General features: G+C 48.8%; 1 protein-coding gene across 3 annotated transcripts; it reads right to left on the reverse strand.

The window, feature by feature from the left end:
* Nucleotides 1-25,244: 25,244 nt before the first annotated feature.
* On the reverse strand, nt 25,245-117,325 carry Actn1 (actinin alpha 1). 3 transcript variants are annotated; one of them, XM_051196220.1, is made up of 22 exons: nt 116,986-117,325; nt 65,185-65,299; nt 61,135-61,254; nt 55,994-56,080; nt 53,900-53,987; nt 53,379-53,457; nt 50,773-50,854; nt 49,342-49,427; nt 42,425-42,517; nt 40,924-41,154; nt 39,064-39,211; nt 36,448-36,598; nt 35,302-35,410; nt 34,783-34,923; nt 33,224-33,406; nt 32,844-32,978; nt 31,443-31,622; nt 30,207-30,353; nt 29,166-29,246; nt 28,671-28,736; nt 27,408-27,566; nt 25,245-25,992 (listed from the first exon to the last, which is right to left on the reverse strand). In XM_051196220.1, exons 1-22 carry the CDS (start codon nt 117,088-117,090, stop codon nt 25,834-25,836), a joined length of 2,745 nt encoding a protein of 914 aa, XP_051052177.1. In that variant the 5' UTR covers nt 117,091-117,325; the 3' UTR covers nt 25,245-25,833. The 3 variants fall into 3 exon arrangements, with proteins under 3 accessions (XP_051052177.1, XP_051052179.1, XP_051052178.1); XM_051196222.1 differs by lacking the exon at nt 29,166-29,246; XM_051196221.1 differs by lacking the exon at nt 28,671-28,736 and having other exon boundaries at nt 116,986-117,324.
* Between the last annotated feature and the right edge of the window lie 4,571 nt (nt 117,326-121,896).

Below are 121,896 nucleotides of genomic sequence, written 5' to 3' on the forward strand. Positions count from 1 at the left end.
AGATACTAAAATGGGTAAACTTCTTGGGGAAGAATTGCAGTACCTGTAAGATGATTAGTGAAACCAACCAGAGGAATGAAGTAAAGAAATCTATTGTATCCATGTTTACATGATTACACATATACATCACATATGCACTCACACAATGGTAAGTAATAGATAAAAGCTATACAATTAAAGCGCCAACTCCCTTATGAAAGTAAATAGACCAGGAAGGGGGAGAGGCTCCCACCCATAGCTTAGGAGCTATTAACTATTGATGGCTGTGGGGGCTGTGGGGAGAGTCAGTTCTCCTAAGGATGTGGTCCTAGTAGGTTATCCATGCTCCCTGGATGGCTCCTCACCGCTTAATCTATGGGCAGCACAAATTGGACTTGGTAGGGTTTTAAGTTGGGAGAGTAGGGAGAGTTAGGGGGGCTCTTGGAGCAGTTAGGGGGAGGGATGGAGGGTGATATCAAAACACAATGTATGCATGTACTAAATTCTCAAAGAATCAATAAAAAATAGCACTAGACTTCTCAACAGAAACTCTCCACCAAGAAAGCACGAAATAGTGTATTTCAAGTCCTAAAAGTAAATAACCACCAACTAAGATCGCTGTCCCTAGTAAAGTTATGTATAAAACTGACAGAGAAATAAAACCATTTCAAGACAAGCACAAACAGAAGTGAGTCATGGCCATGAAGCCGACATTGCAGAAGATACATCAAGTAATCCTAAACACAGAAGGAATAAACAGTCTCAGTTATGAAACACAAGAAGAAACAAATTCCGAGCCAGGCATTGGTGGCGCACGCCTTTAATCCCAGCATTTGGGAGGCAGAGGCAGGCAGATCTCTGTGAGTTCAAAGCCAGCCTGGTCTGTAGAGTAAGTGCCAGGACAGGCTCAAAAAACCAAAACCAAAAACAAACAAAATAAATAAATTCCATAAGAAGAACAGATGAACACAGAGCTATGTAAGAACCCATTATGGTCAACACAGCAAACCAGCAAAGCCCTAATATGAATAGGAGAGAAGAAAAATGAATCAACAATCCAACCAACCAGAACACAGTCAACAAAATTCAAACAATGAGCAAACCCTTGTCTATAATAATCTTAAATATAAAGGCCAGATGGTGGCACGTGCCTTTAATCCCAGCACTTGGGAGGCAGAGGCAGACAGATCTCTGAGTTCAAGGTCAGCTTGGTCTAAAGAGTGAGTTCCAGGACAGCCAGGGCTATTTATACAGAAAAACCCTGTCTCAAAAAAATAAAATAAAAAATAAAATAAAAATCCTAAATATCAATGACTATAACTCTCCAGTTAAGAGATGCAGACTATCTTAGAGATTTAAAACCAATACACAGCTCTCTGCTATCTCTAAGAAATACACCTCCCTGGCAGATGAAGCAGAGTGAAAGGACAGAAGTCAATTTACCATGTAAATGGAAGGCAAAAATGATGGCACAGCCATTCTGTTACCTGACATAGTGCCAGCAAACCAAATTAGTCCAAGGAGATAAAGAAGGTCACTACCTAGCAACAAGGAGAACGATCAACATCAGGGCTCCAAGTTTCACAACAACAAACACTAGTAGACATAAAAGTGCCGATGGATATTAAAACAATAGCAGTGGCTGACCTTAATTCTTCATTCCCGCCAATAGATTCCAGCCTAAAAATCAATAAAGAAAATTCAGAGAGTAAATCTGTGCCATACATCAAATGGGCTTAACAGACGTTTAGAGAATATCACATCCAACAGCATTACACCTTGGTAACAGGACATAGACAAATCAAGTTGGAACTAAGTTCTTCTGAATAGCCCTCATCACAGTGCCAAGTGGTACTTTGAAGAACACTGGCAGAAAATTGTCATCAAGAGTCTTACTTAGCTGTGGACATGCTATGTGCAACAATACCCTCACAGGTAAGATGTATCTACTGATGCAATAGTGGCAAGTCTATTATAGGGTAACCAACTACTTTCTGATTGGATTTCATGCCCACTTTACAGAAGGGAATTCACATCTGGTACTATAATCTAGTCAAAAGCCCTTGGCTGGGGAGATGCCGTGCATGGATAGACTGTGCTTCCACAAGAAGACATGGGTTATTAAATGAAAATTTCAGTGCTAGCTGTGGGATCCTCCCTACAAGTTATAGGTCAGTATATTATTGACTTGTTGGTTGTTGTGATAAAATACCACGATGAAAGGCAACTTAAGAAAGAATTTATTTTGACTTCCAGTTCTGGGGTCTTGCCATCCATAATGTCAGGGAAGGCATAGCAGCAGCAGCAAAAAGCTGAGAGGTCATATCTCACCATACACAGGAAGCAGAGTAAACTGAAAACAGGGTGAGGCTCTCAAAGAGCCAGCCCCGGTGACACACTTTCTTCACAAGGCCCCTCTCCTAAAAGTTCTACAACCCTTCAAATAGCATTACCAATAGGGAACCAAGTGTTTAAGCACACTGGGGACATTCCACATTGAAGCCACCTGTCAGGTAGGCCCCAGGGGACCTGAAAACAACACAGGCTATTGTGATTGTTCTCAGATGCTCACCAGAACTAGGCTGTAAGACCACATTGCTGAAGCAACAATACCTTTGGCTGCAGGACACAGAGACCTTAAGCTGAAACTGACCTGAAAACTTTCTGCTGGCTAGTTTTTATAGTGCCAGACGGTGCTATGCAGGCCACCAGGGAAGAAAAGCCATCACAATTACCAGCAATAAACTCTGAATGCTACCATACCCCAAACTGACAGGCTAGATGTGCCCACTGGTACAATAATGGCATGACAGCTATAGGGGTAGCCAACTGCTTTTGAATTGGATTTGAGTCCTGCTCTACAGGTGGAAATTCTGTGCCTGGTATTGCAAATCTGGTCGAAAGGTCATAGCTTAGAATGCCATAGGTCTGAGGGAGGAACCTATTATTATTGCCCTGCTAAATGAACATATCAAATTGCTGTGTGTGTGCGTGCGTGCGTGCGTGCGTGTGTGTGTGTGTGTGTGTGTGTGTGTGTGTGTGTGTGTGCTGCCCTCAATCTTGGCCAGAGAACTAGCAGTGGTAAGCAGTTGGTCAAAGTGCTAAGACTAAGTGACTGTTGAGTATTCAGCCCTAAACAGGACATCTGTATCACACTACACACACACACACACACACACACACACACACACACGGAACTTGAGACACATCTTGGAAAAGGCAGAGGAAATCATGTGAGAGCCAGAGCATGGGGAACTTGCTATGAAACCCTGTCTTCTGGACATGTCATGGCCACAGCTCTCTTGAACTCACTGCAGCTGTGGTCACCTACACAAGGCTCACACAAGGCCACACAAGGCCAAGCCAGCAAGATTGTCAGCATTCCAGCCATCAACACAAACTATAATCCATAGGGGGAGAACCCTACAAGCATTCATGAAAGGGAGAAGGGCATATGTTGAAGATTCCTTGGGAGTAGTACTAGCAGAGAGTGGGGTGGATATGATCAAGATATATTATTTACGTGTATGGAATTGCCACAGAGCAAATAAAAATATCTCATTAAAATAATTAAGAAGGAGGGGAGGAAGAAGAGAGACGGAACTTACATCAGAAGATGGTAGCACAACTCTAGACTTCTAAATAAAGCTTTCTTCTAATAATAATCACATCATCAGCCAGGCAGGGGGTGGGGGTGCACACCTTTAGTCCCCACACTCGGGAGGCAGAGGCAGGGGGATCTCTGAGTTCGAGGCCAGCCTGGTCTACAGAGTGAACTCCAGGACAGCCAGGGCTACACAGAGAAACCCTGTCTTGAACCACCACCACTACCAACAACAAAATAATAATAAGTACATCATCAATGGGAGCCGGTTAGTCCATCCTCACGGGGAGGCTATCTCCATAGCAGCCGGTAATGGGAGGACTTGGGGTGTCAATCAGCTGTCATCTGAACTGTGCACTGCTTTCTAGGCTCCTTGCTTCTGCCGCTCTGATTCCACAGGTTCCCTCCAGCACAGGGATTCTTCCTCTCTTGTCATGTGTCCCCACTGTTATGTATTACTGGAAATGAGGCAGGGAAGTAGAACCCCTCTTGATGGCTAATGGGTCAACAATACAACTGTCTATATTTTGCCCGTATTGTCTCTTTTACCCCTTATACCAGCCCTGTATGGAAGGAGTCATCAATCTTTGCAATGGGACTAGTCCCAAAGTTAGCTGTCACTCACTTCTAACCCTATGCCTACCTAAGCCAAACTAGGTCAAGCCTAAGTTAAGGCTCAGCAAACTTAAAACTATAACTATTATATAAATGTATCTTAGGAATGGAGGGATGGCTCAGCGATTAAGAGCACCTGCTGCTCTTCCAGAGGATCCAGGTTCAGTTCCCAGCACCCACATGGCAGCTCATTGCTGCCTATGACTCCAGCTTCAAGGGATCCGACACCTTCACAGACATATATGCAGGCAAAAACACAAATGCACATGAAATAAAAACAAATAACTTTTAAAACTGTACCTCGTATAAAATATAAGAGATGTCATCAAGCAAATGGTTTTTTTTTTTTTTTTGTAGTTTGTGTGTTTGTTTGTTTGCTTGCTTGCTTGCTTGCTTGAGAAAGGGTCTCACTGTGTAGTCCTAGCTTGCTTGGAACTCACTATGTAGACTAGGCTGACCTTGAACCCAGAGATTTGCCTGCCTCTGTCTGCAGAGTGCTGGAATTAAAGGCTGTATCACCATACCCAGCAAATGTATTTTTTTTATATTTAAAACAATAACTATCATCCTTTAAGCATAACAGAGTTGTGTTAGACATCAATAAGAACTAAAACTGGAAAATTCACAAACCCATGAAAATTTAAAAATTAACTTCTTAGCTAGGCGGTGGTGGTACATGCCTTTAATTCAGCATGGGGGTGGGGGAAGAAGGAGGCAGAGGTAGAGATCTCTGAATTTGAGGTCAGCCTGGTCTACAGAGTAATTTCCAGGACAGCCAGGATACACAGAAAAACCCTGTATTAAAATAAATAAATAACAAAAACAAAAAAACCAAAACAAACAAACAAAAACCCAAAGACAAAACCAAAACAAACAAAAAAACTTCTTAAATAACCAATGGATTCAAGAAGAGTCAGGAGAAAAATTTAAAAATACTAGAGCTGGAAGAAGAGAGACTATAACACAGCAAAAATTATAAGATAACAAGGAAATTACTGCTACAAATATAGCCATCATCACTAAAAAATAAAAATAAAAAATAAATCCCATCCCTAAAGATACACTGGAATCAGCAAATAGTAAATAAAAGAAAAGGCAAATTTATTACATGTAGGGAGGCAGTCACGTGATATAATTACTACACCCCAACATGGTTCTGAAGCTTCTTACATCCCCCATTTCTATAGGAAAGACAAGAATGGGCAATCTTATAAATGACTTTAGGGGAATTCAAAGGCCTGGGACAAAGTCTGTTTGGCTAACAAAATAGAGGGTCATTTATAAATGATTGTCTTTCCAATGGGACCAAATAGAAGACAAATGTGTGTGACAACAGTCTGTGGAGGTATTGAGTCGGTCCTTTTGCAATCAGTATAGTTAATGGAGAATCAGAGAAAGGACTTTGGGTAATTGTTTTCTCCCTGGGCCCTCTAGAATCCAATCAAAGAAACAATAGGGAAAAGGCTCTCAGGGCACCCACTGCATTCAGCGTCTCTTCATTTGAAAGGAACAAGCACACTGGGGTGCCACACTGTGAGGTGACCATCCCTGAACTTCCCTCACTACATTAAAAACAACAGTCTCAGCTCAAGAACCCAGCTTTGTAACCTAAGGGACTAAAAGGAAAATACTAAATACAGCCCAAAGCAGAAGGACAGAAATACTGAAGATGGGTGCGGAGGGAAATGAGTGGAGAAAAGAAAGAAGGAAAGGGAGAGGGGGGTAGGAGAGGGAGGAGAAAAAGAGGAGGAAGAGGACGGGAGAGACAGAGGTAGGAAGGGAGGGGAGGGAGGGGACGAGAGAGTGAGCCAAGGAGAAAGGGAGGGGCTAGAGAGCTTGATCCGCTGCTGAGAGTACTTGTGATGCTTGCCTAGGACCCAGGTTCACAACCGTCTGTAACTCCTGTTCCAGGGAATCCAATGCCCTCTCCAGCCTCCACGGACACCAGACACCTGGGTGGTACTTTTAAATACATGCAGACAAAATGTCCAGACTTAAAAAAAAAAAAAAAAAAATGCTGAGCTATAGATGGCTGCCTGTCACAAGCTTCCATCTACAGGGTTCTGAAGCTGGCGATCAGAACAGCAGCTGCCCCCTGGGGGAGAGATTGCTTGTGGGGAAGAAGGAACTTCCCTGGAGTTGCTGCTGATGCCTTATACCTTGACTGAAATCCAAATTACATGGGCAGACCCCTGTTAAAACTCAAGAGGGCTGGTGGGGCTGAGGAATGGCTCAGTGGGGAAGAACACTGGCTAAGACAGGAGGAAGCCCTGAGTCTGAATCCCCAGCACCCATGAGAAGGCTGGTTGTTGGCTTCTGCAGTGCTGGAGAAGCAGAGACGGGGGTTGCAGGGTTTGCTAGTCAGTCATCCTAGTTGAAAAAATGCAAAGCAGTGAGTCCCAGGTTCAGTGACACTCTGTCTCAAGGAAATAAAGCCAAGAGCGGTGGAAGCAGACACCCAGTGCCACTCTCTGGCTGCCACAAGGCATGTGCACACTCATGCATAACACACACATACATACAATCAGTACATATATTAATCGTGTGTAAGTTTTACTTCCACCCAAAGGGTGCACACTCACACCACAAGGACATTTGCTCAACCGTGTTCACAGCAGCGTTATCCGTAATAGCCAGAACCTGGAGACAACCTAGATGCCCCTCAAGTGAAGAATGGATAAGGGAAATGTGGTACATTTACACAATGGAGTACTACTCAGTGGTTAAAAAAAAAAAAAAAAAAAAAAAAAAAAACTATCATCCTGAAATTTGCAGGCAAATGGACAGAGCTAGAAAAAAAAATCATTCTGAGTGAGGTAACCCAGACCCAGAAAGACAAATATAATATGTACTCACTCATAAGTGGATATTAGACATAAAGCAAAGGACAACCAGACTACAGCCACAATCCCAGAGAACCTAGGTAACAAAGAGGACCCTAAGAGACATAGATGGATCTGCCTAGGAAGGGGGAAAAGACAAAACCTCCTGAGAAAATTGGGAGTGTGGGGGTTAGAGGATTGGTGGAGAAGGAGGGGTTAGGGGGATGGGGGAAAAGGTATAGCTCAATAAAAATAAATAAATAAATAAATAAATGGAAAAAGTTTTAATTCGAAGGGCAATTCTTAACACTGACAAGTTGTCCGCCCAAGGAGGTCTTCAGGAGAGAGTACTGATGGGTCAGACGCCCCTACAGTGTTTTCTTGCTGCATCTCACTGTGCCATCCAGGTTCATGACCTTGAGTTCTGGCTGAAAACTGTGCTTCTCAAACTCTCCTATGCAAGCAGGTCAGCTGGACAGCCTTGCAAGACCCAGGCTCTGTGTCTTGTAATAAGGTTCCAGGTGTGGCTGCTGCTGGCCTGGGGACCACACTTGGTGTATGTAACAAGGACTGCGAATCTTACCTTCCCACCTATTCACCCTCATCCCTACTGTTTATCCCTCTCCAGCTTACACTCTTCCCTTTCAGCTCTACCCAGGTCTATCGTAGCCCACGCTGTCTCCGGTGCCTCAGCCTTCATTGCCATACCAGAACTTTAGACAGTCAGGCCTCCTTCAGAACTGTTCATACCTCGGCGCCTGAGTGACTCCCAGCCTCATGTGTCACTGGAGCATGACCACAGACTTTCCCTCACACTGGCCTCAAACTTGGGTTCCCCTTAGTGACCCTAAAAGCTGACACTTTCCCCAACTCTGCACATCGCAAACCAGGCCTTCCTGTCTGGCTCGCCCCTCTCCCAGATCCTTTCTGTCAGTCTATATCTCCCATTCCCGGGATCCCAAACTAGAGGAGACCCCATCAAAGGCTCCAATCCCCACCTCAAAGCCTGCTCTGCTCACTGCCCCAGCTCTGCTCACTGCCCTTCCCTTCCACCAGGCTCTGAGAAGGCAAACATGGGGGAGGGTGACATCTTGTCAAAGCCCTGTCTCCCCTCACAGCAGGTGGGCGGGGTAGGGGTTCCCTTGCCTGGCTCCAAGCAGCCTTGTACCCATCCTGACTGTAGCAACCTCTATCCTAAACTCAGGGTTCGGCGGGTAGAGACTTGACCTCTTCAGCCCTGAGGCATGTCTCAGTTCAAGCCCTAAGCCATTCTCTGAAGTTCCCAGACCTTCCCTGGCAGCCCCAAACCCCTTCCTCCCACAAGCTCCATGGTGGTTTCTCTCCACCCTCCTTAAGATGGCTCTTGGGAGGATATTTTATTTTCCCAGACGAGCTCAGCAAGGCAACTTCTCCTCCTAAGAGGTTAACCTAATTGCTTTTCCCAGAAGAAAATCCTCAGAGGTTTCCCTTGTGGTAGAATAGGTGGTTTGAAAATTATATGTTCAGGGCACCATGCTGGTTACTATATTCAGTTCATTTTCCCAGATGGTGGTACTGGAGAGCACAAGCGCCACCTGCTGGTCCACGGCAGGATTCCAGGAGAGGACGGGTGCCATTGAGAGTCAGGAGCATAGCACGCTCAACATGCACAGTCCTCTGTTGGCTGAGAAGCGAGGCCACAGGTCAAGGGTTCAGCCTGCCGCTCATTTTTAATGTTTCTCACTTTCAAAGCCCCGTGACAACTGTGACAGTCAATGTGTTGGCTTTCTCAAACATAAAATGTTTGATTTCCAGGAGTGGAGAGTAAGAGAGACAAAGCTTACCAACAATAGGGAAGAACGATGTACAGTATCTGTCTGTATGCACATGTCCAGGATCACGTAATACCCCAGAGGACCTCATCATGGCCTCCTTGAACGACAGGAATCTGACACCAGTACAGAAGCATGGCTTCTCTCTGCCCTTCCTGTACAGTCGTCTTCCTTTTTCCCCTAATGATTCCAGAGTCCCTCCTCCCCAAAGCAAGCCATAAGTTCTAGAAACTTCACTGTCTCACCTCCCCCTGAAAGACACCAGCCCCAGGAAGCAGGAATGTTGGGCAGACAGGCTGAGAAGTGTCTGGACAGAAAGGTATTGCTGGCCTGTTGTCTGTCACCATCAGATCGTGACCTTTCACTCAGGCACAATTCTGCATTACTGCCCATCCTTCACTGAACCGAGGCATAAAGATAAATCTCTTCCCCTGTCTCACTTCTTTATGTCTTGTAAAACTTTGATCAAATCAACATGTTATGCCTTTCTCTTGTTAGCCTGTCTCTTGTCACAGAATATTGGTCATGACCCTTACTTTGAGTGAGAAGAGATAGCCCCTCTCTTTGTCTGTTTCTCCCTCCCTCCCTCCCTCCCCTCATACACACACACACACACACACACACACACACACACACACACACACACTCACTCACCACAGAGAGACAGACACACAGAGGTGTGTTCCAGAGGAAATGCAGTTCAAGCCTGGTCTGAGGACCCCCCTGATCACTTGGTCTAGTCAGCCTGCTTCCTTATCCATAACAGAACCCTGCTCCCCTCCCAGGCCCTGCCGGACAGAGCTCACTCCACAGCCCCACACAGGGCTTACAGTAGGGTGAGGGTCAGCTAAGCTCGGCCCTAAGAGCAGAGGGCCTGTGGGTGATGCTGTTGGTCTCTACTGTAGCTCAGTTCCGCCCCGCAGAGGATTCAGAGGGATAAAATGACTACCCTGGCCTGGGAAGGCTTGATTAGTCACACATGCTCAAGCACACATGCTCTAGCACACATGAGGGGAGCTGGCCCAGCAGCACCAGATACTCGAGCAAGTTCTCTGCCAAGCGCAAAGAACACAGTAAAGAAAGAGGAGAGCACAGGCCCTGGCCAGAACAGAAGGACGAGGCAGGCTGCCTCAGGCCTGGCACAGTTAGTCCTAGCTGCTAGAGGGCCTAAGCAGGAAGGTTCCTTGATCTTAGTAAGTAAGACCTTCTTGTTCCAAAACTAAAACAAAGGCTAGGAATGTAGCAGAGTTGGTAGAATGCTTGCTTATCGTGTATGATGCTCTGGGTTCAATCCCCAGTTCCATACAAACTAGGCATGTTGGCACATGCTTAGAATTCCAGCACTCGGGAGGTGGATACAGGAGGATCAGATGTTCAAAGTCATCCTTGGCTAGTCAGTGTGTTTAAGACCAGTATGAACTACATGAGACTCTGTCTCAAAAAATAAAATAAGACGTCCAGCAAACCCCACATTCTTTTTACCTTATGAGAACAGAGGGAAGGTGCCACCTGTGAGTCTACAAGTTGGCCTCTCTTTGGGTTCCAACTGCTGTGATTAAACAGCATGACCAAAAGCTACCTGGGGAGGGAAGGGTTACACCAGCTCTCAGCTCTCAGGTCACACTGTCACCAAGGGGAGGCAGGGCAGGAACTCAAAGCAGGAACCTGGAGGCAGAAACAGAAGCAGAAACCATGGAGGAGCGCTGCTTACAGGCTTGCTTCCCAGGCTTACTCAGCCTGCTTTCTATACCATCCAGGGCATCATGTCCAGAAGTGGCATCACTCCCAATGGGCCTGCCACACTAATCAAGACATTACCCCATGGACTTGCCTACAGACCCATCTTAAGGAAGTGATTTTCTTACTTAAGATTTCCTCTTCCCAAATAGGTCCAGGTTTATGTCAAGTTGAAGGGAACAAGTAACAAAGGGCCTTCACCAGACATTGAACTAGGTTTGACCTTGGACACAAGACTCTGGAATTGTGAGCAATCCATTTTTGTTGTTTGTAAGTCATCCAGGTGAGCAGCAGGAATTACCATCTTATCACCCAACCGCACACTCAGAAGTTTCCAGGAAGCCCAGGTTCTTGGCTATGGCCCACCTGACTTGAGAGCTGCTCAGTAACTTGGCCTCAGGGACCTGGTTCCACCTCCCATCCTCCCCAGATCTCCATGTGGTTTTCTGTTGTCTTTCCAGACCCATGGGGTCCTAACTGGCCAGCCTGCTCCTCTATCCACGCCCAGGCCCTTTGTAAAGAGGCCTGACCAAGTTCTTCCCCAAGGTGGCAGTTTGGGGAAAGACAGTAATTACAAGCTCTCTGTCAGATTGGAATTGGCTAGCAACATACCCAAGCCAGAGCTCCCATTTTCAAAAGTGCAATGACATAGTAAGGCACTTGGGAAGATCTGTCTAGGTGCCAGGCCAGGCCACAACAGACCAAACCAGAGTCACTGTCCACAAGGAAGCAGAGGAGGGTTCTTTTTCTTCTACTGGGCCCAGCAGCCTGACCCCCAAACACTTGATTATTCTCCACCCAGCACCGTCCTCTCCCCAGACACGGGCTCATGTTTTGGCATGTCCCACGTATTCAGTGCCCCAAGTCAGGTGAACCATCTGGTATCTTGGCTGGGAGACTTCCTCCCAGCATTACTAGCTCAGCATAGCCTATTCAGGGTCTTCTCTGGGTCCCTGTGTCTCTGGAGACAAGGATATTAATGAGGGTAACCTTCCTGCTTCTGGGGTTTGTTCAGTTCCCACCAGCATGGAATGCTCAGCATGTCAAGTCTGTATTCTGGTGACCACGGGGCCAACAGCAGCATGGATGGCAAGCAGAACAGAGCCCTGAGCCACAGGATACCCATTACACCTTAGGTGGCATCAACTCTAGCTCTTCTGGCAAGCTCTGTGCCGTGACTCAGTTTGCTCTACCTACAAAGAAAAACTGTTCACTAAGGAGTCTTTTACCACAGTCTTCCTCAAATAGGGTGGAATGTCGTGGAGATCTGGGGTGTGCAAGTGTTCGTCACAGAGTGCCCTCCCAGACTGGAGGCTCAGTCCCTAGCTAGTAAATTCCCCAAGGGTATGCTGTTCCTTTGCTCACTGGGTCCTGGGGACCCTTTAAAGAAATGCACTTAGAAACACTACCCTAGAGCCTAGGTACATGCCTTTAATTCTAGTACTCAGGAGGCAGAGGCAGGTGCATCTCTGTGAGTTCAAGAGTAAGTTCCAGGACAGACAAGAATAGCTAAGGCTACACAGAGAAACCCTGTCTTGAAAAACCAAAAAGAGAAGGAAAAGGAAAACAAAAAACAAAAACAAAAAACAAAACCCACTACCCTAGAATGGCACCTTGGCATTTGAAAAAACAGCGAAGCCTAAGAAGGTCATGTCTGACTTTCCATGCCCTACCCTCAGAGACACCAGGAAGCCCAGCAAGCAGGCCTTGCTAAGCCCCACCCCCAGTGTGTGGCCAGTCAATCATCATTCACTTTCCATCATTCAGTCACGGTTCTGCGACTGTCCATAGAATCACACAGCTTTCCCTGTCTCTCTGGCTCTTCATCTTTTCAGGGCTCCTGGGTCACCTGAAGCTTAACTTGAGTTATTACACTTTTCTCTTGCATACCTGTCTTTGATACAGGAGTGTAAAGTCAGGACCCTGGTGATGGCTGACTACAAGATCAAGGCCATTTTAAAAGCAATGCTATGACTCTACTTGCTTACTCACCCATTCTGGGTGTTCAATGAAATTTTCAGAGGCTACATGTTGTATACATTGCAGTAGACCAAATGCAAGAAGAAATTCAAAAATGTTTCTGGAGATTCTCTTGTCCTACCAGGTCCCTGCCCTTCTCAGACTCAAATAAGCACACGAACGCTATATTAGTTATAAACTGCTGGCCGATGGCTAGGGCTTCTTATTGGCTAGCTCTGTCTTCATTATTAATCCATTTCTATCAATCTATGCATTTCCACATGATCTTATCTTAATGGAGAATGCATGGCATGTCCTTTCTTCCCAGTCCCTACATGGTGACCCTTCCGGGCCACTGTTTATGTTCTAGTAAGGTAAATAGTAAAAAAGTTTGCTAAATTTAAAGAGCAAAGAGTGTAACTCAATGGTAGAACAGCTGGCTAGCCTGTATGACTGGTATTGTAAATATTTTGTTTTTGTTTTTGTTTGTTTGTTTGTTTGTTTGTTTGTTTGTTTTTTGGTTTCTCAGTATTGTTTTGGAGCCTGTCCTGGAACTAGCTCTGTAGACCAGGCTGACCTCAAACTCACAGAGATCTGCCTGCCTCTGTCTCCCAAGTGCTGGAACATTTGTAAAATATGAAAATGCCCATTAGAAGAAAAATAACACCAGGAGGTGGCAGCAAGCGCCTTTAATCCCAACACTCAGGAGGCAGAGACTGGTGGATCTCAGGGAGTTTGAGGCCAGCCTGCTCTACAGAGTAAGTTCAGCTTGCTCTACAGAGTAAGTTCTACGGCAGCCAGGGCTACGCAGTGAACCCCTGCCTGGAAAAACAAAAACAAACAAAATCAGGGCTGGAGATGTAGCTCTGTGTTCAAGTCCTTGTCTAGCATGCACAAGACTCTGAATTCGACCCCTCACAAAGAAAAAAGCAATTAAGGATGGGAAAAGTCCTTATGATTCTTTATTAGAGAAGTTTGAAACAGGTACCATAAAAGTCGGGGTGAGTATTGGGCTGGAGAGACGGCTCAGCAGTTAAGAGCACTTGCTGCTCTTGCAGAGGACCTGGGTTTAATGCCCAGCATCCAACTGTGGCTTATAACTGTCTATAACACTAGCTCCAGGCATCCAGCACCCTCTTCTAGTGTCTATAGCTGCTGCACACACATGTTGCATGCAGACAAAATACACATACACATAAAATAAAAAGAAAAACATATTTTAAAGAATTATGATAGGAAAGATGGTTTATTTAGTGGGTAAAGGTCCTTGCCTTGCAATCCTGGTGACCTGAACTTGACCCTGAGGACCCATGTCAGGAAGAAACTGGGTCCACAGAGTTGTCCTCTGACCTCCATGCACATGCTGGGGAAAGAAAATGGCCCCAAGGGCTGGAGAGGTGGCTCAGAGATTAAGAGTAGTGGCTGCTCTTCCAGAGGTCCTGAGGTCAATTCCCAGCAACCACAGCTCACAACCAATCGTAATGAGATCTGGTGCCCTCTTCTGGCCTATGGGGATACGTGCAGACAGAACAATGTAGACATAATAAAATAAATCTTAAAAAAAAAAAAAAAAAGAGAGAGAGAGAGAGAGGGCTGGAGGGATAGCTGTTCAACCTAAGCTCACAACCATAAAAAAAAAGAAAAAAGAAAAAGAAAGAAAGAAAGAAAAAAAGATTTTGGCAATCTTTTAAGAAAGAAAAAAGAAAAAAAGGAAGGAAGGAAATGTCCCCAAAGGAAGTGGCACGATTAGGGGGTGTGGCTTTGTTGTAGGAAGTGTGTGACTTGTGACTGTGGGGTGGGCTTGGAGGTCTTCTGAGCTCAAGCTACGCAGTGTGGCATCCCTTTCTTTTCCTGTTGCCTGAAGATCAGGATGTAGGACTCTCAGCTCCTTCTCCAGCACCATGTCTGCCGGCACACCACTTGCCATGAAGAACATGGACTATAGCTCTGAACTGTAAGCCAGCCCATTTAAGTGTTTTTCTTTATAAGAGTTGTTGTGGCCATGGTGTTTCTTGACAGCAACAGAAACCCTGACTAAAACGCGTACACACACACACACAATTTTCTTGGAAGGCTAAAAATCGAATGACCGCACCCTCCCCTCCCCCACCGAAGGAACATTGAATGTGTAGGGTGTGCGTCTTACATTGACATGTGAACACAATATTGATATAAAATTATTTACTTCTACAATACACCAGCAGGTGGCGCCTGAGCATGCTGAGCATGCCGAAGATGCAAAGGACCTCAGAAGCAAGAGGTCTCTCAAACTTATCCCATCCCCACAATTTCTCCCCCCAGTCATAGAAAACTGGAAGTCCTCTCCCCCAAAAGCAAGTCATAAGAGCCAGAAAGGCCAAACCTCTGCCCAACTCTCCTGACAATGGGCTATCAGATCCTTATTCCAAAGGGGGCAAGAAGAACCCAAAAACAGGCCTTTCTAGTTCTCCTCCCATTTATTACCGATGCATTCTGGACCTTGAAAATCCCCCAAGGAGATCTCAGATAGAAGGCTTGATTGCTATCCTGCCATGCTATTGGAAGACGATGGACCCTTTTGAATGTTGGGACTTGAGGGAGGGAGTTAGGTCATTAGGGCTGTGCCCTGGAAGCGGACATCGGAACCCTGTCCCCTTCTACTAGCATTCCCAGCACTGGGGTGAGCCTCCTCCCTATGCTGCTGCAGGCCCAAAAGCAACAGGGCAAATGACCGACCCCTCACCAAGACCTCTGACCCCACACAAGGCTTTCCTCATAGTAAGTTGGCATCTCAGGTGGTTTGTCACTAATGGACAGCTGAGGGACAGTCACCCTTCTTGTCCAACCATTGTTTCCCACAATTTCCCTGAGCTTTCAAATCCCTCCTCCGGAAGGCCCCCATGTCACTTAAGTTTCATCAGGTCACTTGAGACAGTGTTTCTCTGCGTAGCCCTGGCTATCCTGGAACTCGATCCATAGACCAGGCTGGCCTCGACCTCACAGGTGAAAGGCCTTAGTCCTGATCCTCAAAGCTTGGGTCTGTTTTCCTCTCGTCCCTAAAGACCCAGAAAGAGGCCTCAAAGCCCTGAGCTCGGGAAACCTGTGGCCTGTGACCACATCTCTGGGACTTCCTACCCTTGTCTTTGCGCCTGGCTCAGCTGAAAGTTCCCCAAATGCAAAATGGCAGGAGCATGAAGTAGCTGGCTTCTCTTTTACCAACCTTCCCTTCCCCGATAAGTCAGCACGCAGCTGCTCTGACTTCCAAGGCCCTGAGAGAACCCGGGTATACTTTCATGGGCTCTTCTGTCTGTGGGGAAGGTGTCCTAATTGACAGCTCTCTGTGGGCTCCCTGAAAAGCAGCCCCACAGCCACCAGGAGTTAGCTCCCAGCCAGCTCGCCAGTGCTTTTTACCTGCTCCCTGGACTTTCCCTGGGAACCAGCTGCTCTGTTCCCCAGAATTGATGCTCCGTCCACCCACCAGTCCCTCCTACTGGATTCTATTCATGGCAGATGGCATGCTGCTCTCTGACTGTGACCTTGGTTAGACAGCACAAAGTCGTCGCCCCCCCCCCAATATTGGCAAGGTGCTTAATTCCCATGAGGAGACAGGTGGAAGCAGGCACAGGGCCCCAAATAAGAAGAAAAGGGTGGGGGACTTTTGTATGGAGGTACTTGGTCCTGGTATTCATGCCCGGACACTGGAGACATCTAAATCAAAGGGATCAAGGAACTGAGGAAACACCTAGCAAAAACGTCTTCATGTCGACTTCGGTTCAATCAGAATGTGTGTCTCCTTGAAGCTGGATGTGTGGGTTCTTGCTTACAACCAGCACTTGGGAGGTGGAAACATAAGGATTTGTGAGTTGGAGGCCAGTCTAGGCTACAGAGTAAGACCCCCATCGGCACCAGGCTTTCTTCTGGGCCACCAACCAGCTCCCAAATCATCACACGGAGACTTAATAGTTATGAATGCTCGGCCTTACCTTAACTCTTCTTTTAATCTGTTTCTCTATCTACATTTTGCCTCAAGGCTTTTTATCTTTCATTTTTTTTCTGTCTATCTTACTTTCCTGCTGTCTCTGACTGCTGGCTGCCAGCTGCCTGGCTTCTGTGTCTGGGTGTCTCCCTTTTTTCTCCCTCATTCTCTCTTTTTCTCTCTCTTTTCTAGCCTAGATTTCTCCTATTTATTCTCTCTCTGCCAGCCCTGCCTCTCCTGCCTCGGTATTGGATGTTCAGCTTCTTAATTAGACCAATCAGGTGCCTCCGGCAGGCAAGGTGAAACATGCAACACATCTGCACATCATTAAACAAATGCAGCATAAACAGGTGGAACACATCCTTACATCATTAAACAAATACAGCATAAACAGGTGGAACACATCCTTACATCATTAAACAAATGCAGCACAAACAGGTGGAACACATCCTTACATCATTAAACAAATGCAGCACAAACAGGTGGAACACATCCTTACGTCATTAAACAAATGCAGCACAAACAGATGTATCACACCTTCACACAGTTAAGGTAATATTCCACAGCACTCACAACACCCATCATTTTTGTTTGTTTTTTGACACAGGGTTTCCATGTGTAGCCCTAGCTCTTCTGGAACTCTGTAGACCAGGTTGGTCTCAAACTCAGAGATTTAACTGTCTCTGCCTCTTCTGGGATTAAGGGTGTGAGCCTTTGTTTTAAAATAGGTATTATAAGACAGGCACAGTGACACATGACTGTGCAAAAATAAGTGTAAAAACTTGAAAAAAACCAACAAGATGTTGGGAGGGGGGATGCTGTTGATACACTCAGGAGGCAGAGGCAGGTGGATCTCTGTGAGTTCAAGGCCAGCCTGGTCTACATAGAGAGTTCCAGGACAGCCGGGGTCATATAGAGAAATCCAGTCTCAAAAACACCAAAAATAAAATAGGAATAACACTATTAAGTGTAAAGATAAATTGAGTATAAAATGATTAAGTCTTAGACCAACATAAAGTACTTACCAAATGCTAGTCATTCTTTTCCTGCTAGTGTGCCTAGTTGCTTCTGCTGTCACACTGTGGGATGGCTGTGACTAGTTGCTCACGGTCCTGTGACTAACCCATCAAAGAGTTACAGTTGTCAAAGGCGGCTTCCCCGTAGCATGAAATGCTGCAATTTTATATTTTGCCACCAGAGGTCAGCATCTGCCTATCTCTTATTTAATTTGCCTGTTCATTCTTTTGTATTTTTAGACAGGGTTTCACAGTGTAGCCCTGGCTGACCTCGAATAGGTAGCTCAGGCTGGCCATGAACTTAAAAGAGAGCCACCTCTCTCTGTCTTCCAAGCACTGGAATTAAAGACGTGTGCCGCCATGCCCAGTTCTCTTTCTCGTTTCAAAAGACACTTCTAAAACAGCATTTCTTCTCTAGTTATGTGGAAGGTGAAGGGAATCTGGCTGGAACTTACCGTACATGACTTTCTTGCTTTGTCTCAACATTTCACTTATGTGCAACCTCCCCCAAGAAATCTTTTGTGGACTAACTGTAACTTAAATTAGAGCCCATATAATTTTATACACAGCTTACTAAACTACAGTCTATACTTTGCTTTAAAAACCAGTTTTCCCACTGCCTTGAATTATGAAGTAACAATTTTGTTCCTAAGTCTAGTGACTCCCACAAGTGCCTGGTGACCGTTTTCTGGTCCTTGCAGTGGCACACAGCACACCAAGACTCCCCGCCACCCCACCCCAGTCACATACTCTTCCAATTCCACCCTTCCAGCTGTGATTCCCATGGAGAAACATGGAGACGGTAGCTCTTTCTAGACCGTCAGTGTTCCCACCTCAATGTGGCTACAGGAATGAATGGCTTCCCAGCCTGTGGGACCAACTGTTCTTGTACTTGGAAGGACCGGGTTCCCATCTCCTGAGCTAGATAGGGGTTCCCAATGATAGCCGCTCTCTAAGTAGGACCCCGAGTGAGTCAGTGTACTCATTTGGGCTGTCCACATGGCACCCATCACATCACATCTATGTAGCAGACATGAAAAGAGATAGAGGGATGGACAAATAGCCGGCAAGAGTGAGCTATGAGCTTGCCCATCACAGCAGACAGCTGGACTGGACTATGAATGGTGAGGAACCAATCAATCTCATATGTAGGAACACTGAGGAACTCATACTCCACCCCTGAAGAACCCTGCTGGTCCTCAGACTGAGTGGTCCTTCTGTGGTCCGAGAAGCCCCTATAAAGGCAGGGTGTGTGTATGGCAGCTGGAATGTTTTGGGGACAAACAAGATGGGAAAGGAACAGGCTAGGCGGCAACTGGAGGCTGCCTCACTAACTAACTGTCCACCCAGTTCCAGCTCCCCCTTTCCTCCAGCAACAACTTCTGACCCGGGGCAGGAGTCCCTTCACCCCCCCCCCCATCCTCATGGGTGTCTGTGCTACTTATTGGCCAGCATCCACATCTGAAGAAGCCTAGTACTTGGATTAGTGTCAAGAAGACAGACAGTCTCGGTTGTTTGCTGTTGTTGAAGATGTGTTATGTTTGTTTATGCTCCGGAACATTTGTTTAATGATGCAAAGATGTGTTGCTTTCTTTGTTTTGTTTTGTTTTTGTTTCTGTTATTCAAGACAGGGTTTCTCTTTGTATCATCTCTGCTTGGAACTCACTCTGTAGACCATGCTGGCCTCAAAGTCACAGCGATCCACCTGTCTCTGCCTCCTGAGTGCTGGGATGAAAGGTGTGTGCCACCACCCAGATGTGCTGCATTCTTTTATATTGCATTTGTTTTAACTCTGTGAAGCTGTGTTACTTTGCCTGTCTAAAACACCTGATTGGTTTAATAAAGAACTTAATGGCCTATAGGTAGACGAGAAAAGGCTAGGCAGGGCTGGCAGGCGGAGAGAATAAGTAGAAGTCTGGGAAGAGAAGCTTGAGAAATGAGAAAAGGAGGAGAGGAGGGCTTCAGGGCCCAGCCACCCAGCTACACAGCCGGCCACAGAGTGAGAAGTAAGGAAAGGTGTATCGAAAGGAAAAAGCCCAGAGGCAAAAGATAGATGGGATAATTTAAGAAAAGCTGGCTAGAAACAAGCCAAGCTAAGGTCAGGCATTCATAAGTAAGAATAAGCCTCTGTGTGTTTATTTGGGAGCTGGGTGGTGGGCCCCCAAAGAGCCAAAAGAGTAAGAGAAAAACCCCAATTACAGTTTGCAGAGTCCTGACACGTCGTACTGAATCCATATGGCTGAGGTTGGGCTATACACTCTACTTCAGAATAAGCACAGGGCCAGGTCTACAAGCAAAGCCTTTGCTCTGTTTGGGGGTGCCATATTATATACCTATATTGGATGACTCTCTTCCACAAATGTGTCTGTTAGCCATGGAACGTTGGGGAAGCTGGCAGGCCACCATCTTGCCACTTTAATGTGAAGGCATTTGAAAACGGGGTCACACCAGACAGATGCTAGATCCTGCTCTGCGAATTGACTCCCTCCTGAGCATTATGGGAAACCAGCAATACCCCTGGACACACCAGTTATCTGAGCCGGTAAATGATCCTGCAGCCTTGGCTGCATTTTATGTCTAAGTAACAGTTCTTGAGTGTCACTCACAACTGACATTGGGTTGGGCCATTAATGAGTTATTTCATAACCTCAAGACTCTTGCTAGCACTCTTCTATTTTCTCACCGGCTTTGACTTCGAACTTTGCCATTGTGTACCATGCACTGGGCTTTTCAGAGGCTTGGGCACTAGCTCTGTCACAGCCTATCTGTGGCCTTGGAACACTGCAGGCTTTCACTGGATAACAGAAAGGCCCAGGCTATGTCCTCAGGTCTTCCCACACAGGACATCTTTTCCCTTCATGTTCACATTTGACCAAGGCCTCATGAAGTCTCTAACCCTGAGGTTCTCTAAGGGTCAAATAACCCTTCCACAGGGGTCATCTAAGACCATCAGAGAACACAGATATTTAAATACATTATGATTCATAACAGTAAAATTGTAGTTATGAAGTAGCAACAAAAATAAGTTTATGGTTGGGGGTCACCACAACATGGGTAACTGTATTAAAGGGTTGCAGCATTGGGAAGGTTGAGAACCATTATTCTACCCTTCCTTCTGTATTCCTTCTGCATTCTTCCTGTGGCCATGGCTGCCCCCCACCTCCTTTACCAAGTGAAAACTTGCCTTCAGTGGAACCTGACAGGTGTTTACCTAGATCTCCTAGAATATTCTGGATGGGCAAGGAAGGACCTCCATTCTAAGTCCCAAATGAGGTTCCCAATTAACCACAAACCCTATTGTTTTGTGTCATTGGATAGGCCTTTGGGGTATGACAATGAAATCCAAGTAAGCTAGCTTGAGTTAGGGAGGGGCTTGTGCAGACATGTCAGGATGCTTCTAAGTCACAGGCCGGGACCACTTAGGCTGCTTCAACACACTGTGGACTTGTAAAGTCAGGAACCTGTTGGACAATTTTCCACATGATCCTTACACATCTCAAGAACTTTGTAGGGCTGGGCTTCTCTATGTCATTGTTTTACCAAGTTCCAGGGCTTAACATTTATCCCCATGAAATATGCAATTTTATCACATTTCTGCCATCATAAGGCCCAAGAGCCTTTTAAACTCTAATTCTCTCATTCGCTGTTCTGGATTTATCTGGATTGTGGGTTTCATGAGTTCAAATGACCAGGGAGTGTACTGACCAAGACTGGGCCACCCAGAGAAGCTGTGACCAGCTGAGCTTTGTCACAGTCACTGAGGTCCCTAGAGGGATGAGTCATTGACTGCTCTACCCCACTGTTCCTTCCCTCTGGGATTTGAGATTCAGATTGTCTGAATTTTTGCGAGAGCTGAGACATCTTCCTACTCTTCCTTCCATAGAAGTTGGTATCCAGGGGCTGGAGAGACAGCTCAGTAGTTAAGAACACTGACTACTCTTCCACAGGACTGGGGTTCAATCCCCAGAACCCACATGGCAGCTCCCAACTGTGGATCCAATGCCCTCATATAGACATACACAGAGACAAAACACCAATAAAATAAAAATAAACAAATAAAGGCTGGCACCCAACCCTTTCTTCTCAGGTAAAAACTAGTGACGCCACAGCCTTTTCAGAGAGCTAAGCTTAGCCTGGGGTTTCCCTACCCCCACCTGTTTCCTGAGCTGGGGTTCTGGTGGTGTCACTTGTCATTTGTCTAGAACTCAGGATCCTCCCATGTCAGCCTCTGAGTACCTGGGGCAACCAGGATGTCCTGCCTTACTGGCTTTCTACCTAAGTCCTACATATATTCCGCTTGTAAGTCTTCCAGAGCCTGGGGGGGGGGCGGGGGATGGGTTAGGAACTGGGCTTTTGAAACGATCTCTTGCTATGTAGCCCAGGCTGGCCTCAAACTGGCAATCCTGCTTCTGCCTCCTGAGTAGTGGAATTACCAGTGTGTGCTACCACAGCTATCACAAGGCATCTCTTAAAATTCCTGTCAGAAGTCAGCTCCTGCCTATTAGTTGGGAATCTCTCATGTTGTAAAAGTAGAACTCAAGGGACTTCTAATTAAGACAGCATTAGAAATGAAAGTTGCCAGAAAGGGCTGAGACTCTCCCTCCTGGTGCTATGCTTTAGACCATCAATGTCCCCCAAAGGCCACCTATTGATATCCTGTGGGCACTGTGAGGAATGACAGGACCCTTAGGAAGTGGACCCGTGTAGAAGTCTGTGTTCCCTGGCTGCACTGAGCACAGACCTCCTTTAGTATTTGTTCTGCACGGCGGTGTGCTGCTGCTTAGCTACTACTGGCCCAGAGGCAACAGGGGCAGGTGAGCATGGACTGAAAACGTCTGTCTTCTTCTGAAGTAATTACTCTGTGTATTTCACCCCAACAATAGAAAGCTGGCTAACACACATCATATTTACTAGCCAAGTGACTGCATTCTTTGGGTGCTGAGTTTGTGTGTAAAGATTAGAGACGACCTAGCAACAGAGACAGCACTGGAATCAGGCTGGGTGCTCAGACAATCATTAGAGTTTGCTAACGTGGGGAGTCAGTCAGAGGTGCCGTTTTTCAGACTGGCCTCATGAGGCTGTCAACATTCTCCAGAGATGCAGGGTCTAAGATGGATAAAGATGTGCCGTTAAAGTGTGCCCTCCATACAGGCAGGAGATGCTATGAGAGCCTCCCATGGACAGAGAACCAGCTGCCAGGTGGGCCCTGGTAGGGAGTTCCATCCACCAGGCATTAGAGTAGGCTGGAATAGTGACCAAAAATGGGCAAGGATAAAATACAAAAAGATGCCCACGGCACAGGCAAGTGATGCAGTCAGATGAAAGGCCGGGGCTGGGCCACCTGGCACCAGAGCAGACAGTGTCTATTAAGAGCTGGGAGTTCACCTTGAGTAACCTTGAGTGCAGTAGCATTGAAGAGGGTTATCATGTGCCAGTTTACAAAGACCAAAGTCATGTGATGGAAAACAAACTCAAAGTCAGAAACAAGTGTTCAACAGGTACAGCAAACTGGGTTGAGGTGTGTAAAAAAGTAGAAGGGCTAGCATGTATCAGCTCTGTGGTTTTAGTGTAAGTGTGTAACTAAGTGACTTTAATTTTGGAAGTGTAAGGGAATCAGTAAAACAGCATCCCACTGCTCACGGGAATCTATTTATTGCATTTTTAACAATTGCGGTTGTCTTGTGTGGAGCAAGATGTCACTGCTTAACTCGAATATGACAGAGTCTGGAGTTCAATTATCTCAGGGAGGGAGAACCATTAAAAATTTTAAGTATGGCCTAAAATATTCAAAGAAGTTTAATGAAGTTTGCCAGTGGTATTGGTTTGGGAAGGATGACTAAATCTGTTAAAATGAACAAATGATTAAAACAGCTCAACATATAACCTTAAAAGTCTGTTTTAAGGGCTGGAGAAATTAACTCCGAGGCCCTAGGTACAGGCTCAGCATTGAAAGAAAACTGAGGTTAGATCCCCAACAGACTAAAAATTAATTTATGGTATAAGTTCTTGGGCACACTTTTGTTCAAATGACGTACATGACTTTTTGATAATCTGAGTTTGATTCCTGGAGCCCACATGGTGGAAGGAAAGACCCAACCCCATCATCCTGTGACCTCCTCACACTGTGGTACAATCATGACCCCTATATATACCCCAGTAAAAAATACTCAAAAAAAAATTTTGAGCACTGCTCAGGACACAGATTAACCACACCTTTGGAAACTGGAACATCAAAATTCATGTATCCTGGGTCTGGAAAACTTTCAGTTGGAAGGACTTCTTCCCCTGCCCATCTATATTCATCTTTAGCTAATTTGCATATAAGTAGCTAAGAACAAGTATGTCTGCCCTCCAGTCCACTTCTATGGCCTTCTCTACATTGATATATCCACGGAGTATCTACGGGGCTTGCTGCCATCCAGCGGCAAACCTAGGCAGAGTGCGCCAGACCCAGTCCCTACAATAGACTTCTCTAGCTCAGCCCAGAAGTTTTGACTTGGCTTTAGTCCCCTTAACAGAGGGGACTCACCACGTGAAAGGACATCCTATTCAAAACAAACAAAACTTACGTTTATTTAGTCAGCACATGCAGGTACAGGTACCCGCATCCTCGTCTCAAGAGAACACCTTTTCAGAGCTGGTTCTCTCCACCATGTGGGTCCAGGGGTCAGACTCAGGTTCAGGCTTGACATCAGGGGCCTTAACCCACTGAGCCAGCTCACTGCCCCCACTGGCTTACTTTTAAATGAGTCAATGGACTCCTTAAAACGAAAATTAGATCAACCACAGATGCCATGCATACATACTAGTCTTCTCCATTATCTACTTACACATTTATAACAGCACCACTTAATAGATGAGGGAATAATGGCAGAACGCTGGTTCACCATCTTAGGAGGCACGGCTATAGATTTTAAAACCTACTCCAGGCCCAACTCCCAAACATATCCACGTAGCTTTACTTGCTAAATTATTTTAACCATGATCGCTTTCACTGCCCTGTACGCCTCAGGGGAGAGATGGGTAAGAAGAAAGGGGATAGGGCTCTACCAACAGACTCCCCAGCTGGAGTTTACCACCATATATCCTTAGATACCGGTGTGTGTGTGTGTGTGTGTGTGTGTGTGTGCACGCACGCGCGTGTGCAATCACGCACCTCCACTGAGTCTACATTTTCAATGAGCTCCCTGTGATGTTTACATTTTTGGGGTCCTAGGGATTGAATTAGGGCCTATCATATACTCACCACATACCCTGCCACCAAGCTCAGCCCAGCCCTCTGTGTGACATTTAGAGTAGGAAAGGGGTTACAACCCTGACCCAATTCAAGCTGTCTTCTGTGTACGGAAGTCACAGATGTCACAGAGAACACCGAACATTGGAGGTCACTATCAGGGGACCCCTTATGCATTCATGGCCTTTTAACTTCCAGTACACTGAGGAGACCATCTTTCCCTTTTCAAAGTAAGTAAGAGTGAACATACCATGCTCAAATCTAGAGGTGGGTGGGTACAGGTGAGCCACGCCATTCCTGACACAGCCCACCCTCACTTTTGGAAGTCAGCAAAACGAGCAAACCAAGTGGTTGTCATGGGAGTCTGTTTTAATGCGGTCTGAGCCAAGCAACATCATAATCTCCAGGGCTACCCTATCTTTAATAGGCAACGATAAAAAAAATTTAAAGTCTGCATTCATAAAACAAGCCAGCCACACTTTTGAGGAGATTCAAAAATGAGAAGCCATGAATTATCTTCTTTGAAAAGCAGCCATTTCAAAAGATTTTCTTTAATATCATAAAATATTCTCATGGACAAGTGAGCTAGCAAACACACATGCACCAATGTGCCTTTGACAAGAGTACCCACCTACTCCCACCCCCCATGGGGACATGAGATTAGAGAAATGAATACAGCAGACGGTACAGGTAGAAGGAAAAAAAAAATCAGTAAAAAGAATGGAATATAACTTTGTGCTTGGTTATTTTCCTATGTCACAACAAAAACATTTCGGTGCAAATAGTTGATTTTTCCTCTTTTTCCATTTAAGACTGGTGGAGAAAAAAATACTTTTTTCTATAATAAAATATGTAGTTTTTTTGTTTTTGTTTTTTTTAATGTAACTTTTTTTTTTTCCTTTTTTGCAGAAAATAATTTTGTAAACTGTCACTTCGCGGGCAAGGAGGCTTGGTGCCGCCCACCCGGGTCACAGCTAGTCCCCGGTGGCCAGCTGAAACCAAACCCGGACAGCCGGACTGGGAGGAGGAGGAGCAGGGCAGGGCGCACGCGCACGCGCAGAGGGCCAAGGTTGGGGGGGTGGAGAATGTGGCAGGGGCAGGTTAGAGGTCACTCTCGCCGTATAGCGCGGTGGAGAAGGACATGTAGTCTAGAGCACCAGGCACAGAGTCGGGGCCTGCGTAGGGGGCCATTCGAGCGATGCAGTATTCGGCCTGGTCGGGTGGCAGCTCGCGGCGCAGCTCATCCGCCGTGATGTAATTCTGCAGAAAAAGCATGGTCAGGGTCGCAAAGCTTGGCAGTGGCAGGAAAGCAACGCGCGGCACTGTCGCAATTAGTAGGTCGTAATCTTGCCAATGTTAGGTACCTGATTTTTCTCTCCTAGTACTTGATCCGTACAGCACATGCATGCATACATATAACAGACATGTATGTATGTACATATATTTAAGTGCATATATAATTTTTAAAAAACTTTGTTTTTCCACTTTAGTTTCCACTTCAACTGCCTTCCAAACTAACTGCACCCAGAGTCTTCTCATTCACCCTACTGCTTTATAGTAACCATGTGCTGGCTTGGTATCAAAGGTTCTCTGGCAGAATACATAAATTCCTGCCAGCCCTCCACATCCACTCTTTAAAGACCTCTGCAGTGTCTATCTTAAGTGTTCGGCACAGTAAAATGAATGGCCAGTTTAGGGATCACAGCTACAAGCAGCTTCTTCCTTCCTTCCTCCCTTCCTTTTTTTTTTTCCCCTTGGATTTTTCCAGACATGGTTTCTTTGTGTAGCTTTGGAGCCTGTCCTGCTGGCCTCGAACTCACAGAAATCCATCTGCCTCTGCCTCCCGAGTGCTAGGATTAAAGGCGTGTGCCACCAACGCCTGGCTATAAGCAGCTTTCTTAACTGGTCTGCAAAAGTGTGGGTCTTGTCACACACATCAGCCAGCTCCCAGACTGGGCCTCTGAATTTCCTTTCCGTCCCTACTAGGTAAATCATCTTGGAAGTTGCTGCTTATAGGAAGGGTCTCGGACAGCAGTCCTTAACCTGACAGTTAAGACCTCTTTGGGGTGGAATGATCCTTTCACAGAGGTTGCATATTAGATATGCTGCATATCAAATATTCACATTACCACACAAAACAGTAGCAAGATTACAGTTATGAAGTAGCAATGAAAATAATTTTATGGTTGGGGGTCACCACAACATGGGGAACTGTATTAAAGGGTCACAGCATTTGGAAAGTTGAGAACCATTGGTCACAGCTCCAAGTATTACAACTGTAAGTCCCTTGGGACCCAGTGTGAGGAAGAGTAGGGTTGCCCTCTGTTTACTCCAAAAGTCAGGTGAAAGGTCACCCTTTCTAGACTGTTTTCTTCCTCTACAAAAGCGATCATTTGACTAGATAGCAAGGTGGTATGACTCCACCACCACACACACCAACTACACACACCAAAGCATTTGCCTCCTCCATTCAACACAAGTGGTTTTTGCCAACTTGCAGAGTTCCTTGCAATGGTTTTTCTTAAGCTAATACATTAGCTGAGCCCAAGGTATTACAGAATGGGCAGAGATGCAATGCAATAAAGTCCAATGGGACCCTGGGAGGAAAGACGGACATCCTCACACCCCAGCTGTGTGCCAGAGTCCAAACAGTGCCTGAGACACAAGAGACCCACCTTATCGCCAGCCAGGATTTTGAAGGAAGCCATGACCTGATCTGCTGTATCTGTGTCAGCTGTCTCTCGAGACATGAAGTCGATGAAGGCCTGGAACGTCACTACCCCCAAGCGGTTGGGGTCTACAATGCTCATGATGCGGGCAAATTCTGCCTCTCCCTGGAGGAAAGAGCCAACCCAAACCTGTCACCTAATGGCTTACTGGAGTAAGCCCTCTATTCTGGCTTGGGTTGCCCCAAGGGTATGATAGTAACTCAATAGTTTGAGACTTAGGACTTCCCACCCCCTACAGATCCCTGAATTCCCTTTACAGAAAATAATGGTGGTATTAACTATATTGACAATAACATCAGTAAGGCTATACAGCATGCATTAATGTCAGCTATCATTCTTAATTCATTTTATCATCACCACAACTAGATAAAATCATAGTATTTCCATCGTATGGAAATCTGAAGCCTAGACAGGCTAAGTGACTTGCCCAAGGTCACATAACTAGTAAGTAGGAAGTTAGGGTTAGAACTCTTGCTATGTCCCTATCTCTATTTCCTAAGTGCCAATCATGTGCACAGTACTCATGACCACTGTATTTAACCCTTACAATTACTAAGGGAGTTTCCCTCTCGTCATCTGAGACCACAAGCTGTTGATGGCCAAGTGGGGCTTACTGAGTACACATCTGGCCCAGCACTTAACCGTGTGTGTGTGTGTGAGCATCACATGGGTTCTGAATTTGGCTCAATAGACAGGAATCACCTGTCTATCCAGCTAAGTGTCCTGTCCTGCTCAGAAAGCTGGATAAAGTGGGGACACGCCAAGGTTAGGGAGAGGGCCGGGCTAACAACTGAGCGATGGCTGGCATGGGTAGAACTGTTATTGGGCAGAAATCTATACCTCCATGTCTCACGTAAGACAAAGTAGAATTGTTGTTCCTATAGGCTTTGGGGTTGGCCGTCCACAGTTGGTGTCCACCATGGGCATGAAAGCCCTTTCTCTATTCTAAGTACCATAAAACAAGCTGGCGTAGAGACCACGGCGAGGAGGTCAAGCCTTTCAGCCACACCCTGGACCCATGGGTCCTCTGGTTTTCAGGTGCCATCTTCTCCAAGGATGGGGACAAGGGGCTCCCTGGGGGGGGGTGTGGCAGTGCTAACTAAGGGCATCAGGTCCACCATTACTAAGACTTAGCTTTTCCAGTTAGGTGGCTACCTCCCAGCCAGGGCCACAGAAAGCCCGGCAGGTGGAGGATGGGGTTTACGTTACCATGTTGTAACCCATGGAGATAAGGCAGGCGCGGAAATCATCTGTGTCCATCATGCCCGTCTTCTTCTGTAGGGCAGTGGCACCAAGACACAGGAGGGACAGACAGGTGGGAGGAAGGGCCAGCCAGGGGCCAGGAAGACAGCAGAAAGGGTGGAGTTTATGAAGAAGGTTAGGAAGAGCCGAAGAATGGAGGAGGAACATGTCGAAGGAGGTCAGAGCAAAGAGATACAGAAGTCCAGTCCACAGGTGAGATGTGACGGGGGAGAGGAGGCAGACACCCAGGCAGGTTTCCAGGAAAGAAAACCGAGGGCAGACGTCAGAAGTCAGAGGAACCCGACAGGGGGCAGGCAGGGATAGCAGGAGAGGATGAGCCCCATGGCCCACAGGAAGGGGGACAGGGAGATTCAGACAGAGAGAGAAGAAAAAAAAGGAGAAATGCGTTATTTCTCGCCCCAGAGGCCACCCTTGAGCGTGCTCCATGCAGGAGGCAAGTACCTGGGGGTCGTTGCCAATATCATAACCCAAGCTGATGAGGCAGGCTTTGAACTCTTCAGGGCCCAGCGTGCCGGAGTGATCCTGGGGCCGTGGTGCGCCAGGCAGCGAGCCATGCGGTGTCAGGGAAGAGGAGGCCGTGAGAGGGTAGGGTGGGGGGTTGGGCCATGCCCCAGGGAGGAAGGTGGTATGTGTGGGGAGATACAGGGACGAAGGCATGCGGATGGAGAGGGTGGAGGGTAAGGGGTGGGGGAGAGGGGAAATAAAAGTGCACACGGTTAGACACACGGACAAGGTTCCAGAGGGGGCCCTGTCCCTGGCACACACAGTCCTGCTTGGGAAAGCAGGGCCAGAGGGGAATATGATGAGCCACAGGGTGAGAAGCTCCCAGAAGTGCCCCAGGTTACCTGATGTCTCCCAGAGCCCCCCTCCCTCCTCGCCAGGTGCCTGGAGGGCAGTGAAGCAGGCAGGGTGGTGGATAGCACCTGACCTCGTGCCCCGCCTCCCTTGTGGCTGTCCCCAAGCTCAGGGCACTGGGAATGGGCAGCCCACTGACACAGCCTGTCCTGAACTGACACAAGAAGCCGGGACAGTGGGCTCTAATGTCCCCAACAGTGGGTCCCGAAGGCAGCCTCTCTTTGCTCCTTGTCCCAAGGCAGAAGTAAGGGACAGTCCCCACAGCCGTAGGCACAGGGCTTTACGTGTGGCTCTGGCAGCCTCATCCCCAAGGGTTGATTCCCCACAGGAGAGGAACAGTCAAGGATGAAGGGGTCCTCCCTCTCTCTCTCTCTCTCTCTCTCAGAGCAGCATTTCCTCTAGGAATGCCATGAAAGCTCACAGGGCAAGGCAGGCTTCCCAAGGCCAGATCAGAAAGCCTAGCTCTCTATGGCGGACACTGAGTCAGGGCAGGCTGTTATCAGCTCCTCCCTCTCTCTCCCCTCCTCGCCTACCCAAGGACCAGGCTCATGCCCTGGGCAGTGCCCTCCAGGGCTCTGGGTCGGGGGTTGGGGGCCACTCTAGGTGAGCAAGGAGTAGGGCTCTCACCCGGTCAAAGTGGTTGAAGGAGGCCCGGAACTCGTTCATCTGCTCCTGGCTGATGCCTTTGGCATCCCGGGTCAAGATCTGGTTCTCCACTTCATTGATGGTCCTGGCAATGGTGGTGAGCAGCTGCTCCCAGCCCACACGGATGTGCTAGGAGCAAGTGTGATGAGCTAGTCAGGCCCTGGCTCCAGGCTGTCCAACTATTCCTCCTCCCAACTCAAAAATGGTCCAGAGTCGGAGCTGGAGAGATGGCTCAGTGGCTAAGAACGTTTGTTTTTCCAGAGGACCCAGGTTTGATCACCAGCTCCCATATGGCGGCTCACAACCGTGTATAATTCTAGTTCCAGGGAACAGATCCTCTTCTGGCTTCCTTGGGGACTAGGCACACATGTGGTGCACAGACATATACTCAGGAAAAATATCCATATCCATAAGATGACATACATGTACTATTTTAAAGGGTAAAGCCACCTTGACCATCTATCTGGAGTCAAAGTATTACCAGCAGGAAAGACCCAGCACACTCACGGAGACAGAGGGCCCGAAAGGGGCAGGAAGCCGAACAAGATCCGGATTTGCCGATGGAACTTGGTTAGTGAAAGAAGGTAGATTTTGTGGTGGGAAAAACTAAAGAACTAAAATGGAGTGATCCCTCTCCGAGCAGGTCCTACCCCACAATTACACATACAGACACATACATCCACAAACAAACCTTCGATCAAAACCAATACAGCTGGCACCACATAATGGCCTTCCATTATGTGGAGACAAGCCAAATACACCATGGCGGTCTCGGTGATCATACAGTGACATTGCAGCCAGTGTAGGCACACTCTATGGTGTCTGAGCAATGAGGAGACAAGGCAAACCTCAGGTCATAACCTACCATGAAGGGATGGATAGCTACATCATTATGAAGCAGGTACCTAAGCCAGTGAGGTCTTGAGCCCACTAGCGTCAACATCACTGGGAGTGCTTGTTTAGAACTGAGTGAGATTCATTAAGTGCCATCCTAGAACAAATTCACTGAATTCTGGAACTAGGAACCAGATATGTATACTTGCAACAAGTTCTCTGGGGCCTTCAGAAGGAGATGCGGATTGAAAGTGCAGAGTTTTGGGGGTAGTAAGAGTAAGCATCCCTCCTCCTACGACCGGTTCCTTGGGAGATGTTACCCCAAGTGGAGGACAGCAAGCGCCCGCAGCTTCTTCTCAGAGAAGCAGGACCCGGCCTATTTACCTCCATGGTGTAGTTGGTGTGCTTATTGTCAAAGATAAGCGCCTCCTGGATAAGCTGGTGGTCACACTCCAGCATGTCAATCTTTGGCTTATAGTTGACAATGCTCTTTTCATACTGACGAAGGTGGTTGAGCTGGTCCTCCAGGGTGCCGTGCATCTCAATGGAGATCCTTCCAATCTCCTGCCCATCAAGAAAGAGTAATGTCAGACCACCCCACTCTGTATTCAGAGGGCAGGGGCCAGTCTCCCACGGTCACCTCTGCTGGCATCCCAGCCCTAGAGAGGTTAGAACTGGGACACTGAACATGAGAAGATCCTTAGCATGGCTGTCCTTTGGTAAGGAAGTTGCATCCTATAGTTCTATATTAAACTCTGGCACTGGGTGAAATACCTTCCACCAATCACGTACCTCTAAGCCTGAGAAAGGGGTTGGAATACAGGGTCAATGGCTGACCTGAGCACTCATTCTTTTGCTTGCCATTGCAATGCCTTCCAGAGCCTTGTTCTCAGCCATCTCCCATCTAGCTCACCATGAGTCAGGAACCCTCATATTTTTTCCTTTTCCTTTTCTTTTTTCCCCCGGTGGCTTTGGAGGCTGTCCTGGAACTAGCTCTTATACACCAGGCTGGTCTTGAACTCACTGAGATCTGCCTGCCTCAGCTTCTCGAGTGCTGGGATTAAAGGCGTGCGCCACCACTGCTGGGTGTCCCCTCATATTTCCAAGTTCATCTGGTATGCCTCCCCCACAGCTATTTCTGTTCCTGCTCTTTTGCCTCCTAGGCAAAGCCTCCTGTCCAAGCCCTAACTACCGCCCAACCCCATGAGCCAGGGCTAACACACATACATTTCTGCCAGCCACTGATTCATAAGTGGTTCTTGGTGAAAGCGGGTTTTGTTCATTCGGTTCAGTCCTGTTAAAATTTATTGAGTATTTACAAGTAGAGTCTTGGGGGTATGTGAACATAAGGTGTGTGTGTGTATGTATATGTACACGTGTACACACTCACATGAACTTGACATGGATTTTACACCCTAGATGCTCAGTGATCACTCTATTACACACACATTCCACAAAATAAATATTCTATACTATTATAAGAGGCTTGGCTCTCTTTCTAAAAAGGATCAGGCCCACTGCCCGGGGAGCTGTAATAGAGACAAGGCAACCCAGAGGGACTGAGCTGACCCAGGCATTCTTGTCATGGGTAGTTCCTAAGCAGTGGCCCACTTTGCTCCAGTCAGACATGGGGATCAAACCAGCAGCATTCCCCGCAATTGACCGATCATGGGCTCAGACTTCAGTCCTCCACTGTCCCTCCTAGTAACCAAGTGACTTCGCTGGCTGGAATGGTGCTAGGAAAAGGTAAGACATTCCCAGCTTGCTTCCCACGACAAGACTCACCTCCATCTTGGTCTGGATCCAGGGCCCGATGACATTGGCTTGGGCCCCAAACTGCTTGCGTAGCCTCTCATTATGCTGCTGGCGGGCATGCTCTTCAGTTAGTGCCTGGTCCCTCCGGGGCACCAGCTGCCGTACCTGGGGTGGGCATAACCACGGGACTCTGTGGTAAGCTAGCCACATGCCCCATACTCCCAGATGAGGAAATGGGGGTTCCATGAGGGGAAGGGGCAAGTCAGAATGCAGTAAGCGTGAACATGTCAACTTGCACCAGAAATTCATTCATTAATAAATGAAAACCAATGGGATACAGATAAAAATCCTGCCCTTGACTCAAAAACTGTACAATGGCATGGCCTATGCCCGTTAGCCCTTCAACTTACATGGTCCCATTTGCCATTGATCTCCTGAGGCGTGATGGTTGTGTAGGGGTTGGTGCCAGCCATGTTGACATGATAGGTCTGGACAATCTTGGACACTTCATTGTGGATGCCCAGGATGGCCAGGCGCTCCTTGTCGGCATCTGGGAGGGTGGCCTTGAACTGCTCATGAGCTGTGGTCAGTCCCTGGAGAGACAACAGCAGGGTTAGTACTCGGAGGAGTCAGTGCTCCTCCTCGGACAAGATAAGCAAAGAGAGCCCGAGAGGTCCCAAATAAAGGACTGAAGGGCCCTGAAGGTCAAGTCTTACACCTACTGAAGGCCTGGAGACACCAAACTCTGATGGCAGAGAATCAGCGAGGCAGGGTGGCTAGAGGAAGGCAAAGATAGCAAAGCAACAGCTCTATCCTGGGGGCTGGGACAGTTAGCCACAGTTCTGAGGCGATCTGGGGGCGGGGCAAGCCTGTTCCCAAGGTAACACCTTCCGACACCAGCTCCTTCAGGTTCCTGAAAAACCTTTTTTTCTCCCTTTGCCTTGGGAGTGCTATGATTAAAGACATGCACACTCATTTTATGCAAAGGTGGGAACTGAATTCAGGGCTCCAATTATGCTAGACAAGCACTCCACCAACTGAGCTACATCCTTGGCCCCTGCAAACATTTTGATCTAATGAGCCAAGATGGGAGCCAATGGCGCTCCAAGATTAATGTTAAAGTCAAGATTTGGGATATGGTATATAATAAAGTCTACATTTTTATGTGTACAAAAGGTACAAAGAACATTTGTCTGCCAGGTGGTGGTAGGGCATGCCTTTAATCCCAGCACTCGGGAGGCAGTCTGAGGCCAGCCTGGTCTACAGAGCGAGTTTCAGGACAGCCAAGGCTACACAGAGAAGCCCTGCCTCAAAAAAACAAATAAACAAAAAAGAAAACCCGTTTGTCTGTACACACAGACTCTGATCATACTACTTATCTATGAAAAAGGCAACAGGGGGCTGGAAGGGACATGGGAGGTAAACCTTGTCAGAGCATCCCTTTATCTTTATAATGTTATACTATGACCCTGTGTGACCTTGTCAAAATAATGCAAGTGTTAGGCTGGGAGTGGTGGCGCACCCCTTTAATCCCAGCACTTGGGAGGAAGAGGCAGGTGGAGCTCTGTGAGTTCAAGGCCAGCCTGGTCTACAGAGAGAGTTCCAGACTAGCCAAGAGTACATAATGAGACCCTGTCTTTTCAAGAGGGTAGGAGGCTAGAGAGATGGCTCAGCAGTTAAGAGCACTGGCCGCTCTTGCCGAGGACTGGCATTCAGTTCCTAGCATACATATGACTGCCAACAACCATCTGTAACTCCAAGTTCCAGGAGAATCTGGGCCCTGTCTCCAAGTGGTGCACATACATACATGCAGACAAAACACCTATATGTTGTTTACAACATAAAAATAAAACAATCCTAAAATATATAAAATCACAACCTTATATGCTAACTCATTTAATCTATGGAATCCTTGGGATACTGGTCCTTAGTTTATTCTAAAGAGGACCAGCCTCTCTGGGATGCCCACCTGGATCTCCTCAATGGTATGTACAATGAAGGTGTCTTGAAGGTCCTCCATGGCTCCCTCCATCCAGTTGTTGAAGGGTGCAGCCCGCTTGGCGTACTCCAAGTATAGCTGGTCAATGGTCTCCAGAAGCTTCTCTGTTCTCTGGGAGTACCAAGTGAGGCAGGATGGTTAGCAGTGTGATACTCAAAGGTCAACCCCGAGGCATGTTGATCTAGAAGCACTGGAAGAACCAGGTCTTGAGTGCTCTGGGTCTTGGCTGTCAACTGACAGATTGATATATTGGGATCACTTGCCCTGGTCCCAAGAGGGTCTGGTTTACAGACTAGGAAAGGCTCAAGAGTTGGACTAACAAGTTCATGGGAACAGAAAGAGATCTCCACCAAGGCAAAGTTCACGTATTCTCAGTCAAAGTGAGTCTTTCCATTAGGCCAGAGGTGGGGATGGTCCAGGGAATCATGGAAACTTAAAGAGCAGAGAACAGAGGAGGAGGAAGAGGCACATGGTACTGCAGGTCCTCACCTCTAATGCTTCCCTCCGCTTCTGAGTGAGAGCCCCAAGGTTGTCCCACTGGTCACAGATCTTTTGGCAACGAGCGTTGACACTGGGTGAGTCGTAATAGTCCAGCTCACTGCAGAGTGGGAAGAGACAGGGGTCAAGCCATGAGTGACACAGGTTGAGAGGGGCAGGTAGGGAACCTGTCATTCCTGTTCCCAGGGATGTTAGGAGCACTGATGGGGAAGTAGGGGTGGCCTCCTCTGCACACTTCCAGCATCCCCCATTCCTGCCTCTTTGGCTTTCAGGAAACCGGAAGCTAGAGACTGAAGGGGGCCACTCCTCTCCAACGGCCCGTGCCAAAACAAAGTCGGTGTTGATTCTAATGACCAATGACAGGAAGCTGCTGAAGCCCAAGAAAAAGCTCAGAGTCAAGGAGTCTGGTATAGTGGCTTGTGCCTGTAATCTCAGCATTCTTCTGGGAGGCTGAGACAGGAGGATTGCCATAAGTTTGAAGCTAACCTGAGGCTGAAACAAGAGGACTGCCACAAGTTTGAGGCTAACCTGAGCTACACATCGAATCTGAGGCCAGTCTGGGCTACAATTTCAATCCTGTCTCAATAGAAAACAAAAAAACAACAACAAAAAAATCTGAGCTAGCAAGATAGTCCAGTGAGTGAAGGTACTTGCTGTGCAAGCCGGATGACAGAGTTCAATTCCTGGAGCTCACAGTAAAAGCAGAGGAAGATCCAACTCCTTCTAGTTGTCCCCTGATCACCACAGATGCACCATGCATATGGCCATGTGTGCACCCATGCACACGCACACACACACACTCACACATACACTCCCTCTCTCACTCCTACACAATTTACTTGTATGCGAATCTAAAATAATAATAATAATTTTAAGAAGGTAAAGTCATATAAAATAGGGCTTAAGCACCCCCTGGTTCTATCCTGGTAATAGGTGATGACCAAACACCTGAACAAGAATGGAATGATCCAGGCTCTCTCCCATCAGGAAGAGTCCTTGCCTTCGGTATTGCCTCCTTGACCACATGGGCACAACTCTTTCCTCCCCTTACTTCCCACCCTCATCTACAACAGCCGACAAAGCAGATCTCAGCCTCACACTGGGTTACCAAAAGGAAAGAAATTGAAGCAGGCCTACTTGAGCTCCTGTGCGATGGCGGCGATCTGCTCCACGCGGTCCTGGTGGGCAGCCAGGTCACTCTCAAAGGCCTCGTGTTTCTTGAGCAGGGCCTTGATCTCAGACAAGGTGGCTGTCTCATAATCCTTCTGCCGCAGCATGGCTTCCTTGCCTGAGGTTGTGGGGAGACAGAGACAGGACACAGCTGAGCAAGAGCCAGGCAAGCATGTTCGATCTGGTCATCTAACTCAAGCACTGCTTGTTGGGTTATTTCCCATGGGGATGCTTACTGCACACCAATCTACATTGTAAAAGAGTGGATGTCCATCCAATTGTGGGGAGAGGCTGGGAAGACCACTGCCCTCCAGGGAGCGTTTTCCAAGGCATTTAAAATAGTTGTATATGAAGGTTATACAGGAATGTGTAGAAATGCGTGAGGCCAGACATTCTAACAGCAGGAGACACAGCAATATATGCTCTATGAAATAACGGGGGTTAGGAGGGTACCTCGTTGGTACCTGGCTTTAGACTCTCTCTAGTTACCACGGCTAAATCCTGAAAGTGCTGCAGGGATCCCTTCCCAGATATTCTCAGTGAGCCTCTGCTGCTCACATCCACTGGTGACCAGAGCCTTCTCAGCCCATCAGCAATGTCCTCACCCTAGGGGTAAGGGCAGTGTTTGTATTTTTGGCCCCACTCTGTGAGGAAGAAGGCAGGGATGAGAAACAACCTCCCCCAAAGCTTCCAAGTTGCCTGAGGAAAAACCCTCTCAGGACGGGCAAACTGAGCCTTGCTTACATGGATGTTCTCTGTGCCTATGCCATCACAGGATGACACACCTTCTTGGTCCCCAAAGCTAAGCTGTGAGGCCAAGAGCTATGTCCAATAGTAAAGCATTCTTTCTCTCCTCTGGTATTGGGTTGGTTTTTGTTTGTTTGTTTTCCCTTTAAAATCATAACACGGTAAATTAAATTAAATTTACAAATAAATGCATTTACCTCTTCCTATATATGTTTCCTGTTTTAAAAATATCTAGGGGCTGGAGAGATGGCTCAGAGGTTAAGAGCCCCGGCTGCTCTTCCAGAGGCCCTGAGTTCAATTCCCAGCACCACAGGGTAGCTAAAAACCGTCTATAAAAATATTTAACAGCACACACTCTCAGAATTCCTACTTTGGCTTCGTGGTCTTCCTGGGTGTAGTGGTCCTTCGAGATCTGCAGGGAACTCACTTCAGGACCCTCTAAGAACACCTAAATCCCAAGATGCTCAAATCCCTTATACAAGATGGCTGTGTGTGTGGGCGCGCGCACGCACCCACATGCGCGCGCACACACACACACAAGCTCGCGCGTGCTTATCCATATAATCTCCCATATACTTGAAACCACTCAGGTTGTTTATAGTATAAATGCTATGTAGCTAGCTGTTCATCCATAGTCCTCAGGGAATTATGACAAGAAAACAGTCTATATGAGCTCAGCACAGACATAATTCCTTTTTGTTCTTAATATTTTGCTTCAAGGTTGGTTGAATCCAGAGAGACACAGAATCCATGGATAAAGGTAATTTCTTGGCCAGACTTCTCCAACAGAGCGTCTCATTGCTCTGTGGGACCCAAGATTCAACCCCACCCCAGCTTGCACTGTGGCAGATTTCCCACAGATAACCCTGTGCACATTATGTCCTCCTGCATGTTTTGTTAATTCCTTAGTCTCAAGAAAAGGAATTCCAGTTGGGTGTGGCGACATACGTCTTTAATCCCAGCACTAGGGAGGCAGAGGGCTGGTGGATCTCTGAATTCCAGGCCAGCCAGGTCTGCACTGTGAGTTCTAAGTCAAAACAAAACAAAACAAAACAAAAAAAAAAAAAAAAAAAAAAAAAAAAAAAAAAATACAAGTGGGTGGTCAGAGCCAACTCTGCCAATCCCCTTCACTCTGCATCTGCACGTGCACTTAGATGAAATCCTAAACCCACCCACTTAGCTGGGTGTTTTCCTGCCAAGCTAGGCCATTCCCAGATGGCTATAGAACGTGGTCCTCCCTGTTCGCTTCCAACCCAAGGTCAGAGGAACACGAACCAGGACTGAGTAAGTTGATCTTAGGGGCGATGGCCACTGGTTCTGCCTCAGGGGCTCCAGTAAAGTGCAAGCAAATGGGCAGGAGCCGTCTTCTGAGGAAAAGGCCATCCACGTGGGACTGCTTCTCTTCAGTTAAGCTTGCACTCAATAAGCAGACACCAGACACTAGTCTCGGAAACTACACAGAAGCACATCACATTTCAGAAATCTGGAAACAGACAGATAGATTGACACCACCTCTAAGGGACAGTGCCAGGACTGAGAGCCACACAGAAGGACTTGGAAATATGGAACAAGGAAAAAGTAGCACTATCACCAAACTGCTGTCAGTAATTCTTCTCAACATGCCTGTGCCCTCGCCATGTGACCCTCACAAACCCAGGAACTACTGCTTCTAATTGCAGACATGGAAACTGAAGCAACTCAGAGGGCAATGAACTTGTCTGATGCCAGAGAAATATTAAACAAAGATGACACAAACAAAAGCAAAAGAAAGGACTTGTGGCTGGTGGCTGGGTGGGAATTGGAAAGCGGAAACCGGGGAGGCGGGAGCTGGCTCACCATCTGTCCAGGCCTCATGGATGGAGGCCTTTTGCCGGAACTTCTCTGCCAGGTGGTCCAACCTCTCTAGCCTCCGGATCTCATTCAGCAGCCACTCCTCATAGCCCTTCTCTGCCTGCTCCAGGCAACCCCAGGCATTGTTAATATCCTGCAGAGATGGGAGACACAGGCTCAGAGAACCTGGAGAGGTTGTAGCCTTCCAGACAGAGATGCTTCTGATCTTAGTCCCCACACACACCACAGTCAGACACCACCACCCCACTCTTCCAGCTCCTATCCGTACCACCCTGCCTCTCGGATAGGGAGTGGAGTCTGAGTCCACATCCAACTATGGAACCCTCCCGTTCACTGATGAGCTTCCAAACGTAACCCGGCCAGTCTAAGAGGTCCAAGAACAAGCCAGGAGACCAAAGCAACTAAGAATGAAGCAAGCTGACACTACAGCCTCCCAAGTACACACAGTCCTATTGGGCCGAGATTCTCAGATGTTAGCCTTTGGGCTCTGCATAGTAGCTTGGATGAGGGAATCAGCCATGATCACAAGAAGAAAGAAATACACATGCCCTTTGTACAAGGCATTGTACAGTCACTGCAAGGCACCCAGCTGTAGCAGCTAGAATAGAACCAGTCAGAGGGCCATCCTGGGCATCTGCCCCACATCAGGGTATTTATTCCCTTTAGTTCTCAAGAGTATCTGTTAGCTAATAGTGACTCTAACAATCCAAGAGCATCCGACTGAGCCCTGAACTTTGAAGAACTATTGCCCCAAACTCCCTTCAAGATCACCTTGTTCCTGCCTCTTCCCACCTGCTCTGTCCATTCTGGTCTTGTCCAATATGCCTGTTTTTCATTTGTTTGTTTGTTTCGTTACTCTTTGTTTGAAAGTATAAAAGGTTCTGCCTTGATGAATTTGTCCTAAATTGTCCTGGCCCATAAAGTCCTGGAGACAGGATAAAGGGGCATGAAGGCTAAAAACACAAAAAGGGACATAATGGGAGATCACCCACGACACAGAAAATCGATTGCGATGTTAGGGCTTTGCCTTCATTTTCTAGATAGGGCCCAGCTCTATCACTTGACTGTGATCCTCCTGCCTCCGTCTCCCAATAGGCTTGATCCACAGCTAACTTGTTATAGGTGTTTCTGTTTGAAAGAGTCTTATTTTATAAAACACACTCTAAGAGTCACTTAAAATGATATTTATACAGAAAGGTTAAAAATGGACTTGGCAGCATGGGCCTATAACCCTAGCTACTTAGAATGTCAAGGCAGAATCTCAAGTTCAAGGTCTTTATGGTTGAGTCCCATATGAGGACACCCAGGATGAGTTATCTCACAGGAAAAAAAAAAAAAAAAAAAAAAAAAAAACAAAAACCCAATGGGATTGGGGATGTGGTCCCGTATCAGATCACCTGACTAACATGCATGAGGCCCTGGATTTACAAAAAAACAAATTAAAGCAAAATTGGTAATAGGTAGTAAGATTATAAATAACTTCTACTTTTTACTTATTTGTATATTAGAAATAGACTACAAAAATTAATTTAAGGTAACAAACTTCAGTCTCTGTTTTGCAGTTGTTACTTTATGTTGAAAGTACTTAAAGGTTTATTAAAGTAAAAATTAATATTACCGCTTGGTTCAGTATGACCAGACAGTCTGTTTAAAACATTATTGTTTAAGGGGAAATTTGGAATGCTCAGGGATTGAGATAAGCAAGCCTGACCCAGAACAGTCAGAGGAGAAGGTGGCTATCCCTCTGAGCTTGGCTCAAGCCTAGGTAAATGAAGGAAACCCACCTCCAAACAGCTGGGGGATGGAGGTGGCCAGGCAGGCCCCAGACTTGCCCCTGGCACTCACCGAGACCATCCTGCCCTCGGAAGGCATGAAGGCGGGCCGGTTGCTGAGCCGCAGCTTGGTCTGCAGTGTGTTGAAGTTGATCTCCAGCTGGCACTTCTCCTGCACCTTAGGCGGCTTGTGCAGGCGCCGGTAGTCTCGGAAGTCCTCCAGCTTCTGCTGCATGGCATGCATGGTGTTCTCAGGCACCCGATTCTCCAGCCATGGGATGGTGCGGCGGATCCACTCCAACAGCTACGGTGAAAGGACAGAGGCAAGGCATGGAGTAAGGATGCTGGAGGAAGGTGTGCGTAAAGGCCAGCTTGTCCTTTTTCCATAGGCCCTTCCCTCACAGGAAGAGGGCAGGCAAAAAGTTTCTCCTGATGGCATACTCCCTTCCCAGCTACCCACCAGGGCCTCACCATGCCACGAAACAAGGCTTCCAGGTGCTCCCTCCAAGTTGACCAGGATACGGTCAACTCAGAGCCCACAGCCCTCATCTTCTCTAGCCCAGTAGGGATGAACCAAAGAACCACACAGACTGGTCTAAAAGCAAGGAGACCTGAGCTCGAGTCTAGTTGGGCCTCAGTTTCTTAATCTATACGAGCAGGGGCGTGATAAAACAGATCTCTGGCCTCAAAAGGAAGAGGCTAGAATCTGGGACAGCCTGAATTTCTACCCTGGAGCCATGGTGAGGATTATGATGAACATGTAGGATTGCAAAGAGACGGATGACGGGAAGCATACGGAACACCTGCACATTGCCAGGCATGACCCACAGTGTGACTCACAGACATAATCATAGAAGTACTACATGGTCAAGTGCTACCATCACCCCCACATTATGGAGGAGGCACCCCAGGCTCTGCTCTGCCAGGTCACGCAGCTTGCTGTGGTGACTGGCTAGAATGGTGAAGCAGGGATTAAAGCCTGGGCATCTGGCTCTCACTGAACTGGAAGGCAGAGCCACCAAAAGGCCAGGGGGACACTTCAAAAGGCTGAATTTCTTTTAGGGAAGAAACAGGCAGCACCTTAACTCAAATGACAGCAGGGCAGCTGGTTAACTTCTTGTCATCCTGTCCCCTGACAAATGGCTTGACTGTTAAGCCAGCCTGAGCCAGTACTGCGTCTTCCCAGGCACATGTCTTCTGGGAACCTGATACAGTCCTGTACTATCTAGTTCAGGCAAAACTTACAGAGCGGCAGTACACCAGGCTGCAAATGCCTCTGAGATCCCAGGGCTCAACTCCCACTCAGTAAGTGAAAGAAAAACCAAGAGCCAGTGAGGTAGAGGCATTTTCCCAGGCTCATAGTAACCCAGACACCAACTCCTGTCTTTACTTATGCTCTTCCAGGGGCCCAGAACCAAGCTGCCCCATGTTAACTGTGCTTGGATCACACACTGCACCGGCCTGGGGATGTCTACAGAATGACTCTGCAGGTGCAGATCCTGGGAGCTTTCTTCCCTTAGGGTGTAACACAGGGCCTTACTGGGGCCAGTCTAGAAGAACACAGGTATACCCACATCACTGGCCAGCTTCTCGTAGTCTTCCATAAGCTGTTCATTCTCTTGATTGACAGCCAAAACCTTGCAGATGCGATTGGCTGCTGTTTCCGCCTGGCAACAAAACAGAAAAGTCATGACCAACCTGCCCCGGCAATGGGGGCCCCGGAAACACCGGTGTCAACAAGCCCCTTCCACCCTGCTACTCCATGTGGCTGGAAAGGAGCCCCTGAGGCTGAGTCACACTCCCCTGCCTTCTGCATCCCCTTCTTTGCCAGCCCTGGACAAGGGTTGAATCCCATCATACATGCTGGGAAGAAATTAACCAAGTAACTGAGGTGTTCAAAATCTCAAGCCAGGTGAAGAAAGGAAGGAATTCATGCCCATCCTGGAATTCCAGGGATCACAAGACTTGGGATGTCAAGCTGGTTTTGACAGGATTTTGAAGAGACTTCAAGTCTGAAAGAGTGAGAAGGTGCTGGTTGACAGGGAGGCCTCTGAGGTTTCCTCAAGAATCTCTGAAGGCTCCTAGTTCAAAGCCTTCAGAAGAGCTAGAGACATGGCAGTGCATGGAGAAGCTCAGGAAATCCAGCACAGGTGCTGATGGCTTAGCCGAGACCACACTATGTACCAAGCACTGGGCCAGGGTAGACCAGATAGTCCTCAGAGGGATAGAATGGTAACCAGCCACAAGACCTAGCACCCTAGCATCCTATAGAGACCCAGCCTCTGAGGGCTGGTAAGGGTACTGTGTATCCAACATCAGCAGGGACCCTGTGTTCCCCAACCCACTTCATTTTGGTGATTTTGTTGTTTAGATCTTACTATGTACCCCTGGCTGTCCTGAAACTCACACTTGGCTTTGAACTCATAGAGATCTGGCCACCTCTACCTCCTAAGTGCTGGGTGTGAAAGTGTTCACCATCACACCTGTCCCACTGGAATGACTGTGAAGTTGAATCGTGTCCTTGTACATATGCCAACCCTATACAGAGACATGGAATGTGACATTCTTCGGGGAGCACAGGGTAGGAAGGAGACTATTTAAGGTAGAAAAGATACATATGAACCCTGGAACCCTGGGGACTTACAGATGACAAAGGACACCTGATTTAAGAAAGAATAAGGCAAAGCCTAAATCTGGTTGCTGAACAAAACGAGTTTCTGTTACCACAAAAGGAGACTGAGTGTAAATAATTCTTGAGAATGGGAAGGAATGACTATGATATATCTGTTTTTTCCAAGAAGAGTTTTTCCAGGGGGAAATGCCAACCAAATCACATGCCTTGTGGGTGAGTGTGCTGGGACACATAGGGGATGGGGCAGAGCAAAAATGTCCTAAAGGTTTCTTAAGTGAACAGTCAAGTGGGTACTGGACAGCTAGGACACCAAGAAGAGAGCATGGGAATGGCCACAGGGAACCTGGTTAGGGACTCTGGGTCCCAGTTCTCAGTCATCATCCCTGTTCTGGATGGAGATGACACAGCCTCTTCTCATACAGCTGTCCTGCTTGACTGTCAACTTCTTGAGAACCATGGAGTAACTGTGGCCGATTCCCTGAGGCACTGAAGAATGAGTGGCTTCCCAGGAGCCTATCCCTAAGAGGCAGGACCCAGAAGGAATGCAGCCTTATGAGCACCAAATCAGTATGCTCCATGAAGCTGGCTGGGGTGATGATCACCTGCCTGGTGCTACCAAAACTTCCACTGACGTTAAGGCAGAGGACCACAGACAACCGGGAGGCGGGGCAGCTGCAGACATCGCCACTAACGAGTCGTGGATATTCCTCACTGTAGATAAACAGCAGCTGCAAGTTGTTCAGGAACTTAACAAATCTCCTGCCTCAGACCCCAGAATACTGGGTTTACAGGTGTGTATCACCATGCTAGTTTGCCGCTATCATTTCTGATGTAAATGAATCTCAACTTCAGCTTGCTGTCCTCCAGAGGCACTCTGACACCCTGGGCTCAACAGTCATTAGCTTCTAATTGTTTGCCAGGTTGGTAGCCTGGGTGGGATAGGAGTGCACACACACTTTTACAGCTCAGCAGCCAAAGAAGAGTCCGAGTCCTTTGGATGAAACCTGGGGAAGACTTCCACACGGGACTCCTGAGGGCTTTTTGCAAGGATCTATCTAACACCTGACCTTTTCAGGCTAGCCTCAGCAGGAGAGAGCCCCGGAACTACACCAACATGCCCAAAGAGTCTGCCTTTGGAGAAAACAGACCCACAGAATACAAGAGTACTTATGGGTCACCCTGAGAGACAAAAGCCTCCTGACCTTTGAGAAGCAGGTTCTTGGAAAACAGAGGTTAACTCCTCAGAACACTGGCACACACACCCCCACAAGGCTGCAACCCTGAATAAGCCTGCCAGGGGCACAGGGGACACATGCTCTCTAATGGCCCCCTTATGAAGATGGACCAGTCACTACCAACCTCAGCCAGAGGTGAGACAAGCCAGCTTGGCTGGCCTTGCAGACCCCACCCACAGAGTGAAGAGAATCGGAACTCAGACTGTTAGAGAGCATCTGGCTTCTCAGCTTCCCCTCCCCAGAGCTACGAGAAGCCCACCAACAGGGCGGGAGTGGGGGAAGCGACAGCAGCACAGCGTATAAGCACCGCTCGCAAGGCTGCTGGAGTCCAGAAGCACCGTGGAGGGACCTGAAGAAGAGAGGGGAAAAAATGCCCTGGGAGAAAGACAGAGATGGAAGCCACCTAGGAGAAAACCCAGCCTGGGTTCCAGCTTTGGGTTTTCTACAATGGGAGGGGCTGCCCTGAAACCCACGCAAGAAGCCGGCTGTCCACGCCTTTCTGAAAGACAGACTGTAAGAGATGACGCGAGCAAGCACGGGCACCAATGGGCTGAGAATACACTGCAGAGAAAGAGGCCAGACGTGTATTCTCACCTTCTTTGTGGCCATGTACCACTTAACATGCAACAATGATTCTACACAGGGTTTCTCCATGTAGCCCTAGCTGTCCTGCAGCTTCTTGTGTAGACCAGGTTACCTTTAAACTCAAGAGATCCACCTACCTCTCTGCCTCCTAAATGTTGGGATTAAAGGCATGCATCACCACACCAGGCCACATAACATTTTTAGATATTTATTTAAAATGAGCTGCTATTCTTAGAGATTTAGCTATCTCACCCAACTTCCAATCCAATAATCAGAGCACAAAGTCACCAGAGACTGGCTCATCTACAGAGAAGCTGTCATCAATTAGGGTGACAGCAAATACCCACACTAGGCAAAGTGACATACCAGGGCTCCACCACCCACAACCCACTGTTTATATGACTGCTACAAAAGATCTCATCATTTATGTTTTTAGAAAAACTCCCTGATCTAGCAAGAATTGTCTTCCATCCTCCTCGTGACTGCCCACTAGCCCACCCCCTCCCCCAAGCCAGGCTTGCTAAGCCCAGCAGATCATGGCTTCTAGCTCCAGAATGCAGCTTCCCTAAGACACTCCCCGTTCCATAGAGATCTGGCAATGCTGACTTCCTTTCCTCTCACACCTCAAAGCGTCTGCCATATCCACGATGTCCGTGTCACCACTGTTAATAGCAATTCCTTAGTGACAGCTTCTTTGCCCTTCCCTAGTGGTACCTGAGCCTCACCAGCCCCGAACCCACCCTAAACCTCCGAGCTCCGAGCTACTGCTCAAAGAAGGCAGCCTGCAGCCCCATGGCTGTCTCCTCTGGACAGAGCTGCAGCAGAGCAAGCCCCATGGCTGCTGCCTCCCTCCTTGTCTGCCATCGAGCCTTTCCAGACAGGTATAGCTTCTGTGGATGGGAGTCCATTTTCTCCCTTAGAGGTTTACGCCAGTGGATCGATGATTGATGGACAGGTGGATGGATGCAGACAGCTCCACCTGTCCCTAAACATCCAGATTCAGTTTGTCCCTTCAGGGGCCAACTCCTAGAAATAGCTCCCAAGAGTCCTCCCAAGTGCCAGCGGCATAAACAAAAGCCTTGATGCCCTCTCCATCTGTTCTAAACCTGGGTAGGGGAAGGAAAGCAAGGCATCAGGATCTAAACCAGCCTGCCAAACAGAAATTGGTCTTCACCCAATGAGGACAGTCCCTCAACAGCTCTGTCCATCACATGCTTGCATGTAAATGTACACAGGCACTCGAACATGTCTATGAACTGGGACCTTTCCACTTCTACTATCTATGACTGGCCAGAGAAAGGTGTGGAGAGCAGGGTGGGCCATGGATATGGCTCAGCTCTGGAAGATGTTTATCATGGGTACCAGCCACAGAAGCAATCAAGACAAGAGTATGAGATGCCCAGAGACTCATCTCCTCACTGTCCCCCGCCCCCCAAACCAGAGGTAGACATTCTTCTGGGGCTGGTCACTCTGGGCAGATGCTGTGGAAGTGGCTGGGGACAGCTCTGGATCAAGCAGGACACCCCACACCCCACCACACTGTCTATGCTCCTATGCTGGGATATGGACAAAAGCATGAAATGGTTGCAACAGGGATGAGAAAAAGGGAAGAGGGCTCAGGGGAGGGAGGATTTTAGAGGGAGAGCCACACAAATCCCACACTCTCCCCACCACACACAGGGTTACATACACCACATCACATCTCTTCCATGCCATGCATGTGCGCGCACGCACGCGCGCGCGCGCGCACACACACACACACACACACACACACACACCCTGAGCATTATCATCAGCCAGGCCACAGAGATGAATCAAAGGCAGGCAAGGCCGGTGTCAGCAGGCATGAAGCCCAGGGCAGAATACCTAAAGGCAAAGGGCACGGAAGAGAGGAACAGGGCAGTTAGACAGAAGGCAGAGAGTCAGCCTGGCCAGTGCACTCTGTGTGGTTAATAGACTGGGCACAAATGCCCAACCAAGGCAAGCGGAGAAGCCGCCCATACCCTGGCTAAGAGGTAGGGGACAGGATTCAGGAGAGGTTGGCAGGAGAGCAGCAGAGGTGGGGAGAGGGACAGATGAAGAGGAGCCAGGAGGCCAGCAGGAGGGACTGGGAAGTTAGAGGCTGGCCACCATTGAGAAAGGCAGGTCTGGGGCACCCATCAGGAGGGTACCAGGGATGCTGCCAGCCCATCTGGTTGTCTTTGGGCAACTTTTTTTAAAGGTGCCTTTTCCTGAAGGTATTTCTATGAAAAAAAAGAAAAGTCTCATTGATTTGTTATAAGACATTTTTACTGCTGGACATGAAGCTTGGCAGTAAAATGCTTACCCAACAAGCACAAGGCCCTGGGTTCAATCCCCCAGCACCACCACAAAAACAAAAGAGAGCGAGAAGAGAGAAGAAAAAAGACATCTTTGCTGCTGTCTGCAGGGTAGTTTTAGTAACTAATGTTCAAATCTCCATAGTCTATGGCACACAAGTGGCATTCTTAGGTAATTTACAACTACCCATGAAAGGCCTTGCTGGCAAATGGCATGCAGGACTCTAGCATGGACATCAGAGAGAAGGCAGAAGACTTCTCCCAGCCCTGGTTCCTGCCTGGATTCGAGAAGATGGCTTGCTCAGGCAGACAGGGAGAGTCAGAGGTGAAGGGGATTCTGGACATCTAAGGGAATGGCTTAGGGTCCAGGCTCTGATAGCTCGGCTGCCTTCCCCTCCGTGGGGAAGGACACCCAGAGGCTGGGCTTCTCTGGCAACTGCAAGTGTGCTTGCCAGGGTTCTGAGAGTATCCTGTCCCCCATGGAGATGGGTGCATTAACTAACCCTCTCTCACTCAGGGGCTGCTGCTGGGGTCCAGCGAGGAGGACAAGATGGGCCAAAGGGCAGCAGGGAGAGTGGGCGAGGCCAAGGGCGAGCTCACCTTCTGCGCACCGAGAAGGCGTGGCAGTGACATGAAACATTAGGTCACATGGCCTTCCCTCCGGCCTTAGCGTGCCTACACATCTGCACAGAGAAGGAGAAGAGGTTGAGAGGAGAAAGTAGAACAGCACAGAGCAAACCCGAACAGCAGCAGTGGATAGAGAGCACAGGACAGAAGGGACGGATGGGCAGGAGGAGAGGAGAGGACAGGGCCAAAGGGACATGAGCAGAGAGGGAAATGAGCAAGGGAGGGAGGGGGCAGGGACACAGCTTCTACCATGCACTTCCAATAGGTCACTCAGAGGCCATGAGGACACATGACAGGCCTAAGGTCCGAAGCCAGGACGGTCTATGTGGTCACAGCCATGTGTTGCTTCTGGCAGGGACATCTGTTGTCCCAGCTAAGCCTGGTAGTGAGCGACAACTCGCCAGCCTCCCAGTGCCTGCAGTATGAACTGGGCCCTGGTGCGTTACAGAACATTCAGCCTGGCTGAACGCTCTGCCTCCCAGGGCAATCTGGATCAGGATACCAGAAGGGGCTCACTGCCACTAACGTCCTTGCCTCTCTTCCCACAGGTCATGCTTATGTCTAACAACACAGCGTGCAGTGCCCACTGGGGGGTCCCAGGCAGGACAGCGCTCAAGGGCTGAAGACAGACTTGTTAAACCCTGCCTGAGAGTACGAGGGGAGGGGGGTGTCATGGCACCTCTGCAAAACGGGTAAGGTAGGTGAAGAGAGGAAGTGCACCGCAGCCTCACAGAGACCCTGACACTGAGTCCGTAGCTCCCACAGCGATGGGGAGCTAACTGTCTCCTGGAGCCGGGACCCCTGATCTGCCACACCCAGCCCTTCTGCCTGGGCCGCACAGCTGCTGCTTCCAGAGGATTAGTGCTCGCTAAAGGTTCCTGGTCCCAAGACACGGTGAGAGAGAGCAGAGCAGGGTGAGAAAAGAGGCAAACAAGACCTCTTCATAAATACAGCTAACTATCCATGAGTCCCGAGCCAAGCCTTCCAGGCACCTGCACTGGGACACTGAGGGACAGGAGGAGGGAAGGGCAGGAGGGCGTGGCTGGGATCTGGCATGAGGTGTGCTGGGCATGAGGCGCAGGGGTCCCAGGTACCTTCTGGGCTCCAGAGAAGGCATGGTAGAAGCTAGACACATAAGTCATAATGGCTTTCTCATCCGGCCGGGCAGTTCCGACGATGTCTGTAAGGAGAGAGGGTGCCGCAGTTAAAGCGACCTACTGAACACACGGGGCATCTCAGAAGGAGATGCAGAAGCCTCAGACTCTGAGGTAACCTTACCAAAAGGCCCATCCTCAACTAGCCAGCCTCCAGAGTCAACTTCCACTAACAGGAACATGGGACACAGAGGAAAGGGTAAGGTGATATCCCGGGAGGCAAGCAAAGTAGCTCTCCTCCAACCACAAGGTCAACGGCATCCATTAAAAGGGTTGAAGAAAGGAGGAAAGGGCTGAAGACGGAAATGACATACAGAACTCATTAACCAAACACATGCATGGATTCAGCCAACCCACTCTCAATGGCAATTTTAAACTAGGGGACTCTGGTTATGAGCATAACAGGAGATATCTGGAATTGCTGTCATGCTTGCTAAATGTGAAAGTGTGTGTGTGTGTGTGTGTGTGTGTGTGTGTGTGTGTGTGTGTGTGTGTGTGTGTGTTTGAGGGTGTCTTGGTTATGTAGCCCAGGTTAGTCTCAAATTCATGCTCCTCCTGTCTCAGCCTCCCCAGTGCTGAGATTACAGGCATGTGTTACACATCTTGTCTGTGGAAAGTATTTTGATTACGTACAAGAATACCCATCTTTTTATTTTTCATTCTCTGGGTTTTCAAGGTAAGGTTTCTTTATGTAGCCCTGGCTGTCCCGAACTTGCTTTGTAGACCAGGCTATCCTCGAGCTCAGAGATCTGCTTGCCTCTGCCTCCTGAGTTTTGGGACTGGAAGTGTGTGCCACCACCGCCTGGCTCATACCCGTATCTTTAAGGCACATACTTGGAAGATGGTAGCGGTGACTGAGATTTGATTAGATACAGTCTAACACAGACAGCGAAAGGACAAAGAAGAAAACATAAGGTGTGACAGACTATCAATAACCCTTCTGGAATGGTGGGCATACACCATCTCTTACTTCTGTGCATGTTTGGAATGTTCCTGATCACATTTTCAAATGTAAAATGCCACTGGTGGGGCTGCCAGGAGCACAGGGCTGGGGCAACCTTGGGCACTCTCCCCACCCAACTCCAGCACACATCCTAGACTCTGTTCATCTCCTCAACATGGAGCTGAGACACTGTAAAACGGCGCATGGCCATCAGGGTTGAGGAGAGCCCAAGGGACACGGTCCCTGCTCCTTTCAGGGACAAGAGCAGAGGAGGAAGGGCTGCCCTCCTTCTCCAAGAGGATTGCTCTATGCCGCCCGCATGCTACCAGCTACAATGCCTCTCCTCTGAACCACACAGAAACCCTGGCAAGTGAGACCCCCCCCCCCCATCTCAGCTGCTGGGGCGGGGCAGCGGGGAAAGACCTCACCTTCGGCATCCAGCATCTTAGGGATATCCAAGAACTTCTCTGCCACGTCGAAGGCCGTGTTCAGGTTTGTGAGTGGATCGTCCTAAAGGAGGAAAGGACCACATGATCACACATCATAGCCTATCTCAGCTGGGAGAGGATAGGGGCGGGAGGGTGACTACTTTCCACCAGCTCTTCCCAGGTTCCGGGTAAGAAAGCCTGGCCTCAAGACCAGGCGCCACTAACTAGGTTTAAAACAGTTTTTTCCACCTCAAGCTTCAGTATATCGGGGAGATAGTGTGAAAACCTCGGGCCTCGTGCTAGAGTTAAGGTAGGAAACGACGATGGCAGCAGGAAACCATCAGTCCTGGCAAAACCCATGGGTAACGAATGCAGACAAACTTTCCCTCATCCAAACTCAGTAACTGGGCTGAGTACTCTTAATGCTGAAAATTCAGTTACAAGTGGAAGCTGAACCCCTCTGTTTTCCCATGTGTTGAGTTCTTCTAAGTAGCCATGACTTTTTTGGATAATGGCATCTCTGCTATCCTCGAGCTACATGGGGAGAGCGGTGTGCAAGGCTTGGGGCATCTGAGACCCCTGCACCCTGGAGTGTACTTCAGACACGGAGTTAATGTAAAATGGTGCAGCTGAGTGAGTGCCTCCTCAGACAAGCACGCAGGCCTCGTGAATGGTGCAACTGCCATGGAGGAGGGCATGGAGGGTACTCAAAAAATCAAACTCCTGCACCCGCGGCTCGGGGATCCCTGTGAAAGAGGAGCCAAAAAGATGATAAGAGCCAGAGTTTGCTGTGACATAGTCTCCTGTAAATGCCAGAAGCTGTTCCCAAGAAGTTGCACCAACACGGCTGCCTACATGTGACCTGAACAAAGATGACATCGATAGACAAGCTAAGGTGGAAGGGACAAAGCCTGCACCAAGACCAAGAGCCACAGGCAACTAAGGGACACTGAGAGCCGGGAAAACAGTCTTCCCCAGCAAAGAGCACACCAAATGGCCACCCTGAAGACATACACCTACAGGTAACGTTACAAGGACCGAGCAGTCTATACTTAAGTATTTAGGAACTTTCTCTCTCTCTCTACCACCACCACCACCACCAATAATAAAAAAAAAAAAAAAAAAAAAAAAAAAGAGGCCACAATTTGAAAGAGCAATGAGTAGGGGGGTTGTTCATGAAAGGGTCTGCAGGGAGGAAGAGGGAAAATTATAATATTATATTATATATAATCATATTATATAATCATATTATAATCTCAAAAAAATTAAACACGGAATTCCCATTCAATCCAGTGGTCTACAGGATTCTGAGAGATACCCAATGTACTGCAAGCATGGTCTCAGAGATTTGTATGTGGGTGGCCACGGCAAGTCAGAACCAGAAGTCAGGAGCTCACCAATGGGCAAGTGAACCACGGACTTTCGGCTGAGCTGAGGTAGCAGGCTGGGACTCTCTTGTCCCTCAGAGATTAGCTTGAGAACAGCGGCTCCAGGTCAAGACACAGGGTCAGCTCTCCGGCCCCTCTGTTAGTGAATGGGCCCTTGCAGGTAAGCAGAGGGTGGGAATCTGCTCTTTTCCTCCACGAACATCGTGGCTTTTGTTTTGTTTTGGCTCATCTATCTATCTATCTATCTATCTATCTATCTATCTATCTTTCTATCCATCCATCCATCCCTTTATCCCCTAAAAAAAAGTTACCAGGGCAAGAACATCAGGGCTTTCTTGGTTCCTGGTTAACAAGACACTCTGGGACACAGGTGTGAGTGTGGAGGGTGGGAGGCTACACTGAACACTGCCCTGGGGTACCCTGGGGGAAGGGGAGAAACAGGTTTGTATTCCTAAAAGATCCCTAGCCAAGAGGCCTATATACACCAGCAGGTTCCCTTTCCATTCCATTCCAGGTCAGTGTGCGGCTGGCTTCATGGCAGGGAAGAACGGTTCAGGACAGGCCTCGACCAGCATCCTTTGAACAGAATGGACACAACACCAGGAGCTTACAAAAGCTCACCTCTTCACCTCAACATACATATCTCACTCAAGAACATGACCAAGTAAACTGATGCATGTAAATGAAGGAGACACAATGGCACACAACTTCAGTCCCAGGCTGAGGCACGAGGGTTGCTTGAGTCCAGGAGTTAGAGACCAGCCTGAGCAATAGAGTGAAACCCAGTACCACCTCAAAAGCATAAAGAAAATACAGAAAACCAAACCCACAGTGCCTGACTGCAGGTCAGGGATGCGGGAAAAAAGTGTCTCTTAGGTTACGTGATATTTAACATCCAATAAGTACTGTCACCTTCTGAAATCAGACATAATGTAAAGGAGAAATGTCACTCAGCATACCATCACTCAAACACTGTGGCCTCAGATCTGTTAGTTTTCTTGGTGGACTGTGTGTGATCTGTGATATGCACACTGGGTAATGAACAGACAAGACATGTTTCTGCTTGCTTCCAGATGGGGCTCAGTCTGGCTGCCCAGAAGGCTGACATCTTTCAGGCTGGGCACTGGGCTCTTAGCAGGGGTCCTGTCCTGTCCTCCCTCAGTTTGTCTCAGGCAAGAGAAGATGGCAAGAGATTAGGGGAGCACACGGCACACGTACCTTCCGAAGTTTCCCGTAGTCAATCAACTCAGGCCGGTGTCGGTGGATCAAGGCACAGAAACCAAGGCCATCCTTCCAGCTGTCCAGAGAGAGAGAGAGAGAGAGACAGAGAGAGAGAGCAGGTCAAGTGGATCACTTCTGACATTCATTATGCAACCCTCTGGAGCAGGATTCAGAAGATAGAATTTAGAATTCCCAGGTATTGGGGTCAGGCTTTTTTGAGTGGTTGTAAGTTGAGATGAATGTACCACATCCATCCTCCCCTCACTAAGGCCCAGAGCCTTAGCCCATTGGTCTGGAACCCCGGGCTGAGCTTCCTTACATGACCTTTGAGGGGGTCTTGCCAGTATCATAAACATGAGCAAAGGTGTTCCAGGCAGCAGTCAGGCCGAAGACGTTAGGGGGATGGGTAGCAGATTCAAAGAGACAGCATCCTAGCACCCTTCCCCAGAAGCACCCCCACCCAACTCTGTGGGGAGGTCCTGAGGAAGCTCTGTGGGAGCCCCTGGCGCGGAACTCACCTGATGTGGAAGTTCTGGATGTTGACATTTTTATATGGGGCTGTCTTCCTCTGACACCACAGGAGCAACCCTTCTTTAGCTGATGTCTCTGAAGGGGGAGGGGGAAAAAAGGAGTCAGTGGGCTGACCCAGGGAGGGAGAATACTCCATCCTGCAGGGGCCTCAAGACCCCAATTCTGCTGCTATAAGGAAGAAAGAAGTCCAGGCCATCATGTCTACTGTTTGGCAAAGTTGAAAACATTGTTTAAGAAACAGAAAGGCAGGGCTGGAGAGGTGGCTCAGTGGTTAAGAGCACTGGCTGCTCTTTCAGAGGTCCTGAGTTCGATTCCCAGCACCCACATGGTGAGTCACAACCATCTATAATGAGATCTGGTGACATCTTATGGCCTGCAGGTGTATAATGCCGAACACTCACACATAAAACATAACTAAATAAGAGCGAGAGAAGAAGGAGGGAAGGAGGGAGGGAGGGAGGGAAGGAGGGAAGGAAGAAGGGAAGGGAGAGAGAAGCACAAGATACTCAACCATAGGCTAATAGACCAGACGGCAGCAGCTTGCCAGGGTAACTTCCCAACTCCCTTTTATTTAAGAAATGATAGAGATACCCAGTAAGTCAGCGGCTGGCTGCTGCCGCAAGGATTGCTGGAAGAGCCTATGAAATTTACATGATCAGAAGCCCCTTGCCAGGGGAACATGGAGGAACAGGAAGGCAGGCTTCCTGTCCAGGTTCATCCCAAATCAGGCCCCTTCCTATTGACTGCACTGACTTGGCTCTGGTGGCCTGTTACCCTCTGTAGAGCAGGTGGTTTAGAGTAAGCCAGGTATCTGAGGGCACGGAATGTCCAACTCTGCTGTTGCAGACTGCACTGCCCCTATGTGTTCAGATCTGGGAACTGCAGGTGCTGGGACTTCGTAAAGAACGTACGTGACCTCGCATATTTTTAACTCATAGAATGGACTTTGAAATAATGCTAAAGCATCTCTACGACGATTATAATTTTTCAAGCACAATCAATTGGCACAGGGAGCCAGGGGCAGTGGTGCATTCCTTTAATCCTAGCACTCTAAAGGCTGAGGCAGGTTAATCTGGGGAGGGGGTGGGGTTGTTCAAAGCCAGCCCAATCTACATATCAGGTTCCAGGCCAGCCAGAGGTACTTAGTGAAATCCTGTCTCAAAAATAGATAAGTAAATAGATAATCTATATGTAACTTGTCCTGGGGCTGGAGAGATGGCTCAGCAGTTGACAGTACTTAGTGCTCTTCCAGAGGACCCTGGTTTGGTTCCTCAAGCTCATGTTAGAATAGCTCACAATCACCTGTAACACCAGCCAATGTCTCTGGCATCTGAGGGCACCAGCACTCACCTGTATGCAATCACATACGGACACACATGCAAATACGCAATTAAAAATAAAATAAATCTTCATGGGACTGGAGAGATGGCTCAGTGGTTAAAAATACTTGCTGCTCTCCCAGAGGACTCAAGTTCAGTTCCCGGCACCCACATTGGGAAGCTCACACTACTGTAATCCCAGTCTCAGGAGATCAACGCTCTTTTCTGGACTCGGGACACAAGGCACACACATAGTACACATATATACACAGAGATAAAAACACCCATAAAGGAAAATACCTAAGAGTATTTTATCTCAATCTCATCTTTTAAAAAGGTGGGTTTTGTATGAATATATCATGTATATAGCAAACCACAAACGAGGAAATGATAAGAGCACCATATCAGGGACAAAACTCAAAAATGGCTAGAGTAAGCCAGTACAAAGAGATTACTGTCACACACCAGGGCAACGGGCGCAGACCTGGGAAGGGCCACCAGGGGGTGCTATGAGAACATAGGCCCCTCATTTTCCTATAGTCCTTTCCCACTAAGGGCCCCGTGAGGCTTTAAGACACTCACCTACAGCTGCCCTGGCCTTCTGGAAGTGAGGAATTCTGCAGGGCCAACATATTTTGGGGGGAGTTATTTGAAATCATGATCATTTGCCCCAGGTGAGGGAGCCTAGAGAGGAAGACTAGGCAGAGCAGTCAAGGGGAGGGGTGGAAGTTCAAGAAGGAACAGAACACAGCAGAAACTCACCTTCCACAGAGATGTCCTGGATGGCAAAGCGAAGGATGATGGTCCAGATCATGCCCAGGGTCATCTTCACATTCCCATCCACAATCTCTATAGAAACAGTGTCAGGACATGTTAGGTGGGTCACAGACGGACAGACACGCATTCTCGGCATTCCCTCCTACGCCACTCAGAAACCAAACATCACATTATTTATTGTTTGTGCTGAAGACTGAACCCACACACCTCGAACAGAGTTTACCATGTCTAGGCCACTCCCAGCTCCACATAAGAAGTTTGTGAGTTAGTGGGGTGGACCAGCGCAGATACCAGGAGAGAAGCCGTTCTGAGCATGATTCTCTTGGAAGGGTGGGTTCATCAGACAAGGATGCTCTACCTGAACCAGAGTCACCCAGTCTGACAGACAGGAGGGGACAGATTCTAAGCTCTCACAGAGGTCCTAAGTGGGGGATGAATGACTTGGGGGGGGGGGGCTCTGTGGCCAATCACAGCTCTTAAAATAGCCACACAGGCAGAGAGCCAGGGTGAACAACAGAAAGTCACACACGTCCGTTTTAAGAGCTGCCATCTTAATCAACCCTCTGATTGGTCAACCTCAAAATGCCCGAAGTATTAAAATAGATTTTTGTTTTGAAAGCCCATTCAAGATGACAGCTCGGACAATCTGCTATATTTAGCCCTCATATTTTTCAGACCTTATATGCTACAATCTATTACAGTTTCCTTGCTTTTTTCTTTCTTCATATATACATATATGTCCTAGAAACAGAGAAATAAAAATATAAATCAGGCCTAGAGAGACGGTTCAGGAGTTAGAGCAGTGGATGCTCTTCTAGAGGACCCAGGTTCGATTCCCAGCACCCACACGTGGCAGCTCACAACCATCTGTAATTTCAGTTCCAGTGGATCCGACACCCTCTTCTGGCCTCCACAGGTACCAGGCAAGCATGTGATGCAGATATACAAAAAAATAAAAGTAAGCAAAAGTCCATTTCTCTTCAGCTCTGGTGCTGATTGGTTGGTTATTAATTAATTACTGAGAAGGACAGAAGAAAGCGACTTCCTTGGAGTAGATAAAATACACATGTAAACAAGTACATAGACGTAAATCAGCCTAAGCACAGAGCTCTCTCGGCCTTCTGTGGGCTGGAAGGTGAGGCTCAGCTGGCCCATGGCAAGGCGCTCTTGGGGAAGAACAGGGTACCCAAGGCAGCTACTCCCCTCTGCAATGCTACTGCACCTGATCTGCATTGGTGTGCTGGGCAAAGAACACTAGTGCTCGCTTGGGACACAAGACACAAGGTAACTCTTTCCGATGAGAGTCACAGATAGCAGTGGGCCCCGGGTCCCTGAAAAGAGTCAAGGAGAACCTTGGCAGCAGGCAGCTGTTCCCCTGATCAGCATGTTCAGCCAGAACTTTGCAAAAAAACGCTGCAGGGGAGGCTTTAAAACCAGTACGGGAAAGCTGGGGGCGGGGGGGGGGGGGGTCATGTACTCAGGCTGATGGATGAATCCTCCTGCCTCCACCTCCCAAACGCTGGGATTACAGGTGTGTGTGGTTAGCAAGCCCCGCCTCACAATGGCTTACTTTTTAAAAGATGTGTCTTCATCTATAACCTCCATCCCTAATGCTGAAAAGATTTAAGTTGATGGACACAGACTCAGTCCTCACAGGTAAACAGGTGAGAGACGGGAACAAATAAATACAAAACAGGAAATCCGGTTATCTTCTTCCCAGATGTTAAATTAGTAAACTTTACAAGCAAATTTAAACACACACATTATTATTACACTGCAACTAGAAGCATGAACTAGCTTGAAAAAGGAAGAAAAAAAAAAAAAAAAAAACAAAAAACCAAAAAAAAAAAAAAAAAAACACCTGGCTGAAGAAGAAGCTGGCTGCAGGGACCAAGAATCTCAAAGCTGTTCAATTCTGGCAATGAAATTCTATCTGTCCCCAGCCAAAGAGCGGCAGTGCAGAGTAAGGTTTCTGTCTAAATACCCTGTTGTTCAGTTATTTATCATGGAAGCTATGTTCAAAGGACAAAGAGTGACTTAAGTCCCCAGGGTCCCATGACCCTTCTGCTCAAAGTCAGGGCTTTCCACCCCACCCAGAGTTCAGGGGCCAGCAAGGCCCTTGCGGGCTGATTGCACCTCCTGGGCCCTTCTTCCATCCCCTCTGACCTCTTCATTATCCCCCCCCCCCAATATCCACCTGGCTTGTCCCTCCTCCCCTCCCCCAGATCATCTCACTGTAGCCTTCCTTGACCACCCACTAGATTCTTCACTGCTCTCTACATGACATCTACAGGCTCTTCCCGTTGTCTTCTGAATGGACTAGGACGGGGACTTTCCGGGTCATGCATCACTGCTTAGAGCCCTGAGTACGGCCTCTGCGAGTGAGTGAGTGAGTGAGTGAGTGAGTGAGTGAGTGAGTGAGACAGACAGACAGACAGACAGACAGACAGACAGACAGACAGACAGGGACAGACAGACAGGGACAGACAGACAGACAGACAGGGAGGGAAGGAGGGAGGGAGGGAGGGAGGTAGGGAGGGAGGGAGGGAGGGAGGGAGGGAGGGAGGGAGGGAGGGAGGGAGGGAGGGAGCACAGTGCTCTAGCCCAGGCTAGCAGAGGCACACAGGCCTGTCATTGGCCCTGGAGGACCTAACAGTGCTTAGCCACTCCCAAGGCAGGCCCAGGTAACAGCTCAAGGGTGCTTGAGCAGATATTAATAGACACATCCACATTGCATTCCTGAGGCTTTAATGACTCAGGGGAAGAAAATCCTTACAATGAAATTTTATGGGCAGCACTTTGACTCTGAGGGGAAATTTTTTTAAGCTTATAAAAGTGATGACACTGAAGTTCAGCCTTTCTGGAACAGGGAGGCTCCTCCCCTCTGCCCGACTCCATGAGGGCCAAACAAGACGGCCTCTCCTAGGGGCCTTTCAAGCACCAGCAGGACAGTTCCTTTTGGGGGTCCTCTCCCCTTCCCAAGAAATTAGTGAATTCTAAGTCACAGTGAAGAGGCAAAACTAACACCAGAGAAAAGGAGAGACAGTGGAGTGTGCTCAGGTAAGGAGGGACAGGGACAGTGGGTGTGCCCCATTATTCTCAGTCCTGGACCCCAGGGGACGCAGGAGACCTTCAGGACCTCAGCCACGGAGCATGAACGGGGCTCTGCTATGGAGGTGCCTCCTGGTTCAGAGCAACCAGCATTCTAGCTCTGCAATTTTTCTGAGCCTGGCACCCCTCGCTCTAAAAGATGGCCTGTCAGACTCGCTTCACCAGCCTATCCTGAGGAGCTAACCCACAGATGCTCCCGCGGAGTCAGGGTCAGGCTAGCTCAAGACACACACGTGCCTGCCACATCTAACCCTTCCTCTTTACTTAGCCTCTACCAAATTTTCCTCTCTTAAATTCTGCTTTTTCTGACTTCTCTTTTTTTAAACCTGCCATAGTGGCCCTGCATTCTCACTCAGCAATAGCAGATTGGATCTCTACGAACCCAACCTTCTTTGAAGGAAAAGCTCTTTCCAATTCACTGCAGTCCCTATCCATCCCTATTGTTCACCCAATCCCATTTCCCACACCCTCTCCTTCCCTACCCTAGTGGGGACCTGAACTGGTGCCAGACCATTGAGTGGCACTTTTCTTGGCTTCCCCTGCCTGAGAAAACTCTGCCAGGCTTCAGCCTTCCCTAGTAGAACAAGATGTTCTTTTCTTTTTATTAAGAGGCAAAGAATGTTTTTCCAGCCACAAAGTGAGTACCTGCCACATACACACGTGCTTTGAACACACACCCAGCATCAGCAGCTAGAGGCTATGGCCACAGGCCTAAGAGAACATAGCCTCTGCCCTTGAAATGGTCAAAGCTGCAGGACTGTCAGGATCCAGGGGTGTGGCTACCTCCTTGAGCACCAACCCAAATAGGTAAAACGAGGGTCAGCAGACGTTCTCAACACGGGGCCTGCCAGGGAATAGTTTGGCTTCACTGGCCACATGATTTCTGTAGCTACTACTGAACACGGCAGCAGATGATGATGAGAAGACAGATGTGGTTTTGTGTTCAGTTGTTCACCAAAACCTTTGTCAACCAGACTCAACCCTACTTGCTGCGGTTTGTTGCCCCAGTTCAAGCTGATGGGTGAGCATAAAAAGGACTTTTCTCATTACACAGGGGATCGGCTCTCACAGATTTAGGGGGAGCCATATCCCAACACACACACACACACACACACTCACACACCGTGCATTTCTCTGATGTCATACAGAACTGGATTTGTGCTGTGGAATGATCTTTGTATACTGTAAATATGTATTACTCTCATTGGATAATAAAGAAGCTGACTGGCCAATAGCTGAACAAGATAAGGTTAGGTGGGAGAGCCAAGACGAGAATGATGGGAGGAAGAAGGGCAGAGTCAGAGGAGTCACCAGTCAGAGAAAGAGGAAGCAGATGTGTACGGAATGAGGTGACAACCCATGAGTCACGTGGCAGAGCTTATAAGAAACATGGGTTAATTTAAGTTGCAAGAGCTAGTTAGTAATACGCCTGAGCTATTGGCCAAGCACTTATAATGAATATTGGGTGTCGGTTATTTGGGACCTGGCTGGTGGGAAAGTAGAGTCCACCTACAGACTTGGGTTCTAGCTTGGCACTCACAGAAGATGGGAGCAGAGCAAGTGGTGTGATCATCTGTAAGCATGTTTTTTCTACAGTGGGGGTGAAAATTAGCAATGCTCCACCCTGTGGGGTCACAGGTCAAAGCATTTCAGCATGGCTTTCCTCACGACAAATGAGTCTTCACACACACACACACACACACACAGCCATGGCTGTGTCTTGATGGTGTCTTACCTCTCGAGTCCCACAGCAGGTGCCCAAAACATGTGCTGTGTTCATAAGTTATGTCATCAGAGGGCCCAGTTAGACAGTCACAAGTCAGTCTGCACTGTCCCACCCACAGAGCACCCTGCAGGAAGGGCAGCTGAGGTATCATATCAGCGCTCCGGGTGCAACTGCACATCATAAAGACCACAGAGAAAGAACGAGGAAGGGATGGGTCCTGGTGCTATCATCACAGGAGTCAGAGCAGAAAGGACCAAGCAAACACGGATCACAGGGTATCAAGCCTCACCTTCGGCCCCGATGGACACCAGCTTGACTCCTTTGCTGGCTATGAAATCCAGGGCCTTGTTGACGTTGGAGATCTTGTGCACTCGCATCTTGCCTCTCTCTGGCTTGGCCAAGCGTTCACCTGATCAAGAGGGAAGAAAATAAAGGTGAGGTGCAATTGTCCAGGAACCAGGGCCACCTTCACACCCCTCATCCAAAGCGCTTCTTAAAATGGGCACATGCATGATTTGCCTCTCAGATGTTCGGAGTTATCACCCAGGAATCAAAGAGAAGTTGATTCTCCCTCTTCTACTTCTCAGAGACAAACCTACATGCATTTGTTCAAAGTTTGTATCTTTGTTTTAAAAATACTTTGTGTGTGTGTGTGTGTGTGTGTGTGTGTGTGTGTGTGGGTGTGTGTGTGTGTGTGTGTGCGCCACCCATGTGCAAGTACTTGAGGAGACCAGTAGGGGGCACTGGATCACCTGGAGCTAGAATTACAGGCAATTGTGAGCCACCAGCTGTGCGTATTTGGTGCCAAACCTGGATCCTCTGGAAGAGCGGCAGCCTCAGTCTCTCTAGCCTCAACATTTATTTATTATGTTCCTAATAGGTATCAGAGATTGAGGTGCTGGGCATATGAGAGTAAAGAAGTTTCTTTTCTTTTATGTAATTGTAGTCCATTAGGAAAGGATAGGTCTTAAATAAGCATATACAACGAGCAAATACCATATCCTTCCTGATATAATGTGCTTATACCTCCTAAACAACATTTTAAATAGGTGCATGGAAGCAGGATGGGAGAGTCAGAGGATGAGGACTAGAGGAGCCCAAGAACGCTATAATGGAGCTTAATGAGTGTGTCTGGTGGGAGTTCAGCAGACCAGAATACCAACAGAAACAAAGCTGGTCAAGACTGTGCTCGGGAGGCTTCAGACGGGAGCAAGGCACACAATGGACTACAGGCGTTCATGGAACACTCTGACTGTGGTGATATCTTGTTTGTACAAATAAAGAGTGCCTGAAGATCAGAAGGTGGAACGTGCCACTAGCTAACCATAGTGGTCTGGAGGCCTGTACAGACAGACAGGAAGTGAGTTGGCTGAGCGAAGAAAGGAATACAGGTGGGAGGGAACAGGAACTCTTTTCCACTGGGAAGCTAATGAGGTAAAGGTAGCTTTGACTTGCTCCTTCATCTCTCCAATCTCTCAGCATTTTCCTCTGTATCTGACTCCCGGATTTTATTGTTAAGACCTATTAGAACTTGTATTACACGTAGTCGGTGTCCTGGAGCTCTATGGGAAGCTGAGTTTAAAGGGGAATGGACTAATTAGTTGGGTAAAGAAATCTCAAGACAGCATCACATTCAAGCTGGGGGCATAGTTACAGACAGGTGCTCTTAGCAAGGTTTACAAAAAAGCATCAAGGGCCAAGAGCAGAATGGAAAGATCTGGAAAATCTGAAGCCTCAACCCCAAAAGAGCAAACTAAAAGTTGTGGGCTGACAGGGTATGACTGCTACAGATCAGCAACATTAAAAAGTAGCTAAGATAGCATTGATGTGATCCAGAAGCTTCTTTCCTAATGGCCTTCCCAGCTAGTCCTCTCTCCTGTGTCACAACTAACCACTTGTGACTAGAGAAATTTGTGGGATTCTACTGACTTAGCAGGCTACTTAGAATGTCATCAGACAGCATCTTGGCCTACAGAAAAAGCCTCCCCCGTCTTGTTGTAACTGTCTCTCTGGTATACCCACCAATGCATTTTAAACTTGTCTTGATTTATGGCTTAAACACAGGAACATGGAATTTGGGGTAGCCTAAATCTGTGTTTCTAGGCTGTGGTCACTCCAAACAGCTCCAGTATAAACTATCTCTTATTCTCTTTAAAAAACAAAACAACACTGTGTCAAGGGGGAAAAAAATGCCCTGACAATAAGGATGCCTTTGACACCTCAGGAACTGGCCAAACCCCATCTGCCACAGGCTCCATAAGACTTTCCCTTCAGGGGAGGACAGTGAGGAAGGGGCATGAATTAGAACAGTGCATTAAGGCACATGCATAGAGGGTGAAACCTATCACTCTGTATGGTAACTTAAAATTAATAATAATATAAAAGTAAGTCACAAGGGGAGAAAAGTTTTCCTTTCAGAAGAGAGAGCTGCTAGGGTGGCCGGTCCAAGGAAGCTCTTTCCTAGTTCGGCTTCTCAAGTACCCAGAGGATACTGCAGTGTGGAATTGGGGGGATGGGGAGGCAGACAGACAGCCAAAGAAGCCTTGGTTTCATCCATATGACGCTGGTTTTGCAGGCATACAGAAAAGGCCTGGGAGGGGAAGTGTATAGCACGGTTGAATTACCTACAAAGAGCTCTGTGGGAGTGAAGCCTAAGCTGCAATAGAAACTCCTTGAAGATGCCGAGAATGTGGAGTTTCTGCTAATGAAAGCCTCAGGCAGGGGATGCGCGAGGGCTGTAGTCTTCACTATCCTGAGATTCTGTCTTATTTTGGCACTATCCTCCCTTCTGCGCCTGAGTCCTCTTATTTGTGTCACTGTATGTTAGAGGCGTGCAGACTTGATTGATTTATTTACTTATTTATTGCAGGGGTTCAGAACTAAGAGATTGCCTGGAATTTCAATGGGGACTTCTGAACAACGCTGGAATTATTATTAACTTCCTGAGGACTCGTGGAGATAGACTGAATGTAGCCTTTTGGGGTCCAGGGGTGGAAGGTCAGGATTTAATGCGATGTGTTGACTTGAATGGATTAAGAGATGCCAAGATTAGTCAAGTACAGGCCTGGGTGTTCTTCTCGGATCATTAGATCATTAGGGGTCTGCCCTACTCAGCAGATTAATGCCCGGATGGATTCATAACACGATAGCATTATTAAAAGGTGGTGTAAAGCACAAGGCGGGGCTTCTGGAGGAAGTACATCACTGGGAGAACACTCTGGCCTTTGTCTACTCCATTCTCTTGGCCCTGCTGCCACGATGCCCGCTGATCTGCTTCATCACATGCTCCCTGCCCATGGTGGGCTGACACTTGTGAAACCATGAGTCAAAAATAGGTAGTTCCCTCCCCCAAGAAGGCTACAATGGTTAAGTTTGCCACTGTGTACGTTTCACCCTAACCAGGTTTCACGTTAAAGGAAAACGTGAAAAGCTGTTTTTAAAGAATCGAGCCTGTCAGAAGCCATGCAAACGCACAAGAACAGGACATGTGGTATGGGGAGATGTGAGAGCCTTCCAGTGTGGCAGAGGGCCTGAGGTCTGCTACCTTTTTGGGAATAGTTACTTGGAAGCAAAGCAGGTGCCAACTCCCAAATGATCCTCAGGGCTCTGCGAAGGAATGTGGACTCGGCTGGAAGCCCTGGGGAGGCACAAAAGCCTTTGGAGCAGGGAACAACGTGACCATATTTGGGCTGTCAGAGTGCTGGGCGGCAGAGAGGAGGGGAAGGGGTGGAGACTGAACCCAAGGCTTTCGGTTTTCGCGGTTTCCTCTAGGTGGGAGTCACCAGAGGCCTACAACACAAAAGGTTAAAAGGGGAATCGTGAAAGAAGGAAACAGAACACAAAGAACGGGAATGTCAAGTTGGAAAGCAGGGCAGAGGCAGAGCAGTCTGTGGTCCCAGGTTGGGTTTAGGATGACGAGATGAAGTCTGAAGCAAGGACAGAGGGCCAGCTATTGCTTTGAAGCACCCAAGTGGACCTGCACAATGCTATCCATGGTTGGTCCCCTAGTGGTTCAGGTCCTGGAAGCCTGGTTCAAGCATGGTGATATTCCAAGCCGTAAGACTTTGAAAAGACAGAGCCGAATGAGGTCATCGGAGTAATCCCTTCACGGAAACAGAATAAGTGATGTGACATCCCGAGTGATGTTTTTTTGTTTTTTGTTTTTTTTTTTTTTTTTTGTATTTATTTTTTATTAATTACATATGTGTTTTGTCTGCATGTATGTAAATGCACCATGTGCTTGCCTGGTGGCCATGCAGGCCAACTATGAACACAGGCAGAATGCAACCAAATGTTAGGGACAGGGAGACCGCCCTGTCCTGGGCAAGGACCAACTCACCTGAGATGACCTCCAGGAGTAGCATGAGCTTCAGGCCATCTCGGAAGTCCTCCTCAATGTTCTCGATCTGTGTCCCTGCCTTCCGCAGGTGAGAGTTGCACCAGGCCGTGAACGTCTAGTACGAAGGGAAGGAAAGCAGGTGGTCAGTCTCCTCGTGAGCCATAAGGTCTCTGAGGCCTCACCACGGGCCTCAATGGCTCCCAGGTCCCCCAGCCCACACCTTCTTTCCACTTGTTCTGTGTAAGGTCTTCCCCTCAGCAGGCTTGTGGCATCCCACTTTACAAGCCACGTGAAGGAACCATGGAGGATGGCCACCCACTCGGCAGAATCCATTAAAACACTTAGCATTGTTGGTCCACAGTCACTTCAACCAAGCAGGGTGCTCCTCACATAAATGCAAATGAGCCATCCTTTGGAGCCTATGGGTGGGGGACGGGGTAACGGGAACGAAGCAGCACCTCCTTCTTTTCCCAGCCCTCCTGAAAAGCGCCATTGCTACCCACACCTAGAAGTGTCACATTCCCATCCTTAGCAATCACCCGTAAGAGAAATTCATTTGGCTGTTACAGTTTTAAGAGTAAAGCTCCATGTGAAACCCACAGGCACCTCTGGCTAAGTTACCTTATAAAATCCTTTCCACTTGGTAGCCAGCCAGGGGAAAGGGTTCCTTCCATTGGGGACAGAGTTCTGAGGCATGGATAAGGAGAAAGGGAAGTCCCCCAGCATATATATATGTGGGTATCTGGGTGAGGGTAGAACACCTTCAGCTGTAAAACCATGGAGAATAATTCAGAGGGGGATGGAAGGGAGTTGAAGCAAAGACCATCAACTTTGTAACTACTTCTCTGTGAGATGGCACTGGGGACAATTGGGCCACCAACCACTGGCAGGCCACCAGCCACCAGCCATGGAATAGGCTGACTCGAAAGACAACGGGGAACAGATACGCACACTTGGCCCATTCAAAACTTGGCCAAACCTCACCCATGACACTACCGACTACATGAGGCTCAAGAGCGTGGTTCTGCTCACCTCACGGCAGGGCCACGTGGCTCTTCCCACCCACCCTGGAAATCCATGGACGAAAAGCTTGGAAGGTCCTAGGGGATGTCACTCACACCCCACCCTGCTTGCTTTGGGAATCTCCAAAGTGGGCAGGCAACAAGCAGGCAGAGAAAACACCAAACTCACTGTTATTAGGGGAAGCAAAACTTGTCAGTCTGGATTTACGAATAAAGTCAAAGAGCCTGTGATAGCAAGAAGGGGTAGGGAGAGATGGGAGAGGTCAGAAGCGACAGTCAGTGCTGGAAGAGCTCTGGGCTTCAGTTCTCAGGCCTCACTAGCAACTTATCATGCCAGGGCCTCTCTCCCCTGCAAACACCCTCCACCATGACATGGAAAAGGGGTATGTGCCATACCAAATCTTTGGGGAAAACCACATCAGATCAGGGTGAGTGAAGGAAAAAAAAAAAAATCTGTCTTTTGTAGCTTGGTTGGCTAACACATGTGCTTTTTAGGACTGGGTACGAATGTCACCTCCTTCAGAAGATATGTCTGGACTGGGCACAGAGCCTGCAACACCATGTTCTACTGTTGCCTGGACCCCGCAACATGACCGCTGTTCGGCCACTGGTCAGCCCAACACCCCAGACTGGCAGCTCCTGGAGGTCAGGACCCAGCGCTCACCTGTATATCCTGGGGTGCCAATGAGCAGAATCCGGGCTACAGCAAATAAACAAGCAAACAGCAGAGGCCCAGGCCCCGGAGAAGCCGGACACTCGGGAGAGCCCGATGTTAAAGCTCAAGGACCTGAAGGAACCAACTGAGCCTGTGTGTGATACTAAGTAGTCAGGACAAGGAGTGGGTGGGTGGCCATCCTCCCTACTGCTTAGAGACCCTTTGGCCTCAGAGGACAGCTCAGGAGAAAGGGCCAACAGAGGGTAATATGCATTGGATACCCTGGCAAGGGATCGTATGCTCCTTGGCTTTTATTTTCATTCTGCTATAGCTTATTTTGTTGAAATAAAAAATACTGCAAAGCGCATTTAAATCTTTAGAGTAAGCACAATTACTCTGGTTCTACACAATCTCTCCCATCTGCCACCTGTCCATACTTTGGCCCAGAGCCACCACACTGCACATTCACTGTGGCCAGGGATGGGAGTGTCTTATTCCACCATCAGCATCTTCTATCTCCCAACACCTTGTTCTCAAGCCTCTTTCAGGCCCACCCTCCAACTTTCAGTCCCTTCAATCCTCAGCCAAAGGCCTCCTAAGGCCTTGAGGGAAACTGGTTAGTGCCAGTGACTGGAAGCTAAAGTTCTTGGTGGTAGTTGCCCAGCCTCGGAGGGTTGTGAGTTCTCCCTGTTTATTAACCTGGTCATGAAGGCAGGCAGGGAGGAGCGGAGGGAGGAAGAGGCTGTTGTAAGAGGACCAAGCTTGTGAAAGAGGCTAAGTGGTAGAGAAAGCAGCTGGCCCCATTTCCTGGGGAAGCTGTAAGCCAAAACAACACCTGTGTTTGTTCAGGACTCCAGGACAAAGCCCTACCAGAAGAGTCAATAAAAGTCCTAGTCCCCAGGGCCCCACAGCTTAGTGCTATGGCCCTTCCAAAGTACTAAAGTACCCTACAAGCAGTGCCCACAACGCTCCTCCGGCATGGGGGAATGTGTAGTGATTCACTTTTAAGAACACACTCTTCTATGGATTGCTCTGAGTCCACTGTTCTCTGGCCTTCCAAAACTCCAGTTCCCTTAGCAGTAAAATGGGGATCAAAAGGCACTTCCAAGTTCACAGGATTTAAAAAATGTATAAAATGCCTGCCATTATAGCCACCCAAAGGCCCAAAACAACAAAAACTGGTTCCACAGCACCCATTCTCTCCGCACAACCCCTCCCTGCCTCCAACACCAAACTCTCCAAGGTCCCAGCTTTTCAGGGGATGCTCTGAGGGTGTGCTGGAAGAATCAATACAGCAGAAGGTGCAGGAAGGTGACTCTGACAGCCGCCCTGTGCGTCCCAGCAGAGAAGCCACACACCACCATCAATCACGCCACCATGTTCTCTCTCTCCCCAGGCTGCAAGGTCCCCACAGAATGACCATCTCCATAGCACTGCCCCCCAGGACTCAACAAGGAGGAAAAGCTAGCAACCATAGGGACACCCACCCATTTCACACACCCCTGCCCCCACACAACACCCAGCAGGGTGGGCAGTGCTCCCCGCAGAAGCCTAATGGCCCGACTTTGTTCTAATAAAGGGGCCAGGGACCACACACCTGCCTGCATCCCAGTGGGCCCTGCTTTATCTAACTCCCCCCCACCCCCAAAAGTCTTCACTCTCCTCCTGGAGCCTGCGCATCTCACAGTATCTTCTGCGCTCTAGAAATGTACTCAGGTCAGGGTCTCAGGAGCCATGCTTAGGCAAGGACGGCACTGGTATCTACTCCCTGCGCTGTGACAGGACAAGCAGGCCTTTCTGCCTCTGTTGTACCTCTCCATACCTGTCCCTCTCCCTCCAAGCCCACACACACACACACACACACACACACACACACACACACACACACACACGAGTTCATGTGCATCCAGCTGCTAGCCTCTTTGACCTTGGTACCTAATGGTGCCTTGGGGAGGTAAAGAATGTATCCTTGTATCTGGGTATCTCAGGTCACAAAAGGTGAGAGCATACAGGTTGGCCAGTGAAGGACAGGTACCTTGTCCCCAGCAACTAGGGCCTGGGTCTGGCTTCCCTGAGGCCTGCCATGTTCTCATTTTGCCATTAACAACTACCATGGCAACATGCATCCTTTAATATACACACGAGACTGGCCCTGGCTTGAGAATGCATCCCTCCTGGCTCAAAGTCGCCTATAACCATAACTTTGAGTGAGGCCACACCACACAAGAGATTGTATACACCCTTCTCCGTACACCTCAGTTCTCAGAACTGTACAACGGAGACAATAGTTATCTACCAGGCATGCCTGAGGCAAGGCTTCAATGAAATAATACTAACAAGGTATTTGTTTGTATTAATAATGGCCTCGTAATATTAATGTGACTGTAATACAGAGGGCCTGAGGTGCCCACTGCTATTGTCGCTACTGCCTCTACTGCAGTTTCTACTAAGATTTCCGAAAGAATAGTCACACCCAGGAGAGACTGGGGTGTAGAAGGCAACTCCCATGCCATGAGCCAGGGGCTGAGTTTTTAATATCAGTGTCAGACAGTGTTGACCTTAGTGGGAGGCGGGAAGCAAGCACAGGAGGGCCACACGCTTATGTGGCATCACCCACAGGAACCTGCAGGACCGCACAGACAAGGTGGCTATAGAGATGCCCACACTGACCCCAATCCATCACCAGGCGTGAGTGACCTGCAGCAGCTCCAGCTCAGATACCCAGCGGCAGCACGAGGGTAACCATGGACACGCTGTGAACTGTTAACAGAAGATCTGAGGGAGGCAGGCACGGTGGCACACGGCTTTGACCCCAGCAATCCAAGGCAGAGGCAGGTAGATCTCCGTGAGTTCCAGACCAGCCCGGTCTATGTAGTAAGTTCCAGAACAGCTAGGGCTACATAATGAGACCCTATCTTAAAATGAAAATAACCACAAAAACAAAACATGAAGGGGGCACCTGGGCTGGAGTGGGAGTTGTTAGTAGCTTCTCAGAACTGCTGTCACCATGGCCAAGAAAGCTATTGTGTCATTACAGTACATGCTGTAAGCACACTCCACCGAGGACGTAGGTAGCACCTAACATCCTGGCTGTACAACTAAGGGCACGTGAATCGGGCCACCAAACTGACACCTCTAACCCCTCACAGCTGCTGCTCCCCGGAATGACATGGATTTCTGACTTGGATGAGTGGGCTACAGAACCAAGGCTGAAATTTTAAGTGTAAATTTGGTCAAACCTGTGAGCCAAATATCATGGACTCCACTGAAAACCAGCGACTGGAAAGTTAAAACACAAGCCAGAGGGGTTCAGGAGACCCTACGGTGTCAGCAGCATCGGCGTGAGAAAGGCAGCCTCTCTGAGCAGCATGGCAGTGAGCCACCCGTGACAGAGGTGGCACCTGAGGGCTGGCTGGTCATTGTCAGGAGACAGGAGACCACCCAGAAGGGAAGTAGACCAGAAACACATGGGCACGAGGAACAGGACTCGGGAACTGGGTCTCTGATCAGCAGGAGAGCAGACATGTTTGAGGAAGTCACCTCAGCTTCTACAAAGCAGCTTGCCTGGGTGCAGCCCCAGGCAGGACAGGCAACAGATGAGAGCCGCAGACTCTGCAGCTGGATAAGGAGACAGCTGTACCCAAATGACCCAGGTGACTTCACTTCTCCAACGCTCCATGGCCATATCTGGAAGATCATTGAGATACAGATCCTAGGCAGCTGCTTTCACGAAGATAAAGCACAGAGAGCTTCAGGAAGGTCAGAGCTCAGTGCACCGAGGGGACCAGAAGTGGGAGCTGCCGTTTGTCACAGAAGGGCACCGTGTGAATGCTGTTGAAGGGGTTCACATGGCTCCCAGGCTTACTTAGGTAAGTCCCTTTATGATTGTGATTCTACAAAAGCCCAGGTGTCCCCTGAAAGTGTTGTTAAGACCAGTGCGAAGGGTCCAGCACACCTGGCATATAAGCAGGGTTATCTTGACCTTGATACTTTTGGAATCTGTGGTCAGAATACTCCCCTTTGGAAAAGTAGTGTGGTCTTAGACATCATCAGATGACCACAGACCACTAGATGTCAATCCAGGCAGTGGTGGCACACATCTTTAATCCCAGCACTCAGGAGGCAGAGGCAGGCCTGGTCTATAGAGTGAGTTCCAGGACTACACAGAGAAACCCTGTCTGAAAACAACACCACCACCACCAAAAAGTTTATTTCAATCTGAGACAGCCCAAAATCATGCCCCGTGGAGAATCTGGTCTAATGGTCTAATAGAGGTCGCCCACATGCACTTGAAGCCTGCATGTACTTACTGGGCTGGACCCTCTTCTGAGTGTTTGGTCTCATTCAACTCATGTGATCTTCACAGTAACACTTGAACAAGAGGAAAGGACTTCTATGTGGAACCCCTCAATCTTTAAATGCTGCTACAATTGAAAATATAATACATATTAATGCCTTTAGAAAAAAAAGTCAACAGCCGAGTCTTAATTAAATCTCACTGGGTACCTGTCTGCCGCTCCCACTATAGAAAAACATGGAGCCTAAGTCCGCAAACAAAATAAATTAAACACACATAACATGCGATGCATTCAATAAGCACAGAGCCAATACCTGTTCCTCTCACAGGTCACATGCCTAAAGACCACTGGATGACATTAGCCATCTTGAGACTCTGGTCGCAAGAACTGAAGGCATTTCTGTCAAAAGTAGAGGGGACACTGTGAGGAGAGAAAGCTCCACAGGGGGAACTGATCAACAGCCTGATTAATGTGTTTCAGAAAGGACACTGGATGGCTACACACATTCTGCTAATCCTTGTGGATTAAAACAAAGGTAAAGTCATCATGGTGGTTAGACGGTCAACTAGACACAAGTTAGGATCACCTGGGAAGAGAAACCCTCAATTGAGGTTTTCTGCCTCCATCAGACTAACCTGTAGGCAAATCTATGGGAGCATGTTCCTAACTATTGACTGATGAGGTAGAAGGGAGCTCACGGTGGGCAGCACCACCCCAAACAGACATTCCTAGGAAGTATAAAAACAGTAGTTGACTGTGAGCAGCTATTGTCCGTGGTCCCTGCTTCCATGCCCGCTTGAGTACCTGCCCTGATTCCCTTCCCTGATGGAGTCTGATCAGGATGTGTAAACAAAACTAAATCCGCTCCTCCCCATCACTCTGCTCACGGTGTTTATCACACCCATAGAAAGCAAACTAGGACAGCCGCCCATTATGAATACCTGCTAATTCCTGTTGGTAGAGTGTGTGCAAGATGGTGCTCAATACAACTAACTAACTGTGTGCAGGCTGGCTTGTTACAATGCTGAAGGGAAGCAGCTTGCCAAAGTGAGCCTGAACGGGCCTGAACGATACCCCAATTCAGAGACTCTATCCTGTGTATAAAACGCCAAATAAAGAAAAGGCTATAGGGATCCAGAGAGATGGCTCAGTAGCTAAGAACACTTGCTGTTCTTGCAGAGGACCAAGATCCAGTTTCCAGCACCCACATCTGTAACTCTGGTTAAGGGGATCCAACACCCTCTTCTGATCTCCATGGGCACCAGACATGCGTGTAGTGCCTAGACACACATGCAGGCAAAGCATCCATACACATAAGATAAAAATGTTCTTAAAAGAAAAGGCTTTAAGCATGAAAACATGTTCTCTAGCCTTAACGAAGTGAAGAAAATCAGAAACACCCCGTATTGTATTAATAAGGCATGTGGTTTTAAGTAAATCATCATGTGTTCATTTAGACTAGAGATGACTGGCACGGTGGGCTTTGAAACTACATTACTATAGAAAATGCTTATATATAGTTAACAAAAACGTCTGAAACAAGGTTGTGCGTACTACCGTCTATAAACGCAGGTTTAAAACTGTGTACAATCATGCAAACATGACAAAATGACTAAGACCAAGTATGTCCAGATGCAAACACACTTGTGCTCCAGGAAGTGAAGTTCCCAGGATTCTTAGCTGCTCTCCTGGCCCAACTGCCTATAAATACAATCGGTCTGTTACACTCTCTGCCTTCTCCCTGGCTAACCTCTCCTTTTGGATATTTATTCCTCCAAGCAAACTCCAGGCTGTCCTCGCTCAGGTGACCGTCCAGAGAGGCCTCCGGTGACAGCAGAACAAAGTAAACAATGTCCTGCAGCCAAATGAGGCTGGCTAGACAGCACAACAGCCTACACAGGCCTAGGCTTCACCTGCTGGCCACACCCCACCTGGATGCATCTTCCTCTTGCAATCAGGATCACCAGCCCTGGTTCACTTCAGGGAAGTTACTGTTCCATCAGCCAGGAAACCTGGTCCTGCCCTGGTCCAACTAGGCATGTGACCTCAGACAGGTTAACCCATAAGCTCTGAAATTCCATCATCTGATGCTTCAACAACACGGCCAAATAGAACACTTGGTGACAACCTTTTGTTCCTCCTCAGTTTCTTCCCAATAAATTCCACAGGGACCAGTGGTTTAACCTCAAGGGAGTCAAAACAAGACCAGTGTTTCAGCCTCAAGACTGTGGCTCCTGACCCTCCCAGCCTAGCAGATAACTGTTGGCTGGATAGGCTAAAAGCTTGGTAGCAGGCTGCGCTGGAGGTGAATGCCTGCAATCCCAGCACTCCCGGAGTCTGAGGTTAGCTTGGACTGTAATGAAAATGAAAACAAAACTAAACAAAAGCAACCAAACAAAAGCTTGACAGCAGAATCTCCCTAGATGATGCAAGAGAACCTGGGAATAGTGGGTGGTTCCAGGGAAGAGGAAGAAGAGGTTTAGGACAGGGGAGGGAGGGACATTTGCTTTTCACAGAATATCCTTTTGTTTTTCTTTTGAATTTTACACCACATGCTGTCACAATGTTTTTAAAAAGCCATGCAAATGTAAAGAAAGTCTGTCTGAAGTGTGTAAATTTCACCCTTACTGGCAAGCCTCTGCGATAGGACAGAACAGACTTCCTCTTTCTCTGGGATCAGCTGGTGGAAGAGTGTTAATACTGCTACTGTATTATCCACTGTTTCAGTAATAGAGAGGGGAACCTTCCCCCTCACATTTAAGAGCATGAAGGCTCATGCTTATAACCCCAGCGCTTGAGAGCTGAGGAGGATCAGCTCAAGGCCATTCTCAGCCACATAGGAAGTTAGAGAGCAGCCTGGACCACACTCGATCCTGCCTCATAAATCCTTACATGCACACATACACAGTGTAAGAATAAATCCATACGGGGGGGGGGGGGGATAAGAATATGACAGCCTGGTGGTGTCCTTTAATCCCAGTACTCAGAGGCTGGCAAATGTCTGTTAGTTTGAGGCCAGCTTGGTCTTCTATGGAATATTACTTTAACTAAAGGTGTGTTACGTAGTTTATGCTCCATTTGTTTAACGTAAAGATGTGCTTCTTTGCCTGCCTAAGGCACCTGACTGGCCTAATAAAAAGCTGAACGGGCAATAACTAGGCAGTAGAAGGATAGGAGGGGCTGCCAGGCAGAGATAATAAATAGGAGAAGGAATTGGAGAATGAGGAAGAAAGAGACGGAGATGCCTGGGGCAATCCAGCCAGGCAGCCACCAAACAGACGAAGAGGAGGACATACAAAATGAAAGAAAGGCAAAATGAAGATGAAGAGAAACAATTTAGGTTACAAGAGCTAGTGGGACAAGCCTAAGCTAGGAGCGAGTACTCAGAACTAATTAAGTCTCTGGGTCATGACTTGGGGACGGCTGGTTCAAAAGTCTGCTACAGGACTACAGAGTTCCAGGGCAGCCAAACCAGCACTGGGGAACCCTGTCTCAAAAAAAAAAAAAAAAAAACAAACAACAAAACAAAACAAAACAAAAAAAAAACAACAACAACAACAAAAAATACAAAGCAAAAAAAAAAAAAAAAAAAAAAAAAAAAACCAGTATGAGAAAGACAGAGGGCTCTGAGAAAATTCCCTGGCAAAATCCTACAAGAAAAGAGGACAAGCTGGCATGTGGAACACATTTCCCCCATAGCGAAGTCTATAATGGTGAAATGTGGAGAGAGTCAAAGTACAGCCCCTTGGCTACATGGTCCCAGACCCCCTCCCCTTCCAAAGGAGTGAGTAAGGTTCCTGACAGTGGCATGGGACTTTCTATACAGGCTGGCAAGCTCTGAGCAAAAATAAAATAAATCACTGGGTCCCATAGTCTTCCAACTGCCAGCAAGCACCATGGCTGTTTGAGATGCCATGGGTACTGGTCAGAGCCAGACCCCAGCTGTGGTGTGAAAGCATCAGGCCAGAGTCCCCTACTCCACCTGCCAGCTGACAAAGGGTGGGTCACTCCCCAGGGCCACCCTAGAGTCCCTCAGAGTCCACACACGTGCAGCCAGTTTGGCCAGGGCATGTGCTGTAGGTAGTCTGGCTAAGCAAAGAGCTCCCCAGGACAGATCTCAAATGCTCAGTGTGCTGGTAATGTAAACAGGAGCGTCTGGTTAGCTTATCCATGGCGGTCTGCCAGCCTTTCAAAGCAAGCGTCAGCTGCTTCACCTGCAGATAAAAGTAAGAGCTCCACCGCACATCTCCACCCAGATCTGTTTACCTTCCACCCACCTGGGAGCTGCAGTGAAGGAGACCTCATCTACTGGTTGCTGTCTAAGTCTCCCCTCTGTTCCCTTTCTCCTGCCCTCCCCTCCCCAGTATGAATGCAGGGGTCAAGAACACTCAGAGTGCAGATGACCAAACTGCTGGCTTTGGGCCTGACCTGACCTCTCAATAGCCATGACTCCTTGGGCAAAGCTCTCAGCCTGAAGTGGGGCTAACCAGACCTATACTCAGTGCACAACAGACAGATGCCTAAAAAACGCCAATCCAGCTGGTTCAAGTGACCTTACTTAGGGGATAAAACAATGTCACTACTTCCAGGCCTGTTAGGATTAGAACAATGCATGATAACCAGTCAGCAAACGCCCTGTTCATAGCAGGGGCCCAATAAATGTCCATTGTCGCTTCCTCTCCACTTTCTGTTTAATCAGAGTTAATCATTCACAGAGCCCCAAGTATTGGCAAGAAAGAGGCCCTGTTATTTTCTCCCACTCATGGGAAGCCCCAAATCAGCCTGTAGAAAGGGAGCTGGTTTTCTGGTTTGTGTCCACCCAGAGACCATTTCAGGAGACCAGGAGGGTCACCCACATCAAAGTGATTGTTGAACCTTAGACACAATCCCTGCTTGTAAAGGGCCCACCACGAGGTCCTGGCATGGTCTTCCCTGCCCTGTGCAGATTGAACCTGTGCACAAGGGAGAATTCAGGACAATGGGACACAGGATCCCAGTGAGGAAACAGTCTGTCCTCTGAGCCCCTAGCTACTGAGAGTCAACGGCCCCTACCAAACTGGTGCCACCATCCCCGCCACCCCACCCCTCCACACACTGTCTGCTCCTAGAGACTGAGGAGCCCACAGCAAATGCCCCGGCTCTGTCCATCACCAGCTTTATAGTCCCAGACTTGCTTGGTCTCTCTGAGTCTTGGTTCCAACACTAGAAAAGGACAAAAATGACCTCAGTTCCATGGGACTGCTGGGAGCTCGTGCAAAGGTTTGGGAGCCAGTGCAAAGGGTCTAGGCTCAATCCATGATGTGTGTGTGTTCATTCCAGCACCTTCACACAGACAGAAAGTATATTAGTAAAGCTAGGCAAAGGACTCGGGCTGGAATCCCAGCGCTTGGGAGTCAGAAGTAGGAGGATTATGAGGTGGAAGCCAACCTCTGGGAGACAGAGCAAGACCCTGTCTCAGAATAAACAAATAAATAAATATGACTGGGTGTGGTGGCATATGCCTTTAATAATCCCAGAACTGAGGAAGCAGAGGCAGGAAGAGTTCTTTGAATTTGAGGTCAGCCTGGTCTACTTAGTGTGTTCCAGGCTAGCCAGAGACACCCAGTGAGATCCTGTCTCTAAAATTAATTAAGTAATTAAACAGTGGTTGTATAAGGCTGGGGGGGGGGCAGAAGAATGACAGCCAAGGGGTATGAAATTTATTTTCATATGTTCTCAGATTGTTGCATTTACCTATAATATACAGTGAAAAGCATTAAGCTGTAAAATTATACCCCCATAATTATACAGCCATTTAATTTTTCTTTAAGCTAACAAGTTTAATATTCTTTGTTGTCTCTGTCCATTTGGCCCTTTAGAAGAACACCATCTCAAAAGCAGGCAGTGGATCTTTCACTGCTAGAAAAAGGCTTCCTCTACCTGCTACCCCAAGGCCTTCAAGCAAGCTGGGATGCAGATTCAAAGGCTGGAGGAGTAGGCCTTCTCTGAGCAGAGTGGCACTCCATTCCAGGAGGCCAGTCGGGGCACAGGGGTGGGGGGGAGCTATGGTTCCCCGACTCACATCCAGAATGAGTGATTCTGGCCCTTGTCGGTCTGACAGCTCACAGATCAGCCAGCTAGGACCCACAGGACTGGCCTGCACATTCCTTCCCCATAGAAGGAAAAGCCACCTACAAGTGAGATCATTTTTTTTTTTTTTTTTTTCTGGCACAGGTCCTAAGACTACAGGTCACCCAGTTCCACAGAGAACTCCCACAGATGACAAGCCCACTAATCTTCAGTATGGAGCTCTGTGGCCTGGCAGGGTCTGGCTCTAACACGTCTCTTCCATGGTATTGAAATATGGCACTGACACACTAATGTTGTATCTGTGCGTCAGAGGATCCCTCTACCCCTTCTGGGCCAGTGGAAAAACACTTGGTTTATGGTGGGGGCTCAGAACACAGAATGGGATTAGCATCCACTTCTTCCTGGATCATTTTTGTGGAATGCACTGTGCTGACCAGGAGTGAAGAGCTGAACTAGATTCCAAGCCCCTCTATGGAATCTGCTCTCTGGGGTCAAGCCACAAATCACAATTTGTTTGGTTTTGTTTTGAGACAGAGTCTCATGTAACCCAGGCTTGGCCTAAAACTCACTATGTAACAGAGGCTGACCTTGAACTCCCGATTCTCCTACAGACAGGGAACAGATCTGTTTATGTGATGCATTTTACCAACTTACCACATCCTCTGCACGAATTCCAAGGACAAAATAAACCATCCATTTGTCCCCCCTCTGTCACTCTGGGCCTTCTGCTCTGACCCATACCACAATCATCACCCAGGCTCATCTAGACTCTTTGGCACAGTGCCCAGGAACTCCAACCTCCATGCAATGGCTGGAGACAGCTGGGATCCTGCCCTGTCAACAGGTTTCAAGGATTTAGGAAGGGTTCCGGGAGGTCTCAGGCTCCACACAAATGTATCTGTCTCTAACAGACACAAAGCACCCCGAAGAGCAGACTGGACCCAAAGTCTGGGTTTACACAGACCAACCTGCTGTGGAGTAACTTTTTATATACTGTGAAGATAAGTCATTCCAACTGGTTTAATTAAAAGCTGAACAGCCAATAGCTAAGCAGGATTCTCAGGCAACGCAGGACGATGGGAAGGGAGGAGTCGCCAGCCTGGTGGACAGGAAGCAGCTTGGGCAGTACAGAGAAAAGGTAATGAAGCCATAAGACAAAAAGTAGATTGATCATAATGAGCCAATTTAAGTTGTAAGAGCTAGTTAGTAACAAGCCTAAGCTACTGGCAGAGCTTTCATAATCAAGGTATCCCTTTGTTCTGATTTGGGAGCTGGCAGGTGGGACAGAAAAGTCCACCAGCACTAACCCAACAATGGAAAGGGAGAAGGAGGAGTGGGAAAACAGAAGAATGGAGTAAGCAGCTTGGCTGCTCGGCAGAAGGGGCCTGCAGCTGGAACTCAGAGCAGAGCCACTGGAGATGGTGTGTCCCACCAGGGCTCCTGCTTCCAACGCTCTGGGAAGGTGGAGGCATTCTACTTCTGCAGATGCTGCTGCTCTAAGGACCTCACTATCTAAAGACCTCAGACTAAAAACCTCACACAGGGTGGTTAAGACGGAGTCGGCGCACTCCTGGCCTGCCACTTTACCGACCTTGGGGTCTAAATTAATCCCTGACCTTTCTGGGCCCCAGTTTCCAGGACACTTTTTTGCTGAGGGGTAGAGGGATTTCAAGGAGCTTGTCCATGGGGAAAAGAGAAAAACCCAGCACGCCACAGGCAGCCAAAGAAACCTGAAGTTCAAGAAAGGAAAGGGTAAGGGTGACAATGCAAAGAAATGAGACGACGGAACCGTTCTGGGGCCCGGGGAATTGTTCTATATACGAATGGTTGTCCAAATCCCAGAGAGGTCTGGAGGATGCTGGATGGCAAGTGGACTCTATAGCACTTCTAGAGAGTGGTCCTGAATCTCATGAGGGAATTCCATGTGTACTCACCCCACAACCCAGCAACCCCCATCCAGGACATGGCTGAATACTGGGCTTCATGGTTGGCACGGAAAAGGGGGAGAGGGTTTGACAGGGCCTGCTGTAGGGAGTGTTGTGGAGGAAATGTGACAGTCACACAGTCATCTTGCACAGACCCACAATCACAGTGGGCCATGAACAAAGAAATGAATTACCTCAGTTCCCTTAACCTGAGATCCAATCACCCATCTTTTTCTGGAGCATACACAGTACATATCAGCACCTTAAAAGGTAGTCCAGAGCTGGGCCATGGTGGTGCATGCCTTTAATCCCAGCATTAGGAGGCAGAGGCCTGTGGATCTCTGTGAGTTTGAGGCCAGCCAGGTCTACACAGTGAGTTCCAGGGCAGCCAGGGCTACACAAAGAAAGTCCCCGCCCCAAGTCCAGATAGCCAGGCCTAAAGCTCAGTGTTAGAGCACTGGCTAGTGTGTGAAAGGCCCTGGATTCAGTTCCCAGAACTACAAAAATACATACATACATACATACATACATACATACATACATACATACATACGTGTGCACACACAGAAAGCAGCACAGACCCCCTTTCAATAAAAAGCGGGGACCCTCACCCATGTTTAGCCAATGGGGCCTGTTACCATCACTGTGGCCCCAGCCTGTCCAGGAGCCCAGCCTTACAGACCTGTTCCCCTGGCAGCTGGCCGACCCCTCAGCATGACCAGCTGAACTCCAGAGACAGGGCAGGCGGATCTGCAGCAGGCAGCTGAGGGCAGGAACACTTCTGTGGAAGTATGTAAATGCAGATCTGGCAGACCATTTCTGACTGTGCTGGGATGGATGCTCAGAAGCCTTGCACGACCAGAGGCCTCATCTGTGCTTCACTGTGGCCACTGATCTCATCTGAGATCAAAGAGAACCCACCACTAGGTCCCCTAGGAGGGCTCCTGGCCTGCAGAGACAGTCCCAGGCTTGCTATCAATCCGGCCTCCTCCAAATCTTGAGAGGAAAACACAGTGTCACAGCCTCACTTAAAAGAGAGACTGAATGCAAAGAGAACAGCTTGGAACCCCAAGAGGAGAGGAAGCAATCAATCAAGCTCTGCAGCTATTCATTGACTCTGGCTATTAGAACCACCCAGTATGAGTGGCTCTCTCCATATGTCTATCCAACTCACTAAGTCACCACCGAGGCATGCGTCATCTCAGCCAATCTGCCCCCACGGTCCTCCATCAAAGCAGGAGGCAGAGCGAGAGGCAGCAGCAACCTCAACAGTAGTGGCTGATGGCAGGACTGAGATTTGCAATATGGCTCATGGGACAGCTGAGGCTCTTCCAGGGAAGCCATCCAGTCATAAATCCTCTACCCAGCTCTGCCTGCCGCCCTGCAGAAAATCTAGATCAGGACAGAGCCATGCAGAGACTTTTTCAGGGCTCCCCAGACAGTCTGGGACTGGGGAGGGCAGCTAAGGGGCAGCTCAGGACACAGACCGGAGAATCACCTTCAAAGCTTAGATTAAGCCAGCAGAGGGGCGCTGGCCCTGTGGCTCCCTGGGGATGCAGAATGGGTTGGGTCAGGACGCAGTCTCTTCAGTTTTGGAAAGGTAGAAAGGGGGTTTGAATTCTGGTCTCTTGGCTTCTGAACACAAAGCCCATTGAAAAAGACAATGAATAATTAAAGAGGCAGCCAAGCTGGTGGTGTGGATGCCAGGGTGTGAGCAAGCAGCTTGTTTGGGCTTGGGCTGGGCCCCTCACAGCAGCCTCTCTCACAGCAGGCCAGCTTAGATCCTCCCTGACCTGCCCATGCTTTCCCAACTCCCTCCAGGAGTTGGCGCTGACTCACCCATTCATTCATTTGTTCATTCATTCATCCATTCTCACTGGATACTGATACCATAAGTAAATAAAACCACTTCCTAGATCATGGAACACAGGGCTTGATGGGGGGATAAATGACAATCAAAGTACATATAGGAAGCCTGAGAGTGTGGTTTCTGACCTGACTCCTGCTCCAAGAGAGCTACTTAGGAGGAAGGTTTGCAAATGTGAGGTCCCGGTAATAAAAGCTATTTCTATTACATCACCAATGAGAGTTGGGCATGCACATGCTGGGATAGGGGGAGTTGCCATCCAAGGCTGTAAGTAGGACAGAAGCCTACTCAAACGAAGAAGAAAAAGAAGAAAGCCCCTGTGGCTAGCACCAGAGCTGAGCACGGTGCCAGACCCCCCCCCCCAGGAATCGGAATCAGGGTGCCCACAGAATGCTAAGGTTATTTCCACTAAGAGCAATGGGAGCCACTGCAGGTATCCAGTCTGGTTTCAGCTGAAAAACACGGAAGGGTGACAAGGTGGCCATGAGATACGGGTGTGGGTGAACACACAATGATGCCTACCTCTTGGGAAGAGACCTCAGGCTGTTGCGAGCAGGGGTGGACAAAAGGGCAACCTGAGACAAGACTAGCTGAGACCCAGGTAGTGAAGACCAAGAACTACATGGAGCCCAGAGGCACTCTAGGAGAGGGGAGGGAGAGTTCAGAGATCATCCCACCCCTACCCCCCCCCCAGGTGCAGACCCCAGAAAGGGAGTAAAGCAAGCAGAAGGCAGCGGCACGGCTGTGCCCACCCATTCTCCTACAGCTGCCCCGGCAATGGCTCCTGCTGCTCACCTACACTCAGCCAAGCCACCCTGGAGTGGGGACAGCCTCCGGAGTCCACCAGCAGAGCAGGGGTGGAGAGAACCTAAAGAACATCTCCTCCCAGGCGAGAGGCCAACAAGCCAGCACGGCTAGCTGCCTCGGCTGTCTCAATTCCCATCCGAACTGGGAAGCCAGCTTTGCCCAGGCTTCCACAAGGCTCTCCAGACCAACCAAGATGCCAAGGGACACTATCAATCCCTGTGACTTCCTCAACATCCTAGCAGGCACCGCAACCCTCTCACCTAGTCTGCGTCGTTAAAGCATCTTTTTTACATTCTGACACCTTTTGATGCCCTGGGAAGAAGCTCAAGACCCACCAGGCTTACCTGGGTCCTAGTTTTCAGAAGAAGCGTGTGGGGATCCACCTCGCCATCTGTACCTCCATTGGCCTTTATAGGTCCCCAAGACAACCTGAGTGAGTCACCCACCCCCTCCCCATCCCCCTCTTTCCACCACCACCCCTTTTCCATGCTTTAAAGGAACATTTATAGGAAAACAGACACACAGCATCACAAGACCTGAGTTCTACTTCTGGGTCCACCACGGAGACAAAACTTCCCATCTACAGCATCCCGCACTTCCTGAGGAGTCATACCTATTAGTGTACTTACATCTGGTCAAAAGCAATTAAACAAGGAGAGTGAGCTAAAGGGAAAAAAAAAAAAAATCACATTTCTCAAATTGACCCCAATACATCAAATCCTTCAGAAATCCCACCCTGACAAATTCCACTCTAGTTCAGGAGACCTAGGGCGAGGCCCACAAATTGGTATGGTAACAGGTACTCCAGGCGAACCCTGTAATCAGGCAAGCTTGGGCAACTGTGGGCTAAAGAAATACACAAGAAGTCAAGGCTCCTGGCTTTTGCAAAGAAAGATTGGCTGCCAACAGCCCAGTTTGGTTCATCACACTACATTCACACCTCCCTACACAAGCTCACCAGGTGCAAGACAACAGCCCAGGTGGCCTACATCCACCATCTTGTTAAGCTCTAAGGTCAGCATCCCCATAGGGCACAAGACCCTCTCTCCACTGAAGAAGACATGGGGGACCAAGGAGAGGGTCCAGCGGGTAAAGTGCCTGCTGTGCAAGGTTTCCCGGGGCCCATGTAAATGGCTGGGTTGGAGACATATGACAGTAACCACAGTACTAAGGAAGCAGAGGCCCAGTGGCACCTTCAAGCACACTGGCCAGCCAGTCTAGCTGAATTAGTGAGCTCTGGGTGCAGTTTGAGCAGCTAAAGAAAACACTGGACATCAAGCTCACATGCACACACACACCACATGAACACATACACCAAACGGGGAGGGGGCGAGGCCCAAAGACACAGCTGCTAAGATGTCTACCCTCTCCCACCACCACCACCCCCAAACTGCTGCAGATCCACTCTCCTGCAGGGATGAAGCAGCAAAGGTGGCCTCCCAGCAGAGCTCGGGTCACCTACCCACTCCCCAGAACCTGGACAAGGTCCTACACAGGAGTGGACAAAGTCATCCCTGCAGGAGGAAGGGACGGACACCTGGCTGCATGGAGATGGAGCTTGCCATCTAGAAAAAGTACAGCCCACATATGAAAGTCACACAGGAACCAAAGCAGCTGGGATTCTCGGCTAAAATGCCCGGAGCTGGAATGAAAGGAAGGACGTGCAAGATCAGAGAGCACAGTGCGTCGGAATGAAGCCCAAAGCACCCTGGACCCCTTCTCCCCCTCACACGTAATCCCAGTCTGGAGCACACAGCCAGCACCACACCAAAGAAGTTTAGTAACTCCTCTCTGCTCACAGAGGAAGCAACTTCGTTTTGCAGGAGAGTGCCCCTTCTTCTCAGGCAGCTCTCCAAGAAGCTTAGAACAGGCCAAGGAGAAGCAGAGGGAAAGCACAAGGGGCTGAAGTCCCGCCTGCCAGCAGAGTCCTCCACGGGCATCCCCCAGCTAGAGGAGGGGACACATCAGTGACAGCTGGCCCTTCTTTACTCGACACTGTATAACAAGGGCCACACTTACTCTTCACAGCAAATTTATTAAGAGGCAGATCACTTTGATCCCCATTTTAGAGATGGGGACACCGACATTCAGGAGGGTTAAGTAGCAAAGAGCCCGCCTAGGGATGAAGAGATGGCTCCACCAGAAAGGTGCTTGCTGCCAGACATGCCAATGTGAGTTCCATCCCTGGGTCCCACATGGTGGAAGCAAACAACTCCTTCCAGTCGTCCCCTAACCTCCTCTTGGGCACCACGCTCACGCCCACACACATGCTAAATGTGGTATTTAAAAAAAAAAAAAAAACTGGCCCCAAGCCCAAAACCAGAGTCCCCTATCACCACATCCCTAATTTCCTCTGCCTTCTTGCCATCTCTGGGTGTCCTCAGTACAGAGGCTGCTGCCATCCTATAATTGGACTTAGCTGTTTTTCAATTCTCTAAACTTTGCTCATCCCTGGGGCTGGTGATTCTCAGTATAATCTCCCTGTGACACTGGGCAGTGGCAGTGAGCGCAGCTCCCACCCCCCGGGGAGCAACGTATTCACAAGAGGGGAACTGGGCTGGAGAGGTGGCTAGGTAGTTAAGAGCTCATAATTCCTGACCCAAGTTCAGTGTCTAACATCCATGTTGGACAACTCAAACTACCTGCAATTCCACCTCCAGAAGATCCAAGACCCTCCTCTGGCTCCCTGGGCCACCTGCACTCACATGCATATACCTACACACAAACGCTTAAAATAAATCTTGAGCAGGAGAGATGGCTCAGCATTTAAGAGTGTATATTGTTCTTGCAGAGGACCTGAGTTCGATTCCCATGACACATACCAGACAGCTCACAACTGCCTGGAACTCCAGCTTGAGAAGATCCACACTCTTTGGGCACATACACAGACACACATACGAACACACAAATAATATTTTAAAAGTAAAATAAACTTTAAAAGGGGGTGGGGAGAGAGAGCCAGCACTCTCCAGTGCACCATAAGCTAAGCTAGAATGCTGGGTAGGTTAGCTGTGGTGCCTGCATCTTGACAGGATATTTCCACTTCCCAGGGTTTTTTATTGGGAAGGTGGTCTCATCACAAGTCAAAAATGATCTGTACAGGGTACTGGACCCTCCATTACCAGGCCCTGAGAAAGAATAAAAAAAATGGCCCCACTCTCAGAGAGCTTCAGTTAACTGGCAGGCCAAATCAATGAGGCACATATTTCCTAAGTAGCACAGAGCACCAAGAGGGGACCACTTGCAGATCTCTGCAGGGAGTGGGCTCAGGAATGAACACGGGCAGCTTGGAGTGGAGCCTACACTAGCAGCAGGCAGAGGCCAGTTTGCCTTCCCCGACTAAAAGGGCTTGTATTTGGAGGTTGAAAATACAGGGGCCAACCACCTGCTGGCTACAGCAGCCTGAGAGAGAGTGGGATCAGGACAGAGGATCCTGCTGTTAAAGAAACAGATGGTGCTCAGCTCCAGGGGGAGCTAGGAAGTTTTACATTAGTGTCTCTGTAACTCACCGGCCAAAAATGTGTCATACACTAACCCTTGAGAGAGGAAAAGCTGGCGGTAAAGTGAATGGAAGGAGGTGAGGACAGCGGCAAACTGTGGGGTCCCCGCTGGGCTCTGGGGCATCTAAGAGGGTGCAATAATCCCTTTCCCCAAGTCTGAGGCTAGAGGAGATGGGGAACAAGGTGGAGGGTGGAGACTGAAACTTCAAATTAGCCCTATATATGGTTCCAGACTTCCCCAGAGCTGTGTGGATGCCAGAGCTAGATATGGTGTGTCCTTGGGGACCCAGCTGGCTAGCCTACTGGCCTTTACAGACAGCTACTGTGGCAAGCCCAGTTTGGGGGCAGGGAGAACAGAGGATGTCTAAGGCCTTCTGCTGAGTTGCCAACCTCACTTGGAGAACTCAAACTGCCTTTCAAGCGCGCGCACACACAGATGCCAAGACTCAACTATTCACCAAATTTCATAGCAACTTTCTTTCTCTATAGACAAGTTGGTCTCGAACTCACAGAGATCCACCTGCCTCTGCCTCCCCAGTGCTGGAATTAAAGGCACGCGCCACCAGCCACCAAAGCCTGGCTTCACAGCAACATTGTTCACAATAGCCAAGACCTGGAAATAACCCAAATGTCTGCTGACACGTGAACAGATAAACAAAATGTGCTAATACAATAATGTGATATCATTCAGCCTTAAAAAGGACATTCTGACTCTGTCTAGTACTTGGGCAAACCTGAAGTGAAACAAAGCAATCCCAAAAGGAAAAACACGAGATAGGTCCACTTCTGTGAGTACCTAGGATAAGAGTGATCAAGTTCCCAGAAAATCTATATGGCTGCCAGAGGCTGGGACAAAGGGGAGTTGCTATGCTGCTCAAATGGGTACAAAGTTTTGGTTTTACAGGATGAAGAAAAGTTCTGGAAATGATGGTAAAAATCATGGCTGCACAACAATGTAAGTGCTCAAAGTCACTCAACCGCAAACCTAGAATGGTTAAAATGGTATATATATATATACACACATATATACATACACACACATACATACATATATATACACACACATATGCTTAATACAGTAAATATACATACACACATATACCTACTACAGTAAAGGGCTTATATGCATATAGTTACACATAAAATTTTATATGAGGCGTAAAAATAGTGCTGTGGTTGGGGGAAAAAAAACAGCTCAGTGGTTAAATGCACTGGCTGCTCTTAGTGGACTGGAGTTAGGTTCCCAGCACCGACATGGTGGCTCACAACTGTCTGTAACTCCAGTCCCATGGCATCTGGCCCTCTTCTGACCTTCTCAGATACTGTATGTACAAGATGCACAGATACAGTAACAGGAAGAAACAAAACAAAACAAAAACCACTCATACACATAAAATAAAAATAAATCAATCTTGCTAGACATGGCATTTCATGCCTTTAATCGCAGCACCAATGTTGGACATGGAGGCAGAGAGGCAAGTCTGAAACCAATCTGATCTACGTATCAAATTCCAGGACAGCCAGGGTTATATAGAGACACTGTCTCAAAAAAACATACAAACAAGCAAACAAAAACAGGTACCGTAGGTTTATGTACCAAAATCATTTCAAAAGAGTATCCTGGGACAGGGCAGTGGTAACACACGCCTTTGATCCCAGCACTCAGGAGGCAGAGACAGGCAGATCTTTGAGTTAGAGGCCAGCCTGGTCTACAGAGTGAGTTCCAGGACAACAAGGACTACACGGAGAAACCCTGTCTCAAAACAAACACAAACAAACAAAAGAGTATACCAGAAAACTGGGAGTCATCTTACTCCTCCCCTTCCTGCCAGCTCCAAAAAAGGACTAAGCCTGTCAAGACAATGAAAGCAGACTAGAGAAGGGCTTGACATTGCCTCGGGCACTTCCCTGCCCTCTGCCCTGGTAGACAGGCATGAGGGAAGTGCCTCTCCCACAGCCAGGACTGAAGCAAACTGGTGGCCCCTGCCTAGGTCCTGACTCCAGGGTGACTCAGGCACCAATTTCCCCAGTAGGAAGTGAGCCATTCAAGACTGCCTTTTTCAAAACCCTTCTAGGAAGACAAGGGAATGATTCAACCCAATCCTAAGGGCCCACATTCCACCTGGACCGGTGATACACACATCCCACACACCATCCTCCGTGACAAGAAGTCACAATGGACAGGACTTGGCCTTTGATCTCTATACCCAAAATTCCCAACACCCTACCCTCAGCTCTCAACTTAAGCTCACTGGGAGAGACACAAGCAAGGTCTGATGAGCCCAGCCCACTCCACTCTGGTTTAGGCATTCTGGTGGCCTCAGTAACTTAAAGAAACCAGTGGGAGAGAGGAAGCTCTGAGCTTCTGGAGAGCTGGGCTGAGAAAAGGACAAGAGAAGACAGGATGTGGCCTTGGAACCAGGCAAGCTTAAAGAATACAGCCTTGGGAGGGAGGGAGGGAGGGAGGGAGGGGAGGGAGGGGGGAGGGAGAACTGGGATCAACATAAAATAATAAAACAATAAATAAATAGAAAGAAAGAAGGAAAGAAAGAATGAAAGGAAAGAAAGAAAGAATACAGGCTCATGCTTGGCACCCTTCCAGAAGCACTGGTTCCAACTGCATCACCTTGTCACCCCTTCCCCAGAGTCAAGCAATCCCATCACTCAGTGTTTTCTGAGCTCCCACGGGCTGCTGGTGGGGACAGTGGTGAGCAAACCCAGTCTCTGAGACATGCACAGCCTGGTGAACTTCTCTATGAACCTTTAAGACCTGTCACCCCCATCTCTTGTCCCCAGGACCTGTGCTTGGTGGCAGACAGGGTTGGGGGGCATGGGTGGGTAATTTGAACCACGAAGCCAAGGGGAGCCATATGGAGTCATGGGGGCACAAAGGATATGGAGGGTCCAGTGGCATCTAGTTTGAATCCTGAGTCTGCCACTAGCTTGCTGTATAACTCGGGAAGAGCCTGGTCAGTCGTCTGGGCCTCTGTTTTTCTACTGGCAGAGGGGACAGACTTGGGGGGCCCTCTGACAGTCCTCACAGGGACTGTCACAGGAAGAAAGCTTGCTGGAGCCACCCCTCTGTCTGCAGCTTCCTGTGACCCTGCTTGGACCCAGTAGTGGCTGGCCCACCCGGGGCCTGAGGACTGCAGACAAATGAGCTGACAGGCAGCCAACTCTGGAGAGTGCTGAGGCAAGAGAGACACAGCTTCAGCCTGGCAGAGTCCAGCTGCCGAGGCTGTCTGAAGGCAAACACCCTGCTTTCATGGCAGAGATGAAACAGTGTGACCATCTTTTCAGAGTTAGAACCAGCTGGCTGAGATGGGGTTAAGGGACAAGTCGGTGCATTGTCTGTGCCTCTGTGCCGCAAGGCCCAGTGCTGGGAAACGGTAACCCTACCCCCCCCCCCCCAAGCTCTGTGCCGGATTTTAACCATAAACACAGCCTTTTTTCTAAAGGAAGGGCTTAACACAAACCAGATGCTTGGTGACTTTTCCCCAGCCCCCTCCCTGGCCCTAAAATTAAATGCTCAGTATGGCGGCTGCCAAAATTCACTAGAAGGTCCAGCCTTAAAGAGCCAGAGCCTCCAGTTCTCACCCTTGCACAATCTCAATAATTTTCCCACCTAAACAAAATGTCAAAGGGCCCCCAGTGTTGAGTGTGGTGGCCCTGAGAGCCTAACACCCATGCAGATGGGGACAAACTTGGAAAGGCGGAAGGCTGAAGGAGTACTGATCCCCTGTCCCAGGTTGCCACCAGCACAAAGAGCCAAACAGGACAACCCTGGACACGAGAAGGCTGTCTAGCAGGGGATTTGCAGAGCCTAGCTAGAGGGACCCAGCCTGCACACCAGCTCTGTCCCAAAGGGCTCTATAGATGACAGTTAGTCTCCTGGGCTTAGCTCTCAGGGTCTTGAAAACAGGGTGAATGATGGACATCTCACTTAACCCTGAGCTCACACAGCTGGGATGCTAATTAGGATCCGTTGCCCTTGTGAGGTTTTCTGGATGATGGGCTCACTGCATAGGGTCATCTAGTCTCTCCCACAAAAGTATCCATCTCCCATCTTTGGCCTTGGAAAACATATCTTAACACCCTCTTTGGCAGTCTAGACACTCCACGGAGCTCAGAATAATGTTCAGAATAAATGGCCACCAGCTTGAGTCAAAGGCAATATCAGAAAATTAGCTGAAGAGGCAGTGACTCCTCAGGTAGGAATTTCCTGACTTGCTATAAAATTTAAATACTTTTAAAATCCTAAACCTTAAACACAACCATTTTCATTCTTTCTTTATTTATTTTTAAGACAGGGTTTCTTTGTGTAACAGCCCTACCTGTCCTGGAACTCGCTTTGTAGACAAGGCTGGTCTTGAACTCACAGAGATCCACCTGCCTCTGCCTCCCTGAGTGTTGGAATTAAAGGTGATCGCCACCATTTTCAATTTTGCATATTGTCTTTCCTATTTACTCTCGAAACCAATCCTAATGTGCATCTTACTCAGCAATCCCCAACTTTCTACCATCCTTTGAACGTTTATTCCTGTATAGTCATCCTACTTGTCATCTTTAAAGACTGCAAAAGTACTCCACCACCACTACAGACTGAGATGGCTCGTCACATAGAAAAGTTCTTTCCCCTGGTTTCATTCTCATCCATACACAGCACATAGGGAACAATTCCAAGCGCTCCCTGCTTTCTGTGGGTCTTGGGGGGAGAAAAACAGGGACATCCCTTGGGAGAATGCTGAATCTCTTTCCACCTTAAAAAGGAGTATGCCCAGTTAATATTGTTACTTTGTACTCTTATAGTTTCCCTCTTAAATATTTTTATTGCATATATTTATTCATAGGTGGGGGAAATGAATACCCTGGTGTGTAGCTGGAGGATAATTTTCCTGTGTGAGTTTTTCCCTTCTATCAAATAGGACTGAAGTCAGATTGTCAGGCTTGGCAACAAGTGCCTTTATCCAGTGAGCTATCCTGACAACCCAGCAACCCAGCTTCTCCCTTTTAAAATTGAGTCTTAGTTAGGCTGCCTTGACTGAAGATTTCGACTCCTCTAGACCACTAAATGAAGTGCTCTACAGTCTCATAATCTAAGCCCCTTCCCAATGTCCCAGTCAACAATGACACGGATGGGTGACCTGCCAGGCTACCTAGTACCCCCAACCCCCTTTTCAATCTCTAAGTTTCCCAATTCCCTTTCTGTGCTGTGACCCTCATCTCTCCTGAGAAGTTCCCTGGTCACAGAGGCGGCCAGGGGGTAGACTGTATCCTACAAGCCTCCAGGCTTCCCTCACCAGGGTTTATCTACAAAGGCAGGCTGAGTGTGTGCCAGCAAACACAGTTGCTGGCTGACCCCAGGTGAAATGGAATGACCCAGTCTCATGACAATGAGGAAGCTAGAAGTTCAGTGCTAACCCAAACCCCTGCTGTCACAGGAGCAAGGCACAGATGTCTCAAACAGAATCCGGCCAAATGGGGGCCAAAGGAGAACTAAGATGGTGCAAGGAACCAAGCAAGGTGGGATGCAGACTCCAAAAGCCAAATGACAGACCCGGGCAGGTCCACGAAGGGTGCTGTGGGATATCTGTACAGTGTGAAAATGCGTTTGCTGTGATTGGGGTAATAAAAAAGCCAAATGGCCAATAGCTAGGCAGGAGATACAGATGGGATTTCCAGAGACAGAGAGGACTCTGAGAAGTGGCGTGGGAAATAGGAAGTGATGTGGTCGCGAGCCATGCAACAGAACGCAGATTAAAATAAATGGGCTGTTAAATTACAAGAGCTAGTGGGACAAGCCTAAGCTAAGTCCAGGCTTTCATAATTAATAAGACGTCTGTCACTACTTGGGAGCTGGAGGTAGAGAGAAAGAAGACTTGCTACAGAAGGACGTGGCTCAGTGGCAGAGGAGAAACAGCTCAAGCTGGGAGGGATTCAGGGCAAGCTCCACTTCAGCAGCTGCGATAACTCTTTAAAGCACCCTTGCAGACTATCTACCAGCCCGCCAGCTCCAGACCCAACACGACTGACTATACAGAAGGCAATGAATGACATTTCCTCTTCTTTCTTTCACTCTTAGTAATGGGAGGTGGGGCTTGGGGTCCAGAGGGAACACTTCATTCCCTAGAATTTATGATCTCAGTCACAGGGAGAGGAGGCTCCACTGGAATGTCCTGGAGGCACAGGGGAGTTGGGTGTGTTAACTACTCCCACAGTCAAACTAACGTAGTCACATTCCGCTGCCTAATTCCATAGCTTCACCTAAAAAAAAGACGTGGGGTAACTGTTAGAAACACACCCGAGCTCTGACCTGAGCATGTGGGTCTTAGGTCTGGGTGTTGCCCAGGAAGCACACAGATCACCCTTTAAAAGGACTAGAGCCCTGAAATGAGACTCCCCTCGTGGGTGACAGAGGATGACTGTAACATGAGCAGCAGTACACCCACAGAGAAACTGTGGTCACTGAGAATGGGTGACTGTGTAGTTAAGGACAAGATGGGAGGCCCTTCATTACACTACAGACGAATTTCTTCACTGGCCACCACAAAAGCCACTGCCTCCTCCAGAGGCTGGCCAGCCCTACTTCATGATCGCCTGGTCTTCAGTGACCCTCTGTAGCGCTGTCCGTCCCCTGTCTGAGTGCAGAGAAGAAAGGAAGACAGAACAAATCCATTCCCATTGGCCCACACGGTCACAACCTACAGGCAGGACAAGGCTCCAATGCAGACTACTTTACACAGACACTACCAACAGACTCTGGAAATCAGTTCCAGAATGTGTCACATGGCCTGCACAGGACACAGGACATCAAGCATCCTCAGGACATCAAGCATCCTCTATATCCATCCATGAGAAAGCCGCCAGTTTCATATGTTAGTTCTCTCTTCTTCCTTCAAGGGACACCTGTAGACCTTGTGACGGTCCTGGCTCAGAGCACACCCTCCTCTAGGCAGCTGCCAGTGTTGAGGGTGATTAGAATGTTCTGGGTGTCTGTGCCTAAGCCACCCAGGTGAGCCACTGTGTGGAAAACACCAAGTCCCAGCACATGTACCCATTTCGGCACTTGCTACCATCTAAGTGGATTTCAACATTTACTTCTATTATTTTTAAATATTTCATGTATATGCTTATGTCTGTGTGTGTATGACCATCTGAGTGTAAGTCACAGGAGAGCATGAGATTCCACTGACATTACAGGTGATGGTGAGCCAGCCAGTGTAGGTGCTGGGAACCAAACCCAGGCCCTGCACAAGAGTTTCATGTTCTCTTAACCACTAAGCCATCTCTCCTGCCCCATGATCTGTCAGTTCTTAGAGCAAATCAAGACAAGGCCTCACTTCCTATTTAAGGACAAACAATTTGTCCAGCAGCTATTTTCTTCTTGTTCCAGCTTCTTGGGTAACAGAAGACTGATCAGAAGTAGTGCTCTGGGTTAAGAGGTCAAGAGCTCAGCCAGCACAGTAGAGGTCCCAGCCCGGGAACTTCCCCTTGAGGATGGGGGAGTAGAGGGTAGTGTGCACCTGAGTCATGGTGTGTTAGCTCAGAGAACTGAGGAGAGGAAGTAAGAAAGCAGGCCCAGGTTCCCTTCCACTTCCCTTCAATTTTGCCAAACGCCCTGCCACGGAGACAGGCAGGAACTCGGGGGATGTGGTCAGTGGCCAGACTCCACGCTTGAACACTTCTCCCACCAAAGCTCATCTGTCCCTGTCCACCACCAAGGTCTAAAAGTGTGGATGGAGGTCTCACCCTGCTGCACCTGCTACTGAAGAAGTTACCAAGGGCTGACAGGTGGTGGAGACTGAATCTCAACACTGAGTTTCCCAAACCACATTCCATGTAGCACCAAACAATTGCTGTGGCCTTCAGAACCTTCCGGTGGAAGCCCAAAGTTTGGGGATGACATAGTTTGGGTAACTCTGTTACCCACCAGAAATGGGCCTGTCCCAAGTTCAAAGGGCAACAAGTTTATTGTAATAGTTAGTGTGCCACCCTCAGCCAGGCTCTTGGGAATGGTAGAGCTACGACAATCGATTCTCTTGTTTCCAGGCTGTGATGGCTAACTTTGGTTGTCAACTTGACACACCTGGGAAGAGGGGAACTCCAACTGAGGAACTGCTCCGTCACAGTGGTGCGTAGGAATGTTTGTGGGGGATTTCCTGATTACTTATGGATGTGGGGGGCCCAGCCCACTGAGGGTGATTCCGTCCCCTGGGAAGGTGGGCCTGGCTGTTAAAAGAAATGTCGCCTGGATGTGAGCCTGGAAGTAAGCCAAACAGTATCCCTCCATGTTCCTGCCTCCAGGTTCCTACCAGCACTCAGGAAGCTGAGACAGGAGGATTGAAACTCAAGACCAGTGTTAACTACATAATGAGACTCACACAGACAGGCAGGCAGGCACATGCACATACACACACACACACACACACACACACACACACAAAAGAAATGATCATTGCTTTCCATAAATTTACATAGTTCTGAGAATGCCAATAAAGGAATAGTCATTATCTACAATAACCCAAGCTGGAAAGAAAAAATACGCCATCATGGGGACATTATTGGACAGTGTTCGCCAGCTGAGACCTGAAACAGCAGGCAGAGGTGACGAGTCCAGGCCCAACTGACTACAAAATTTCTTTCCTGAAACTCCTCTGCCTTGCCTTGGTATGTGAAGAGGTCCAAGCCAGCAGCACCTGTGAGCAAAAGCAGATGCAAATGGCCTGCAGAGACAGCTCTGGTGGCCTCCTCCCAGTATGCTGCAAAGGTGAGGTGGCCACTGCTCGTAACAAAATAGAAGTTCTGGTGTCCAGCATGCAAAGCAAACAGTTCTTCTCTTAGTCAATGTCTTAGGAAACCCACAGGCTCCTATTGGGTCCCCACACCCCACCTGACACTCCAGGACCTGTGTCCTCCAAGGTCAGGCCTCAAGAAACAGCAAGGCCAGGTTTCATGACCTCCACTTCCCACAGCAAAGCCCTCAGACTGGTGCAATTTAACACCATGCCTTGGCTTCTACTGTGGGTTCATTTGAAAACCAAGAACACAGAAGAGGTTTCTGTGTGTTCCATTACTGGCTGCATGTCCAGTGTACCTCTCTCCTAGCAGCCCAGGCCCTCTGTGGCTAGTGCTAGTAAACAAATGAGCCATTAGACTTCCTCATAGTTGGATATAAACAGTTTATTTATTCCACTCTCCCCTCCTGTCTTGGAGGCTAGAAGGCTCAGAACGAAAGCCAGTGCTGACTTACAGAATCAACCACGTTTAGGATTAGGCTAAGTGGAATTAGCTATGCAGAAGGGCAAGGCCTGCTTGGTCACATATGAGGAGTCTAAAGGGGAACTCAGAAGCAAAGAGTGAAGACTAGGGCAGGGCAGGACTGTGAGTTCTAAGCCAGGCTAGGCTACAAAGACCATGCCTTGAAGAAAAGAGGCAGAGAGAGAGAGAGACAGAGAGGCAGGAGAGAACTGACTCCAAAGTTGTCCTCTGGTCTCCACGAGTTCTGGTGCACACACAACCCACACCCTGTACTGTTTATGTACATTATTTTCTCCTCTCAGCTTTCTTCCTTGAGATATAGCTGACAAGTAAAAATTACATTTGTGAACTGGTGGGTGGTGGTGGCACACACCTTTAATCCTAGCAGTAGGAAGACAGAGGCAGGCAGCTCTGAGTTCCAGGGAGCTCTGCAGCCAGCCAGTCTACAGAATGAGTCCAGGACAGCCAGGGGTACACAGAGAAACTCTTTCTTGAAAATAAAAATAGCAGGGCATTGGTGGCACACGCCTTTAACCTCAGCACTTGGGAAGCAGAGGCAGGCGGATCTCTGTGAGTTCGAGGCCAGCCTGGTCTACAGAGGGAGTTCCAGGACAGCCTCCAAAGCTATACAGAGAAACCAAAAAGAAAGAAAAAGAAATTATGTTTGTGTGTTTTTGTTTGTTTTTGCTTTAATTTACATACCTATCTTTATGCTTGTGTGGGAGTGGGTATTAGCAATCACATACATCCATGTGCAAAAACCCGAGGACATTAGATGTCATGCTCTGTCACTCCGCCTCCTTAAGACAGTCTCTCACTCAGCCTACAGTTAGGCTGCAGCCACCAAGCTCTAAAGATCTTCCATGGGCTTATAGTGACAGTGTTACAAGCATTCATATGATCATGCCCAGCTTTTTATGTGGGTTTTAGGGATCTGAACTCAGATGCTCATGACTACACAGCAAGCACTCCTACCTACTGAGCCATCTCTCCAACCTTCTTCCCCTTTGGAACTTAAAAACAATTTTTTTTCCTTTTTTTTTTTTTCCTTTTTTGAGACAGGGTTTCTGTGGCTTTGTAGACTAGGCTAGCCTCCAACTCACAGAGATCCACCTACCTCTGTCTCCCAAGTGTCCAGTGCTGGATCAAGGTGTGTACCACCACTCCCGACCTAAAAACATTTTTAGATTTACTTATTTTACAAGCGTGAGAGTTTTGGCTACATTTTGTATGTGCACCATGTGTGTACCTGGTGCCCAAGGAGGTCAGATGATGCTATCAGATCCTCTGGAACCTGAGTTCCAGATGGTCCTGAGCCACCATGTAAGTGCTGGGAGTTGAACTCAGGTCCTCTTAACCACAGAGCCATCACTGCAAGCCTACTGTGGGATTTTTGTTAAATAGCATTCTATTTATTTTGTCTGCTTGTTTATGTACATGTGTGGATACACACACATCATGGCATGCATGTGGAGGTTAGAGGACAACTTGTGGGAATAAGTTCTTCCATCATTTGAGCTCCGGGGATTGAACTCAGGTCATCCGGCTTGGTAGCAGATACTCTGAACCCACCGAGCCATCTCTACCTAATCCCAGTAACCTTTTTAAAAGTTTTGAGACAGAGCTCATTCTGTAGCCCAGATTGGTCTGGAACTCACCTCTTCCGTCAACCTCTTAGTTTCTTAGTGTTATGAAACTACAAATAAACCTCTTAGTTTCTTAAATTACTGTATGCAGGGGGGGATACGTGCATATAAGTACAGGCGCCCACAGAGGCCAGCACTGTCAGTCTCCCTGGAGCTGGGGCTACAGGTTGTTGGAAGTTGCCTGTGCTGGCTACTAGAAATAAAACTTGGATCTTCTCAAAAAGCTGTAGCACATACTGAGCCATCTTTCCTGTCTCCTAGACCAACTCCTTTTAGCACTGGTTTCTCATTGGCCTCACCCTGCTCGACCAGTGCTCTGGGTCTTCTAAGGCCTGGCTATGCAGACGCTTGCTCATACGCCTACCTCAAATGGGGAAAGAGGCAGGAAATACAAAAGTAAACATACATCTATGAAAACAACCTCTAGCCTTGGATCTCACTTTCTCTGGGGAAGAAACATAGAGGCTGCAAAGATCTGTGAGAGACATACATTTTTGGTAAAACGCCAAATAGGAAAATATAAAAGCCAAGCTAAATTTCATATACGCTATGATTACTGCTATCCAAATAATATGAGGAAGATTAAATCACCAAAAGCTTTCGGAAAACATAAGCTTTTTTTTTTTTTTTTTTAGGTGAAAAGGCTAGACGGTCCTTTTTCTGCTGAAATGATTTATCGCGGGGAGGAGGGCGAGCGGGGAGGGGGAGCGGGGGGGGGGGGGGGAGCCACCGAACCAAGAGCCAGGAAGGCACAGCTTTCCCATGTCATCTCACAGTCTGACATGCAAGGGGAAGGGCAATGGCCCTCCCCCCATGGCAATGGTACAAGTGTCTGGTTCCCTCAAATCGTGATCTTTCGGATTCTCATAGTCCTTTCCCGGCCAATGATTGACAGATTCTCTTCACTTCCTCATGACTGACCACATGTCAGAATATCTATCAATGAGCCATGATCACAGACTCTGGGTACTAAACTTTGCCAACAAACCTTAATTTCCTTCCATCATATCAGCACTACTTACCCCCATGGGAATAGGTAGCGACAATCTCCTCATTCCCCCCACCCCACCATCTACCCACTACTTGCCAAGAGTTCCTCACATAGGGCTGGAGAGCTGGCTCAGTGGTTAAGAACACTTGTTGCTCTTGCAAAGGACCCAGGTTCGATTCTCAATACCCACAAGGAGTCTCACCACCTCTTCAAGCACCAGATGCTCACACAACCTCTGCTTCTTAAAAAGTTGAACCCTGTAACACTGCCCCTACTTTCTGCAGTTGTCCAACCCTCGACTGGTGCCCACTCCACGGCAGCTAGAGAGCTGGTGACGAAAGCGTAGATCCCGGGCAAGGCACTGGGGTGGCCTGAAGAGCGGGCAGAGGCAGGAGTCTACAGGTCAAGTTCCGGTCTGGCCTCGAAGGCAGCAGGGCTAGCAGGGCTGACTCATCTATCACCTCTCAGGTAGGATGAGCTCACTCCCTTCTAGGGCATCCTTGCAAATGGAAACACACAGCAGAGAGTTCCCATGGCAACAGGCCAGAGCCTCCTCCACAGCCTTCCTTAGAGTGCCTAAGCCCACGGTCACCCTCTCCAGCCTAAATTCTTAGAACAAAAAGTAAAGAGCCTTGAGAGCGCAGCACCCTCTCCCTGCACATGCCCCACCCCAGCTAGGTAGAGTCCATCTAAGCACATTCAAGACCACATCACTCCCACTCTATCCATTCTGTTCCTCCGGCTAGAGCACTGCTAGAAACCAGATTCAGAGCTCGCCTGCATCCCTGCAGCTCCCACAGAGACCTATTTCTGCTTAGACTCACCCCTACGCAGCCTCTCTCATTTAACCAACAGCCTGTGGCCTGCTCTAATGGCTCGGCTTCCACCAAATATCCCTGTAATGCAGTCTCTACCCTGCCCCGTTTGTGAGCCTCCGTACATGAGATCAGATCCACCTACGGCCCTCTGAACATGTAAGGGTACAACAAGCTAAACAGCCATGGCCTTCAAAGGTCTCAGAATAAGCCTGGTGACGGCTACTTCCCTGTAGATGGCCCTATCCCTCTACTGACTCAGGCAGGGCACAGGACTACCCAGTTCTCCCCACCACACCCGCCCCCCTACACACACAGACACACACACACACACACACACACACACACACACACACACACACACACACAGCCTGCTACTCCAGCCCACTCCTTCGCACTCACACACAGCCTTTCCGTCCCTTTTCCTGCCCTTGGTCACACTCTGCCGGGCACAACTCCACACATCCTCTACTATGACACCCTTGCTGGACCCACTTCCAATTCCCTTTTCCTTTTTTCTCAGGATGGGGGAGGATTGATTGATATTCTATAGCCCAAGCTATTCCAAACTCTGTGATCAAGGCTGGACCTGTGATCCTCCTGCCTCAGCCTCCCAGGGTTCGGATAATGGGTGTGCAGCACCACGCCCAGCTTCACTTTGTTTTTTTGTTTTCCTTTTTCGTCCCACAGGGACTTACTATGTAGCCTAGGCTCCCTCAGACTTCTTGCCTGGGCCTTTTTAGTATTGGGATTATATGTGTGTTCAACTTACTCTGAAGGCTGATATATTTGTTTCATTTTGTTCCCTAATGCTGGGAACCCAGAGCCTCAAGCATGGTCAGCAAATGCTCTCCCACTGAGCTACACCACCTAGAGCCCTCTAGGCTGGATTTTGACTCCAAGTATCCCTGTTCCCTTACCTGTTGGATTTTAGCTTAGCACCACCATACCTGTCCCCTGCAGGTGGAGCAGGTCCTACCCCCTGGGCTCCCTCCACTGCCTAGGACTCTGTAGAATAGGCCAGCATGTGACTCTCACATTTGTCATATCAGTGACAGAGATCACATACCTAGCTGCTACCCGGAACAAAGGCTTAGCAGAAGAGGATGCCTTATAACCACAGTGGAACTACAGGGTCCCTGTGTGCCCATGGTCCCAGAAGATTCTAACAGAATAGAAATCCCTGTTGCTGAGTGATAATACTATAAGCAGTGTGGGTGGCAGATGTACTTATTTGTTCTTTTTGGTTTTGGTTTTTCAAGACAGGGTTTCTCTGTGTAGCCTTGGCTGTCCTGGAACGCACTCTGTAGATCAGACTGGCCTCAAATTCACAGAGATCCGCCTGCCTCTGCCTCCCAAGTGCTGGGATTAAAGGTGTGCGCCACCAGCACACACTTTATATTGCTCAACAATGACAGGGTCACCTAAAGACTCAGGTCTCAAAATGTGTCCCCATCATGAATTGACATCTGTTAAATTATATTGCTCAACCATGACAGGGTCACCTAAAGACTCAGGTCTCAAAATGTGTCCCCATCATGAATTGACATCTGTTAAATACGGGTGCTAAGCAACGCGAAATCTTTTTAAAGGGTTCTCTGTACTTTATTATGTTTGGGATGTCGTTTTAAAAATTAGACTAAATAAAAGATTAAATTAAAAAATTAAAAAAAAAATTAGACTAAATAAGGAAGGATGTCTGCTACCAATCCTGAAGACCAGAGTTCAATCCCTAGGACCCACAGCGCAAGGTCAGAAGCCAAATGTCCTCTGACCACACATGCAACATGTCACAAACAAAAGAAACAATGTTAAATTTAAAAAAATAAATAAATAAAAATTTTTAAAAATTAAAAAAAAAGATCCCCAGCAAATGTGGGTTGAGCAGAGGAACTGGGTACAGCTGGCTGGAGTGCTACCATTCCCCACATACATGTGTGAGAATCACATGTACCTAGTAACCACCCCCTTCGGACCCTGTCGCGGCACCCAGCCAATGATGTGTGCTGCTAGTTCAAGCCCTTAAGTAACTTGCACTATGATAGCCTCTCTTCTCTCCCCTTGGCCTCTCCATTCAGCCACTCCCTGAGCTCACTGATCTCCATGCACCACTCTCAAAAAGAAGGAAGGATCATGGCCCTTAGATTCAAATCCTAACTCTGGCATTTCCTATACTCCTCCGGACCTCAGTTTCCCCAGCTGTAATATGGAGGACCTTGGATAGGACCTAGGATAAGTGCTTGCTGGGGTGCTTTTCTCTAAAAAGAACAGAAAGTGGGCCCGGGCTCACACTATGAGAAGGGTTTGCACCCACACCACCCAACGTTACTATTAAAATTACCATTCTTGCCATACATCACATGGCAATGATGGTATCTCTGAGTCCTGCCTGCCTACACAGTCAGGGGTTTTTTGTCATTGTGTAAACATGACTATGCACTCACACAAAGCTAAGTGGTACAGCCTCCTGTGTACTAAGATTAGATGCTGTAGCCTATTGTTCTAAAGGAAAGCCTATGGAACACACCACTGACTATGGGAGGTAAATGTAACATAATGGCAATAGAGAGAGGTCCAGTAGGAACTCCGACCAAGGACTGACAATGTAGTTCAGTTGGTAGCATACTTGCCTAGCATGCACAAAGCCTTAGGTTTGACCCCTGGCACAGCTTAAACTAGGAGTGATGCCCCATCCCAGCACTGATGGAGGCTGGGGAATCAGAAGTTCAAAGTCATCTTCACAGTGCACTTGAGGCCAGCATGGGCTCCAGAAGAGGAAGAGAAAGAGAGGGGGAAGCCAGGAAGAGAAGGACATGGCAGTGGCAACAAGATTATCATCATCATCACTGGCAGCAAGGATTTTTCAACTTTATCATAACCTTATGGGAAAACCAAGTCCCCAGTCACCATGATACATGCCACCCACCAGGTTCCCATGGCCCTTGTCAACAGATCCAGGCGATGATAGTGGGTACCTAAACCTTGACTCGAAAAGAAGGAATCACAGAGGCAAGGACATTGGAGGGACACATTATGTGTTCACCTGCCTGGATTTTCTGCAATGAATGTGCAGCCCCAAGCCAACCGTGCAACAAAGGAAGAATTTCCCAGAAGCCCCGTGACTGCTTTTCATTCAGACTCTCATAGGCCAAGGATGCCACGGGCCAGGCTGGAGAGTGTGTTGGGCTATCTGGAGTTTTGGGTTTCAGTTTCTGAGCTACTTCTGTTCACTTTGATGTTGGGTGGTTGGGGCTTCAGTCTTTAGACCTGGTGTTGTAGCTGGAAGTCTGCTCTAACAAACTCAATGAGTTCTCAAAGATTTTGCCATCTGTCCAAAGAGCCAATAGTCCCTTACTTTGTTAAGGGGTAAAATCAAGACAGGGTATGGGAAGCAGTCAGCATGGGTTCTACAACAGAGGGACATGACCACAGCAGCTCCAGAGAATGGAGGCCTAGAATACCTACAGACCAAGCTCGACCCAACCAACACACCAGGGAGGTTCTTCACTCAGGGCCAGCACCAGGTCCCTAGGAGCTAGAGGGGCTGCCTTGACTGAAGCTGTCACTACCAAGACCATCCTTGGTACTGGGCTATGGCTAGGACAACAGGACAAGAAGAGGTAGGTAAATAGTTAGCAAGGGAGGGAGGGAGGGAGGGAGGGAGGGAGGGAAGGAGGGAAAGCCTCCACATGGCCCCAGGCTACCCATACTTCAACTACTTGATACAAGTGGGACTTCAGCTTCCAGGACCAGACAGGGCCACCTCCTTGCTCTTTAAGAATATGCTGGTCAAGAGAGAAGACCCTGGGTCCTGGGGAAGTAGAGACACAGCTCCACCTCTGAGGGGCTCCCTGTCCCAGGCAGGGATGACAGCAGGTGCTCAACCCCAGGAGAAAGAAGGCAGCCAGGGCAGCAGGTAGTTTCAGGTGCTCAGAGCAAGGCGATCCTTGGAGCCATGATCAGCCTCCCACACAAAGAGTTGTCTATGTTGGGGCAAATGACTTAATCCAAGCCTGGGATGTTTTTGAACGAGGAAATGAAATATTGGAGTACCATTTCTCTAGAAGGTGGTTACAATGATTCACTGTCAGTGCAGTAACTAGACTCAGTGTAGGACTGAGCCTGTGGGAATGAGTGTGAGCTGTAGTCAGTCACCAGGACTGCCACCACCATCACCACCACCTCCACACCGTCGTGTCCCTGCTCACACGCAAACTCAGGCCAGGCCAGGAAGATTGGAGTAGAGAAGCCCGCCCGCCCATCACTACCTCTAACTTGCAGAATTCACTTGAAATTGGCCACCCCCATACTGGCCAGAAGCCCATAGCTTTATCTGCCTCGAGAATACAGTGTGTCAGAGCTGGGTGTGTCCACCCTCAGGTTCTTGAGCCCACTTGCAGCGGTGGGAGAAGACGGCTCCTTAGCTCTGAAGCCTTAACAAAGCCAACCTTACAAGGAATGGAAGCGTGGTGGTGGGTGACCCTGGCCAAATCAGGCCGCCACCATGGACTTCAGTTTCTCCATCCACATCGCTTTCACGGACCCCTCTGACTTTGCATTCTATGGTTTGCTTTCTTTAAACTGCTACAGGGGAAAGAAGGGCAAGAACAGGCTCTGAAAGTGAGCAAGAAATGAGCAAGGCCACCTAGGGCGCCAGTTCTTGAGATTCCACACAGAAGAAAGTCTTGCTCTGGCATCTGGCCAGGTTCTCAGACCCCACGAACCCACAGGGCAGGCAGCCTCCCTCACACAAGCAATGGCAGCCAAGGCGCACAGGGGCTGATTCTGACAGCCTGACTTGCAAAAAGGGAGGGATAGTCCCTATTCTTCCTTGACCCACCCATCCTAGAGCATGCCTGCCTGGAGCACCTAGGCTACGGGGCAAAGCTAAGGCACCAATGCTAAGCCCAATCAAGGCCTCACTCTGATGTCCTAGGGCAAATGGCTTCCTGGTGAAGGCCACACCCTAGCCAGGCATTTCCATGGTCAAACAAAGAAGGCAACTTAGTCAAGAACTTACTTCTGGATCTACCTAAAAGGGAAGGATGTTCACCTGGCCCTATCCACCTGGCCTTGCTCATCCTCCAGATGGGGAAAAACTCCCAAAAACTGAGTACAGAAGGTTGCACAGGTAAGACTGCAAAATGGTTGGCTTCAGAAAGGGGCTGGGAAGCCCAGGGGGTCAATTTTCAAGGTCACCTGAAGAAGTACTTGAATCTGCTGAGCGTTCCTGCAGGAGGAACCCACAGGTCTGGGAGATGGCTCCGAGGTTGAGTGTGTTTACTTCTCTTCAGAAAACCTTAGTTCAGTCCTCGGTACCAATGTTAGATGGCACAGAACCACCTGTAACTCAAGCTCCAGGATATCTAATCCTTTCTTCTGGCACAAGTGTACATACACTCACACATATGAAATAAAAGCAAACCTAAAGAAACAACGAGCCAAGAACAATGGCACAGACCAATAATTCCAGCACTTGAGAGGCAAGAGGTGGGTGGATCTCTCTGAGTTTAAGGTCACCCAGAGTTCCAGGTAGCCAGAGCATACACTGAGAGCCTGTGTCAACAACAAACAGAAAAAAAAGAGGGGAGAAACAGAACACTGGCAAGGCCTTGGAGATGATTGCCATGTGGTGAGCCAGTCAAGACCCTAAGAACCAACCACCAACACTGAGCACAAATCACCACTCTGTGATGCAGGCTCCTGGGTTATGAGCAATGCTCAGGTATGACTGGTCCAGCACCAACGTTCCTGTGCTGAGGGACAGGACTCTGCCGGGCTGCTCTAGGAACTAATAGTTCAAAAAAGACAGTGTCCCAAATGCCACTCCCCAAAGTCCCATCAAGGAGAAGGTGGCAAGAGAACCAGAGGCTTACCTGACTCCATGTCTTAGCCAGCTGAGGTCCACCCCTCAGGGAGAACACACATTACACCAGCCATGGAAGGAGAAGAAAAACCAAAACCATACACTGACTTCCTGTGGGGCCCCCAAGTTCACACAAGATGCCCAGAAACTCCTTAAGATTTTCTGAAACAGGGATCCCAGCCAAATGCAGGGAAAAAGGCCAGGGGCCGGTGTAGCCAGTCCCTCAGGAGAGGAACCTGGAGCGTGCAGATGGTCAAGAGGAAAACCACAGCTGGACCATCTCCAAGGGAGCTGGGAGGTCATCAGCAGCGCTCTACCACCCTGTGACCGGAACACAAGAGGCATGGCAGGGTCTAAGCTCATCCAAGGCTCTGATCCAGTCCAATGATGCAGATAGCTCCCAGGTACATCTGAATCTGGGGAGCAAACTAGATCTCTGTCCTGAACCCAGGAAGCAACCTCGTGGCTGGGGTGGCACTGCAGACCATGACACCCAAGAGTTTTCTACTGGACTATGGCTGCCCTGACACCTGGCAGAAGCAACCAGTGAATTAGGGAACCGCTGCTACACACAGCTTTTGTGTGTCTTGCCCTCAGGAAGCTGGCTACCACCTGTCAGGAAGGCTTCGGAGGACTCACACTTGCCAGGGGACTCAGGAAACCCCACAAGTGTATACCTCTCTACTGCCCAAGGCACCTCAGGTCATCGATCCTCCAAATGTCATCAGAGCCAAGAGTTTCACAGTGACTCTCCAAGACAGTATAGCAAGGCTGCCAACAGCCTGCCAACACATCTGTCTCTTCCAGATTTCTCACCAACTCATCCTGGAGCCCAGATGCCAAGTGGCTGACAGAAGAGAAGCGGGAGCAAAGAAGCCAGGCAGGGACAGAGGTGACATGTCTGTCATCCTGCTAACCGTCCTCAGGGCCTGGGAATGGGACTGACCAAGAGGAGCCATCTTCAGCTAAGCCCAACCCCACCAGGAGAATCGGCCTTACAGAATACAATTAGCTTCCAAATACTGCAAATCTCCACAGTGAGACATGAACTATGAATTCATTAGGGGGGGGGGTGCACAAAGATGTGGCTCAGTTGGTGGCATACCAATGCACAAACCCTGCCTTCAATTCCCATCTCTGCAGAAAACCAGGCTTGGTGGAACACACCTGTAATTCCAGTGCTTGGAGGTGGAAGAGGAAAAGAATCAATAGTTGAAGGTCATTCTTGGCTACATAACCAACCTGAGATACCTGAGACCCTCCCCTCAAGCAAACAAACAAATAAATAAGTAAATAAATAAATAAAGCTGCTATTCTGAAAAGACAAGAACACCCTACCCCCAAAGCCCCGGGATGGCAGGCAGGACATGGGAGCAGAAGCCAGATGCCAAAAAACATGCCTAGGAAGAAGAAAAGACAACATTAAGACTGACTTCTGCCCTCCCTCAGAGAGGCCACTACAGAGGCAGGAAGCTAGGTTTACCTGTCACCTGCAAGGAGCCATGAGATCTGGGCAAAGCCTGCACACGGAGCAACATACATCCTCCAGCACAGACGTGTGCACACGGAGCAACACACATCAGACTGGGGGGCTACAAGCTTGTCTCCACTTTTAAACAGACACACGCCAGCTGCCTGGGCAGGGTTCATATGATCATACACTTACTAACAACAACATGGAATCCAGGATACGGGTTCATGCCACCATGGGAGCTGATGAGATTCCAGAGAACACTGGGGCCTCAACTCCAATGTGCCATTTCCTTAAAATAGAACTCTAAAGTCAGCCAGCTTTGGGAACCGGCTTCAAAAAACAGAAACTCTAGAAATACCTGATATACTCACCTGAGCCTTTCAGGTCTTCCCAGAATCCCCCAGAGGACCTTCACCTCCTGCCAGCCATCTTACTACAGGTGCTGTGACACCTAAGTGAAAGCCCATCTGTGAAACACCGAGAATGTGCCCCGGCCAACCCACAGTACCATGGGTGTTAGTGGGCCTGAGACTCATCTCCACAGTCAGTCACTGGTCTAGTCTTTAAATTGGACCTGTTCTTCAATCAGGGCTTCTACAGAGAGAGGCCCAGGAAAAGGTTTCCCAGTCTACCACTCTGGGTGCCAGGGTGGACTTACTGCTCGTGCCAAGCAACCTCAATTTTAAGACAGTAGTAGACAGGTCCAAATGTGAATACCAAAGTAACATTTCTTAATTTTAAAAATAAATGTATAAAGCCAGGAGTGGTGATGCACACCTTTAATCCCAGCACTCAGGGAGCAGAGGCGGGCAGGCCTCTGAGTTTGAGGCCAGGCTGGTCAATGGAGCCCCAGGACAGCCAGCCAGGGTTACAGAGAAATTGTCTCAAAATTCCTAAAACAACAAATAAGTAGATGTATATCTTATTGTGCGCGTGCGCGCACGCGCGCGCACACACACACACACACACACACACACACACACACAAGATAAAGTTGCAAACATATTTAACTGATCAGGGTATAAAGTTACTGTTGCTTAACTTTTTAAAAATGTATTCCTTTACACCTTAACGTATTATGTGCACCTGTGCAAATATGTGGCGGTCAAAGGGCAACTTCCAGGAACTGAACTCAGGCAGTCAGGACTGGGAGCACGTCTGTCCGTGCCCTTTACTTGCTGAGCCATCTCGCCAGACCCATGTTGCTTAACTTAAAATTTTAAAAGAGGAAAGTAGTGGTGTCACTCTGGTCTAGTATGCATAAGGTCCTAGATTCCATCCCCAGAACCACAGAACAAATTATGGGGGGGGTGGGGCGCACAGAATGAAGGGGGTGTTGAGCAAGCTCAGGGCCTCACGTACACAAAGATACCTCCAGTCCTGGCCACAGTAACCCAAAGGGCAGGAAACAGGGATCCAGGCCCAGTTCCCGCCTCCAGGAAAACACATGCATGTGCCTCCTCCTCATCCCAGCTCCCAGAGCGGAGTCTGGAAAAGCACTTTGTGTTCCTGGAAAGAAAGGCCCTTCAGAAATATCGGGAACTGGGCTGGAAGGTGCCATTATTTATTATCTGGAGGATGTCTGTGGTGTCTGAAAGGAACCACTCCACCTTCAAAGCCAATACTATGGCCTAAAACAACAGAGGGGCTGCCGGCAGCCAGAGACACACAAAGGGGTCTGTGCTTGGACCAAGAGGGATTAACAGCTCTACTTTCTCTCCATCCCCAAACCACAAGCTGTACTGCCCCTCTGTGGAACATGAGACAGGACCTGGTCCTCACAGCCCCTCCACATGCAAAACAGGAGGGTGCTTGTCCAACACAGAAAGAAAATACAACATGAGATATCACCTCCAGGTCCCGACCCCTGTGGCATTTCACCTATAGAGGATTGGAGGAGGGAAATGGAATCCAGCGCCAATCCATCTTTCTCCCATAATACCCACTTCCGCAGAGAGCTTTTAAAGATTCCACTTTGAGAAACTCACACCCATATTCTCAGGTACATCTTACTTTCTTCTAAACACCTTTCTTTCTCTTAATCCTCATGTTTAATTAAACCTATACTAAAATATCTTCAGAAGCTGGGCACGGTAGTGCATACCTATAATGTGTCTGTAATTCCAGCACAGGGGACTGAGGCAGGGGAATTGTTGCACATTTGCGGCCAGAGTGGGCTACACAATGGGTTCCAGGTCAGCCCAGGCCACAGGGCAAAATCCTGTCTCAAACAACTAAAATAAATAAAACTTCAGGGGCCTACAAGCCCTGGCTGGGCGACACAATCTTGTGGCCTGCAACCCTACCCTGGACAGCCCCACACGCCCCAGCCACCAAGTAGGAGTTTGCAAGGTAACCAAAGAGGTACCCTCCTGGGCTGGCTCACTTTCCATCCAGGACAGACAGTGGGGCCTCTAGTTTAGACCCTACAATGCTAGGGCTCAAGCGACATCGTCCCTCCAACAAGTGCTATTTTTCTCAGCCTGGCTCAGAAACTTCCGGTCCCATCACACTAAAAGCCAGCCTAAGCCCTAACCTTTCTGCACATGACGCTAAAGGGTTAAAGTATGGACTCCCACAATCTGAACTAAACCTAATGAGCACTGCTGCCTGGAGCAAAGCCTTCCTGGTCCCCCAGAGGAACACAAATAAAGGGCAGGGCAGGTGGAGAGCAGGGAGCTACAGAGAGGCTGCTGAACCCCAAAGCAACCAAGGAAAAATAACTCCAGGCGTGTCTGCGTCAGCCGGGCTCCATCAGCCCAGGGCCCTCCAAAGACTTCAGTCAAAATTCACCCTCAACAATCAAGTGTGTCCAAGGCCTAGGTAGAGTCACCTGACTTTTCCAAGCCTGGCTCTCTCTACCCTAAAAGGGAGGTTCGTCCTCTTAAGTTTGCTCGTCGCCATTAAGGGCAAGAAATCACATCATGATTAATACAGAAGTGTAAACGTGAAAAACCATGAATCACAAAATAAGCACTTGATGACACACCACCCTGAGTTATTATTCACTCAACATTTAAGACTCGAGTCTCAGTTAAAACATAAGCCCCTTCCCAGCCAAGGGTGTGTCTGTACTTAGGGTTAAAAATCAGAATTCTGAAGTTAATCTGCCTAACTTTGTTCATAACCAGGAAACCCTAGTCAGCTCCTGGGTAGGTTACTGCTCTGGGCCTCAACTTCCCCGCCAGCAGAATAACTAGCAGTGCCTTCTGTGAAGACTCAAGCACGCTGAGGCCATCCAAATCATCTCACCTTTATTCAGCATGAACCGTTGGCCCTTTCACTCACTTGGAGAAACCAAAATACTGTTGATAAGTACTAGTTGGCTGAGTGATGACAGTTCTCCTGGCCAGTCCACCTTTGAAATTCTTTTTTTCCTCCAAAGGAGGAGGACAGTGTTTATATGACCCTCTCAGTACCTTGGGCTTCTGAAATGCTTCAAACCAAAATGAATACCTGGGTCTTCATGTCCAGCCCTTTCTCTGTGGGCCTGGGAGCAGGTATCTCTAAGCTCAGGTCATTCTAGGAAGAATGACATCCCACATCTCCGCTCCCTGCTGTGAGGAGTGCTTATCAGAGGCCACTAATAGACCGTGTCTGACTTACAGTCTGGCATGCAAGGGTTCCTCCATGACCTCCACCCTGGACCTTTAGGGATACAAGCCTAGAGAAGACTCGGATCCCTCAGTGGAGACCAAATCACAGCCCCACAAGAGGCCCATGGTAGCCAAGGACCAAGCAGGCAGTTTCCAGGGGAACAGCATCCCTGGAAACACATCTACGCCCAGTTCCCATCCTCGCTGCCTTTTATTCTCCTCCCACCTCTGTGGTGGGCTAAGGCACCTACCCACGATTGCTAGGCAACTTCCCAGGGAGGTGCGGCTACCTCTTCAGCCCATGCATCCCCGGGACCCTGAGGAAAGCTGCCCTTGCCTGCTGACCCTGGGGATGGCAAAAGGAAGGAAGTGACTACAACCCAACAGGGTTTATGTTTGGCCAGCCCCAGACTCTCACAAGCCAGGGACCTGGGAAAATAAGGAAAGCCATCTTTCTTCCCCAGCCCTGCTCCCTGTTCTCCCTGCTTGCATGTCATATATTCTCAAGACATACCAAGAAGGGGCCAATCACACTCTACAGAAGTACTTCTCTCCCTGGTAACTCCAGCTCTCCTACAATGGTTCCTGACTCCAAATCCCAGCCCAGGAGCAGACACCGAGCAAAGGGGTGGGTGGGGGGAGGGGTGAACAAGTAAGGACAAGCCATGAGGATGGCAGGTGCCATCTGAACTCCTGTGACAGCGTTCCCATTTGGGAGGTGGGATGGCAGGCAGCTGCCTGTCAGCTTCTGCTTGATGTTAGTCTTCTCTTGCGTTTTTCAAAACTGAGACCCTAATTCTCCAAACATCAGTGTCGCCATTTTTTTTTTCATCGCACAATTTTTGAATCTATTCACAAGGCCATGCATCCATCACCACTGTCTAATTCCAGAACATGTCCACCCCTGGGGTTTTATTTGTACCCATCCATCTTTGCCTAATGTTCCCAGGTATGCAGACTATTTTGTAAGTGCACAGCAAAGCGAATACCAGAGGGGGATGGAATGGAACCAGTATCTTCAGACCCTAAAGCCGCTGTGGCCCTGACCTTGAGACCCTGAAAAGGTCAGACAGTTCTCCACCCGTGAAATGTGACAGCAGTAGGGCCCCACTCACAGAGCCGCAAGCACACAGGCCCTGGGGCAGCTCCTGGAGGCTGGGCTCCACCCATCAAAGTCCTGTGAAACTTCCCCAGCCAATAGAAGGCCATGAGAGAAGGCCCGAGGAACTCTCTGCGCCCTGACCTTCATGTGCAGGGAAGAATGGATGGGAACAGATGGCAAATCTTGGTGGCTCACTCAGGCAGGAAGAGTGGACCCCCAGGAGGCTCTAAGCCCTGGCCTCCTGGGTCTTCTCAGTCTCTGTCCCCTCATGGCTCCTTGCCTGGGTCAGGATCAGGATCAGGTTTGAGTGAGCAGAAACATGAACTGAAGAATAAATTGGATTGCACTGACCCATATGAACAGCACCAGTAAAAGGGGCTAAAAGGCTTCCTCTGCCTGTGGCCTCTTGGCCATGACCTCTCTGAGGAGCTACAGACTAAAACTATTCAAACCACCCCTAGTAGAGAGGTCGTATGAACTGCCAAGATCTGATTTTGAGAGGGTCTCACTGCGTAGCCTTGGATGGCCTAGAACTCACTACATAGACCAGGCTGACAGATACACGCTGTAGTCTGCGATTAAAGGCATGTATGTGCCCCACACCTGGTCCTGCCAGTATTCTTGCTTAGTAAACAGGCTCAGCTCACAGGACTGCTCCTGCAGAGATGTGGGGCCACTGGCCATCTCAAGAGGAGAAGACAGAGCCAGTAGAGCAGGTGACACTTGGCCACGTGGCAGACTGTGCATCTCGCCGGGATGACCCAAAGTGCACCTGAAGAGGTGTAGGTCTTAAGACGGGGACCAATGACCCTCTCAGACAGCCTGATCTAGCCTCCACGCTCAGAAACTGAAGGACCAGGCTGCGTGTGTAGCCAAGTTGGTAGGATGCTTGCCCACTACACATGGAACTCCCATTAGAATTCAATTCCCAGCACCACAGTGTGCAGTGTGTTGTTACACATCTATACTTCCAGCACTTAGAATGTAGAGGCAGGAGGTCATTGTCAGCTACCCAGAAAATGCAAGGCCAGCCTGATGAGCCCCTGCCCCCTCCCCTTCCCCCTCCTGGGGGGGGGGAGAAAAGCAAAGGGGAGGAAAGGAAAGATAAGGGGGTGAATGACGACTGATGCTCAGCAAGAACAAACAACGAGAGGGTGTCCCCAGCACCTGACTCTAGGTGGCTTGCTCTGCCCCTCCCAGGCCCCTCATCTCACTGAACCCTGCAGTCCAGCTAACGGAGGACACTCAGTTTCCCAGCAGGAACATCCTTCTTTATACCTCTTTACTCAAACTAACAAGCATGACATCTTCTCCACCTCAGGCTGTCTGCAGGCTCTGGCCCTACGACAGCCACAAGGTGTGTCAGTCACTCATCAGCTATCACTGACACAGCCTAGTAGTTTGACTGTGGGTCTTGCTGGTCTCCTCTCTACCTACACTGTGTTCGGCGTGACCCACAAGGCAGCACGCCCAGGGTTTTCACTGAACACTCTGTAACGGGTTCAGTTCCGGTCAACAGCCCAACTGCATCAAGGGCTGGGCTCTTTCCAGAAGCCACACATTACATCTGTGACCAGGTCATACCTCAGGCTAGGGCTATCCCACCCCAATTCTAGACCCACAGGAAATACCACATCTTGTGTGACAAGCCCTCAAGCCCAATTTCCGGTCTGTAGCCGGGTGCCTAGGGCAAGACCCTAAAAATAGAGAGGGCTGAAAGGTAGCAGCCTGGAGCCCCTCCCCAAGCCAGCCTCAAGGAAGAGATTCCTCAAGAGGTTATTGACCATGTAGCCTTCAGGAGCCTACCAGCCTCTGACTACAAGCCCACCTCTAGTGTCCCAGTGTTGGACAATCTGGTTTTCCGGCCACAAGCCAGGCCTTCTCACACCTGCCTGGTCCAGGGCCAGCTGGCATCTGAAGCCCCAACCTTCCCTCCCCAGCTTCTCCTTCAGGGTTTGTCCATTGCTTCACCAAAGGGACACCTGTTCCCAGCCTACCCATGTGGAGCAGGGTTTGGAGAGTAAAGAACTACATCAAGCGAGCTTGGGGGAGGTGCTGGAAGGTGTGAGGGCAGGGCAAATTCCTGGGTTACATGGCTCTTAAAGGACATCCACTCTGTGTCATTCTGCTTGAACTGTAACACAATGACACACATTTTAAGTATTTTTTTTTTCCTGTTTTGTTTTTTTGGTTTTTTGTTGTTGTTGTTGTTGTTTTGGTGGGGGGGTTTTTTGTTTTTGTTTTTGATTGTGGTTTGTTTTTTAATTGTTTCGTTTTGTGGGGGAGGGTCTTTGAAATCAAGCTAGCCTAGAACTCACGAAGTAGATCCAAGATGGCACAACACACACACACACACACACACCACCACCACCACCACCACCACCACCAGCAGCAGCAGCAGCAGCACACCCAGGGTACATTAATCTGCAGAAGCTACAGCCAGGATGCAGGCCTAGGATTGGGTCTTTATGTAGAAGCAGAGCATCCGTATCCTCAAGCAGCAGCCTCCTATCCCTCCTGTGCTCAGCACCAGAAACTCAGCAGACAAGAGCCTGGGTTCTTGGCCCCTACAGACCTGTCCCAGGTACAGCAGTTAAGAGGACAAGGATGGCTCTGAGGGTGGAAGAGCCAATCCTCTTTCTAAGTATGCTCCCCCAGGTACCACTCTGACTTGGGATGTCTAGTCCTTCCCAGGTAAACCCATCCATTCAAGCCCCTTTCCTTCCCTTTGGGAATCCTGGGTGAGCTCCTATGAGATGGTCCAGCTGCCCAGAAAACAGTGTGAATGAGGTGGTCTGTCTTCCTAAGACCCAGCCAACCATTGGTGCGGTATTGGATCTAGGTCTTATCTATGCACAGCCATTTTCATTCACCTGCCAACACCACTCTGTTTCGACAGCTACTCACTCAACAAGTATGGATTAAGTGTCTCATCGTGAAAAGCCTCAGGGCTGACACCTGTGGAATATACAGTCACCCAGAACCTCCAAGACTTCAGAGAGAAGAGGAGAACATAATTGAACAGCAGGACCACCTCCTCACTTCTCAAGGTAAAACTCTATCAGCTAGTTTTTTTTACAAATATGGAACCCGAAGCTGAAAGGACATGGCCCAAGATCACAGTGAGAGAGGCTAGATCCAGGACCTAGATCCCCAAGTCAATATGCTCTTTAGCCTGCTTGACACCTGTGCACGTGCGCTCAGTCTTGGGAAAGAAAGGTGACTTCAGACCTCAGCCTGGAAGTCAGGAAGGCGACCCAAGCTGCACCTCCTCTGGTCCACAGGTTCTGTACCACAGCTGCGTTGTGCATTTGGTTATGAGATTATGAGGACCAGCCAAGAACTCTGCCCCAAAGCAATCTTTGGAGAAGGTATAAGCACAGCCCACCCCACCCCCTTTGGCTCCTTGAGTCATGCCTCCTGCCTGCTCAGGCTTCTACCTGCATCCACCTCCACCAAGTAAGCAGCTCCTACCACATCATTTCATAGGAACAGGTAAGAGCTGGAAGGAGGGGGAGGCTAGGTAGGGCAGAAATGCATCAGGTTCTATCTTACTCAGCGTCCCACTTCCAACAGCTAGAACTCAACCTGGCTCAGTAAGTGCTCACAAAGCATTTGTGGAACTATATCTAGAAAAAGCTCAGAGCTGTGATTCAGTCACTAAGGGGCTTTCTACACAAGCATTAATTACCTAAATTCAATCTTTAGCACCCACTTAAAAAGTTGCGTACAGCCAGACGTTGGTGGCGCATGCCTTTAATCCCAACCAGGGGGCAGAAGCAGGCAGATCTTTGTGAGTTCAAGGACAGCCCGGTTTACAGAGCTATTTCAGGACAGCTAGGCCTGCTAAACAGAGAAACCCTACCTCGAAAAAAAAAAGTTGGGTACAGTGGCACACGCCTGCAACCCCAGGGGTGGCAAGGGCAGAGAAACAGGCAAATCCATGGAGACTAGCTGAGTCAGGAGCTCCAGGTTCAGTGAGAGAAGCCATGTTCTCAAAAATAAAGTGGAGAGTTGACCAGGTGTGGAGACAAGGGCATGTGGTATCTCTGTGAGTGGGAGGCTAGCCTGTTCTACACTGCAGAGTTTCACGCCAGCCAGGGCAGGACACAGGGAGACCCTATCTTAATAAATAAAGTGGAGAATGGCTAAGGAAGATGCCAGACATCAGTCTGTAGCCACCACTTAGGTATACCCACACATACACCACACACAGAGAGCTGAGAAGGAAATGACTTGACCACAGTCTCACCAACAGCCATGCTGCACCGAGGCTAAAAGCAGGCTGTCTTCTGCCTTTTGTACCATGACCTTTGCCTCCAACTGCACATGCCACTCAATCTCCCCTGCCTCCTTCAGCCCTGTTCACTTGTGAGCAATGGTCCCATTAACATCCTCCCCATTTCCAGTCAGTACGGAGAATGGCAAATATCTACTAGGTGCTGCTTTTCCTTAAGAAATGCCCCTCTGTATATCCCTATCACTCCACTGAGAACTAGGCAAGACCAACATTCTGCAGACAAGGAAACTGAAGCTCACAAAAGGCAACACAGATAATGAACGACCCGGGCCACAACCTCGGACCAAGTCAAAAGCAGAGCCTTCTGCCAGGTACCCACTATCAACCAACCCAAGCAGATGGTGATTTCCAGACACCAAAACCCTCTAGATGGGAATGCCAGACCTAGCTTTCTTCCCATCCTTCCTCCAGCTGCCCCCAGCCCACCACACACCAGCCCCCAGCCCAGGCTACTTCTCTCTTACTCTGGTTTACTCACCCTCTCGTGTGTCTAGCTCACGGAGCTGCTGGGATCTATGTGATGTAACAGGTAACATGCTAGCACACATTAGCCAACATCAACCTACCTACAGAGATGACCAAATTCCCTAGATAGTATGTTCTTACAAGGTCAGCATTCTGGGAATCTATTATTTTCTCTCCAACCTCACTGAATATGTTCATTCAGCCATTTATTTATTTATTTTTTTTAATATGGAGTGAACACATAGGCCCAAGACTCAGTGTCTGGATGCCAGAAACTGGGTCCCACTCCCTCACTGGACCTGGCCATCCATCACCCCTGCCTCTTCCTGCATGCAGTTCAACTCCTGGAAGGGACTTCTATCCTCCATGGAAGATCCCAAGATTTCCACTTTCTGAGAAAGTTTTTGGGTTTTTTTTGTTTTGTTTTGTTTTGCTTTGCTTTTTGTTTCTTCTTTTGAAAGAGAAACGTGCAGGGGAGGGGGCTCCCTTGTTCACCCTGGGAGTCTCCAAATTGCTCACCCAGTTTTCTCCCCCACCAGGAGCCCCAGGAATTAAAGTCAGCCTGTGAAGCAGGGAAAGACCCTCAGCGCTCAGCTCCAGGAGAGGGGGAGGGGGTGACAGGAAGAGGGCGGTGTCTTTAAACTACCAATACTTTACAAAGAATCAGTTCAAAGCCAAGGGACTCTCTTAAGTCGATGTTGCTGTATAAGACAGGGGCAGGGCCCCAGGTCGTGTGTTTAAGGAAGCCCATTGTGGTGTGTTTTAAATTACCCCTGCTCTTCTGATGAAGTGAGTAAAAGGGCACCGTTTCAGGACTTAGGATTCCTGAGTGAGCTAACACAGGATGCCTTAGCCGAAGGAAGAAAAGAAAAAACTTCAGTCGGCTCTCTAAACTCCCCCCCTTTTAAGTTTAAAAAAGGGAATGAATGTTACCATTTTTGGACATGAGCATTCTCCTTCAAGCCCAGCCCTAACCGCACTATCCAGAGGGACGCGCCATCCTGCCCCCCCATACCCAGATCACGAAAGGGGGGGGGAGTATGAAATGAGGAGGGATTGGACGGGAATGGGAGGGGGTTCAGGGTACGTGGCTGTCTAGGGAAAGGGCTCACTATGCAGGCAGGAAGCCGCGGTAGGGTCAAAGCGCGCGCGCGCGCGCGCGCACACACACACACACACACACACACACTCACACACACACACACACACACACACACACGAGTGGTTTCTGACCTCTTCCTGCCACTAGCTAGGACCCATCGCCAATTCCCGAGCCCAGACAGGGCAGCAGACCCAGACCTCGCTGATGGCGTCTAAGATACAGCGCGTGGCTAAGCAGGGATCCTCAAAGAACGACCCCAAATATCTCCTGAAATGAACGGTCCTTCACCCAAGCTACCCAAACTCGCGTTTCACCAGGAAAAGAGCGTGCCGGTGGAGAAGCACACAGAAGCAAACCTTGCAGCTACCAGCTCACTGAGTTAAGCAATAAAACGGTTCACCGTCCTGACCCCGCCCCCACAGGGCCCTGGGGAGCCCGCGAACAGCCCCCGATTTTATCGGCCCCAGCCGCACTCCAGCAACGTCCACTTCCAGGTAGATGCCGAGACTGCCGCCAAACCCTCTGACACCCGCTCTGCTGTCTGTCGACCCGGCTAGGGACTCAGACTGCGGGGCAGCTTGCCCCTACTATACAGAGCCCCAGGGGCGGCCCAGGAAGCGCGCTGCCACCGCACGCCATATGGAGGCGCCAGGAAGAAGGGAAGGAAGGGGAAAATCGATCCCGAGTAAGCAGCCATGGAGCCGAAGTCTCAGCCCCAGCCTCTTGAGCACCGCCCCCACGCCCTGCCCACGCCAGCATGGTTTCGGCAGCAACGGGGTGGCCTGGACCACCCGCCCCGAGGCGACCTGCCCGCCAGCGGGGCCACCTCCCCGCGCAGGGACTCGCGGTTCGCGGGCTACAGGGCAGGGGTGCTCCCTTCTTCCGCCCGGTGCCTGTAACCCAATACCCCACCTCGCAGTGGCCGCGCTGTCCCCGCCTCCGCTCTTGCGCGCCGGGAACTGGTTTCCAGTCGGGAGCCCAGGAGTGCGGCGGGCAGAGCAGATTGGGACTCGGGGATGCGGCGGGTGGGGGTAGCTACTAACCTTCCTCTGCTGCTTCTCCCAGGCCGGATCCAGGAGCAGGTCCCGGTCCCAGTCCTCTTCGGGCTGCATGTAGTCGTTGGTCTGCTGGGAATCATAATGGTCCATGATGGTGCGCGCGTGCTAGAGACTGGATTTTTTCCTCCACCTTCTCTCCAGGCGACGGCAGCTGTTGCTCGGGTGTGGGGAGGGAGTCGGCAGGGTTGGGCTGGGCTGGGCTGGCGGGGCCGGGCTCGCTCCCCTGCGCCCGCTTCCGCCGCGGCTCTGCTAGCGGAGGCTGCTGCTGATGGTGGCGGCGGCTGGAGCTCGCAGACTGCCTTCCTAAGGCGCGCGCTCCGACCTAATCTCCACGCACACTGCGCTCGGTGAACACTCGCGCTGCCGGAGCCGAGGCGGGCGGGGGCGGGGAGAAGGGGCAGAGCCCTCCCGAGGTTCTCCATTGGCCAGGCCGAGTTGCCCAAACTTCCCCCCAGCGCCTCTCATTGGGAATTCCTGGCATCCGTCAGGCGGGTCCCTGTGCATATAGGTGGACTGGGCGGTCCCCTCCGGGCGCGCACGCCACCGCCCACTCCCTGGGTTCCCACTCCCCCGCCGCTCATGTGACACCACCTTAAGCTGAACCTGAGTGGAGCCGGGGGACGCCTCCCGGAGCTCCGGGACCAAATAGCACTGCGTCCAGGAGCCGCGGGAGTCGTCGAGGATTGGCCCGGTTCCCTGCCGGCGGGAAGGCCTGGAACTTGGGCGCACTGGTGTTCCTGTGGTCCCAAGCGAGCTCCGAACCCCAGTCCTGCAAGGGAAAACCCGAGGCACATTTCGTTTTCTCTTCCTCGGGGAACTTGGGTCGGGACAAGTCGGTACCCTGGAAAGAGGAGGGGAGGGCCTACAGTAAAAAGGAATTTCCTGATTCCACCACCGCGCCCGCCCCGCCCCTTAGGACCAGACTGATCCCTGCCCTTTGTGACCAGCCCACAGTTCTCAAGCCGCCAAGCGTCCCCGCCTCACCAAGGGTCCTTTGGATACTTCTGTAGGGCTTCATGAGTGGCAGCCGCACTTCCCGGCTTCCCAGGCTCGCGGCAGGTATGCCCGGATGGACTGCTATCTTCTGGAGGCCAGTGACCTCCTTTCCCATCCACTTCTACAGCTTCCCTACACCTTCCTGAAAGCTAGGAAGGGCCCTGAAATGAACTACTTACACCACGAATCCTTCCAACCTGACAAATGTGAAAACTGAACTCAAAGAGCTGAGCTGGGCGAGAGACTTAGCATGCCATGGATTCTACAGGTCAATTCTGTATCTAACCTTGCGCCTGACAAAACCTTATGTCCTTGAAGGAGGTCGAAACAGCACAAGAAACAACTAAACTGCTTGGTGCCTGGTGTTACTCTCTGGGCTCAGCAAAGGATGATGGAAATTAGTTAGTCCAGTAGCATTGCATCCTGGGAAGAGGCTGCCGGCTTCCTGGTGGTCTCTTGAGGGATGCTGAATATGAAAAGCAGTAGCAAGTAAGCCTGCAGTTAGTTGGTTGTGTGCTCTAATATGGGCAACAGATAAATCCTTCTTGAGTCGTAGGGCTTAATTTATACAGCCATCCCTTAATATTCAGGGGAACTGATTTCAGGACCACTGCAGATACCAAAATCTACAAATGCTTAAATCTCACACGTGTATAATGGCACAAGATTGATACATAACCTATATACATCCACTGTACGTTTTAAATCATTCCGGGATAGAAATGCCACTTGACTATGCACACTGTTGCGGAAATCCTGACAGGAAAAAGAAGTCTACACAGTCAGCTATCCTCCACTCTTGGGATACTTTTAATCTGTGATTCAATCCAAGATTCTAACTTGTGAAAATGAAGGCCAAGTTGTATTTGTAGGACGACTGGTTAATCTTGAAGCCAGTGTAGTCTATCAAGTTACACAAGAGATGTTTACTGACAGGAAGAGGTCTGAATTAGAGTACTCAAAAGTTCACAATGGTCAGAGTGGGAGGGAGAAACCATGCCTCTGGTTGGCAGAGGACAGGGTGATGCTGGTAGAAGCAGATATCAGCACTATTGGTCCTTGAGTCATTAGTCAGCCACACGTTCATGCCAGTGTTACCATCAGCACTGTGTCCTTTCTAAACCCCTGGCCAAGGAAGCGACTGTTTCTGAGCTAGAGACAGGAGATTTATGAACTATTTCATAAGCACTGCTAAACTATGGCTCTAACCCTAACATAGAGGGTAATGATGATGTTATATCTGTTCGTTCACTCAATTAATTTTTCTGAATACCTTCTGTGTGTCGAGGAACATGCTAGACATCATGTATATAATAAAGATGAAAAAAAAAAAACAGTCCCTTCCCTACACAGCCCATCAGAGGCAAACTTGGAAACAAAAATGTGACCAAATGAGAAAGAAGCAAGGGTTGGTCTGATGCAGTTCTGGGGGAGCACTGAGCCACATGGGGAAGAAGGCTCCAGGTAGAAATTGCCTAAACTCTAAGGAATAAGAGTCAGATAAGTGTGGGAGATTGTTCCAGGGAGAAGGACCAGGGGAGTCAGAATAAAGGGATGCAGAAGAGTCCATGGCGTACAACTGGATGTCTCCCATCTCAAGGTGGCTAGACTGGAGCTATTAGGGGAATGTGGCTGGAAAGGAGACCCCAGCGTGCCCTGTGAAGTCAGAGGGAAACAAATGGCTGGCTGCACACTGCAAAACCGGTTGCAGACAGTAATAGGAAAGATGTGGATAGATGCAATACTTGGGGACAGACTGGAAGGCAAAGGAGTTTGGATATCAAGAGGAGAGAGTTTTTCAGGATAAGAGAACAGACCATGAGGTTTACCTGGAATAAATATTTAAATTCCATCAAACAGAAAATAGATCAAAGCCCAAAGAGAGGTGGAAATTTGTCCAGGTTGCATGTGATGCCTAGACATGAGCCTGTAATCTAATGACTCTCAACCCTAGTTTTTTTTTTTGGGGGGGGGGTGGGATGGAGGAAATTTTCATTGTTTTTCAAGACAGGGTTTCTCTGTGTGGTTCTTGCTGTCCTGGAACTCACTTTGTAGATCAGGCTGGCCTTGAACTCACAGACATCTACCTGCCTCTGCCTCCCAAGTGCACCACCACAGCCTGGCTATAACCCATCCTTAAGCTGGTGTCCTTGGACCCCCACATTCCTGTCCCAAGAACTTCCTGCCACCCTCAATATTTCTCTCCCTTACATCTTCAGTCCTCCCCTCCAAATTGGATCCATCACTCCAGTTTCTATTTGAAAGAGATCTTCCTTTGACTGCAGCCCCTCCCCCACTCCATTACCACTATTTATTTCTTCTGTGTTCATGATCTCAATTTATTCACCACTTAGTGCCTCCTAAACTCACAGCTATGACCTCTCCACTGAAAGGCCAGACAAATGGGTTTTCAGCTGTGCAATCCAGAGACCACTGTTTCAGGCCTTGTGGCCAGGCTTTTCTGGTATCTGATGTGACACATTTCCCTCACCTTGAAAACATATCCCCCCTGTACTTCCATGCTATGGGGAAGTTCCAAGCTCTCTGTTTCCCCCAGTCGGGATGTTTGTAATATCCACCTTTTAAATCAGAGCATACTTCATTATAAAGTACATTAGTCAAGTATATCTACATCCCTGTCAGCCAAGTGAAGATACAAGGCATTCCCAGAACACAGTCCAATTCACATCCCCAAGACATTCTTACCATCTTTTTTTCTTTCTTTCTTTTTTTAAAGACAGTGTCTCACTCTATAGGCATGGCTGGCCTTGAACTCAAAGGGATCAGCCTGCTTCTGTCTCCAAGATCTGAAAATAAAGGCATTTACCACCATACCTGACTTAGCTGTGTTATCTTCTCGTTTTGAGATAGTGTCTAGTCTAGGCTGGCCTCTAATTTCCTATGTAGCTGGGGAATAACCCTGAACTTCTTTTTACTGTGCCTGATATACGCACTACTGGGAACTGAACCCAGGACTTTATGAATGCTAGGCCACATTCTATCAGCTGAGTTGTATCCCCAGCCTGTGGGGTGTGTGTGTGTGTGTGTGTGTGTGTGTGTGTGTGATTTGTATTTTTCCATTATAGGATTACATCCTGAGTAACCACTCCTTTATCATGTCCAAGCATCTTCACTGCTTGCTGGTTGGAACTACCATGACAAAAGCCACAGTGAACATTTTTGGGGGTGTTTTTGATGACCACATGCATTCATTTCTCTTGAATGTATACCTCCAAGTGTAACTGCTTGATCACGGGCTTTGCATATCCTTCACTTTACTAAACCCTGTCAAACAATTTCTCAGACTGGCAGAAACAACTTACTCTCTAGCAGCAGGAGATGAGGATTTCGGTTGCTTCTCCTACCACCTGGTATTGTTTTTTAAATAATGGGTAAACAGTGGGTTCTTTCAGGGTAAGTCTTTTCATTGCTATTGATCATCTGAATGAATAATAACACCTATTCCTGCCACCATAGGTTCTATTTGCCACTCGCATGCATATTTCACTATTTCCCCAAATTTCATTCATTTACTCATTCATTCATTCATCTACTTAGCAAGTATTAATTATGCCTGACACTGTGCTAGAGGTAGAGAATGGAGAAAGAGGGAGGCTGGGTATAGCAGGCTTTCTTTTGGGCTACCAACCAGCTCTCAAATCATGCCATGGAGACTTATTATTAGTTATAAACACTCAGCCTAATCTTATGCTTGTCCCATTAGCTCCTTAATTTAACTTGTTTCTCTTCATCTATGTTTTGCCTTGGAGCCTTTCATCTTTCTTTCATTGTCTGGACCCTACCTTCCTGGTTCCTCAGCTGGCTGGCTGATGTCTCCCTCCTTGTTCTCCCTTCTCTCTCAAGCCTTGATTCCTCCTTGTACTTATTCTTGATGCCTTC

The sequence above is a fragment of the Phodopus roborovskii genome, unplaced genomic scaffold, assembly GCF_943737965.1.
Source record: "Phodopus roborovskii unplaced genomic scaffold, PHOROB, whole genome shotgun sequence".
In the NCBI taxonomy this organism is placed as follows: Eukaryota; Metazoa; Chordata; class Mammalia; order Rodentia; family Cricetidae; genus Phodopus; species Phodopus roborovskii.

Excerpts from the sequence above, each read along its gene's own strand:
- Actn1 (XM_051196220.1), bottom strand. The coding sequence starts at position 117,090 with ATGGACCATTATGATTCCCAGCAGACCAACGACTACATGCAGCCCGAA. Across the intron at positions 61,255-65,184 it reads ACTCCTGGAGGTCATCTCAG|GTGAACGCTTGGCCAAGCCA; the intron begins GTGAGTTGGTCC and ends CCTCTTGATCAG. Across the intron at positions 53,458-53,899 it reads ATCCAGAACTTCCACATCAG|CTGGAAGGATGGCCTTGGTT; the intron begins GTGAGTTCCGCG and ends CTCTCTGGACAG.